The 121,769-nt window shown below is 38.4% G+C and overlaps 12 protein-coding genes and 1 pseudogene across 20 annotated transcripts; 4 read left to right on the top strand and 9 right to left on the bottom strand.

Moving 5' to 3' along the window:
* Positions 1-9,065: 9,065 nt before the first annotated feature.
* On the bottom strand, positions 9,066-13,101 carry LOC126790742 (zinc finger BED domain-containing protein RICESLEEPER 2-like). Its single transcript, XM_050517087.1, has 3 exons — positions 12,852-13,101; positions 11,005-11,057; positions 9,066-10,655 (listed from the first exon to the last, which is right to left on the bottom strand). The coding sequence occupies exons 1-3, from the start codon at positions 13,099-13,101 to the stop codon at positions 9,066-9,068; spliced, it is 1,893 nt and encodes a 630-aa protein (XP_050373044.1).
* Positions 13,102-13,365: 264 nt separating this feature from the next.
* On the top strand, positions 13,366-18,185 carry LOC126790047 (disease resistance protein RUN1-like). 2 transcript variants are annotated; one of them, XM_050516176.1, is made up of 7 exons: positions 13,366-14,166; positions 14,256-15,348; positions 15,509-15,793; positions 16,103-17,230; positions 17,597-17,733; positions 17,839-17,933; positions 18,046-18,185. In XM_050516176.1, exons 1-4 carry the CDS (start codon positions 13,643-13,645, stop codon positions 17,141-17,143), a joined length of 2,943 nt encoding a protein of 980 aa, XP_050372133.1. In that variant the 5' UTR covers positions 13,366-13,642; the 3' UTR covers positions 17,144-17,230; positions 17,597-17,733; positions 17,839-17,933; positions 18,046-18,185. The 2 variants fall into 2 exon arrangements, with proteins under 2 accessions (XP_050372133.1, XP_050372132.1); XM_050516175.1 differs by having other exon boundaries at positions 16,103-17,733.
* A 6,789-nt stretch (positions 18,186-24,974) lies between these two features.
* LOC126791622 (uncharacterized) lies at positions 24,975-28,862 on the top strand. Of its 2 annotated transcripts, none has more exons than XM_050518097.1 (13): positions 24,975-25,113; positions 25,192-25,268; positions 25,372-25,485; positions 25,604-25,696; positions 26,112-26,156; positions 26,248-26,286; positions 26,396-26,660; positions 27,059-27,135; positions 27,229-27,342; positions 27,751-27,843; positions 28,234-28,275; positions 28,369-28,407; positions 28,530-28,862. In XM_050518097.1, exons 1-13 carry the CDS (start codon positions 25,071-25,073, stop codon positions 28,698-28,700), a joined length of 1,212 nt encoding a protein of 403 aa, XP_050374054.1. In that variant the 5' UTR covers positions 24,975-25,070; the 3' UTR covers positions 28,701-28,862. The 2 variants fall into 2 exon arrangements, with proteins under 2 accessions (XP_050374054.1, XP_050374055.1); XM_050518098.1 differs by having other exon boundaries at positions 28,373-28,407; positions 28,530-28,678.
* A 933-nt stretch (positions 28,863-29,795) lies between these two features.
* On the bottom strand, positions 29,796-37,527 carry LOC126790350 (uncharacterized). Its single transcript, XM_050516553.1, has 12 exons — positions 36,341-37,527; positions 35,482-35,594; positions 34,849-34,979; positions 34,336-34,491; positions 33,222-33,400; positions 31,995-33,093; positions 31,852-31,894; positions 31,628-31,686; positions 31,496-31,536; positions 31,194-31,257; positions 30,446-30,547; positions 29,796-30,127 (listed from the first exon to the last, which is right to left on the bottom strand). The coding sequence occupies exons 6-12, from the start codon at positions 32,043-32,045 to the stop codon at positions 30,014-30,016; spliced, it is 474 nt and encodes a 157-aa protein (XP_050372510.1). The 5' UTR covers positions 32,046-33,093; positions 33,222-33,400; positions 34,336-34,491; positions 34,849-34,979; positions 35,482-35,594; positions 36,341-37,527; the 3' UTR covers positions 29,796-30,013.
* A 118-nt stretch (positions 37,528-37,645) lies between these two features.
* On the bottom strand, positions 37,646-39,793 carry LOC126790748 (disease resistance protein RUN1-like). Its single transcript, XM_050517092.1, has 3 exons — positions 39,273-39,793; positions 38,092-39,184; positions 37,646-37,939 (listed from the first exon to the last, which is right to left on the bottom strand). The coding sequence occupies exons 1-3, from the start codon at positions 39,791-39,793 to the stop codon at positions 37,646-37,648; spliced, it is 1,908 nt and encodes a 635-aa protein (XP_050373049.1).
* Positions 39,794-56,022: 16,229 nt separating this feature from the next.
* Positions 56,023-58,151, bottom strand: LOC126790795 (homocysteine S-methyltransferase 2-like; annotated as a pseudogene).
* A 137-nt stretch (positions 58,152-58,288) lies between these two features.
* On the bottom strand, positions 58,289-62,695 carry LOC126790349 (disease resistance protein RPV1-like). 2 transcript variants are annotated; one of them, XM_050516552.1, is made up of 6 exons: positions 61,876-62,695; positions 60,677-61,790; positions 60,287-60,571; positions 58,902-60,165; positions 58,767-58,824; positions 58,289-58,308 (listed from the first exon to the last, which is right to left on the bottom strand). In XM_050516552.1, exons 1-5 carry the CDS (start codon positions 62,403-62,405, stop codon positions 58,772-58,774), a joined length of 3,246 nt encoding a protein of 1,081 aa, XP_050372509.1. In that variant the 5' UTR covers positions 62,406-62,695; the 3' UTR covers positions 58,289-58,308; positions 58,767-58,771. The 2 variants fall into 2 exon arrangements, with proteins under 2 accessions (XP_050372509.1, XP_050372507.1); XM_050516550.1 differs by lacking the exon at positions 58,289-58,308 and having other exon boundaries at positions 58,700-58,824.
* A 1,674-nt stretch (positions 62,696-64,369) lies between these two features.
* LOC126791472 (disease resistance protein RUN1-like) lies at positions 64,370-70,874 on the bottom strand. 5 transcript variants are annotated; one of them, XM_050517929.1, is made up of 5 exons: positions 70,274-70,874; positions 69,081-70,179; positions 68,644-68,925; positions 65,353-65,874; positions 64,370-65,274 (listed from the first exon to the last, which is right to left on the bottom strand). In XM_050517929.1, exons 1-4 carry the CDS (start codon positions 70,792-70,794, stop codon positions 65,839-65,841), a joined length of 1,938 nt encoding a protein of 645 aa, XP_050373886.1. In that variant the 5' UTR covers positions 70,795-70,874; the 3' UTR covers positions 64,370-65,274; positions 65,353-65,838. The 5 variants fall into 5 exon arrangements, with proteins under 5 accessions (XP_050373886.1, XP_050373888.1, XP_050373884.1 ...); XM_050517927.1 differs by lacking the exons at positions 64,370-65,274; positions 65,353-65,874 and adding exons at positions 65,963-66,671; positions 66,771-68,546; XM_050517931.1 differs by lacking the exon at positions 68,644-68,925.
* A 413-nt stretch (positions 70,875-71,287) lies between these two features.
* On the bottom strand, positions 71,288-74,533 carry LOC126790491 (homocysteine S-methyltransferase 3). The gene is made up of 7 exons (XM_050516737.1): positions 74,301-74,533; positions 73,219-73,275; positions 72,864-73,090; positions 72,577-72,706; positions 72,113-72,316; positions 71,944-72,015; positions 71,288-71,687 (listed from the first exon to the last, which is right to left on the bottom strand). The coding sequence occupies exons 1-7, from the start codon at positions 74,481-74,483 to the stop codon at positions 71,523-71,525; spliced, it is 1,038 nt and encodes a 345-aa protein (XP_050372694.1). The 5' UTR covers positions 74,484-74,533; the 3' UTR covers positions 71,288-71,522.
* A 2,960-nt stretch (positions 74,534-77,493) lies between these two features.
* Positions 77,494-82,549, bottom strand: LOC126792921 (serine/threonine-protein kinase STY13). The gene is made up of 6 exons (XM_050519434.1): positions 81,354-82,549; positions 80,840-80,961; positions 80,378-80,586; positions 80,126-80,300; positions 78,463-78,597; positions 77,494-77,926 (listed from the first exon to the last, which is right to left on the bottom strand). Exons 1-6 carry the CDS (start codon positions 81,685-81,687, stop codon positions 77,720-77,722), a joined length of 1,182 nt encoding a protein of 393 aa, XP_050375391.1. The 5' UTR covers positions 81,688-82,549; the 3' UTR covers positions 77,494-77,719.
* A 7,839-nt stretch (positions 82,550-90,388) lies between these two features.
* Positions 90,389-95,265, top strand: LOC126790195 (protein tesmin/TSO1-like CXC 2). The gene is made up of 10 exons (XM_050516350.1): positions 90,389-90,647; positions 91,311-91,471; positions 91,564-92,323; positions 92,613-93,097; positions 93,181-93,255; positions 93,846-94,029; positions 94,120-94,215; positions 94,298-94,364; positions 94,494-94,644; positions 94,732-95,265. The coding sequence occupies exons 1-10, from the start codon at positions 90,597-90,599 to the stop codon at positions 95,081-95,083; spliced, it is 2,382 nt and encodes a 793-aa protein (XP_050372307.1). The 5' UTR covers positions 90,389-90,596; the 3' UTR covers positions 95,084-95,265.
* Positions 95,266-100,819: 5,554 nt separating this feature from the next.
* On the top strand, positions 100,820-112,429 carry LOC126790188 (protein NETWORKED 1A-like). Of its 2 annotated transcripts, XM_050516343.1 has the most exons (6): positions 100,820-101,062; positions 101,171-101,221; positions 101,754-102,024; positions 102,625-107,252; positions 107,435-108,635; positions 112,284-112,429. In XM_050516343.1, the coding sequence occupies exons 3-5, from the start codon at positions 101,922-101,924 to the stop codon at positions 108,632-108,634; spliced, it is 5,931 nt and encodes a 1,976-aa protein (XP_050372300.1). In that variant the 5' UTR covers positions 100,820-101,062; positions 101,171-101,221; positions 101,754-101,921; the 3' UTR covers position 108,635; positions 112,284-112,429. The 2 variants fall into 2 exon arrangements, with proteins under 2 accessions (XP_050372300.1, XP_050372299.1); XM_050516342.1 differs by lacking the exon at positions 112,284-112,429 and having other exon boundaries at positions 107,435-108,901.
* A 2,707-nt stretch (positions 112,430-115,136) lies between these two features.
* On the bottom strand, positions 115,137-117,254 carry LOC126790232 (40S ribosomal protein S3a). Its single transcript, XM_050516393.1, has 7 exons — positions 117,148-117,254; positions 117,004-117,051; positions 116,790-116,895; positions 116,147-116,284; positions 115,868-116,053; positions 115,562-115,762; positions 115,137-115,374 (listed from the first exon to the last, which is right to left on the bottom strand). The coding sequence occupies exons 1-7, from the start codon at positions 117,156-117,158 to the stop codon at positions 115,285-115,287; spliced, it is 780 nt and encodes a 259-aa protein (XP_050372350.1). The 5' UTR covers positions 117,159-117,254; the 3' UTR covers positions 115,137-115,284.
* Between the last annotated feature and the right edge of the window lie 4,515 nt (positions 117,255-121,769).

The raw sequence follows: 121,769 nt of genomic DNA on the forward strand, positions 1-121,769 counted from the left end.
CCTCGATTTAACGATCACCTTAAAAGAATAAGAAAAGAATTTAGAATCGTTTCGTAAACCTTTAAATGCCGAAACAGTAATAATCAGTTACTGTTCAGCAATTTTCGGTTTTACGAAGTTACTGTTCATGGTTACTGTTCACTGTTACTATTCACAGTTACTGTACAAATATACCATTAATACGTATTTCTGTACGTATAAATATTATACATGTATTTCTGTACGTATAAAAATTATGTACGTATTTCTGTACGTATAAATATTTATATACGTATTTCTGGTATAAATATTTATATACGTATTTCTGTACGTATACATACTATATACGTATTAACATACGTATACGTACTATTTAAAGGTAAATACAATCTCAGTAAATAAAATTTACTAAATCACCCTTTTACAAATTATTTTTTACATTTACTGAAAGTAATTTATAAATTACATTTACCGTAGGTAAAATTTAATTACATTTACCGTACGTAAATAAAATTTACATTTACATTTACCGTACACAGTAAATTACCAAAATACAATTCTGTCAAAACTGCTCACACCGCCTCACACGGCGGCGCGTGTGGCACACGCGCCACCTCCGGCCGGCCGCGCGCGTGTGATGTCACCACCACCCCAAAACCCTCCTCCTTTCTCCCCTCTTCCTCTCTCCGGTCCTAGGCCGCCTCCTACTCCTCCCACGCTCCTCCACGCAGGCGGCGGTAACCCTCCTTCCACCTCTCCCTCTGATCTCCACCAACAACCTCCCATTTCATCCAAAAAACATCACACAACATCACAACCATGAATTAAATGCCTCCTTACCTAGATCGGAGTCCAAAACCATCGGGAACGCTTGAAAGGAGCTTCCTCTTCGTTGTGGCTCCTTGGCGGCAGGAGGAGGCACGGCGTGCTAGAGGTGGTGGTAGAGGGTCTCGTGATTCCCAAGGGGACGGCGGTGAGGTGCAGCTGCCGTCGGTGAGGAGAGGGAGGGTGCGAGAGAGAGAGAGAGAGAGAGAGAGAGAGAGAGAGAGAGTTCGGGTCGAGAGAGGGGAGGGAGATGGGAGAGAGCTCGGGGTAGAGGGAGAGAGAACTGAGGGAGGCGGGGTGAGGGAGAAATGAAAGGGTTTCCAATTATGGGAACCCTAACTGATAATATTTCCTTTTATACCCTCTCCCAAAATCGGAAACTAACTTCCGTCGTTAATAACTTTTACGTACGTCGTCCGATTAGGACGCGTCACATATCCACGAACTCGTATCGACGAGCTCTACAACTTTCGTGAAGGAAGTTTTCGCGACCGAGCGACGATATAAAAGTCGATAAATTCGTTCGGAAACGTAACGTTTTCTTATTAAACGTTCTCGGAATGTTTCCGTTTCCGTTTCGTAACGTTTGCAAACAATCAAAGTCTTTTTAATTGAATTTCGTAACTTTATAGAATTCAATTCAATTCAAATATCGTTTCAAAATCTAGGGTTATTACATATATCGTGTCCTAGTATCACTGCATTCTTAAGGGATCACAAGGACTCATTCATTGTTTCCGTAGCATAGTTCTAGATAGGAGACAGGAAAGTTTAATCACATAATCAAAGACAGAGTATTTCATACAGAAGGTTTGGACCATATCTAGAAATAGAGCAAAAGGAGAGAAGGTACAGAGAGCCATTTTGTTCCCTTCTAATCGATTTAATCACATAGTTCAAAAGCCATTGCCCTTTCTGTTTCTTACATTCACAGAATCAGAGTATTAAAATCAATATCAAAGCCTTGTGTATTGTAGCCACTATTTACTCAAAAATTAAAAGTAAACATTTCAGACTGCCAATGCATACATGAAATTACTAACGACATTCTGAAACATGTGGGATAAATTTTGAATACACACTGTTATTGTAATAACCCTACTTTTCAAAATAATATTTGGTTTGATTTGAATTCTATAAAGTTGTGAAAATCAATTAAAATGAATTTGATTACTTACGAATTTACGAAATGGAAACGGAAACGTTCTCGGAACGTTTAATTTGAAAAACGTAACGTTACCGCAACGTATATATCGACTTTTATTCCGTCGCTCGGTTGCGACAACTTCCTTCACGAAAGTTGTAGAGATCGTCGATACGAGTGCGTGGACGCATCACGCGTTCGAATCGGACGTCGTACGTAAAAATTATTAACGACGGAAGTTAGTTTCCGATTTGGAAAGGGGTATAAAAAGGAATTAATCAGAATAGGGTTTCCATTTTCAGAAACCCTATTCTCTCTCCCTCATCCCGCGCCTCCCTCCTTCCTCTCTCACCCTCGCGACTCTCTCTCCCCGACCCTCTCCTTCCACGCCGGCGATCTCGCCGATCCGTGGTCCGTGTCACACACCGCTCCTCGCAAAAGCTTTGCACGGTTCTCCTCGCCAAGCCCCGAGAAGATCGCGTCCTCTCTCGTTGCCGTTCGCCGCACCGACGCTCCACTGTCCACCTGAAACTCGACGCCACCAGTTCCACCCCCGGCGATACACGTCCTCGGAGGATAACTCGCCTTCGCCTCACCTTGCCTCCGAAGCCATCGACGACAGAAGTGGAACTCGACTCACCGATCCTCCACGCGATTTGATTTCAGCCGAACTCGCAGGTGTCACCGGTGGTCCTCACGACGGTTCTGCGTCCTCTTGAGGTAAGGGATGATTGATTGGTGTGGATGTGATGTTGTTTTTGAATTTTGGATTGAATTGTGGAAGAATCGGAGGAGGATGGAGGAGAGGTTACCGCCGCCTAGAAGTGGCGCGTGGGGGTGCGTGGGTTAGTTTAGGAGGGTTCTGAGATAGTAAGAAGGAAGAGGAAGAGGAGGAGAAGAGATTGGACTTGGTGGTGGCGTGATACGCGCCGTGTTCGGTGTCGGCGCGTGTGCCCCACGCGCTGTCACAGTGAGTGGCGCGTGAGTGCCACGCGCGGCCTGCCAGAGGTGGCGCGTGCACCCCACGCGCCGCCACGAGCGGCGGCGTGAACAGTGTTTCCGAGAAGGGTAATTTTGTAATTATTGTTACATACGGTAAATGTAAATTTTATTTACGTACTTTAAATATAAATGTAAATTACTTTTAGTAAAGGTAAAAAGTAATTTTGGAAGGGTAATTCGGTAATTTTTATTTACTGAGACAGTACGTGCATTTGAATAGTATTTATACATACAGAAATACGTAAATAGTATGTACTCGTACAGAGATACGTATTGGATGTGTATTTGTACATTAATACATAAACAGTAAATACGTAAAACTGGAAATTGCTGAACAGTAACCGATTATTACTGTTTCGGCATTTAAAGGTTTACGAAACGACTCTAAATTCTTTTCTTATCTTTTCAAGGTGATCGATAAATCAAGGAAATGAATTATCTTCGGAAATTGTGGAATTATGCTCGAGTCGATAAGGTGAGTAAAATCTCACATATTTACAAATCTACCCTCGCGGAGATTCAAGATTTTGCAAGAGTATTTAATATTGAATTACGACATGTATACAATATAGTGGATTACATATATACTGTATAAATGGTAATAAGTACATATATATATAGTTTATTATATTATATACTGTTATTATTTCATTAGAATTGGTCATTTCGATGACGAAAAATTGTGTATCGAGCATGTGATTTGAATTGTACAATATGATGTGTGATTATTGTACGTGATTTTAACATGAAGATTGTTAGAATGATGACTTGTCTTCGGACTTGATTTTTGGTACAATATGATGTGAGATTATTGGACGTGTTTGACAAGTCGGAACCTAGCCTTTGGTCGGGCGAAAATTACGATACAGTTAGAGCTCTAGTCTGTCTGCCGTAGTACTGCATGTGAGGTAACGAGTGGTTATCGACTCATGAGTACTCAGATTGTTTTGGATGTTGGGTAGCGGGTGGTTACCCAATATCGGCGGTGTACTACGTGAGGGTAACAGATGTGTACCAGCGTTCCTTAGTACCCGTATTATAACTGTTTTTAGTGACCAGAAGGGTCGCATGATTTCTCATGGGCACTTCCAGTCCTTAGATTTTTAGGACAACCATATGGGTCGTCCATTTACTCATGAGAAAATGTTATATTCGTTGATTTTGATTTTTCGTATATTGTGATATGCGAATTATATTTTTATTTTACTCATACGAGCTATCAGCTTACCGGGTTTGTGTTTACAATCCCGGTGCACCAATTCGATGGTGTAGGGGATACTACTGCAGGTGTCGATTAGTGGAAATCGAAGGACAACTCCAGAGAATCGAAGTTGTTCATTATCTTGATTGTGGTGAGGTTTTATTCCGGATTGTGTGTGAGAACTTGTGAGGATTTATTTGTGAGTTGTGTGAGATTGTGAGGACTATTACAATTCCATTTTATGTAATGTTGATTTACAAATTGGTTTGTAATAATTGGTTGACCGAGTTTTATTGTGGACTCAGTAATGATCCGCTGTGTATTTTAAACGATTTCGATTCGTTGAGATTGTTTTGATGTTTAACGACTTTGAAATTTTGAGTTTTCAGGCTTGGAATTTTAGGGTCGTTACAGTTATTCCAATACAACCTTCCACATAGTATAACACCAGCACCATGGAGATAGAAAAAGACATGCATGTGAAAAAGCATACAAATTCAATGATATTAGTCACCTTGGAACATAGTAATAACATGAAAGAAAAAGGAAATGAACCAGAAAACGAATGATAATAATGCATGATATGATTCATATCTGACGCTGGCTGATTACTACCAATATTCAACTAGATCAATGGAATCAACCGAGGAAACATTGACCAATTTTGATACCACACTACAATCATTCTTATAAAACCATCAAATCTGTAATATTTTAGAACAGGGAAGAAACAAAACCTGAAAATAGCAGCTGACCTTTGAAAGAACATGTCACATATTGTTGCCGGAATTATGACCACAGTGGAGACGGATTGCTAAAACTACCAAAATTGGGAAGCCATTCATTAGTGGGAAAGATTAGAGTCACAAGATTTTCACAATCATTTAGATACAACTCTCTAAGCTCAGTCAGATTCTTTATTGAGGAATGGAATTCTCTGATGCCAGAGCGTGATATGTTCAACCGCCTTAAGGAATCCATCTTCCCTATAACTTTGGGGAATTTCCTAAGCCTATGGCAATCACTAAGATCCATAGAAATGAGAGATTTCAAGCTGATTCCGGTCGGTAACTTGACAAGATTAGAGCAGCCTCCAAGAATTAAGGTCACAAGCTTATCTAACGATCCAATAGACTGATGAACCTCAATCAAACTTACACAGCCATCCAAATTCAGTTCTTCAAAGCTGGGGATTCCGGTGAAATTTGGGAGTTCTCTTAAAGATTTACAATGTATTAAATACATACATGTTAGAATGGGAAAATTCTGTGCAGCAAGGGAAACAAATACATCAACCAATCTGAAGCATTGGTAGGTTCACTAATTCGCAACATTATTATTTATACATGAATAAATAAAAATTAGAAACAACTTCCTTAGAAATGAAGCAGATTATTGCATATTAAAGTACCTTTCTTCCCTCCCATAGTCATGTGATGTGAAGGCTCTCAGGAAGTTTGAGTGCAACAAGTTCTCTTGGATTTCAATTTGAAGGAAATGATTGTATTGGACATCCATACCATTCAAGTCACCTCAACTTGTTGGATGGATAATTTATGTTTCCAGAATACCCTACAGGGTGGTTACTAACCAAGTAATTGAGATGTTTCATCTTAGAAAGGCTGTTAGTATTCAAACATATCCTTCTTAATTATTTCCTCCCCCTCTACTTGGATGCCTTTTACTTCCTTTGTGCCCTGTCAAAAGCCAAATGAAGGAAATCGATCAATTATGAACAAATGAAACAAGTTGAAAGCACAAGTTAGTTAATATGTGTTTCAAAATCTCTAGATAAAAAAAAGCTTACATTATTTTCTGTCAAAAAATGGTTTACATCATTGCCGTTCCACAATCTGCTTCTTTTGCCGGGCTCACCTTGTTGACGCACTATTGCTTTACCCATTTCTTCTACCAAGTCATGCATCCAAATCTTACATTCATTCATTGCTATTAAGGCCTTTTCCTTGAGTTTTTCAATACCAAAAACTGGGTTGCGGTTGCCTTTGCAAGCAACCAATATTGGTATCACATGATTTACATGCTTCCCTTTAAAGAAGCATGCGATGTCAAGAAAAAGTTCTTTCACATAATCTTCTTCCAAAGCACCAAAACTTATTCTGAGAATGTCTTGAATTTTCTTGTGAGGAACTTTTTCTAACTGTCCAATGCATCAATCCGCTGCTCTTTGCATGCTTCTAGCACATTGATGACTGCCTACAACAATCAAAGCTAATGGGAGACCCTGGGCATAGCATACTGCAAGATTTGCAAGTTCCGCGAAATCGTTTGGAGGTTTTCTACACTTGAATGCATTCCAACTAAACAACTCTGAAGCTTCAGCATTATTTTACATCTTGACCTCGTATATCAATTGAACTTGATGACAGTGTAACAAATGTGTATCTCTTGTAGTTATGATAATTCTGCTACCAGGTCCAGAGCAATCAGATGATAGAGCTAAGTTTTCTAATTGACTCGAATCACTCACATCATCAAGGATTAAGATAACTTTCTTATCTTGCATCCTTTTCTTTATTAAATTGATTCCTTCATCAAGATTATGCACTTTCAAAGATGAGTTTGTTGAATATGGAGACTCGAATTTTGATCTAACATCTGCCAGAAAACAGCTCCCTTCGAACTCACGGCGAATTCAGTTGAACACAGCTCTAGCAATTCTGGATTTTCCTATCCCACCAGCACCCCATATACCTGCCATGCAAACATTATTTTTCTCCATATCTAAAAGTTTCTGGAAACTGGATACTTACCTACTACCAAATTATAGGAATAGACTAGAACTTGGGAATACACCTCCTCAGCAATCTTGCTAATAAACTGAAACTCATACCTATAAATCCATAAACATATACACCAATTCATGAACTCTTGATTATGAGTTGAGAATTGAATAAAACAATGATAATGAACTGTCAGCCAGCTAGTGGGATTTTTAGAAACTTACTCGCCGTCCAAAAAAGGACATCCAGACAAAATTGCTGCTTCTGAAAGAGCTTGCCTCCATTTGATGATGCTATATTTGTATCTGCATTCCTCAAGTTTAGCAAATGCCTCACCAAAACTACCTCTTTGATTTTGTACTTCCGAGGGATCAACCTTGTAGAAAACCGGTCTGACCATTTGCTTCTTTGATGCTCTACATTCAAGGATCTTGACCTGTTCATCCAAACACCACCTTGACGATGCATAATTCTCAGAGAAGATGACGATAGAAACCCTGGATTCTTCAATTGCTTTGACAAGCTCCGATGATATTTCTTCTCCTCTTGGAAGCTTAGCATCTATGAAGGTGCTAATTCCCTTGTGACGCAAGGCGTTGTACAAGTGATCAGTAAAATTGCAGCGAGTACCCTCCTCTGAAACTCAAAAAGACATCATAGGTGTATGATTTGGAGGAAGAAGCTGCTTCAACGGCCATAGAGGTCAAATTGTTTGTTTCTGTAAGCTTACTTAACAACCGTTTGTTGACTAAACAAACTCGGACAAAGTAGTCCTGCTCTCAGCAACCTCAGAGAATAGTTAGTGCTTGAGGTGGTCGACAATACTTGGTGTTTCTTTAACTTTTTCCTTTTTGATATAAGCACATATCAACACGTGAATTTACCATACTCTCACTCAAAGCAACATCCTTCAACTCTGCGCTAGTAGCCATAACACAACACCATAATCACCAAATTGAATTTGATCTCAGAATAACAAAGAAACAACCTCCTTTGGCGCGTTCTAGACCTGGCAATTGGGCGGGCTCGGGCTCGTTCGTGTTTTTGGCGGGCCGTGCTCTTAACGGACCGGCACGCTAAAAACCCGTTTATGTCAACGGGTTAAGCGGGTTAAGCACGATGGGTTTCCGTGCTACCCGTTGGAACCCGTCAACCCGCGAATTTTTTTTTCTTCAGAAATTCGACATAATTTGATTTTTTTTATTTTTTTAAATTCTTTCTATAATTCTAACAATTCTTTGAGAATAATTTTTTATTTATTTATGATTTTTTTTATTTTGGAGTCCTCAATTTTTTAAAGATTCATCCCTAATGGTCTCATAGAAATAATCAAAATAACATTATAATTGTGTTACTTGTTCGAATTCAAGTACATATTTTTACGTGCAACATCAAACTAATTGAAAATATGTAAGATATATTGCAATTAACCTTGTTCGAATTTAAGTGCCTATTTATAAGTGCAACAACAAACTAATTGAGAATTGCAATTAACCTTGTTCAAATTCAAGTGCCTATTTATAAGTGCAACAACAAACTAATTGAGAACATGAAAAATAAACTGCAAACTAATATGTCTTATCCCCATATTTCACATCAATGCCATGTTTTCTCTCAAGTGAAGCTCTCTTCTTCCTCTATTCGATCATGCATTCTCAAACCCAATATGTCTTCGGAAAAATCGTCCACCTCAACCATCTTCTTTTCTGAAATATTATAAATAATAATTATAAATATAACATAAAAGTCAAACTAGTGAAATCAAACTAAATTATTTTCTATTTACCTTTCTTCTTCCCGAAAATCCAATCCCGAGTACATAACAAAGCTTGTACTGTCTCAGGCAACAAAGAGCTCTGATACTCATCTAGAACTCGACCACCAATGCTAAAAGCCGACTCAGATGCAACAGTGGAGACAGGAATAGTCAACACATCACGAGCCATCTGAGACAGGATTGGGTATCGGTGTCGCTCCATCTTCCACCAAGCAAGTACATCAAAGTCTACCAAATTATCGAGTCTTACTTCATCCAAATACTTGTTCAGTTCAGTCTTCAAACTCGAATTCTGACCGCTCTTGTAACGGGCATCAAATTCCTGCAATAGAGTAATTTGACGTTTAATATTCTAAGAAAATCATACTAACCAAGAATAGTCTCAAAATAATTAAATTAATTAGTTACCTGAAGTATACAAGGCTTCCCTTGTATTTGAGACGAGCTCTCATGAATATGGTAACTAGAACTTTGGTGAGTGGAGGTTTCTTTGTAGGCACCAAACAAAGAAGATAGAGTGTCAGTAAAAACCTTCAATTGTGAAGATTCTCGACCATAGAGCTTTTCATAAGCCCATTCAACAAACTCCATCTTAAACCGAGGATCCATCACCACTGCAATCCCCAAAATCAGGCTATAATCTGACCAATATTTCTTAAACTTCAAATCCATCTCTTTTCCCATCCGGCTTAGAAAAGAATCTTCACTGGCAATGGCTTCTTGTATACTGTGCTGAACAACTAACACCTTCGGGAAAAATAAGTTTGATGTAGGGTACTTTGTTCCAGAAAACAACACTGTTACTTCATAAAATTCCCCTAGAAACTTATTTATCTTCTCAATCTTGTCCCACTCCTCATCTGAAGGACACCACTTGAAAGAATTGTCACTTACTGCCAAGTTCATCAATGCACTACGATAGTAGAGAGCACCATCAAGCATCAAATAGGTTGAATTCCACCTTGTTGGCATATCTTGTCTCAATCCCCTTCTGCTTCCTCCCAAACCAACTTGTGAAACACATTGTAGAAACCTTTGTTTTCTAACTTCTGAACCCTTTATATACTTGATGTCTTCTCGTATCTTTGTGACAGATGGGTGAATCTCTTTCAGTCCATCTTGAACTATCAAATTCAAGATGTGTGCACAACATCTGACATGAAAAAATTTGCCATCTACTAAAAGCAAGCCTATGAAATTCAACCTCATCTTTAGCTTCTCAACAAAAGAGTCATTGGCTGTTGCATTATCTAAGGTAATTGAAAACAACTTCTCTTCAATTCCCCACTCTCCAATCAAGGTAAATACCTTATCAGCTAATGCAACACCATTGTGAGGAGGAGGCATATGACAAAAATTAATAATTCTTTTTTCTAATCTCCATTCTGAATTCACAAAGTGTGCAGTAATAGTTAAATACCCATCAGTAACTACAGAGGTCCACAAATCAGCAGTCAAACTAATTCTTCCTTTAGCTGAACTCAACAAATTCTTAAGCTTCACTTTTTCACTATCATACGTCTTCAAGACATGAGCCTTAACAGTGTTTCTACTAGGGAGTGTAAGTTGAGGAGATATATATTGAAACACATCTCTAATGCCCTCATACTCAACAAAACTGAATGGCAAATCATGTCTAACAATTGCCTCAATCACCAACTCTCTGAATCTATCAATACTAAACGAATCAGAACGTGTGGAAGACTGTGGTGAGACAACATCACTAATACTACATTTATTATGGTGACGCAACATGCTACCCGTACCTGTTCCTGAGTCACATTTGAGTATAGTTCCGCACTTTTTGCATTTGGCACGTCTCCCTTGATCGGGACCCTCATCAAAATCCTCAAACGTTGTCCAAACCACAGATGTCCTTGCCCTCTTCTTCCTAGCTGCCATACCTCGCACTTCATTACTGCTTGGTAAACTAACTCCTACTTCTTCATTCATGGACAGATTCTGAGACTCATCATTCACACTCATCTACAAATCCAAAGTATAGACAGTTGTAAGAGTAAAATATAAAACATAGGACTGAAGCATAGCAAATAAATTTGATTCAACTATCATTATATTCAAAAGCATTGCTAACAAATCAGTTTGAAACAAATATCATTATATTCAAAAGCATAGCAAATTGGAACATAATGCAAATTGTAACTCTAATTATGTAATATGATATTTAAGCAGTGAGGGTAAAATAGAAGCGATTATGAAACATGGGGTACACGTACAATCAATGATCATCACAGCCCTCCTATACATGTGTACTGCATATATAAAAAAGATTGCTCTAACTATGGTACACGTACAATCAAAGGAACATCTTTACCTTAGAAATTTTGCGGTCATCAAACAAGCTATTGAACTGAATGCGATAATTCTCTATACGCAAGGCAACTAATCCAGCAGTGTCATCAAAAGAAATGTTACTGCATATGCCTTCATGGCTTCATGTACTTCTGGAGAAGAAAAAAGGAGCTGAAAATTCAGGAATTAGCGGCCAATAGTTTATAAAAATTCATCAAGCATATTAACCCTAGTACGCTACCAATATTTAATGCTAAGTTGATATTTTTAATGCTATGTATTGGTATTCACTATTAATACTGCTCAAGCTTGCACTCTAAGTTCAAAATTTTAGAGATGAGAACTTGCACAAAATTTATGCATTTGGTGCAGAATCTCTAAAGTTTCTTTCACTTCTATCCGACTTGAAAAAAAACAAATCAAAAAGGAAGTAGAACAAGTAAAAGATACAAGTAGCAAATTTCACAAACTAATCCATGAACTTGCAAGAACACAAAACCAGAAAAGCATAAAGAGAATAAAATGAAGGACCCCAAGCAGATTTCACACCTGGCTGAAGAGGTTGTCTCCTATGAGAATCAGGATCAATAATACCACGACAGTAATTAACGAGTCATCTACAAGTTCTTCACAAACCTTATTTGGATGGAGACTAAAGCAATAGACACGACTGGAATGAGTTCAAGATGGATGGATGGATGGATGCAAAGACTTTACTATCATAACTATCCTCTGATTAAATCTACCAGAAAGCACAGTTTATGAGGAAATATGTTGCCTATAGAAATAAAGCAGCACAAAGTGTCACACACCAGAACAGCGCAACCAGACAATGTCATCTCCCAGTTGTACAATCTTGGCTAAAGATCTTAGTACAAGGGCTACAATGCCAGAGATTAAGTGGTCAGGCAACGACTAAGTAGAACTTATACTTCACTGTACTACAATGTCATAAATATTCTACATCAACTCTTATCAGTTAGTTAACATTGCCATTGTGTACTTTAACATACATCTGTGCGACATATATTAAAGATTTAAAGTACAGAAAATACAATTATGAGTTTATGACATTTAAAACAGTAGTATGAGTGTCTTACTTAACTAGCTTATCTTAGTAACTATGCAAAATCCCATAAATTTGATGGGTTAACTAACATAGAGATTTATTGAACAAAGCCAGATCTGAACTTGAATTTGACTGCTTTTCAAGTGCTCCAGAAATGTAAACAGATAAAGAGAATAAAATGAAGAACCCAAAAGAGTTGAAACACCGTGCACCAAGAAATAGAAATTTCATAAGCAAATTGTTGAATTAACAGGTACCCATTTTCGCAAACACTAATCTCTTTCACAAACCCATTTAAGGTCAAACATTGTGCACCCAAGAAACGAACTATCAAAGACAAACAATGATGGAACTGATATTGATTTTGAAGAGTATGAGATGGAGATTTCTGATATCAAAAAGGATATTACAAATGCTAAATCACAAAGGAGATGATGAATCCGTATCTAAATCTTTTAATTTGGGAGACTGATCAAACATACCTCTTTGGCCTCAGTGATTTGGGGATTGGAACTTGGCCTCAGTGTTTTGGGGAAGACGAATAAAAAGAAAAAGAAATCGAAGACAAGAGAAATAAGACGAAGAGGGAGAATTAACGGGTTAACGGGTCTACCGTACTTAAACACGGCACGACCCATTAATTGACGGGTTTATATTGTGCGGGTTTTGTCAGACCCGTTTATTAAATGTGCGGGTTCGGGCGGGTTCCTGTCGGGCGTGTTCCGTGCGGGTCGCGGGTTCAAGTGCCCAATTGCCAGGCCTAGCGCGTTCTTCCTACCCGGCATAACCACAAATCAAACTAGTCCACGACACAGTGTTTCTCTCAAGCATTTCATCAAACACGTTCGAAGCATAACCTAAGTCCCCACATTCAGCATAGAACTGTATCACAGAATTTCTAATAAACACCGATTCCTCCAGAGCCATCCTCGCAAGCGAACAATGGAGCTGAATTCCTTCAGGGAAAGCCACAATCTTTGGCCATGCGCTCAATCCAATACCCCTCTGTTTCTTCTTCTTTAAGGAACAAGTCGAAAGCTTCTCGGGCATAGTCTGAGCTGCGCTTGGCTATGGATTTGGGGAGGTTGTTTCTTTGTTATTCTGAGATCAAATCCAGTTTGGTGATTATGGTGTGTGTTATGGCTACTTGCGCAGAGTTGAAGGATGTTGCTTTGAGTGAGAGAGTATGGTAAATTCACTTGCTGGTACAGTATGTATATGACGTGGTCATATCAAAAAGTAAAAAGGAAATAAAGCACTAGCTATTATCCAGCACTAACTATTGTCTGAGGAATCATGGCATCTGGGGTTTGATGAAATGCTGACGAGAAACACTGTAGAGAATTATATGGTCATGGTGGACCTACTGATGCTGCAAAAGCAGCCTTTTTGAACTTGGCAAGTGAGAAGTTGCAACTTGCAATGAAAGGAAACCGATCATACATAGGGTTCTCATTTAGTCATTTTCAACCTCACTTTCCCATCCAGAGCTGGGATCTCAGTTTGTTTGAGCCAAACACTCGGATCTTTGATCCAAAAGTACTCAAGGAAGGCAGATCAGTAGGATCGAGGGAAGCAAAGGAAGCAGAATATGGCTTCTCTGGCCGCTGAAGCAGCAGCCAGTTCTTCATCTTCATCTCTCCCACCTTTATCTACTGATCAGCCAAATCATTACACCTACGAGGTCTTCCTGAGCTTTCGGGGTGAGGATACGCGCAGTAGTTTTACAGATCATTTGCACAGCGCTTTGTATGAGAGAGGAATCGAGACCTTCATTGATGATGAGCTCAAAAGAGGAGAAGAAATATCATCAGCCCTTGTCAAAGCAATTGAGGAGTCCAGAGTTTCAGTTGTCGTCTTCTCTCAAAACTATGCTTCGTCAAGGTGGTGCTTGGATGAACTGGTCAAGATACTTGAATGCAGAAAATCAAAAGGGCAAGAGGTTAGACCAGTTTTCTACAAGGTGGATCCCTCAGACGTACGACACCAGAGAGGTGCTTTCGGTGACGCATTTGCTACACTTGATCAATGCAAACACAAGGATAGCATTGAGAAATGGAAGGCAGCTCTTACGGAAGCAGCAGATTTGTCTGGATGGCCTTTCAAGGATGGCGAGTATGTCTTTAATCCCTTCATAACCTTGTTAAATATAAGTTTGAAGTATTTGATTTCAACATTTGGCACAAATGTCTTTAAATTCATAGGTACGAGGCTAAATTTATTAAGAAGATTGTTGGGGAGTTGTCTGCCCGAGTAGTAAACCCTTCATATGAGTTGCATGTTACTGAACATCCCATTGGATTAGAGTCTTGTAATCAAGAAGTCTACAAACTTTTACATGCTGAGGACAATATTGTTCGTATGGTTGGCATTTGGGGGCCTGGTGGAATAGGAAAGACCACAATTGCGAAACATGTGTTTAATTCAATTCGCCATGAGTTTGAAGCTTGTTGTTTCTTAGAAGATGTTAGATCAAGTGGTCTAACCCAATTGCAAGAGACACTTGTTTTTGAAATCTTAAATGACTCAACTTTGAAAGTGCAAAGTGTTGATAAAGGAGTAGGTATGATAAAGACAAGGATGAGGAATAAGAAGGTTCTCTTACTCCTTGATGACGTGAGTCATTCTAGCCAATTACAGAACCTAATTCCATCTCCTTATTGTTTTGGACCAGGCAGTAGAGTTCTCATAACAACAAGAGATAAACGGTGGTTAACTGCTCATCAAGTCGATGAAGTATACGAGGTCAAGATGTTAAAAGATCATCAAGCTTTGAACTTGTTTAGTTTGAATGCATTCAAAAGTAATGGACCTCCAGGCGAATATCTAAAACTTGCACAACGTGCGGTATGCTATGCCCAGGGCCTTCCATTAGCTTTGATTGTTTTAGGCTCTCATTTATTTCGTAGAAGCAGAGAGGAGTGGGAAGCTACATTAGATAGTAGCAGGGGAGAAGATCCCCACAGAGAGATAAGAGACGTGCTCAAGATAAGTTATGATGCTTTGGGGGCAGATTTAAAAGGATATTTTCTTGACATTGCTTGTTTCTTTAAGGGTTACCCTGTACACATTGTGAAACCAATACTAGAAGCTTGCTATGACCTCAAATCAGTGACTGGTATCGCACAACTCCAAGAAAAAGCCTTGATAAGAATTGATGGGCACAAGATTTGGATGCATGACTTGATTGAAGAAATGGGTAAAGATATAGTATATCAAGAGTCGCCTGGTGAGCCCGGGCAACGTAGCAGGGTCTGGAACGAAGATGATGTTAAGCACATTCTAGCATATAATACAGTAAGTACATTAATGGTATTTTTATTGGACCAAAAAAAATGTTGATGGCATTTTCTGTTTATATGCGGAATATATATATTTATGAAATTTTTTATGATCTACGAAATTTTATGATCTCCCCAATAAAATATAATTTTATCAAGAATTTCTTTTTATGTAGGGAACTGATAAAGTTATAGGCATCCAGAAGTCATCTATGGGACTTTTACATTCTGAAAGCTTATCTCAGATGAAGAATCTTAGATATATACAGTGGGTTTCTAATGTTGATAATTATGTGTTTGAAGATATGGATTATCAGCATTATCTATCCAACCAGTTGAGGTGGATTGATTGGCCAGCATATCCATTCAAATGTCTTCCATCTGACTTTCATGCAAACAAACTCGTAGAGCTCAATATTCCTCACAGCCGCATAATCACACGATTATGGGAGGGATGTAAGGTACTTTGATTTGATTATTCATTTATTTTCAATGAAAATAAAATAATAATTATCTATGTTGTAAACAAGGGCGGAGCCAGAATTTCATAATGAGTTGGGTTAGAAAAAAATTACGATTATTTATGAACTATATATAGAAATTTAGGATGAGCTAATATTTAAAATTTAAATTTTTACACTACAATTTATCTAGAAAGACAAATTTTTTAATAATTTGAGATGAGCCGTAGGCGGTATGTAACTACGTTGGTTGTAAATAAATTATTGCCTCCGGTGGGTTGATCTTTTCCTTTGTCTTTTGCCGTACAGAATTTCTCAAGCTTAACAGGTATGCATTTAAGTGGTTGTATATCCCTGACAGAACTCCCAGACTTCAGAGGAATCCCAAACCTGAAAGAGTTGGATCTACGTGACTGTAAGAGTTTAGTTAAGGTTCCTGAGTCGCTTGGATTGCTTGATAAGCTAGTTACCTTGACTGTTGACAGATGCTATAGTCTTATTATGTTTCCTAAAAAAATTAAGTTGAAATCTATAGAGACTATTTCTCTCCACCTTTGCCATCAATTAGAGGAATTTTCAGAAGTAGGGAAAGAGTTGGGTTCACTGAGGATGTTGGATCTATCAGGAAGTGGCATTAGAGAATTGGATGAGTCAATTGGAAATCTCATTGGGCTTGAAAACTTAAATCTTGGGAGTTGCAAAAATCTTAGGAGTCTACCGTGCAGCATATATGGGTTGCAAAATTTGGAGGAGCTTGATCTGTGTTACTGCTGGAATCTGGTTAGATTTCCAACAAATTCCAACATTGTGAATGGCAATGGTTGCTCACTATCACTTCCCAAGCTAAAAAGATTGAGTATCATCGTGTCCGGTTTGTCAGATTGTGATTTCCTGAAGACTCTTGATTGCTGGGAAACATTACAGTCGCTTGATCTGTCACATAACAAGTTTGTTAGTCTTCCTGGACTAACAAAATTTGTCAACTTGGTGTCACTTAAGTTGAACAATTGCTACAGAATCCGAGAACTTCCGGAGCTTCCACCTAATGTTAAAGTACAGGTAAGGGGGTGTGATTCACTGGATTTAGGGGGAGAGTCGCCGATAATTGAATCTGATTGGGACGCAAGGACAATATTGGAACAGTTCGGTGGCCCTGAGCCAGTATTGCATTTTCTGTATTCCAAACCTCCGAAACGACAACTCGCTGCTGGGAGGGAAGCACCGTCGCCGTCCACTAAAGATGACTGTGAACCACTGGACATAGAGGTGGCGTCACCATCAGAAGGAAAAAGGTCCCATAAGATTGTCGAAGAAGAAGTGTCAGTACCAGAAAAAAGGCCAAGAAACTGACCACCCTCCCTCTCTAGTTTCAATGTCTGTCTTCAATATTTATGTTATTATAAATCTGGATGCTGATATTCTGCCATTTTTGAACCAGTAGGTCTTGCTTCCTTGCATTACAAACACATGCATATTTATTGATATACTCTTATGATCTATGACAGTCTTAAAATTAATTTCATTAGCGGAATTTTTACTGTTGTTGGGTTTTGGTTATGGTTATGTTTGAGATTTTGTTTGGGACTGGGTTGTCAGTACTAAGAGCATGTGTTAAGTACCTGATTTAGTAGCAGAAGCATCCAGCTGTTCAAAATTTCATAGGACAGTTGGTCGATCTTTTCCATCCAATTTGAACTTTATTTGGAAACAAAGTCCTCTTCTTACTCTAGTTACACTCTTTGATTGAAAGATTTTATGTTTCGTTGAGGTTTTCTGAGAGATCAATTTGGAATTTGAGTGTAGGGCTTTCAAATGAACCTTGGCACTGCTACAATTCTAGATGCTGAGGCTCTTTTTATCAGTTTACGGTATCAAACTCGTCTTTAAGCATTATCATGTCAAAGTGAAAATAAGGTTCTAGAATAGTAGCGGTTATTAAGGTATGTTTAACTATATCAAATTTTCATCTGCATGTTACAGTTTCGGATCTTTTAAATATGACCAATAATCTGTCAAACTCATATACAACCATTTTTTGGTGTCAGAATGGCCTGTCTTTGGCCAACTATCTTGCTTCGTGGTGCTGCGGCAGGTGTGCTGAACTTTGGTTCACATTGTTTCTAAGGATTGAATTGATGCTGTGAGTAGTTACTCATTCTTCAAGTTCAGCAGTAAAAAGATAATCCTGTATTATGAAAAGACTTGGATCTTAATATACAGTCCCTTTAACTCATGGCAATTTTGATTTATAGGTGCTCTTCAAACAGTCTGACTTCCTGTATTCCAGTGCAATGGTCTTGTATGGTGGTTGATGAGTAATTTTTTTCAGTCATAAGCAAGTGGCTTGAATTATTTAGAAGCTGCTGCAGGATTAAGCTCTCTCTAACAAGTATATGTATAATCCTCTTACAATAAAGTTGGTGCTATAAATACCCTCCGTTTCTCATTGTTTTCTAACTTAAAGGTTGTATAAAAACTATTCTGTATAAGCTTTGTATACAAGTTTCAATAAATTGTAATTCTACAATCCAAATCCTTTTAAATAAATTGGACAGGACACCAAACATTCTCAAAAAAAAAAAAAAAAAGAGAACACTAAAAAAATTGCTCCTTTTTGTAATTGGGATATATTAGCATTTATAACTTAGCCCTTTAACATTTTCATTAAACTAATGTTCCTTTGGAAAAGTTACTGTAACATCTACCTTGTTGCAACTAATGTAGGAAACTTTGTTGATGCAATATTATCTTAACAAAAAGGTTTAGGCCTGCTTCCATATCTCCAAGACAGCATGACGTTTTGGAAGCTGACATTCTGTCGGGCACCATTGCCTTTATGGCTGGTATTGGAGATTTACCAGGAGTACCTTTCTATGCACAAATTTTTTTTTTCTTGAACAAAAACTGAGTGCAGAAGTAAGAGTAGGATAACCGAAGTAAGAACAGAGCTGCACACACAGGCATTGTTCTTGAAGTCTTTGTATATGTAACTAACATGTCTTTGTATAATTTGGCACAGGTATCAGGAGATCATTGCCGGCCAGTTTTCTTTTGAATGACCTGAACATGAATTTATCGAATAAAAGATGCAGAGATGAGAGATGTTACTAAAGCACTGAAGCACTGAACAAATATGCCTATTTTGTAATAAGGTTCTCTTTTTTTGGGTCAATTAATAAGGTTCTCTTGAAATGAGCTTCTTAACTTGATTGCAGCCTCTCATATTCTGAAGTGCAGGTCACGTTAAAGACTTGACCTTTCGTAGAGTCACTTAAAAGGTTAATAATGTCATTTTTATGCTGATGCTGGAACTCATAAAACAGAGGCAACAGAGAAGCAAGCGTTGCAGTTAAGTTAGTTGCAACCCCAAATAGGGCAACAGATCCATCAACCAAGTTTCACAGCGCGAGCGTCACAAAATTAACACTGTAAAATGACATCGTTACTGTTTGGGCCTAAAATAATACTCCGGTATTATCTAGACTGGACCGGTTATTTGGGGAAAATCTATCAAAGAGCAAGATTACGTTCCTTATTGGAATAGATTTCGGGGACTAATGCTGCATAGAATCTGAGTTGAATAAGGAAGGTGAATCCAAATCAACTAAGAGGTTCTCGAGACTTGATCCGCAAGAAAGAACAATTTGTGTTCTCTATATAAAGGGGTCGAATGTGCAGAATAACACACACAACGTCAAACAAACTATCGCGCAACCGCAGAATCAAGTCTCCTCACGGAGCAAAAGTCCGATTAGTTTCGGCAACCAAGTCTCCCCACGGAGCAAAAGTCCGATTAGCTTCGGCAACCAAGTCTCCCATCGGAGCGGAGCTACCCAGATGTACGCCTCACGCTGCATGTAGCAAACAAGTCCGATTAACCTCGGCAACTAGAGTCAAGTCCATCGAGTCGCTAGCCTAGCTTCTAGCAAACACAAAAGTCTGCACTAGTCAGGAATTCCCTACATCGAGAGAGTCCCGCTATCAACGACACATTATAAGCTCTGCTTTTCCCCAAGATCGGCCATCTACTTGAGGTGGAGTGAAAGGTACCTAGCAACTCCGGTTGTGTATAGTTCATTCGAACTTCAACGGTTTATCAGTAACTGCGGAGCAATCGTTTGAGAAGAAGACAGTACGTGAGTGCAATTATCGTCAACAAAGTAAGAGTTGTACCTAACTCAAAGGTAATGACACGCCAAGCAACAACAGAGAACAAAGGTTAGAACCACGTAGGGTTCAAAACCGGGGCTTGCTGATTGTTCCCTGAGGAGATCTTTTTCCCAGCTCGAACATTTGGCACGCCCAGTGGGACCGTGTCAAGATAGCAAGCCTGAATCCTTACTCGCGAGGATATCCCTCTTGCTCGAAACCAGAGCATTCGCAGTGTGTTCCTCATAACACAGCGGCTTGCAGAGGTTTAACAGCGGTTGAGGCATTACTGAAGTTTGGAGTGATGGCGACACCGGAAGACATGCAACTAACTTTCAAAGAGTTGACGACGGTAGTCAAGTCACTGGAGGAGTCCTTCGGCGAGCGAATGACTGCGGTCGAGAGAACGTTGGATAATGTGTCGCAACTACAGTCGACACAAGGTCAGCATCTGGCTGAGACCAACGTTAGACTGAAGAAGTTGGTTCTGGGTGCTAACGAGCACGCGAACAATGCTCGCTTAGAGTTTGAAGGCCATGACGTGCGGTTCAAGCAAATCGAAGAGGCGTTGGGAATCCAACGGACTGTCGTTGGGCTTTACGAGAAACAGAACCATGACAAGCCTAAGGCCACCAAAAAGGCTAGGTCCAACAAGAAAAATAGTGCCGGTAACGACGACGGCGGTGAAGAGGACGAGGCCAGAGGTGATGAGGCTGACAAATCAGATGTAGAGCCTATCAAACTCGCAAGGAAGAAGAAGACGAAGGCCAAAAAGGGAAAGTTGACGTTTGGAAGTTCAAGACGGTCGAACACACCCGAGGTTGAGGAAATTCAAAGGGCATTGGCACTTCTTCAACCAGGCGGAAGACACAAGCATCAACACCAGTTCTGTCGCGAATGGCGAGAGGAGCATCGAGAAGAACCTGAGGACGAAGTAGAAGAGGGTCAGATCCTTACCAAAGAAGAGGTTCAAAAGATGATCCAAGAGAGTGTGAGGACCATTCATGGTCATGCTGCCGCAAACATATCCTATACAAGTCCATTCCCGGAATGGGTGACTGCATGTCCTTGGCCCTCGGGTTATCGACCAATCAAGTTTCAGACTTTCTCGAGAGAGGGTTTCGAGAATGCAGCTGAGCACATCTCGCGTTTCCACAGTGATTGCGGGCCATATGCATCTGATCCAGTCTTCAAGATGAGGGCTTTCGGTTCATCTCTATTAGGACCGACACTGCCTTGGTTCTCCAAGTTAGCACCAAGGTCCATTTCAGATTGGTCCATGCTCGAGACAATGTTTAAAACGACTTTTGGAAGTGTTGAGCCTGAAGTGGATTTGTCATCTTTGACTTCCATGTATCAACAACCAATGGAGTCGGCAGTAGAGTTCCTGAAGAGGTTCAAGGTTTAGCAAGCAAAATGCAGAATACCGCTCGCGGAACAGGATGCCATTCGTATTGCTATAAAGGGTTTGAAAACCCGTCAGCGGGCCAAACATCATGATGCATACTTTTCTAGCATGGCAGACTTAATGAACAAGGTAGGAAGCTACCAAGTGTTCCTCAGGGAGATGGAGGACAGTGCCACAGTTCCAAAAGGTCCACATGTGTCCTACCACCCTGGAACTTTGAAACCACACTATGCAGTTCCATCTGGAACTAAAAGGGTTTCCACTTTCTATTCGCATGTAGATCTTTTCTACACACCATATCCATACGAAGAGCAATGGGTCAAGGAGGTAGATGATGAGGTAGTGGCAGTAGAGATATCCAGAAGACAAGCATTGAAGTCCAAGGCTTTGAAGATGTCTAGAGACCCTGTCAAGATCTCTACAGCAGCATTCACCAAACCTGAATACGAATCGTATACCTACAATGCCCACAAAGCTCCAGAAATTCTGGATGAATTGTTCGCGAGTGGAAGGGTGAAGCATGATACTGCAATGCCTACGACAGCGCAGATAGAAGGGAAAAAATACTGCAAGTTCCATAACTTGTTCAATCACCACACAGCCGATTGTGTTAAGCTCAAGGATCAGCTACAGACCTGGATTAACAAGAGCATGCTTGGGGTAGATACTAAAAGAGCTACAGCGTGGGTCGATATTGATCCCTTCCCTACAGTGTCAATGGTGGAGGTTACATCATTGACAACACCGTTGAAGACTCATCGCCCTTCCAAGTTTGCTGAGTACACTTATGATGCGTCAATGGCTCATGAGATCTTGGACAAGCTTATTACTGAGGGTGAAACCATTGTACCATGGACTAAGTTCCCGACTGTGGAAGAAGTTAAAGCTAAACGGTATTGTAAGTTTCATAACGTTTGGACTCATGATACTCGTATTTGTATACAGCTCAAGGACCAGGTACAACAATGGTTAGATGAGGGAGTGTTGTCTTTTGCTTCAGAGCCCGAGCCGGGTATGAGGACAACAGCAAAGGGAATGCATGTGGCGAAAGAGGTTGCAAGAGCCAAGCAATCTGATCAGGGTAAACAAAAAAGCGTTGTCCAGAACAAGGAACAGAATGTAGCAAAAGCAAGAACTTATGTCCTTTGCAATCGATGCAAGAAAGAGTGTTCCATAAACTGTGACAATGCTGGTAGACACGAGGAATCGCGAAGACATCGGAGGCCTCGCTCGCCGACAAATCTATCCGAGAGGGAGAACCCCAAGAAAGCTAGAATTCAGACAGACACTTATGCTCAAGTGTTGAAGAGGCCACACTCAGGGTCTTGGTGGGGTCGCGAACGTCCCTGGAGGGCAGCGAGTTGGGGCGAATGTGCCGGAAACTCAAGATTCGCGCGAGGCGCTGCAGCGGCCATACATACCGCCTGCACCGAGGTCATTAAAACCAGATGTCTGGTACGTTCAGGAGCATGAAAGAGCTATGGAGGCTACGAAAACTCAGAAGAGGAACGTACATAAGAGATTGGGAAGGGCCAAATGAATGTTAGAGGCGTATAACAGAGGAGAACTCTCTCGCGACCAGCTAAAACAGCCACCTTGGCTGTTGCAAGAGACAGTTGAAAAACTTAGTCTAAGGCCATACGTGCACATTCGTCGGAATAATAATCACAGGAAGGAGCCATACCCCAGGAAAAGCGTTCATGATCTAATTGAACGACCAATGAAAACTGCTCCTAAACGAAGAGTTTCAATCCATGATAGGTTGTCTTACGCATCTACTGATAGCAGGACAACAAGTAGACAACACATGCAGAGTGTTTCTATTCAGCAGAAACAACAGCAAGATAGTATTGCGCAACCTGCACAATATAAATGGGTTCCAAAGAGTTCCGCGAGTAGGCCAAGCCATCAGGAACCAGTTCCAGAAAAACTAAAGCCAATGTTTGAATGGAAGTTGAAGATTAAAGAACCAACACCAGTGGTTCGAATAGTAAAAGAACCAACACTTGTGGTTCCAGAGATAGGCGAGGCTGCGGTAGTGGTTACTCCTCCAAAGGCTCATCAGGAGCAATCGCTAACGGAGTATCTCAGAAGCAAGTTTCCCTCGCGAACACCAACTGAGTCAATTCTGGACGACAATATGGAAGAACCAGGTTGTAATGAGCAAGGGTTAGAACTTTCTGATCAAGAGGACGAGCTTGAGGAAGGTTATGATGAAGAAATAGCAGCTACTCCAGACTGCAACATGTTTAACCTTTGTCATGGAAATAACATCGAGGAAGGAATACCGGGGCCAAATACTGTTCTTAGTTGTAACATGGTGGCGTCTGTTGCCTCCATCTTGAGTCAGGTTGAAGGAAAGATCGATACATTCCAAGATTCCCGCTGCTTCCCAAATGGTTCGATCGATCAAGCGGCGACCTTCATACCATGTTTGCATGGCTGTGGAAACAATGGGCCATGCTCCAACGGGGGACCCGTGATGACTGTGCAATTGCCATCCATTGAAAGTGGCCGGGGTATTCCTAAAGGCAAGTGGAGGAATTCGCGAGCGGTGGTGATAGTCGTCATTGATGTGTTCTGGGATTACGGCAAGAGAGGGGCCCAAAAACACGGTGCTGTCGTCAATTAAGTAGAGATGATAGATGTCCAAGGGTATTCACACAATTTGTTTTACCATTTTTATTGCAGCAACAGTCCTTAACTTGGCGTGATTACTCTTTCAATTCAACCTAACACTAGGGTTCATGATTTCGATACTATGAGCCTTTGCATTGTTCTTTGCAGAAGATAAGTTGCAGGATATATGGCGCGGCGCGGGGGTGGTCAAATCGTCTTTAGAATGCATGCCCTTTGAATTTGGTAATTGCTTACGAATGTAGATACGATCGGGTTGTTCATACTTGTGAAATTAAGCTACATATATATGGAACGTTTATTCTAAATTATGTTAGATGTGATGAACAAATGAGGTTTATATCTCAAAATAGAAATTCTAATAATACGTATACATGCATAAAGAGTGGAAAATTAACAAGAGTGCATGCCATTGGATACAACATACAACAGTGAGAACTGATCGAGAAGGTTTCATTTGTACATGGATCATACAACAGCCACAACTCTACCCTTTTTTAGCTCAAGCACTTCGTTTGACGTCGTACATTTTAATGGCATACTTCCAATTGAAGACCTTCCATATGTTCTTTAGATACAATTTCAAAGGTGTTTGAAGGTATGTTTAATTTGATGCACACACATGGCTAAACGCTACATCAATGTCATGACCGACCACCCAAAGGAAATGGGATTCAGATATTATTGATAGGGTTAGGGAATTTTTCAGCTAGAGATTATACCAACTTGGATTGAACTCAATAACTATATGCCTCTTTCTTCTTCCACTTGTACCAAGCATTTCAAATTATACTAATTTCCGTATCTTTATTGGTACCCTAAGAGGCAAAACGGCGTCGTTCAACTGAAGATAGAGCGATGAGGTGGCAGTGAGAGCCGTTAGCTCTGGACTCTGAAATTCTTCACCTTGAAATGAAATGAAATTTCAAATTCAGATCCTAGTAGGATTCGGGAGTAGCTAATTTCCATTCTCTAATAGGATTAGGGCGATTAGCAGTCGCTGCTTTCCTTATATATTGTGTCGCTTGCGTCCCGAAACCAGAACCCAAAACACAAACAGACATCAAGAACAAGCCTCAACTCATGGAGATCGACAGTTTCTCTTCCTCCTTCCATGAAAAATACGGTACCTAATCTATCTATCTGACAAAGCTTCTCTCTTTCATAAATTCGTCCTGTTTTCTTCAATTTTTGCGAATTGCAGCGAACAAGCTGCAGGATACATGGGCGGCGGTGGAATCAGCTTTAGAAGACTATGGCATTGCATGCGACTTGAATCTGGTATGCCCAAAGTAAACCCTCCTCGCTCTCTGTAATTATCGTTCATCCTTTCTGAAATCTAAGCGTCATGTTGCTGCTTGTATCTCAAATTTGTGACTTTTAGGCTGAGCGTTGTGTGACGGTCTCAAAAACCGCAAGGTGTAAGGGCCGGAATTATTTCATCAAGGCTATGCGTCTCGTTGAAGTTTTGACAACGACTCATGTTCCGCCGCATATGGTACACACCCGCAGTTTCTCTCTTTTCTCGTAACTGAGATATCACATAGATATCAAACCTATGCTACTCGAGTGAAACTGATGTTCTGATTTTGAGTGCACAATATTTTGATTTTCAGGCAATAGAAACACTAAACGGTGATCGGATAATGATTCTCATCAAAATTGGGAATCAAGAAGGTGGGCTTTGCTCAGAATATCGGATATCAAAGGTTGTTACCGAAACCTTCTCACCTTGTATGTTTTGCTTATAATTGAACTAGAGACAAATGTGCGCTTATTGCTTAGGATTTTGGAACAAGGCAATGTGATTGTGATGCTACACTGTACATTTAGTCATAGGGTTTTAATTTTGCACAACTGTTGAAAGGCTTAGAGCTCTTTCTGTTTTTATTGAATGGAAGGGTTACAGCATTCTAGTGAAAATGAATTAATTTATGTGCTTCTCAGGAAAAACAAAAAACAAAAAAAGTAACGTGAGGAATTTCTTAAGAATAATATGAGGCTGAGTTTGGATTCCACCTGAACTATTCCATGAGTTAAACCCAAAGTTCGTTCATTTGCATTGCTGGATATCATGTACTTTTCCAACCTAGCCTCTTCTAATATCTCTGCTATTGTATACAGGAGACATTTATCAAGCGATGGGAATATCTCGCCTGCTCCCTAGAGGTAAAGATATGTTCTTTACATGTTTGTACATATGTCTCTCACTTTAAGCTCTTCTTTCTTGTTTCTTTTCTTCATCATAATATGCATGCAGGCAATTGCGGCACGGACAAACTGCAATCTTTTTCTTAATGTTAGTATAACTCCTGGTGATTTATTTATTTATTATTCTCTTCTTAGGGCCTGCAGGTTAAGCAAGAATATCGATTTACATATATTGAGTTTGCTTCATTTATGAATAGGAAAACAATCTTGCTGCAACTGGAACATTTCCAGTGATGGTCAGGACAGCTGTCGTTGACTTCATTATTAACGGCAAACATCCAGAAACTAGTATTAAGGAGTTGCTAGGAGAACCCTTCCACATCCGTGCAAAGAAATATGGGGGGATTGAGCTTCAACAACCAAATATCGATGCAATTGGAATGGAGAAGTGTGGCCCTTTCTTGGATTTATTTGGCATGCCTGAAGTAACCTCCTACTCTTCAGCCATCATAGTAGGCCGAGGTACCGTATTGACTTGTTTGACAATTTAGCATTTGGTGATTTAGGGGAATTTAAGATTATATTTAGTGTCTTAGAAAATCACTTGTATTTATGCTTTCCATAATATTTCATCAAGCTTCTTACCCGTTCCAACCAAACAACTAGTTCATTCTGAGAAGTGATCCCTGATATCAGATGAAAAAGGTTGTAGACTATTGAATGGCTTATATTCAAGTGTTACATAGTATACATGTCATGTAACGCATTGAACGCACACACATTATAAAAGAAGTTCGCGTCTCACAGACTGTAAAAAAATCTGTATGACTTTCCATGTGAACTTAATTTTATGTGAATTCATTTTTTCTATTAAAAGTAACAATCACTCTAACCATGATCTTTTCCATTGTTTTGTACAGAAAAAGAGGTGGAAGAAGCTTGGCCGTTTGTGCATTGGTTTTTAGAAGGCTATGGCATTTCTTCCACATTGAATACGGTATGCAACAACCAAACTTTAAACTCTATCAATAAGTTGCTTATTTCAAATAATGTGTAGTTTAATTCACAAAGAAAAATCTAAAATTTTCAGGTTGATCGTTGTTTGACAATATCAACTACCAAAAGGACTATGCATCCAGATCTCGTTGACCAGGCTGCACCGATTCTTGAACTTTTGGCTAGAACTAGTATTCCAGCAACTAAGGTATGACAGAACCTTTATTCCATGGTTATTGTTTCTCCAAACGTTACAGATGGTGCTTCTGGTTGGGTGTTTATAAATTGTAATATTAGCACTCATGGGGTTCCCAAATTAGTTATACTTTCGTAAATCAAATGAGCTTTTTTTTTTCAAGTTCTGATGAATTGATGTTGTTGCTAAAGCTGTATGAAAGGTATTGTTTTTTCATTGCAACGTAATTCACTATTTTATAAGGCAACAACATGATAAACATTGGTTACACGGTATATTGTACATCACGTATATATTTGTGACGTTCTTTAATCCATATCTGTGATTCAATTTGTTTACCACTTAGTTATTGGAAATTATGTGCTCTTTTGGACCGATCCGATTTTTAATTTAATTGGGGACATATTTTGTTTGTTTCAGGCAGCAGAAATACTGAATGGACGCCTGCAATATGAAATCATAAGGACTGGGTTTCATGATCGTGGACTTTGTGCCAAATTTGAGATTGAGAAGGTGGGTATGTTGAGCTGTGGTGCACAACACTTGAGTTTAGTACCGTAATGAACTTAGTAATTAAAGTTTTTAGTTAAAGGGGGTTCAGAGATTGTTTAGAAGGTGGGTAGTAGTTTTGCTTTGTTTTTTTTTTTAAAAAACACCTGAAAATCTTATGAGTTCAGAGCACTGTGTAGCCAGGTGCCGCACACTGAAGTTCAGTATTGTTATTTGAATGTGTTGGTTAAAGTTCCTTGTTATAAAGGGGTTCAGAGAGTGTTATAGTTTATTGGATTAGCTGGTGTGAGGATATGCCATTAGTTTTTTTATCAAGCCCAACTACAACTTTGTTGATACTGCTGAGATGGTGCAAAGCTAACTTCTTTCCTGAATTCTTCTTTCCTGGAGTAGGAGCTTGATAAAAACAGGGACCGGTTGAAGTGCAACTCACAGGTGAAGAAATTATCTAATTATGCATTACATTGTATTTGCTGTTTATATGTCGAACCATGTCTTCTAAGTCCTAACAATATGAATTGAATGCAGGCAGTTGCGCGGCTTTTGAAGTGTGACATTTACATAAATGTAAGGTTTACTGTTTCTTTTTATTCTTATGAGCTAAAGGGCTATGTTTGTTTTCCTTGTCCTTAAATAGCTATTTGTGAGCACTATTAATCTGATGATTTTACTTGACTGAAAATGAATAGGGTATTAGCGTGGTTGCAGTAGGGACTTCAGTTTCCGGACTTCAGCTGTTCAGGTCAATTGTGGAATGCTGCTTTGTGAAAAACGAAGATCCTGTAGCTGTTGCCAGGAGGCTGAAGCTGGATCGTAAACTGTACCGATTGATGAAGAGAATTCAAGCTTTGCGCTTGTGATTGTAATGGGCTTGTAGCTGGTCTTATACCCCATGCCAGTCTAGTCAAACTGTATGGAAATAATCAGAAAAAAAAGAAGTTATAATATTATATTCTAGATCGTCTACGAAATTTGAAGAAGATTGTAGCAACGTTGCGATCGATATGAAGATTGTAGAAAGGGGTATTGCTAGTTGCGACTTGCGAAGGTGATGGAGGAGGTTGTAGAGACTTGTACGTAGTGAGACTAAGTGCATGCATAGACAGACGTACTTGGTGATGATCTTCTGGATCATGTTGCACATCACATTCTTAGCTTCCTTTAATTTATGTGATGGACGTTGTTCGAGTATGCATGCTAATATTATTAGGGTTGTCCTTGAATTATTTGGAGAGGCAGGCTCTTGTTTCGTAAGGATGAAAGGGGAATTGTGTGCATCTGTTCGAGGGAGCACTACAGGGATCAACAGTGCTGTGATGACGTGAGGTGCAATGCTGAAGACCCTTAACCATGGATCAACAGTTCAACACTACATGGTTAATCTTCCCTTAAATCTCACTAACTTGAAGTTAAAAGATGTTGTAATAGAGGATGAACGGTTTTCAATTGGATCTCGTGTTCCTTCAAGTTCATTTAGGAATTACTTCGTGGAATTGAAACTACCTGCATCAGCGTTGAAAGCTCATCGTTGGGAATAATCGAGATTTTGTCAATGTGTTCAACACCTCCCATTTAGCATATATTTTAGGTGAGAAACTTGAAGACATATTTGTGGCTGGTATGTTGAAACTCCTAGCAACAGTTCCTTAAATATTTGGCCCCAAAACTTAAGGTCTTGACTTGGAATGGGAAATTGATGAATCACCTATCTTTGGGAAAATTCAGATGTTTGGATGCTATTGCTGGCCGCGCTTCGACCTAAGGCCTGATGCAGATGAAGTAGACCAAAGTGTACGAAATTGTTTGCAGTTTATACAAAGGTTACAACTCTTGTACTAGACGAAACAACCATGAACTCAGCAAGTTAAAGAAAATGTGGTATGTATAAGTAGTTTACTCTGATGAACTTTAGCATCTCTATTCATATAAACAAACTAACGAGCAATTTTATTATTTTTTTAATTAAAAACATTTGGGAAGACTGTGCTTTCAGATGATGAAAATATGGCCCCTTAACGTTTTAGAAGATCACAATATGGTTTCTAAGTGTCACGACTGCAAATACAGAACTTTAACTTCAACAATCCGACCAGAGGACAAGGTCGTAGGCATCAACCTAATACAAGATCTTTAGAGGAAGCACTACAATGGTTACGGTGAGCTGAGGCTGTGTTTACTGTTCTGTGGATAGGAAAAATACAACTGATAGATCAAGTTTCATCGAAAACACATACTGCTGCTCAAAGTTGATTAGAATCTGGTTCATTTGTGGTTGATGCTTCCTGACCTGCCAATGAAGAAAGAAAATGCAGATGTGCTTGTTAAGTAAGGTATTTGCTCTTGAATAATGGCGTTGAATTACCTAAAAGGAAAGCTTGAGTAACTAGATTCGCTCGAATGCATGAATAATTTTGCCCACAGATGCAGTCTGTTTGACATACATGTACTTTAACCCGTTGAGAGGCTCAAACTTAGCCAGTCTATTATGGAGTTATGGACTGCTTTACCAAAGTTCACAAATGTGCAGCTGAAAAGAGCCTAATCCCATGTATATTTTCTCAAGACAGTTTAAACAAAGTTGGTTTGAAAAATGAAGGAATCATACTTTCACACCAGCCATTGATAGCAACTTGTGAGAAGCAATATATGTGATGTCTGGATTGTTTAATCTCTTCTCCACAAAATATACAACTTCAGCAACTCCTGACTGCAACAAAGAAATATATTGAACATAAGAAAAGAAAGGAAGACCAGGTTAAAATATGGCAAATTATCACTCCCAAAAAATAAGAAGATGATGTTTCATGTTTCCTGTTAAACTTTGAACAAACAAAATGCATCTGGCCTTTTTCTCTACTCATGAAACTTAATAGGAACGATTATAGATCAAAATATATCATCACCTTCTCTTCCAGATAATTGTGCGGTTGTATTACTCAGTTTCAGTGGGATGTGAACGGTTGTAGCTAGCTGGGAATGACAAGAGCAAGTGGCTCTATATATGTTGCATAAATGTAAAAGATAACCAAAAGAGAACATAGTGAATAACCTGAATAATTATCTTGGCACACATGGACGGTGAAAAGGATTCCATCAGAACATTCAGTTGCAGAGAGCTTAGTAGTTTAATACATTATCAGAAATAGTATTTGATCAGTAAAAATAGCATGTAAAAGAAAGGAACATTGCCAATAATCATACAAGAGGCGTCCATCATTACAATTTGAGTTTATATAGTTCAAAAATGTCCCCACGCCAAGGTACAGGAGTGGCTCTACTGAAACTAATCTACCTAGCTTATGAATAACTCTATATCACATTGAATGGGACAGAGAAGTGTAACCAGAACTAACCTGTCCTGCAGCAGAAGCATGATTGGTGTTTAAGATTGCATTCACTTCAGCATGACAGACATAACTGCATTACACGATTACAATAAATATGAGAACAAACAAAAGAATTCTACCGGAATAAAGGAAATATAGTATAAAAGAAGCAGAAAGTGGAATTGAATTCAAAATTTTGAACCATATTATGTGATGGTAGTAGAAAGAAGGCAAATGGTAGATCTTAACATCAAAATGACTTCAAGACCCTAATCTTACTTAAGTAGCACACCAAAAACTCTAAGAGTGGAGTTCAAGATAGCTCATACTTAGGATATTTTGTCTCCAAAGGATCCCCAGTTCTGGATAGCTGAGAAGATAGGGCAGCTCAACTAATTATTTCATAAGCATAGCTTCATAAATCAATTTCTCTCTTCAAAAATATTACATGCTATACAAACCTTTGCCCAAGGAAGCTTGTCGTCCAAACAACCTCTTGGGAACCCATTGTACCCAATCCCTGGATTAACAGATTAGGAGTAAGTCAAGAGAAAAATCCGATAAGCATCTCATAGACAATGGAGAACCATAGACTATAAACAATATAACATAAAAAAGAACAACATGAACAAACATCAATGTTTCCATTCCATTAATAGTTCCTGCGAAACAATCTTATCCTCACCTAGAATTATACCACTTTGACTCACCACCAAGCATGCTCCAACCTACACACAACTAAATTAATGTCATTTCTATATCTTAGATTTGAAGTAATTTATGGTGTTTCACAATATATAAAAGGAAAGAAAGAACAAAGATTATGACCTGCCTGTTGGGATCTTTGGATCTTTCAGCTGACAAAAAGGCAATTGCCATAAAGTAATCATCCCATGTCAAATATCTTCAACAAACCAAATCCAAAATCCAACCATGAGAGAATCGCGCAATCAATTTCCATTTCTGCATGTTGTCCTTGTATTTGCATTGATCAAGCGCGGCAAATCCCTCACCGAAAGCACCTGTTTGGTGTCGAACATCTGAAGGTTCCACCTTGTAGAAAACCGTTCTAACTCTGCATTCAAGAATCTTGACCAGTTCATCCAAACACCACCTTGAGGAAGCATAGGCTTGAGAGAACACCATGAGCATATTATTCTCCAATGGAACCCCACAGTTGTATTGCCCTTCAACTCTACAGTGTCTCTCGTAAGCATTTCATCAAACACCTTGCAGGCACAATCCAAGTCCCCCCATTCGGCAGAGAAATGAATCAAAGAACATTCCCAATAAACACAAGTTTCTCCAAGCTCATCTTCGAGAAAGCCACCATCTAGCACTAGAGTAACAATTGACCCATTGTTTGTTGTTCTTGTTCGAACAAACAAGTCGAGGCTTTGTGGTCATGTGGTGACATCAGAGGGTCTGTGGCTGAGGCAAAGCACCGTCTTATGATTGGGCATTCCCCCAAAATGACATTTCTAACCTTTAAGTTGGTACAATGACAATGTAGCAGTAGATGACTGGTTTTGATTTAGAGCTACCCAAACTAGGAAATGATACAGAAACAGTGATACCCAGAGTTTCTTAGCACAAACATACCACACAGAGAAGACATGGACATGAATAATCCGCTCTAAGCTTCTTCATCACATATTATATTGGTGTCAGGCTGTATTCGTTCCGCTCAAAACTACCACTTACAATTCAGAATGTCATGAGAGTAAGAATAGCCTTGACAGAGATGAGTGATTGTGCTAGGTCACGATTGGTACTCCATTCCGGACAGAGATGAATGCGTTTGAGAAAATTACCCTCTCTATGGTCGAATGCTTTTCGTACTCTATATTTTTCCATATCCTCAGCATTTTCTATACTTCGTAGTTGGTAACTTAATCTTCAAGATAGTTATATTCAGAAGTTAACCCTGGTGACACATCGTAGAAAAGACATGTTATTGGTTAGATCAATTTATTATTTACAAATATTTTAGAGTTTTAGAATAAAACTGATATGCTGTGGCCAGTCTAGGAACATTTAGCGGAAAGTGACTACCATCTTCTAAATCCATGGACCATTTCTAAAAACTGGTCGGATATTTCGTGGGTCTCCAAATCTAGTCTGTAGAATGCAAGCAGATTGCTAAAACGCACTGCCATCTTCATTTGCTGCTTGAGTTTCAAATGTTTCAAGTACCTCCATAATCTGTATATCTCCGAGATGGGCTTGATGTCCTACAAAGTCTTGCACATAACGAAAATAACGCCTATAACTTAATAATGCCACAAGGATACCAGTTGAAACACAGGCTAAGTTTTAGTTTGGCTAGCATAATATGCAAAACAAAGCTACCACCATATACGCAGATATGAATCCATATTTCTACATGTACAACTGTGATACTTAAGATAACAATATATTGGTAATCAAATTGAGGTATTTCAATCCCTTTCACTACCTCATAATCTCGTTGGAAGAATCAGTAGACACTACAAAATAATCTAATGTCTGCACGTATCTAGTGATTTCACTAAGGTAATCTTCATAATCACTGCTATTTCGAAACAACCTCAGCATACAACACATGAACACAAGCTGTGATGAAGTAGTTATAGTCTTATTAAATCTTCCTTCCTGTGAGAGTGTGTTACAAAAGCAAGGGAAAGAGGAAGATTCAGGCATATATTATTACATGATTTAAAGTTAATTCTTGCAGTTTTAGAACTCAATTAGCCTCAGATATCACTCATATCAGCATGATTAATTTGGAACTTTGAATCGGGATGCACTAGCATCATGCCACTGCTATGGATAAGACATGTAATCAGTGTTATTCAAACTGTAAATTATAATCACCTTTTTAATATGCTAGAAGTACTGAGCTTTCATACGGATCATATGATAATTTGATACTAAGGTTGTTGGACAAAAATTAGAACAGAATATTAACTAGTATACCTTGACAGTGGTGAAACAGAGCAGGCAATGAACTTTGAGTCCTCCCTTTATGCACCGCTCATTGCCTGCTTTGTTTTGCCACCGTCAAGGTCTACCACTTCTTTTTTGTTCATAACTTTCCAACTACATAACTCATAAGCCAAGGAACAATGTACCGAAACTGTCAAGAGCTAATCATGTTGAATTCAAATTACTTGACCAGAGATCATACCTTTGAAATAGAAAAAATACACAGCACTAACTTGCTTGCATGAGTCTATTAACCACACAACATATGCGAATTCCAAGAGGAGTACTCACAGCCTCAACTCCATCCTTGTAAACAAAGAAAACCGACTGTTACTTCCTCATGAAGGTCTGCAAGTGCCTGCCACATCACCATGAAGTGGAATTTAGCCAAGGCCAGACTACAAGTCCTAGCTGATACCCGAAAAATGATGTATATCAACCAATCAAATCATTGGCCAATTTTATTTTTATTTTTTGAGTTTAGAAGTTGTAATCTACGGAAGGACAAGTTAATCTGGCTCTGACATGTAAATGAGCCCAGGAAGCTTTTACTTAAAACTGATAGTTTCATATTTGATCTGCTTGAAAACAATGACCGTGTGTACAATGCAACACTTTGTCTTAAACGTAATATGTTTCAATAACTTGTAAACAATAAGATCATACAGGTACTAGGATAAGTATATATAACCAAGGGAAATGCCACATAGAGTACCTTTACTTCTAGCTCATTGCAGTCGTCTCAAATTCAGCCAGATCACTGATTGTAACTTAACTGAATGCCATTATTCCTCATCAGCATGTGGCCAATCTCGGCAGCACCATGACTGTTGATTCTATTTTTATCTGTTCACAATAAAATAAAGCAGATCAGGAAAGGCCTTTAAGTTAATCCAAGCTAGTCTTAAATAATGTTTGTTATTTTCTGTCGTGAGATGTTTGTTAAATTCTTTGACTGGTTCAAATAGACATATATTCTTGTATTTTCTAGATGTGAACAGAATACACAAGTTTTCTACTAATCCTACAGATTGGCTTCTAAGAAGCAGCCTCCATATATTTAAGATAATGACAAAAGTTGATATACGAGAGACCTCAATGGCTCAATGTATAGGAGTCATTTAGTGTGCTTGTGGCATGCATGTATACTAGGAAAAGTTTTCTTGAAGTGATGCATTTTATATACTATGTGCTTAATCCATGAACCATTTGGACAATGCAACATCATGCCCTTTTAAACATAAAACGTTTCAAGAAAATTGTAAACTATGACATATCAGAACCTAAGCCTAGAATTAATTGGGAAAGAGCATAGAAAAGAGTACATTTAGAGGAGAATAGCAAATACCTTTGTTTGTAGCTCATTGGTTGTTGACTCCAGTAAACTAAGATCAGCAATCAGCATGTAGCTACTTTTGCCAGAGTCTGTAACCTTTTCAAGTGGAGAAGGTACAGTCCCCACTGCAAATTGGAAAGACAAATAAAGTGCATGGTATCAATCGCCTAGCAACTTTGTAACAAAATGAAAACAAAGAAAAAGAACCAGAATATAAACGTTAATTTATAAGGGATCATATGAACCAAGCCGTAAGAACTAATTTGCATATCCTAGCTTGTTAATTATTACCACCATTAAACTCCTAAAACAATGGAATCAATTGAGGGCAACGTACTACAAACATTTTTTTTATGTCTACGAGATCCAAAGCACCATGCTACTAATAGCCATGATTATGCCGACTATCATATCATGGAAGTGTTTTTATCTGAGGAGTTTGCAGACAGTAGAGAGGTAAGTTTTAGTTACTGGTAGCCATTAGTTGGCATTTTGAGAGAACTCCCAAGTAAATGATAGAAAAGCAGAGAGGAATAATTTTCTTGCATTTGCGCAGGCTTGGAATTTGTCTACTGTTTTGGGAATAACCTCACAATAAATGGCCAATTACAGGCCAACCAAAAGATTCACCACCAATCTCCATATCAGAAAAAACAATTTGTTGAGACCTTGCCTTGCAGCTGCTCCTCTACCTCCTAAAATGAGTAAAATCAAACTACAACAGTAACATGAAGTATTAATCAATCTTGTTTTCTCAAACTATGACATTCTCTTTGATTTTATTTAAAGTGCAAAAATCCTTTAATCCATCTATTCCAACTTCCATTATGAATTCATACAGTAAAAGCGGAGAAAGAGAGAGAACACTCACATTAGCTATAGAGTTGGCCCAGACCATTGTTTGAGGCTTCATTGCAAACAATGTGTAGTGAGGCCTGTGTTTTGTGTAATTCACAAGTCGTCATCTGCAGGAATCACTGTTGATGGTTCTTCTGGGGTGTGGTGTTGTTCCAGAGGTTCAGAAGACAAAGAAAGTTGTGACAGCTGCCGTGACAACGGCGACACCCTCTCTATCTCCAGTGATTCACACCCCCTTATGAATAGCTCAAGCTTTGGTGGAAGCTCTGGGAGTTCTCGGAGTCTCTTGCAACCCCCCAAGTAAAGTGTCAGCAAGTTGACGAATTTGGTGAAGCAAGCAGGAAGAGTAACGAAATTGTTAAATGACAGATCAAGGCACTTCAATGCTTCCCAGCAATCAAGAGTTGTGAGGAAATCACAATCTGATAAACCGCATCCTCTGATAACCAACCAAACTAGCTTCGGAAGTGATAGCGAGCCACCATCATTATCCTTCAAAATGTTGGTATTTGTTGGAAATCTAACAAGTTTTGGGCATTCAACGAGATAGAGCGTCTTTAAATTTTGTAATCCATAAATACTGCTTGGTAGAGTACTAAGATTAATGCAATGACTAAGATACAACCATTCAAGCTCAATGAGATTTCCAATTGACTCATCCAACTCTCTGATGCCACTGCCTGCTAGATAAAGTTTTCTCAAGGAATCCATCTTTGAAGGAAAACATGGAAGTGCACAAAGACTTGAGCAACTTACCACATAAAGAACCTTCAGATTACGCAACTCATTGATACTACACGGCAGACTTGTAAGATTTCGACACTCGATTAGTATCAAGTCTTCTATCCCAATAAGTGTTGTAATGGACGGATGCAAATTTCTAATAAGAGTGCCTGATAGATCCAAACTTCTCAATGAACCCATATCTTCCCCAATTTCTGAAAATTCTTCAAGCTTGCAATAGCTAATAGAAATAGTTTCTATAGATTTCAAATTGATTTTTCTTGGAAACATAATAAGGTTAGAGCAGTGGTCCATTTTCAAACTAACAAGCTTATCAAGCAATCCAAGGGAATCAGGAACCTTAATTAAACTCTTACAGTCAGAGAGATCCAACTCCTTCAAGTTGGGGATTCCACTGAAGTCTGGTAGTTCTGTCAGCGATTCACAACCTCTCAAATTCATACACATTAACCTTGAAAATTTATGTATGGCAAAAGGAAAAGGAAACCATCAATCTTGTGGAGGCAGAAATTTAGCATAGTCATAAATATTCTGATAACAAAAAATTGTCTTTGATAAACAATAGACTATTAGATTAGAGTACCTTGCGCCCCTCCCATAGTCGTGTGATGCGGCTGTAAGGAATGTTGAGTTTTGAAAGTTTGTTTGCATGATAACTTGATGGAAAAGATTGCAACGGACATCTAGGCCAATTAAGCCACCTCAGCTGGTTGGAGAGATAATCAATTTCTCCCGAAAAACACTCATATTCCAGGTGATCACTCATAGAAATATATCTAAGATTCTTCATATTTGAGAGACTTTCAGCAATCAATGGTATTTTAGATGTTCGCCACGGCACTTGGATGCCTCTAACTTTATACGTTCCCTACAAGAAAAGAAAGTATTTATATTAACCTAGACATTTATTTGCAAATTCAGTAAGACGCTAAAGTACTATTTCATAATAGTTTTCTACAAGGTTTAAGTAAGAATTATCTTCAACATAAAATCGATAAAAAACATCATTAATATGCTTACTGTATTATTTGTTAGAATATCGTCAGCATCTTCTTCGCTCCACACTCTGCTGCGCTCCCCGGGTTCATCAGGTGACTCTTGGTACACAATGTTTTTACCCATTTCTTCTATCAAGTCATGCATCCATATCTCATCTCTGTCAATTGTTATCAAGGCTTTTTCTTGGAGAGCTGCAATACCAATCATCATTGTTTTGTAGTCATAGAAAGCTTCCAGTATTGGTTTCACATCGTCTAGCTTCTTGCCTTTAAAGAAGCAAACCATATCAAGAAATAGTTCTTTTAGATCTGCTCCTAGAGCATCATAACTTATCTTGAGAACGTCTTGTATAATTGCCTGAGGACCTCCTTTACAACTACCTATTGTAGCTTTCCACTCCTCTATGCTTCTGCGAAATAAATGAGAGCCCAAGACTATTAAAGCTAATGGAAGGCCTTTGGCATAGCGTATAACATGCTGTGCAAGTTCCAGATAATCGCTTGGAGGTCTATTTGTTTTGAGTGCATGCAAGCTAAATAACTCCAAAGCATGACAATCATCTAACATCTTGACCTCGTATACACAATCAACTTCATGAGCAATTAGCCAACGTTTATCTCTTGTTGTTATGAGAATTCTACTTCCCGGCCCAAAACAATCAGGGCATGGTACTAAATTCTGTAATTGGCTAGAATCACTCACGTCATCAAGGATTAAGAGAACTTTTTTGTGTCGCATTCTAGTCTTTATAAAACTGACTCCTTCCTCGACACTACACACTTTCCAATTCAAGTCTCTCAAAATATCAACCAAAAGTCTCTCTTGTAGTTGGGCTAGGACATTTGATCTGACATCTGCCAAGAAACAGCTACCCTCAAACTCATGGCGAATTGAATTGAACACATCTTTGGCAACCGTGCTCTTTCCTATTCCACCAGGCCCCCATATGCCAACCATATGAACAACGTTTTCCGTATCATGTAAAAGTCGGCATATGTCTTGTCTACAAGACTCTAATCCTATGGGATGATCAGCAACATGCAACTCACATGAAGCATTCACTACTCGGGTGGACAACTCCCCAACAATCTTCTTGATAAACTTAGCCTCGTACCTATGAATATAAAAGGCATAATATATGCTAAATCAAATACTCTAAAAATATATGTAACTAGCTAGTGGAGAGGTGAAAGAAGACATACTCGCCATCCTTGAAAGGCCAACCAGACAAATCTGCTGCTTCCGTAAGAGCTGCCTTCCATTTCTCCATCTTGACTTTGTTTTTGCATTGATCAAGCGTCGCATATGCCTCACCGAAAGCACCCCTCTGGTGTCGTACGTCTGAGGGATCAACCTTGTAAAATACAGGTCTAACCTCTTGTCCTTTGAATCTTCTGCATTCTAGTATCTTGACCAGCTCATCTAAGCACCACCTTGACGAAGCATAGTTTTGAGAGAAGACGATGATTGAAACTCTAGATTCCTCGATTGCTTTGACAAGAGCTGATGATATTTCTTCTCCTCTTCTGAGCTCATCATCAATGAAGATCTCAATTCCCTTTTCACACAAAGCGGACTGCAAATGATCTGTAAAATTAGAGCGTGTATCCTCGCCTCGAAAACTCAGGAAGACCTCGTATGTATAATGATGTGAGTCATCCTTAGAAGGTGGGAGAAAAGAAGATGAAGTACTGGCTGCTGCTTCAGAGGACAGAGGAGCCATATCCTGCTTCCTGTGCTTTGAACCGAGTGTTTGGCTCAAAGACTGAGATCCTATTTCCTAAGAAGGAAGTTTTTGTGTGCCTGCTGCAATGTGAATGTGAGGTTGAAAATGACTAAAAGAGAAGCACTATGACTATGATTGCTTTCCTTTCTTTGCACGTTGCAACTTCTCACCTGCCAGCATCAGTAGGTCCCCATATCATATACATATGAATTCACCTTATTTACCAATGCAGGCACACACCATATATGATTGCCCAATTGGGTTTAGTCCTGGCACATTCCTCCTACCATAACCACACATCAAACTAGCCCATGACACTGTTTTTCTCACGCATTCAATCAAACCCCTTCCGGGCATATTCCAAGTCCCCACATTTTGCACAGAAATGAAATCAAAGAGTTCCCAATAAACATTCATCTTCCGGGCATTTACAGGTGATGTTTCAGTACAGCATGATGCAAATGTACGAGATGGCATGACATAAATATAGGTTCCGCTCAAAACCAATGTTTTAAAAAGCGAAGACGTACCATAAGGCGTTTTTTTGAGAGCCTTGAGTCTTAGAACTTGAGACGCATAAGGCGTAAGCCTTATGTTATAAAAAATTAGTAGTTAAATGTGTAAATATATAATTATACACATACAAAAAGAATAAATATATATAAGAACTTACCAATTTATTGCATTTAGATATATGAAATTCATAATCCAAACGTTTTAGATAGTTTTCATTAAATTAAACACATTATATAAATAAATATAAAAAGATACTTAAAAAATTATTTTCTAAAGCGTGGTAAAATGCGTAAAAAACGTAACATATGGCATAAAAGGCGAGTCTCGGTGTCCAGACCGAAAAACAGAGACGTTATGTAAGTAGCTTTAAGCTTTTTAAGCCTCAGCGAGCCTTGAGGCGAGTTTTTTAAAACATTGCTCAAAACTACTATTTAATTTTACAATCCAGAGTTTCAGTGTGTAAGAGCAAGAATAGCCATGACAGAGATGAGTGATTGTGCTCCATTCTGGACTGAGTTGTATGCCCTTTGAAAAAAATCACCCTCTGATTGCCTTTTAAGTGATTATACTTTGGTAACTTCAACTCTTCAAGATTGTTATACCTGGTTCTGATCTTGTGACACCCTGCAACCCACATTGCAAGAATATGTAGCCTTGCAGACGGCAATGTCTATACTCCCTGCTTGAAATGGAAAAGCAACCAAAATGCTCCATATTAATCAACTGGCTAGCGACGAAGTGAAACACAGTGAATGAGTGAAAACTGAGAAATGAACCCAAACGATCATATGAACCAATTTGTATGGAACCATGAACTATCTTGATTTAAATATACTGGCCAGCTGACACGGGCAACCAAAGTTCTACTACAACAATGGAATCAATTGAGGATCAAAACAAAAGACGGCTACAAGCAGTTTGACACCATTACTCTCCATCATCGATCCTACTGATCTGCCTTCCTTGAGTTCTTTTGTATCAAAGATTGAGTACTGAGATCCCAGCTCTAAATGGGAAAGTGAGGTGGAAAATGACTAAATGAGAACCCTATGATCATTTTCCTTTCTTTTGCAGCATCAGTAGGCCCGCCATGGAGCATATTATTCTCCAATGTAACCCCACACTTATCTCACCTCAATAGTCAATACAACATCCTTCTTACAGTGTCACTCGTAAGCGTTTTATCAAACACCTTGCAGGCACAATTCAAGTCCCCCCATTCTGCATAGAAATGAATCAAAGAACATTCCCAATAAACACATGTTCCTCCAAGCTCATAAACACATCTTCGAGAAAGCCACCATCTACCACTAGAGTAACAATTGATCCATTGTTTGTTCTTGTTCGAACAAACAAGTCGAGTTTCTAAGCAAAAAAATAAATCATAATCATACCAAAAAGAGAAGACATGGACATGAATAATCAGCTCTATGCTTCTTCATCATATATTATATACTATGTACAATTCAGAATGTCATGGTGTAAGAGTAAGAATAGCCTTGACAAAGGTGAGTGATTGTGCTACTAGGTCACGATTGGTAGTCCATTCTGGACACAGATGAATGGCTTTGAGAAAATTACCCTCTCTATGGTCAGAATGCTTTTCGTACTCTATTATTATTTTTTCTGTATCCCCAACATTTTCAATACTTGGTAACTTAAATCATAGGTGTATGATTTGAAGGAAGAAGCTGCTTCAATGACCATAGAGGTCAAATTGTTTGTTTCTGTACGCTTTGTTGACTAACCAAACTCAGCAACCTCAGACAATAGTTAGTGCTTGAGGTGGTCGACAATACTTGGTGCATCTTTCACTTTTTCCTTTTTCATATGAGCACATGTCATATACATATCAACACGTGAATTTACCATACTTCTCACTTTTTGTACAAGACCAAAGGCCTAAGAACTCTAATTAATATTTAGGGGTTCAAGGAGTTGATATTTGAATTTAGTCTTTGGTTTATATTTCTATTTATTAGGGTTGAGAAACTGAACTTAGAGTAATGTGGGATTGGAAAGTGAGATTCTAGAATGATGTATTAGCATTAAGTAAGTGGTTTGACTAGCTCTTTAAATAGGAACCTTTATGTATGATGAATGTAGACTTGGATAATTATAATTTCTATTGAGAAATATAGAGCTTAGCTCTTCTATCATTCTCATTTCTTTAGTTGTGTCATGATGTTTTAGTTTTCATCCTTTACCAATTCGGTTCTCGCATCAGATTTGGTCTCAGAATAACAAAGAAACAACCTCCTTTTGGCGTGTTCTTCCTACCGGCATGACCACAAGTCAAACTAGTCCACGACAGTGTCCTCAAGCATTTCATCAAACACGTTCAAAGCATAACCTAAGCCCCCACATTCAGCATATAACTTAATCACAAAATTTCTAATAAACACAAATTCCTCTAGACCCATCTCAAAAGCGAATTTGACTCCTTTATTGAAGATGTTTTTGCTGAAAATGACAAACTCAATTGTGATGATAGATCTATCTTCTCCTTCTGGGGAATATATGATTGATACTTAATTGGGGTTTCCTCCCTCATTCTTGTTGTTTTTCTAATGATTAAGTCTTTATTTTGGAATGATAGAGGTGCAGGAAGTGAGAATTTTATATTAGCTATTGTTGATCTTGTGAAAATTCATTCGATTGATATTGTGGCTATTTGTGAGCCTAGAGTTTCTTTCAATAAATCTTGGTTTGCTTTAGAAAAAACTGATTTCACGGATTACAGAGTGGTTGAAGCTAGAGGTTTTTCTGGTGGGCTTTGGCTAGTGTGGAATAAAAACAATGTGCATATTGATTTTGTTTACGATAATTTTCAGTCTATTACAATGTTTTTTCAACTCCCTAGTAAACCTAAATGGATGCTTACAGTGATTTATGCTAGTCTTAATCATACCTCTCGAGCTTCTCTTTGGGTGTACTTGGATCAACTTATTGCCACTCATGATGTTCATTGGATTCTGAAAGGTGATTTCAATGAGCTTGTTTCTTGTGCTGATAAAAGTAGTGGCTCTGTAACTGGTAGATTTGGTGGCTTGAGAGATTGGATCAATAGAAATGTTATGGTGGATATGGGGTTCATTGGTTCTCAGTTTACTTGGAGTAACAATAGAATTAAAGAAAGACTTGACATAGCTTTTTGTAATGTTTCTTGGAGAGCTGTTTTTAGTGAAGCTTTTGTTCAACATCTTCCTAAAACTAGATCTGATCATTGTCCCATTCTGTTACAGTTGAGGTCTAATAATTTTGTCAACCGTGCTGCTTGTCCTTTTCGGTTCAAGCTATGTGGTTTAATCCACTTTCTAATCCTATTTCTCTATTGGTTGTGAATGATGCTCTCTTCTCTATTGGTCCTCTTAAGGCCCTTGGCTATGATGGGTTTCCTGCAAGCTTTGATCAGCATCATTGGCAGTTGTATTCTGGTGATATTTACTCCATTGTTTGCAATGCTTTCATTTCTGGTTGCATCCCTTATGGTCTTAATCATACCATTATCTTTTTAATTCCCAAAGTTGATGGTCCTCAACACATGGTTAATTTCAGGCCAATTAGTCTCTGTTCCACCATCTATAAGGTCATCTCTAAACTCATTGTGGTAAAGTTGAGCCTCTTCTGATGAAGATTATAAGTCCTAACCAGGTTAGTTATGTCTCTGGAAGACACATTTTAGATAATGTCATGATAGCTCAGGAGATGTTGTTCAAGTTCTAGAAGTCCAAGGGAATTATCAGTTTCTTAGCTTGGAATGTGGACTTATCTAAAGCTTATGATAGACTTAGTTTGAGTTTTATTGAGCATGTGCTTTGTGAAATTAAGCTTCATATATGCTAATCAAATTGATCATGAGCTGTGTTTCCTCTACTAGTTTTCAAATCTGCTTTAATGGTGAACTCACTAACTCTTTTAAGGCTCAAAGAAGAATTAAGCAGGGGGATCCTCTCTCTCTCCCTGCCTTTTTGTGTTGTGCATGGAGAAGTTATCTCACCTAATTAAGTCTGTTGTTGATTCTGGAGTTGGAAATCTGTTAAAGCTTCTCAATCTGGGCCGAGAATTTCTCATCTCTTTTTTGCAGATGATTTGATGTTGTTTGTTGAGGCTTCCTCTAAACAAGCTTTTGTTTTAAAGGGCATTCTTGATACCTTCTGCTCTTTGTCTGGCTAGGCTGTTAGTTATGAGAAATCTCTTATATTTTGATCTCCCAACACTGATAGAAGGCTTGCTAATGATATTTGTAGGACTTGTGGCTCCCCTTGGGAAAGTATCTTGGTATGCCTCTAGTTCATTCTTGAATCAACAAACATACTTATGATGGTTTGTTTGATAAAGCTCAAGGTAGATTAGCTAGTTGGAAAAGTAAGACTCTTAGCCTTGCTGGTAGACTCACTTTGATCCAATCTGTTACTTCTGCCATCCCAATTTATGTCATGCACACTACTAGATTTCCCATTAGTTTTTGTGAAAAGATGTATAAGTTAATTTGAGATTTCCTATGGGGGGACATTGAGGCTAAGGAAAAAGTTTACTTAGTCAATTGGGATATTGTTTGTTAACCTAAGTCCATTGGGGGCCTTGGTATTAAGAAAACTTCTGAGATGAATCAAGCCATGTTGGCTAGAGTCAGTTAGAGATTTATGCAAAAGGATACTGGTCTATGGGCTAATATGTTTGAGGAGAAATACTTAAAGGATATGGACATCATTGATCATGATTTTTGTGCTCTTCAGTTTGGAGAAGTATTTCTCATGGTGCTCATTTATTTAGGAAAAATCTTAAGTGGAGAGTGGGGAATGGTAAAAAGATTAATTTCTGGCATGATGTGTGGGTTTGTTCTCTACCTCTTATTGATTGTGCTATTTCTTATGCTCATATTGATCATAATGCTCTGGTTTGTGACTTCTGGTGTGATTATGGGTGGAATATTCAGCTTTTAAACTATGTGTTGTCTTCTTATTTTGTTCTTTAAATGTTAATGTTCCAACTGGTTTTTGTGATGATGCTGCTAACCGACTTATTTGGAGGCCTACTTCTAATGACTGTTTTTCTGTGAAGTTTGTTTACAACTATCTTGTTTGAGATAAATGGTGCCCAAAACCCTTTGTGGAAATTTGTTTGGAATGTGAGTTGTCCTCCAAGCTGAAAACTTATCTTTGGTCTGTGATTTACAAGAAAATTCTAACTAATGTTCAAATAGCTAGAAAAAGGTTTACTATAAGTGCTACATGTCTTATTTGTAACTTTGCAGATGAAGGTCTCCTTCACCTTTTTAGAGACTGTTGTAGATCAAAGGCTATTTAGCATATGAGTCCTCCTATTTCAATTGCTAATTCTTTTTCTCTTGATTGGAATGGCTGGTTGGCGGCTCAGCTTCACTGTCATTGTAAAATCAAAAATAACATTTGGTGATGCAATATTTTTGTCTTTGTTTGCTGGTTTATATAGAAGTGGATAAACAAGTGTGTTTTTGATACCTCATTTACCATGCATGTTTACACTGCTAAAATCATATGAGATTATGCTGAAGAGTGGAGCTGCTCTCTAAGCAAGGCTAAAGTGAGTTCTTTTTATAGTTATACTATGCTTTCCTAGTCAACCCCGGCCTCGTGGGGCGAGCCCCCGTGGTTGCGAGCTGGAGCTGCCATAGCTTATGGCTAGAGCAATGGGAGGTATAAGTTGAATATTCATGGCACCAGAACTTCTAGCTCTGGGAAAATTGGTGTTGGAGGGGTGATTAGAGATCAGCATGGGCATTGGATTCATGGTTTTCAAATGAACTTGGGGATTTGGGAGATTTTGGATGCTGAAGCTTGAGGCTTATTTTTTTGTCTGAAATTCATTGCCAAACATTACAGTGGAAATGTTGAAATTGAGTGTGACTCTGTTATTTTTATCCAACTTATGCAAAGGGATAACACTTATATGCATCCTCTTGGGTCCATGCTTGCTAGTTGTGCTTCTATGATTTCCAAATTATAGAATGTGAAACTCTCTCATATTTTTAGAGAGTGTAACATGGTTGCTGATGCCTTGGCCAAAAAGAGTATTTCTCATGAGTTGGAGCAAATTGAGTTTGCCGATCCCCCCTGCACATGTTGCACATGCTTTCTTGGACGATCTGGCCAGTGTTGCTAGATGTAGGCGCACATGAGTTTCCTTAAATATTTAGTCTTTATGTTTTTTTTTGTTTTGGGCCTTTTAGGTTCCTTTGTAACCGAAAAAAAAAACAATGCAGCTGAACTTCTTCACAGAAAGGCCCGATCTTTGCGCATGCGCTCAATTCAATACACCCTTTATTTCTTCTTTAAGGAACAAGTCGAAAGCTATGCCGGCATAGTCTAAGCTTCACTTGGCTATGGATCTGGGATTGATGGGTCTGTTGCCCGGGGTTGCAACTAAGTTAACTGCCTAACTGCAATGCTTGCTTGTATCTAGCCTCTAGTTCCAGCACTTCTATCATCAGTCTGCACAAAAATGACATTTTTATCCTACAAAAGATCGTTTCTTTATCATGAGTTGCACTTCAGAATGTAACAGACCGCAATCAAGTTAAAAAGCTCATTTCAAGAGAACCTTATTACAGAACAGGAACATTTGTTCAGTGCTTTAGTATCATCTCTGCATCTTATATTCGATATATTCATCTTCAGGTCATTCAGAGGAAAACTAGCCAGCATTGATCTCCTGATACCTGTGCCAATACATACAAACTTACAAAGACATATTAGTTACATATACGAAGACTTCAACAACGATGCCTGTGTGTGCAACTCTGCTCTTACTTTGGTTATCCTACTCTTACATTTGTTCAAGAAAAATTCTTTTGTGCATAAAAAGGTACTCCTGGTAAATCCCTAATACCAGCCATAAAAAAATAAAATGATGCCTGAAAAATGTCGGCTTCCAAAACGTCATGCAGTCTTGGAGAAACGCGCAAGAAGCAGGCCTAATTATACAGCCTTTTAAGTTACAAAACAATGAGAAACGGAAGGATTATAAGAGGATTATACATACTCGTGGATCTGTAGTGATGAGTAGACATACTTGTTACTAATCATAAGAGAGCTTAATCCTGCAGCAGCCCTAAATAACTCAAGCCATTTGCTTATGACTGAAAATCCTCATCAACCACCATACAAGATCATTGCATTGTAATACAGGCAGTCAGACTGTTTGAAGAGCACATATAATTTAAAATTGCCATGCGTTAAAGGAACATTATTAAGATCTGAGTCTATTCATAATACTGGATTATCTGTTTACTGCCAAACTTGAAGAACGAGTAACTACTCACAGCATCAATTCTATCCTTAGAAACAGTGTGAACCAAAGTTCAGCACACCCTGCCGCAGCACCTCGAAATAAGATAGTTGGCAATTCTGACACCAAAAATATGGTTGTATGTGAGTTTGACAAATTATTGACCATATTTAAAAGATTTGAAACTGTAACGTGCAAATGAAAATTTGATATAATTAAACATATTTAAATAGGCGCTGCTATTTTAGAACAACCTTAGGATACAACACCAGCACCATATGTGCTTATTATCAAGTCACCAGATTCACTCTTGACGCACTATTGCTTTACCCATCTCTTATATCAAGTCATGCATCCAAATCCTACCGCCCTTGAAAGTCTCATAATCAATTCTTATTAAGGCCTTTTGTTGCAGTTGCGCAATACCAGTCACTGATTTGAGGTCATAGCAAGCTTCTAGTATTGGCTTCACATTATCCACATACGTGCCCTTAAAGAAACAAGCAATATCAAGAAAATATCCTTTCAAGTCTACACCTAAGGCATCATAACTTATTTTGAGAACATTCATAATCTCTATGTGGGAATCTTCTCTCTACAACCATCTAGTATAGCTTCCCACTCATCTCGGCTTCTACCCAAATTGTGAGAGCTTAAAACAATCAAAGCTAATGGAAGGCCCTGGGCATAACGTACAATGCATTCTGCAAGTTTCAAGTAATTGTTTAGAGGATGATTTCGTTTGAATGCATTCAAGCTAAACAACTGCAGAGCTTGACCAAAATCTAACATCTTAACCTCGTATACTTCATCAGCTTGATGAGCAGTTAGCAAACGTTTATCTCTTGTTGTTATGAGAATTCTACTGCCTATCCCAAAACAATCAGGGGATGGAACTAAATTCTGTAGTGGCTAGATTGACTCACGTCATCAAGAACTATGAGAACTTATTTCTTTCTCTGCGACCTTTTCTTTATAAAATTGACTACTTAGTCAACACTACCCACTGTCAAAGTTGAGTCACTTAAGATATCAAACAAAAGTGTGACTGTGTCTCTTGCAATTGAGTTATACCATTTGATCTAACATCTGGACAGGCCATCCAGACAAATATGATGCATCCTTAAGAGCTGCCCTCCATTTGTCGATGCTATCCTTGTATTTGCATTGATCAAGCGTAGTAAACCCGTCACCGAAAGCTCCTCTTTGGTGTCAATACAGGTATAACCTTGTAAAATACAGGTCTAACCTCCTGTCCTTTAGATTTTCTGCATTCAGGTATCTTGACCAGTTCATATAAGCACCAACTTGAGGAATTCACCGAAAAAACTTGAGGCAGCATAGGTTTTACTGTTTAGAGAAGACTATGATTGAAACTCCGGACTCGTCAATTGCCTTGAGTAGCTCTTTTGATATGTTTTCTCCTCTGCTAAGCTTATCATCTCTGAAGGTCTCAATTCCCCTCTGACACAAAGCAGTATACAAATGATTTGTAAAATTAAATCGTGTATCCTCCCCTCGAAAACTCCGAAAGACCTGGTATCTGTAATTATTTTTGTGATCAGTAGAACTGTAGAAGCCATATTCTGCTTTGGTATCCTTAATTCGCTTTTGCATTTTAGATCAACACTCTCAAAAATATATTTCGGCTATGTGGGTGTGAGGTTAAAACCAAATAGCTCCAGCCTGTTTGTATTTGGATTCCTCCGCCTTCAATTCCCTTTTAAAGTCAAATGGTACCCTCAACAAGTGAATTCACTATTATTATATTACTCAACTTCAGTCCAAAATCCCCAATGTAAGCACACACCCTGTACTCCTGTATGCAACATTCTTCAACTCTGAGCAAGTAGCAATAACACACACCGTAGTCACCACATTATGTTTAGTGGCCGTAGCCACCATCTTGAAAAACGAAGAAACTACCTTGTTTGGTATATGCTTCCTATTATAACCACAAATCAAACTAGTCGACGACACAGTGTTTCTCTCAAGCATTTCATCGAACACGTTCCGGGCGTGATCAAGTCCCCACATTCTGCTATGAATCATCAATGATATCCCGATAAACACCGCTTCTCTGAATTAACTCATCCTCAAAGCCGCAATCTTTGAGCACTTCCTAGTATAACCACAAATCTAACCACAGGCTTATGTGATTGTCCCATTATTACCCGACCCAATATTAACGACTGAATGGATTCAAACACTAGACCCAATATTACCAGTTTATTGCAATATATTCTTATCGCTCACTGAAGAACATCGTCACAAGTCACAAAAGGAAGCAAATATAAGGTTTGGTTTTTTTTTTTTGATGAAAATATATAAGGTTTGGTTGCAACTAACACAAACATTATAATTATATCCAGACATCCTGCAGCCTCGTTTCGAAGCCAAACAGTGTTAGAGTTTGAGCCCTAATTCTCTGAGATTTTTGGTTTAATAAATGAAGAACAAGAAAGGAAATAACGAAATTGATAATAATTCTCAGCATAGGGTTCTTACAACCAAGACTTGGCTTAAATACCCGATCCGTGCCTCGGTTGCCATGTGTAGCTACAACACTGGCTCAACCAACACGAAGGAAGCATGAGAATACAGCTAGCGCCAGCACAGAACGCAGCGTTTGATTCAAAGAGAAAACAACAAACAAAAGATAACAGCTCTTTCCTAAGTCAACTAGGATTTTAGGTCAAACATCCTAACAATCCACTCTCCTGGAGACAACACTTGACCTCAAGTGACTGAAGTATTTGTAGAATAATTGAAATCCTGGTACCTCTGGATGATCATATCAGCATCCTCCCATGTGGAGTCTTCTAGACTTGTTCCCTCCCATTGAATGAGCCACTGAGCACCAGCCTTCCCTTTTTTCTTAAACAATCTCCTTTCCAAAATAGCAGCAGGTCGCCATTGTGGGTTAGTAGGGTCTATTATATGTGGTAACTGGGGAAAGCTGGTCACATGAGTTCCCACAGTCTTCTTCAATAATGAAACATGAAAAACATTGTGAATTCTAGCCGTGGAGGGAAGCTGTAACTTGTAAGCCACTTTACCCACGCTCTCAATAATGGCAAATGGTCCAAAATACCTAGGAGAAAGCTTATGCCAACCAGCTTGATTGAGAGATTGCTGTTTGTAATGCTGCAATTTGAGATAAACCAAATCACCCACTTGAAACTCCCTGTCAGTGTGCTTCTTATCATAAAAACTTTTCATTCTTGATTGAGCTAACTTCAAATTCCTCTTGATAACTTGGAGTAACTCATTTCTATTCCTCAATTGCCTATCCACATCTGCTACAGCAGTAGAGCCTGGCAAATAGGGAATGATTACAGGAGGTTGATACCCATACATTGCTTGAAAAGGACTCATCTGCAAAGCTGAATGGTATGCATTGTTATACCACCATTCTGCCCAAGGCAAAGCTTGTACCCAACCATCTGGTTTTTCTCCTACAACACACCTTAAATATTTCTCCAGAGTTCTATTCAAATTTTCTGTTTGTCCATCACTTTGGGGATGATAAGCTAAAGATTTGTCTAACTTTGTGCCTTGGAATTTAAAGAATTCAGTCCAAAATGTGCTCAGGAAAACTGGATCCCTGTCAGATATGATATGTTCTGGCATTCCATGCAGCTTAAAAATATTTGTGACAAAGAGTTGTGCCACTGTAGCAGCAGAATAAGGATGAGACATAGCTGTGAAATGTGCATACTTGGTCAATCTGTCTATTACCACCCAAATGACAGTTTTCCCCTCAGAATTAGGCAAGCCATCTATAAAATCCATTGAGATATTAGTCCAAGCTTTGTCTGGTATGACATTAGGCTGCAACAACCCTAGAGGTGCAATAGTCTCATAGTGATTAACCTGACAAACATGGCATTTAGCTATGTAGTGCTTGATATCATTTATCATTCCAGGCCATGCAAAATTCTTCTTAACTCTTTGATAAGTCCTGGTTCTTCCAGCGTGTCCTCCCAGTAAACCATCATGCATCTCACTAATGATCTTCTCTCTCCAATTCCCAAAGACTGGCACAAAGACTCTGTGTCTATAAAAAAGCTGGTCATTATTCAAGGTGAAATGCTTCATACCAGATTGTCCTTGTTGCAACGCTTGCCGCACAGTTTGAGCTTCCTGATCTTGCATGCAGGCTTGTTGAATGTCACTCACAAATTGTGGTATTGGAGATGATACATTAGTTAGAGTAGAGAAATCTAATTGCCTTGATAATGCATCAGGGGCTGCATTATTTTTTCCAGTTTTGTAATGGATGGAGTAGTCGTATCCCATTAATTTGATAAGCCATTTCTGCTGAGAAGGTGTAGTGATCCGCTGATTCAAAAAATGCTCTATAAATTTGTGATCAGTGTATATCTGAAAATGATTCCCAAGCAAATAAGGCCTCCAATGTTGAACAGCAAAAACCACCGCCATCATCTCCTTATCATACACTGAGAGAGTAGTGTGTCTAGGAGCCAAAGCTTTACTTAAAAAGCCACATGGTGACCCTCTTGAGAAAGCACTGCTCCAATTCCTTTCTCTGAGGCATCGCACTCTACCACAAATTCTTTGGTGAAATCAGGAATGGCTAAGACTAGAGTTGACATCAATGCCTTTTTCAACAGTTCAAAAGTGACTTCTGCCTCCTTAGTCCAAATGAAGTTATCTTTCTTGAGCATATCTGTTAAGGGTCTTGCAATTGTGCCAAAATTCATCACATACTTTCTATAATAACCTGCCAAACCTAAAAACCCTCTCAACCCCTTCAGAGTCTTAGGTTGAACCCACTTAGCTATGCAACTAATTTTTTCTGGATCCACAGCTACTCCCTTAGCACTTATAACATGCCCCAGGTATTCCACTCTATCCACACCAAATTGGCATTTACTTTCCTTCACCTTCAAGGAATGTTGCAGCAACTTTTCCAAAACTGCATGCAAGTGCTTAAGATGTTCTTGCAGAGAGTTACTATAGATCAGTATATCATCAAAGAACACAAGAACAAATTTCCTCAACATCGGTCTCAACACGTCATTCATTTCAGATTGAAAGGTTGATGGGGCATTAGTGAGGCCAAATGGCATCACTAAGAACTCATAATGGCCTGAGTGAGTTCTGAATGCAATTTTTTGAAGATCCTTGTCAGTCATTCTAATTTGATGGTATCCCGACCTTAAGTCCAACTTGGTAAAAATCGTAGCTCCATGGACTTCATCAATGAGCTCATCGACTACCGGAATGGGGTATTTGTCCTTAATAGTTGCAGCGTTAAGAGCTCTATAATCGACACACATTCTCCAAGTGCCATCTTTTTTCTTGACCAATATGACTGGAGAAGAAAATGGTGAAACACTAGGTCTTATTACTCCATTATCTAACATTTCTTGCACAATATTCTCTATTTCAGCCTTTTGAAAGTGTGGATACCTGTAAGGTCGAACATTAATAGCTGATGTATTTGCTTTTAGCTCAATCCTGTGATCATGGTGTCTAGGAGGAGGTAGGGTAATTGGTGGTTGAAACACTTCTTCATACCGATTAAGAAGCTTTTGAATCTCTGGATGGACAACTTTGGTTGGTGATTTGTCATTCTCAATGCCCAATGGACAAAGTTCTACCATTACTGCCTCAGTTTCTCTTTTAAGTAGCCTAGCCATGGACTTTCAACTGATAACTGAAGCTTGTGGTTTTGTTTCTCCTTGCAACACATATTGTACATGATGCATGTGAAACTTCATAACCATAGTACCAAAATTCCATGTGATATCCCCTAAAGACTTCAACCAGATTGCACTAAGAACAATTTCACATCCTGAAACAGGAAATATATAAAAGTCACCAGTGAACACATACCTTTGTACTTGTAGCTCAATTCGCACTTGACCCGTAGTGTACATAATAGCACCACTAGCTAGTCTTACTCTCACTCGTTTAGTACTAATGACTTCAGCTTTCATTTTCTTCAATAATGCAGGGTGTATAAAGTTGTGTGAGGCTCATGTGTCAATGAGAACATGCACAGGTTTTTTGTCAAACACCCCCTTCAGCTGCATTGTTTCAGAGTCATCTTGCCCTCCCATAATTGAAGTTGTATTTCAAGCTCTTGACCTTCAGTAACTATGATATTCTCTTCTACTGTTTCAGTTGGGGCTGCATCTCCCACCTCCATTTCATCTGGAATCACCTCAAGAACCATGAGTTGTCTTCTTCCATTAGCCCTTCTACAATTGTGACCTGGTCTAAATTGCTCATCACAGAAGAAATATTGGCCTCTTGCTCTTCTAGCATCAAACTCAACTTGAGTAAGTCGCATATTAGGTCCATTAGTAGAAGCTGTAAAATTACTGGGTGCATGTCTTGCCCCTCCTCTAATCAAAGCTCCTCCTTGCACACGATTAGGTTGTATGCCTCCATTAGCCTGCCTTGGGGTAGTATTGGTCACTGTGGTTGCAGGAGGTGATTGCCTAATAGTATTAACATTCTTGTGCTGCCCTATATGTCCCACTTCACGCTCTTCAAAAATCCGAGCTAGGTCAAATGCTTCATACAAGGTTCTTGGCCGCAAGGCACGCATATCAGACCTAAGAAAAAACAGGTGCTCGTCTTGCAAGTTTAACAAAATGTTCCACATAACTATCCACATTCCCAATCTGAGTCATTCTCCCTAGAGCGGCTTGATAATCAATCGAGTTACAACCACCAAATTCACGCATTAACAACTCAGTAAGGCCTTGCCAATTAGCTTGGAATTCATGGCGAAATAAATACCAGCGATTTGAAGCTTTTTCAGTGAAGTGCATAGCTGCAATTAGGACTTTCTTCTCCTCAGGAATTCTGTAGAACTCAAAAAATTGCTCAGCCTTGTGAAGCCATTCAATCGGATCACCCCCACTGTAAGTAGGCAACTCTAATTTCATTTGTTTCATAGTAGGTAAGGTATGATCTGTTGGAGACACATGTGTATCCATAGAGTAATGGTTTCCACTCCCGTGAGACCAATATGGCTTAGAGGAGGACCCCCCAAAATGGCCAATGGATGGATATTGTGGAGGAAATGAAGGCAAATGGGGACTAAATGTGGCAGCATGAGGATTGAGAGAACTTGAAGTTGAATAACACATTGGAATCAGGCTAGGACCAGCCAAGGAATGATGGTTGTTGCTGACTAGATGATATGACTGAGGGTATAGACTGTATGGAACTTGATTATAACTAGATTGAAATGGAGCAGTGTAACTCGCTGAGGGATGTCCTTGCAAAATTGTGGGGTGTGGATCAGTATAGTGTGTAGTAGGAGCAAAATTCAGTGTACTAGAGATATGTGTATCCGCTGAGCTAGAGTATGGACCAGCAATGTAATTAAATGGCTGGGATCCCAAATTGGTATGCTGATAATAATAGTGCATCCTAGGTTCTTGATGCCCAACCTGTAAGGGAGCAAGATTCACCCGTTGACGCACTGTAGAAGGTGGTGTAGTATCCAAACGGGGACTTGGACCGTGAGTAATACTAGAGGTATTAGTAGAACCAGTCGAAACATGATTATTATAACCCAAAATAACATCATGATGACCAAGTTCAGTATATGAAAGACTAGGAGTAAGGCCAGAAAAACTACCAGTCGTAGATGAGATACCCAGAGCAGCGGTCGACGGAGCGGTGGCGGATATAGGTGGTGTTGTGCCGGAATTGAGTTCAGTACTCGTGCTTACAGCAGAGTCTACAATGGAGGTTGTGGGTTGGCTGCCAGTAGGTAACGACGGAACGCTTGGTGGTGGCTCCGGAGGCAGAGATCTGGACTCTCGAAAAAGAAGGCGCATCTCAGCGATAAGGTCAGATCTGAGTGATGCCATCGAGCCCTGAACGGTACCCAACGTCTCCTGGATATCAGCAACCGAGCTTTGAACCATACTAATGGTAGTAGAGGTCTCATCCCGATGGGCTTGAAGAGCGAGCTCCACCTGAGCGATGTCAGCGGCCGGAGCGGACATACCGGCACTAACCTGAGGTCTATTTTTGGCCATAACCCACAAGATCGAGGGCTCTGGTACCAAATTGTTAGAGTTTGAGCCCTAACTCTCTGAGATTTTTGGTTTAATAAATGAAGAACAAGAAAGGAAATAACGAAATTGATATTAATTCTCGGCATAGGGTTCTTACAACCAAGACTTGGCTTAAATACCCGATTCGTGCCTCGGTTGCCATGTGTAGCTACGGCTCAACCAACACGAAGGAAGCATGAGAATACAGCTAGCGCCAGCACAGAATGCAGCATTTGATTCAAAGAGAAAACAGCAAACAAAAGATAACAACTCTTTCCTAAGTCAACTAGGATTTTAGGTCAAACATCCTAACAAACAGAGCTGACATGAACACATAATAATTATATCTCCAAAGAAATAATGACCATTATTTGTAGAATTCGGCCAACAACCATTCATCTTCTCTGGATTAGAATAGAAATAATTCCATGTGAAACAACCTCACCAATTACCATTCAGCAGAAATACCATGGTGATAGGTTTGCTACTTGCTCAGTTCCCCTTGAGTTACAAAACAAAGGAATGTAAAGGACACATGCATGTTCTTAAACTAAGCATCAGATTATATATTTACATCTCACTTTCACAACTCAAAACGAACCAGTGACTGCAGATGCCTTGTTAGAAAGAGCCTCAGATGGTTTTTGGAGTTGTTCTGCAGCAGCCTCCAAATAGGGAAGCCCCTGCAGCCTCACGCCACTTCTCTATGACTATGTCTGCAAACTCCTCGTCAACCCGCCCAGTCGATGGCTGCAAGCCTACAATGGGAAGCACATGAATCAGGACTTATTTACAAAGTAGTTATATCCAACACTTTCATCATCCTTGAACAGTTTATTACATACAATTTAAGTAACATTGGTTTCATATTTTTAGCCACAAATAATACAAGATTCACCTCACCACTGTTGGGGTATATCACTATTGGTTTGCTTGTTACCACCAAATTTGATTGGCAAAGGAATATTAGGTATATGAAAATGTTGAGGGGCTAACTCAAATATGGAATCACCACTCACCACATTGATTTAGAAGCAAAAGTAAACCATGCTGGATAACAGTTGGCACAATTAACACCCTCGTCTTAAACTTCCTGAAACTGAGCTCAGTAAGTCAGCATTATCCATTCTAACACTTTTTAATATTCGTCATATATGCTTGGACGATTCTGCGAAGGTAATGAGCTAGCTTGCTTAATTGTGTCGACAATACATTACGGCATAAGGCTTATAGATCAATGCAAATAAAGAATATTACCTTTGCCTCTAGCTTATTCGGTATCGTCTCAAATGCATTAGATTCGCACCAGAGTTGGCCAGAATCTGAACCTTTTCCCTGTGGAAATCTTTCAGTGTTTCTAGAGTCACTGCATTGCCATAGTTGCCACTACAAGGGAAATAACCGTATAGAATCAGAACTGAGATTGATGATTAAAGTTACAAACAAAACTGCAAGAAATTATATGCAGAGATGTCACCACTTTCTTGTTCTATGCCCAGTTTATGTATAGTAAGATACACAAGGCATATGCTAAGTTAACTCACCTATATCGGCCAAATAGACTCCATAGCTTCCCACAGATGCTGCAACTAGAACAGGATGTCTTGAAAGGCTTTTAGTGTATTTGATATTTCTCGTGCCTCAACTGCAACTTGCACACTTTTCTGAGCAGGGCTCTGGCTTCTTCTCTTGAGAAACCTTTGGCCTCAAAACCTTTAATTGCGGCCTAAATCAATATAGTCTCAATATTAATACATGTGTACTTAATGAATCATGACCAAAAATAATTAGCTGAGGCGATGCAATTATTATGAAACCTATCTGCTGCATCCTACCAATATCAGCCAATTATGATGTTTGATCCAGCATCATGGTAGTCCAAATGTACCTACATATCAAAATCTGTTTATTATTTGAAACCTATCTGCTGCAACCTACCTATATGCTTGTAAAATTTCCACATTGTAATTTGTAGAATAAAATTGAATATACTTGTGGTATGTACTTGGAAGTGAGAAATTTTATATTACATGTGGTTAATCAACAAAAATTGTAGATAATGCAACATCATGTTTGTTGAACATGAAGAACATGATAATATATTTTGATCAAATTGTAGACAATAAAATATTGGAAATTGAGAATATAAATACGAAGAAAAAGGTATAGGCAATTAGGAGAAATATGGTATTTACATTTGCTTCTAACTTATTTGCAGTCAATTTTCAAATTTAAACTGCAATGTCTATACTCCCTACTGGAAATGGAAAAGCAACCAAAATGCTCGATATCAATCAACTAGCTAGCGCATGGTGAAACAGTGATTCAGTGAATGAGTGAAAGCTGAGAAAATGAATCAAATGGATCATATGAACCAATTTGTATAGAACCATGGACTACCTTAATTTGAATTACTAACCAGATACGACCAATGTTCTTCTATAACAATGGAATCAATTGAGGATCAACACAGAGGAGAACTAAGTTCAAACAGTTTTGATACCAATACTACCCATCATCACGTAGGCAATCTCCCAGATCCAAAGCAGGATGCCTTGTTTGATTCCATGTCCACGAGAAACATAAAACAACTCATAGCTCATAGAAAAGACTTTTAGGAGGCATAGCATGCATTAACTCATATAGAATTTCCCCTTCAGGTTTTGCTAATTACTGTAGTACATCACAGAAATGTTTTTATCACGGAATTTAGTATACAGGTCACGCTAATTAACAGCAGCCATTAGTATACAGGTCAAAAAAGAACAACATGTTTACATAATGCTTCTGCATTTTTCCTAATACCATGTGCCAGTATCACAGCATTCTCAAGGAATCACAAAGATTCGTTTATTATTTCTGACTTTCTGTAACATCTGAGTTCTATAGCTAGGAGTTGCAAAAGTTTAATTACATGATCCAAGCGTGATGCACAGTTCAGATATCTGAGTGTAACTACATAGGGTTCTGTAACATGTAGGAAGAATAGAATATAAACCTGAAATCACTGTTATTTCTGAAACAATAATATTGCATTCAGTACAACAGCAGAACCATGGAGATACGCGCTTCAGACGATTGAAAACTTGGAAAAGAAAGAGATAGTAAGAGAAGATGACGTGTGAACTTACATATATTAAGAAGTTGGAGATGGCCTGCTGCAGCATCTAAACAGCCATGTACCCAAACCTGTAAATTTTTTGAAAGCTTATTAGTTTTGGCACCCTGAAAGTATAATAAATGGCGGTTCATGTGGGGATTCAAACCTCTCTGTTTCGTTGGTTCCTCTTGGAGTTGAAGCTGTGGCGGAGTAGTTGAGTGATGGCCTGGGATCTCAATGGAGATGGCCATTTCTGGAGGAATCACTGATGACGACTCGGAAGACAGAGACGGCTGTGAAGACGGAGTTGCCTCTTCTTCGTCATCATCTTCAATCGAAGGCCACGTCCCCTCTATGTCCAATGATTCACATTCATATTCATATTCATATTCGTTTCGGAGGTTTGGAGTAAAATGCGATTCCAGTGGCGGCGACCCTCCCCCTAAATCCAGTGAATCACACCCCGTTACGTATACTTTAACTTTCGGTGGAAGCTCCGGAAGTTCTCGGATTCTGTTGCAATCGTACAGGTCAAGTGACTCCAAGTTGACAAATTTTGTTAGTCCAGGAAGACTAACAAACCTGTTTTCTGACAGATCAAGCGACCGTAATGTTTTCCAGCAATCTAGAGTCGTCAGAAAATCACAATCTGACAAACCGCATTCCCTGATATCCAATTTTTTAAGCTTGGGAAGTGATAGAGAGCAACCATTGCCATTCAAAATGTTGGAATTTGATGGAAATCTAACCAGATTCGGGCAGTGAGACAGATCAAGCTCCTCCAAATTTTGCCACCCACAAATGCTGCTGGGTAGAGTCCTGAGATTCTTGCAACTCTGAAGATGCAACTTTTCAAGCCCAATGAGATTTCCAATTGACTCGTCCAATTCTCTAATGCCAGTGTTTCGTAGAGAAAGTAGTATCAAGGAATCCATCTTTATTGGAATGACCGGAAATGCAGCAAGTTTTGGACAATCATGTACATAAAGACTCTTTAGATTGCAGAACTTAGGAATATTATGCGGCAGAGTTGTAAGATGTTGACAGTTCCAGAGATCCCACTCCTCGAGGCCAATGAGATTTGTAATTGAAGGATGCAATTCTTCACTGTAAACGCCTGATAGATGCAAACTTCTCAATGAACCCATCTCTTCCCCAATTTCTGGAAATTGATCAAGCTGGCAACTCCAAGTAGAAATACTTCCTACAGATTTCCAGTTGATTATTCTTGGAAACGATCTAAGGTCAGAGCAGCCGGTGACAATCAAGTTAACAAGTTTAGCAAGTAATCCAAGAGAATCAGGAATCTTAGCTAATCTCCTACAATTAGATAGATCTAACTTTTTCAAGTTTGGGATTTCAGTGAAGTCTGGGAGTCTTGATAGGGATTCACAATCGCTTAAATTCATATATGTTAGCTGCGGAAAACACTGTATGGAAAAAAAAAAAACCAAGTTGGATGCATTAATCCCAATTCACAACCACAATTACTTGTTCTTAATAAAAATATAATATTTGAATGAAAATGAATTAATAGATTATGTAGTGTACCTTACGTCCTGCCCATAGGTGTGTGATTACGGAACTCCCAGGAATACTGAGATATACAAGTTTCGCTGCATGAAAATCGGGTGGAAAACATCGCAATGGACAATGTGGCCACTCAAGCCACCTCAACCCGTGGGAGAGATAATCAATATTTCCCGAAAATGATTTATAATGAATTATATTGCACATAGACAAATATTTGAGATTCTTCATTGTTGAGAAACTTTTAGCGTTTAAAGATATGGTACACCCGAATGGGACCTGAATGCCAATAACTTTATTTACTCCCTACAATGAAAAAAGAAAAAGCAAATAAAAAATTAATAATCTAGCAACATATGAATGCTCTCTCAATTAAAGAAGACAAAACACAATCAATAATTTAATACTTACAGTATTATTTGTTAAAACATCGTTGATATCTTCTTCACTCCACAATCTGCTTCGTTTGCTAAGTTCATCAGGTGACTCTTGATACACTATGTCTTTACCCATTTCTCTTATTAAATCATGCATCCAAATAACATCTCTATCAACAAAATCTCTATCAATTCTTATCAAGGCCTTTTCTTGGAGTTGGGCAAAACCATTTACTGATTTGTTGTCATAGCAAGCTTCTAGTATTGGTTTCACTTTCTCTACATGCTCACCCTTAAAAAAACAAGCAATGTCAAGAAAATATCCTTTTAAATCTTCTCCTAAAGCATCATAACTTATCTTGAGCACATCTCTTATCTCTATGTGGGGATCTTCTCGCCTACTACTATCTAATATAGCTTCCCACTCCTCTATGCTTCTACGAAATAAATGAGAGCCTAAAACTATCAAAGCTAATGGAAGGCCCTGGGCATAGCGTATAGCACGTTGTGCAAGTTTGAGATATTCGCCTGGAGGTCCAATTCTTTTGAATGCACTCAAGCTAAATAACTTCAAAGCACGATCACAATCTAACATTTTAACCTCATATACTTCATCAACTTCATGGGCTGTTAATAATCGTTTATCTCTGGTTGTTATGAGAACTCTACTACCTGACCCAAAACATTCAAGGGATGGAACTAACTTCTGTAACTGGCTTGAGTGACTCACATCATCAAGAATTATCAAAGCCTTTTTATGTCGCATCCTTGTCATTATAAAACTGACTCCTTGATCAACACTGCTCACCTCCAAAGTTGAGTCCTCTAAAACATCAACCAGAAGTCTCTTTTGCAGTTTGGCTAGATCATTTGAATTAGATCTAACTTCTGCCAAGAAACAGCTACATGCATACCTATGGCGAATTGAATTGAACACAGCTTTCACAATTGTGGTCTTTCCTATTCCACCAGGCCCCCATATGCCTACCATGCGAACATTATTTTCCTTGACATGTAAAAGTTCGCAGACTTCTTGACTAAAAGACTCTATTCCAATCGGATGTTCAGCAACATGCAAATCACATGAAGGGTTTACTACTCCAGCTAACAACTCTCCAACAATGTTGTCGATAAATTTAGTCTCGTACCTATGAATTGAAAGGCATATATATGAAATCAAATTTATACTTCAAACTCATATTTAACAAGCTAGTGGAGGGATTAGAGTCATACTCGTCATTCTTGAATGGCCATCCGGCCAAATCTGCTGCTTCCTTTAGAACTGCCTTCCATTTCTGCATGTTGTCCTTGTATTTGCATTGATCAAGCGTGGCAAATCCGTCACCGAAAGCACCTGTTTGGTTTCGAACATCTGAAGGATCCACCTTGTAGAAAACGGCTCTAACCTCTTGTCCTTTGGATTTTCTGCATTCAAGAATCTTGACCAGTTCATCCAAACACCACCTTGAGGAAGCATAGGTTTGAGAGAAGACGATGATTGAAACTCTGGAGTCCTCAATTGCTTTGAGTAGTTCTTGGGATATGTCTTCTCCTTTTCTAAGTTTATCATCATCTCTGAAGGTCGCAATTCCCCTCCGATCCAAAGCCGAGTGCAAATGATCTGTAAAACCATAGCGAGTATCCTCACCTCGAAAACTTAAGAACACCTCGTATTTGTAATGATTTGGGTGATCAGTGGATGAAAATATTGGAAGAGAAGAAGACGAAGAACTGGCTGCTGCTTGAGCGGCCAGAGAAGCCATATTCTGCTTGCTTGGCTTTACTCGATCCTACTGATCGGCCTTCCTGAAGTATTTTGTATCAAAGATCCGAGTGTTTGTTTTGCTCAAACACCGAGATCCAAACTCTGAATGGGAAAGTGAGGTTGAAAATGACTAAATGAGAACCCTATGTATGATCGTTTCCCTTTCTTTTGCAGCATCTGTAGGTCCACCATGTGCTGCCATATTATTCTCCAATGTAACCCCACAGTTGTATTGTCCTTCAACTCCACAGTGTCTCTCGTAAGCATTTCATCAAACAACTTGTAGGCACAATCCCAGTCCCCCCATTCTGCATAGAAATGAATCAAAGAACATTCCCAATAAACACATCTTCTTCCAAGCTCATAAGTAACATCTGCGAGAAAGTCACCATCTATCGTAGCGCTAGAGTAACAATTGACCCGTTGTCGGTTGTTCTTGGTCGAACGAACAAGTCAAGGCTTTGTGGGCATGAGCTTGGTGCCATCAGAGGGTCTGTGGCTGAGGCAAATCACCGTCTTATGATTGGGCATTCCAAAATGACATGTCTAACCTTCAAATTGGTACAATGACAACGTAGCATTAGATGACTGGTTTTGATTTAGAGCTACCCAAATAGGAAATGATACAGAAATAGTGACGCCCAGAGTTTCTTAGCAAAAATTAAGCACAATTCAGAATGTCATGAGAGTAAGAATAGCCTTGATAGAGATGAGTGATTGTGCTAGGTCACGATTGGTACTCCATTCCGGACAGAGATGAATGCCTTTATATGAAAATTACCCTCTCTATGGTCGAATGCTTTTCGTACTCTATTTTTTTCCGTATCCTCAGAATTTTCTATACTTGGTAACTTAATCTTCAGGATAGTTATATTCAGAAGTAACCCTATAAAAGACATGTTATAAGTTAGATCAATTTATTATTTACAAATATTTTAGAGTTTAGAGTTTTAGAATAAAAGTTATAAAACTGATAAGTTAGCTGAAAGTGACTTCCATCATCTACTCAATCCATGGACCATTTGGATAATGCGACACAATGCTCTCTGAACATGACATGTTTTCATCAAATTGCAGAAAATAACATCAAGGCACTTGAGCATAGAAGTACAGAGTGCAATGTCTATACTCCCCACTTGAAATGGAAAAGAAAAGCAACTAAAATGCTCGATATCAATAAACTAGAGACGAAGTAACACAGTCAAAGGCTGAAAACTACGAAAAAGAATCAAATGTATTATATCAACCTTTCTATGGAACCGTGAACTACCTTAATCTGAATTTACTAATCAGCAAATGCCACCAATTCTCTCTACACCAATGAAATCAACTGGGGATCAACACAGAGGACAACTACAAAACAGTTTTGACACCATTACTTTCCATAATCATGTACGCGATTTCAAGCACCACCTTAAGGTCACAAGCTTATCTAAGGATCCAACAGACTGATGAACCTCGATCAAACTTACGCAGCCATCCAAATTCAGTTCTTCTAAGCTGGGGATTCCAGTGAAATTTGGGAGTTCTCTTAAAGATTTACAATATCTTAAATCCATACATGTTAGAACGGGAAAATTCTGTGCACCAAGGAAACAAAATACATCAACCAATCTGAAGCATTAGTAGTTTCACTAATTTGCAACATTATAATTTATACATAAATAAATAAAAATGAGAAACAACTTCCTTAGAGTTGAAGTAGATTATTGCATATTAAAGTACCTTTATTCCCTCCCATATGGTGTGTTTGGTACAGCTGTTTGGTACAGCTGGGCTTATAAAAAAAAGTCGGCTTATGCTAATTTCTGAAAATAAGTGGCTGATAAATAAAGTTGCAGACTGTTTGGTAAACTGATTTATATAAATAGTTGTTAGTGACAGAAGTAATGACAAAGCGTTTAGTAAACTCAAACTAGTTTATGCTTTTAATTTGTCAAATGACCAATTTAGACATGTAAGATAATTTTTAATTAATTTTAGTTTAACAATACCTAAAAATATATGGCATATTAATATTGGATAGTTTTAAAATTATCTTAAATCAATATACTCTGATATTGATAATTTGGTTTTGATTAGGATCATGTCAATACATAAATACTCAATCACGTGCATCCATCAAACTTTGAGCAATCATGTCTCTTAATATATCCATTTCTTGTGCGCCATGATGATTTTGTTCTTCATCATCATCATCATCTTCCTCATCTCCACCACCTTCCCTTTCTTCGCCTCAGACAAAATGTCTATCACGATATGCATATCTTCGGATATAATTATGAAGTGTCATAGTAGCGATGACAATCTTCACTTGTTTCTCGAATGAATATCCTTGCATGTCTTTTAAAATCTTTCATTTTTTTCCAAACTCCAAATGAGTGTTCTATAACTCCTCTAAGTGAAGAGTGTGCTTGGTTAAATAGTTCTCTTTTATTTCTTGGTTCTCGGCCACGATATTATTGGAAGTGTTGTGGTGGCCCGTTATAAGGTCTCAAATACCCTGGCAAAGTGGGATATCCTGAATCCACAACATAATATTTTCATACAAAATTATCATGTAATAAAATTTGTGAAAATGTCATTTGAAGCATGAATTGAAATGAATTTTTTTTACTAAAATTAAATATATTACCTGGTGGAGGATGAGGAAAGTTCATATTAGGATTTCAAAGAACCGATTGTAATACTCTTGTATCATGAGCTGACCCTTCCCAACCCGCACATATAAAGATAAATTGCATATCAAAATTGCATACCGCCATAACATTTTGTGATGGAAATCATTTCCTATTAATGTATGGAGTTTTTTCGTCATCGCAAATTGAAGCAGGAATATGCACTCCATCAATAGCCCCAATGCAATCCTGTGAATAATGTTGTTATTTGAAAATTACTATAGATAATTATATTGTCTAATATATGTAAGCAAACAATAAAATTACCTTAAAATATGGATAATATCTTCTATCCCTCATTATCTTCTGTGCAACACCATTGAACTCAGGATCCTCTGGCTTAATTATTTTTTTACTTAGCTCACACACTAGATCCATTACTTCACTAATATATCTATACACGGTTTCACTGGAATGCTGAAATCGTTCTCCTACCAATCTAATTCCACATCCTTGTCCTAACAAATACAATAACATTCCCACGACCTCCATATGACTAGTTCTATTTGAACCTGACAACTCCTTGTTAATAACTTCTAAATCAGTACATAAGTGATAAAATACGTCATTTTGCATTCTAAAAGCATTATAACAACGGGTTGCATTCCCACATAAACTTCCATCATCCACCTATAACCTATTTGTTCAGATGTCATACAAGGAGTTTTGTAGACATACTTCTCATAATAATGTTGAATCAGTAGAGTATTAAGTTGCACAGCTCGCAAGAATATCTCTTCGTCAACTTCATCATTATGACCTGGATTGTTCATAATTCAATGACAAAACCTGCAAATTTCAAGGGCTAAACATGTAAATCATATAAATGAAAACTATTCATATAATGTAATGATCAACAATTTAATAGAGACATAAATATAACAAAACTCAAATGCATATATAAGGGTGTCAACATGATGAAAAATATAAGATAAAACATAGTTTCATGGTCTTGAGTAACATTCCAACTTGAGGTAAGATATGAAAATACGAAACTAATGATTTCTCATGAATAGCATAAGCTCATTTCTCGGTCATCTCAAAGTTCAACCATTCTAACTTCATGTTAGGATCATCCATAGTGCAATACATCTCTCTCTTCTCTGGACTCAAAAACAGTCGAGTAGCAAAGAACCACAACCTAGTGCCCTGCTCAGCTCCAGGCAAAGTAGTGACATCTTTCATCACTTCAGCAATACTAGTGCGGGTATTATGCACCGTTGAAGATGCAGTACTTCTACTTTCAATTGCTGAACACATTCTGCCAATTTCTTTGGCCAACTGAGCAGCACCCCTAACCTTCTCCTTCTTTGCAGGAAGGTTTTCCTTATCTTTCACAGCTCTCTCACTTCTTTTCCTCTTAGGCAAAGTGTTAGTGGGTACATCTCTCTCATCAGAGTCACCACTACCTTCATGGTAGTTATAATTATCACCTTCCTCTGGACTATCTGGGATAGGAAGTGTAGAATATGGTGCCCATGCATGCTTTCCAGTGGTTGTAGTACCTAAGAACAGCTGATCCAACTTGGCTTCAAACTCGAGTGATATTCCTTTTTTTTTCTAAACCTTGCATATTCCTTTGTTTTCTGCATAAAAACAGTAGCATTTATCATAAGATGTATGAAAAACAGCCCATTGTAAATATATTTATCAATAAATAAATTGAAAGAAACTGATTCGCGTACCCCAATGGTGTTGAGTACGGGATTCCACCCAAGACCGGTTTTTAAAATCTTCAATGTTTTCCATGATTTCCAGTCATCTTTAAGGGAATCCCACTTATTTTTAAGTTGTTTTCTAGTATAATATTTTCTGGTTTGTTCAACAAAAGATTTGACAATAGTGTGCACAAGGATAATTGTTTCTTGGTAACCAGCACTTCAAAGTTTAATTCACCATCCCATGGACTTGTGAGGTTACTCTTTCCTTTAACAATTATGGAATCTCTCCCTGTGGTACGACCTACTTTGCCTAAAATATTACGAGAGGATGCATTGTGTGACATTGGAATTATTGTTCTTCTTTCTATATATGAGCGGGTGTCCCTGCTGTCCAAGAAAGAAAGACTTGCATTTCAGTATGATGATGACTACAAGCTGAACTCTGAGACTCATGAACTTCTAGATCCCTTGACAACTGCAGCAGATGATCACAGTATTTTTAACAAGATTGATGTTTTCTATGCTGCACCTAAAATGACAGAAACATATGCAGCTTTAGCTTCTCAGACAGATATCTCCTTTGCTGGGAATAGTTCAGCCTCATCGATTGAACGTTCGTTCTACAGGTCTGCTGTCTTGACAAGAAAAGCATGGCTTGAAAATCAGCTGGTCAAGGCTCGTAGACGCCCATTTATGAGTTCTGCTGAGTTGGAAAAATGGGCTACACTGCCTATCAAAGTTGTTAATGTTTTTCTGTATGTCATTTTTACTGGAGGCAAGAGGTACTTCTATGCTTTAAGCGAGAAGACAAAAATCTTGGGAAGAATGAGGACCTTGCTGCTACAATCTGATTTTACTACTTCTCCGACTAATACGAGGAGCAGTTGGCATGATGGGGCTACTTGCCAGACTCCAGAAGATTTTCACTTGATTTTATCGTCAGTACGGTGTGTGGTGTCAAAAGCAGAAATTATGTTTCTGAAGCCAGTGCATACGATACTCCGGGCTACCTTTATTTATCTCCAGAGGCCCTTCGCGTTGCATATGAGTATTGTTCAGAATTTCCAAGTTCAATGTACAGCAGTGGAGTTCTTTCTACTGAATTGTACTGTTCTTCGTATGTTTGCATCTATTGTCGGTATTTACAGTCTGAGAACCATGATGTCCCCCTGCTCTACCCTTTATGTACCTCTCGCCGATTATGTTCGCAGCAGAGTAACCATCAGGGCACTTTTGGCTACGACATCTTGCTTTGTAGGGCTAGTGAGGGGCTATTCATCACACCGGCTTTACATCAAGAACAGCCTAATGGACGTACTCTAATTTGTATTCTTGAACAGACTACTCAAGTGAAGAAGACATGGTTGACACAAATTGGTCATGGGATGCAAACGGAGAGAAGAGTTTTCTCAAATTTTCACGCACTGCAAATTTTCTTGTTCAAGGCCTGAGGACATGCCTTATTTTAAGGGGGGAGGAATGTTAAGACTATTATTCTACAACCCTATATTATCTTGGACTAGTGTGTTAATTACTTAGATGAGTTGTTGGACTCGGGTCGGTCATGTTGTTATTGGGTAAGTTATGAGTTATCTGCAGATGGAGCTATATAATCTTAGCTGTCTCCATTTCTTGATCTGATGAAATGAATATGAAACTTGTCTAATTTAATTCTTTTCTTTAATTTCTTGTTTCAATTCCCTTATGTTGCTTTAATTATCTTGTTTCACCTCTTTGATGGATTACGATCCTATCAGATTCACAACCGCTTAAATTCATATAAGTTAGCAGCGGAAAACTCTGTAGGGAAAAAGGAAACCAAGTTGGATGCAATAATTACTTGTTCTTAATAAAAATGAAAATATTAAAAAAAATGAATTAATAGATTATAATGTACCTTATATCCTTCCCATAGGTGTGTGATTATGGAACTCCTATGAATATTGAGATTTACAAGTTTCTTTGCGTGAAAATCGGCTGGAAAACATTGCAATGGACAATGTGGCCACTCAAGCCACCTCAACTCGTCGGAGAGATAATCAATATTTCTCCAAAAGGATTCATAATAAATTATAGGTATTATAGAAATATATTTAAGCTTCTTCATTGTTGAGAAACTTTTCGCATTTAAAGATATATTAGATGTCAGGACCTGAATACCAATAACTTTATTTGTTCCCTACAGTGACAAAGAAAATGCAAATAAAAGGTTAATAATCTAGGAACATTTATAGGTGCAATTTATGTTGGAATCAGTAATGCTTTCTTCAAGGTAAATATAAAATGTCCTCTCATTTGAAGTACACAAAACACAATCAATAATTTAATACTTACAGTAGTATTTGTTAAGACGTAGTTGACATCATCTTCACTCCACAATCTGCTTCGTTCCCCAAGTTCATCAGGTGATTCTTGATGCACTGTATCTTTACCCATTTCTTCTATTAAATCATGCATCCAAATAATATCATCGTCAATTCTTATTAAGGCCTTTTCTTGGAGTCGTGCTATACCATTCACTGATTTGAGGTCATAGCAAGCATCTAGTCGTGGTTTCGCATTCTCTACATGCCAACCTTTAAAGAAACAAGCAATGTCAAGAAAATATCCTTTTAAATCTGCCCCCAGAGCATCATAACTTATTTTCAGCACGTCTCTAATCTCTATGTGGGGATCTTCTCGCCTGCTACTATCTAATATAGCTTCCCACTCCTCTATGCTTCTACGAAATAAATGAGAACCTAAAACAATCAAAGCTAATGGAAGGCCCTGGGCATAGCGTACTGCACGTTGTGAAAGTTTGAGATATTCGCCTGGAGGTGCATTACTCTTGAATGCATTCAAACTAAACAAGTTCAAAGCTTGATGATCTTTTAACATCTTGACCTGGTACACTTCATCGACTTGATGAGCAATTAGCCACCGTTTATCTCTTGTTGTTATGAGAACTCTACTACCTGGCCCAAAACATCCAGGGTATGGAACTAACTTCTGTAATTGGCTAGAATGATTCACGTCATCTAGGACTATTAGAACTTTCTGTTTCCGCATCCTTGTCTTTATAAAACTGACTCCCTGATCAACACTGCTCACCTCCAAAGTTGAGTCCCCTAAAATATCAACCAGAAGTCCCTTTTGCAATTTGGCTAGATCATTTGAATTAGATCGAACTTCTGCCAAGAAACAGCTACATGCAAACCTATGGCGAATTGAATTAAACACAGCTTTCGCAATTGTGGTCTTTCCTATTCCACCAGGCCCCCATATTCCTACCATGTGAACACTATTTTCCTCGACACGTAAAAGTTTGCAGACTTCTTCACTAAAAGACTTTATTCCAATGGGATGTTCAGTAACATGCAAATCACATGAAGGATTCACTACTTGGGTTGACAACTCCCCAATAATCTTCTTGATAAACTTAGCCTCGTACCTAAGAATTTAAATGGCATATATGCTAAATCAAATATATGCTTCAAAAATATATTGAAGTATTTAATTAGCTAGTAGAGAGGTGAAAGACATACTCGCCATCTTTGAAAGGCCATCCAGACAAATTTGCTGCTTCCGTAAGAGCTGCTTTCCATTTCTCCATGCTATCCTTGTGTTTGTGTTGATCAAGCGTAGCAAATGCCTTCCCGAAAGCACCTCTCTGGTGCCGTACGTCTGAAGGATCCACCTTGTAGAAAACTGATCTGACCTCTTGCCCTTTTGATTTTCTGCATTCGAGAATCTTCACCAGCTCATCTAAGCACCACCTTGACGAAGCATAGTTTGGAGAGAAGACGATGATTGAAACCCTGGACTCCTCAATTGCTTTGACAAGGGCCGCGGGTATTTCTTCCCCTCTTCTGAGCTTATCATCGATGAAGGTCTCAATTCCCTTATCACACAAAGCGGAGCGGAAATGATCTATGAAATTATGACGCGTATCCTCGCCTCGAAAACTTAAGAACACCTCGTATTTGTAATGATTTGGGTGATCAGTGGATGAAAATGGAACAGAAGAAGACGAAGAACTGGCTATTTCCTTGGTCAGAGAAGCCATATTCTGCTTTGCTTTCTTTTGCTAAGTTCTTTTGGTTTTGCATTATAGATCTAGGAGCTTTCAACCTCTCAAGTAGATAGTTTCTTGGTGTATTCTGCAATGTGGATGTGCGGTTGAGAATGCAAGTTGCAACTTCTCCTTCAATTAATCAGCTACTCGTTTTTGACTTGAATATGTAACATACTTCTTTGTCTCTATTTCGTATTTCTAGAGGCGACGACTTCGGAGACTTGAAGTAAAATGCAGTATTATGAAACATGACGCATTTATAATCACAGACAACTTGCACAAGCATTATGTGCAGACATCCTACAGCTCCATTTCGTCGTCAAAGCAACTTCTATTAGCACTTAAATTTAAGGACTGAGATTATAGTTGACATGAAGACGTACAATAGCTGTGTGGATATGCAGATCGAGTTATGAGCATTTCTAGAATTCATTTTGACGAAGCTCATAGCTATTCATTTTCCGGTATGCAACAGAGCAATAGCTAATATTAGAAACGTCAAAAGCGCAGTTATTTCCCTCGGAAAGTAAGAAGAAGTGTTATACGATGTAAAAACTAAAAACATCACCAAATCACCATTTAGCATAAGCTGCATGGTGAAAGGTTGGCTACTTGCTCAGCTCCCCTCGAGTTACAAAACAAGGAAATGAAAAGGACATATGCATGCTCTTATTCTTAGCATCAGAATACATATATTTACATCTCATTTTCACAACTTACTAAGCATCAGTAACTGCAGAAGCCTTATTAGAAAGAGCCTTCGATATTGCCCTGATGGTATTTGGAGTTGTTCTGCAGCAGCCTCCAAACAGGGAAGCCCCAGCCTCAAGCCACTTCTCTATGACTATGTCTGCAAACTCCTCGTCAACCCGCCCAGTTGATGGCTGCATTGGGAATCATAGCACATGCAATCAGGACTTATTCACAAAGTAGTTAACTTAAAATACTTTTATCATCATTGGAAGATCGATTTTATATTTTTAGCAACAAATGGTACAAGATTCACCATTTGGTATCCCACAAACAGAACATTACTTTAAGAATTATACCATGAATCAAATCATTTCAATACAGATGTTAGCTGAAAGAGTTGGCCAGTAGGCCAACAAGCATAGTGTATCCATACAGACGGTCACTTACCACCCATTGCTTTCTCTGGCCATCATAGGTCTCACCACTGTTGGGGTATATTACAATTGGCTTGCTTGTTACCTGCAAATTTAATAGGCAGAGGGAATATTAGATATACGAAAATGTTGAGGGGCTAAGTTATGTATGCTAATATATTCACATTAACCAAAGATGTGACCTTCCGCATTGATGAGATCAGCCCCTGGACAAATCTAGGCGGTGTGCAGTTGATTCCAACAGCAACAACTTGCTTGCATGCATTAGTAATAGAGGCACACTCAAAGATGGCATCACCACTCACCACATTGATTCCATCTTTAGAAGCAAAAGTAAACCATGCTGGAATATCTATTGCTTCTTCCTCAAGAAGTTCAGCATATGCCTAAATCATCACATTAAAACAAGGTATTTAGCCAAAGCCAGAGTGGATAATAGTTGGCACAATTGATCTAGATAAACTGATACACAATAAGATGAGGATTTCTGAAACCGAGTCAACATTTTTATCCTAACACTTTCCAGTACTCATGGCATGAGAATGGTATCTGTCATATATGCTAGCTAACGTAATGATGAGCTTGCTTAATCTGTGTCCTCAGTACGGCGTAAAGCTTATAAATCAAGGTAAATAAAGAATATTACCTTTGCCTCTAGCTTATTCGGTATCGTCTCAAATGCAATTAGATCAGCACCAGAGTTGGCCAGAATCTGAACCCTTTCCCTGTGGAAATCTTTCAGTGTTTCTAGACTCACTGCATCGCCATAGTTGCCACTACAAGGGAAATAATCCATATAGAATCAGAACCTAGATCAATGACTAGAGTTACAAACAATGTACAAGAAATTATATGCTGATATGTAGACCACTTTCTTGTTCCATGCAACTCATTTACAGTAACATTCACAAGGCATATGCTAAGTTAACTCACCTATACTCGGAACCATCAGCCAAATAGGCTCCATAGCTTCCGACAGATGCTGCAACTAGAACAGAATGTCTTGAAGGCTTTCCAGTGTCCACAAAACCCCAAGAACCTTTGGTGCATTTGTCATAGTAGATTTCTCGTGCCTCGATTGCAATTTCGACACTTTTCCTCAGCAGGGCTTTGGCTTCTTCTCTTGAGAAACCTTTCGCCTCAAAACCCTGAATTGTAGCCTGTATCAGACAAAACATGCAATCAGGTTATTAACAGTTAACATCTTTGAGGAAAATGATAGTAAACCACCAAATCATCATAAACAAATTAAAAACGTCGCAATGAATTCGTGATTCAAATAATATACCTGATATGATGCGGTGATTATGATGTTTGCTCCGGCATCGAGGTAGTCCAAATGCACCTACATATATATCAAAATGAAAACTTACATGCTTTATGCTTCATGCTTGTAAGTTGTAACGCATATGCTTTTTCTTAGTGATCACTTTACTAATCTTTAATATTTCTTATTCTATGTGGCATGAAAAAAACAGGTGTCGTGAAAATCCTTGTAGTTTCATGTCAAAATGAGACAATTTGGGACTCTGCAGAGTTAGCCACGTTACCGTCAGAAGGATGACTCATTTCTCGTCTTTAGTTAACCTAGTTACGGCAGATAGATAAATTTGAATACTCACATAGCTAAATTAATAATATTTTTCCCCCAAAAAAAGATGCCAAACAAAAAAGGCAAGTTCTGGAAGCAGCCCACTCTCCGAGAGCCCAAATTCAAATTCCCAACGTGTCAATTAGTTATAGGTCTGTCTACTTCTCATCTCCTACTACATCTTCAGCGGCACCGATTGTGGTCCAATGAACTCCGGGCTGAAGAAGCAGCAAAGTGATCGGGTCGGTTCTGTCGGAACGAAATGGCGGCGGGGAGAATGAGAAGCTGAGGAGGAAACTCGAAAGATTGGTGACCGGACGCGGAGCTGTGCCGGGGAGAAGACGGAGCAGAGAGACTTGTGCACAGACGACATCTGCGAAATAACGGCGAGGCGCTCAGAGAGTGGACCTTTAACAGACGTTGCCAACAAAAAAGGTAACTGTTCCTAAACTTGCTATAGTTGGAGCCAAAATTTCCAGTTTCGCTTTTTTGTCCATATTTATTGTACAAGATTTGCTATGAATCTATCCCATAAGTCACCTTCTATTCATTCATCAACACATATTCATGTATATATGGTAAAATGTTAAAGCTTTCCGGCCAGTTTTGTTTATTAACCATTTTTCTCATTCTCTTCAAGATTTTCATCTTTCTGGCCGGGTTCATAACAGAGCCAGCAAAAGATAAGGATTAATCTGTTCCGATATATGAAGAACTACAAGTCTTTAGAGATCGATTATATCGAGTAGTTAACGAAACGACTCAAGCTGCGTACGTACCCTTCGGACGAGGTGAGGAGAACTGATGAGGCATTTGGCGCTCCAGAGAGGATCATTGAGATCAGCTCCATGTCGTTCGAGCTCCGTCGCGAACCCGCCGTCCAGAACGGCGCAGCCACCGCACTTCTCCAGAAAATCGCTCATGAACGACGAAGTTTTCACCTCGCTTCCCAAAGTACCCATTATTTTGTTCTCTTAGGGCTTAGCTAGCTTTCGTCTGATGGAGAGTGTAAACCAAATATAAACACAACTTATGTGATGCTCTGAAACTGTTTGGTTTTGGAGGTGGCGGTATGAAAATGAGATGCGTCCTTCGTAGCATTATATAGAAGGAAGAGGTACGGTGGCGCGCGGAAAATTACGAACATGACCCTCAATCTAGTATAATGTTTCACCAAAATTTAAGGAGAATATCGTTCGTGCAAACATTCATGTTTCCGGCTGTCTGATCCTGCCATATAACCCATATTCCGGCAATAAAGGGAACCAGGATCGATCACTGGAGTCGACGTAATGTGGCTTTTAAGATTATTCTGGTGTGCGCATACGTGTTTTTAATTACATGATCTTTGTATCTCTCTTCGACTTCCAAGTTCAAGGGGAGCAGCTGGTACTTGATTGAAGCTAAACGTAGATCCATATTTGAGATCTAGAATCTTCAAATAATAATAGTTGATCGATCAAATATTTAAATCACGATTACATGCTAGATCGATGCTAAACATGGTTTGTAAAATTTCCCTTTTAAAAGAAATCAAACGTACAAGAGATATAATGTAGATAATCGATCGTAGCTAGATCAAACACAATGGCGTAAGGGGCAGTAAAGGACAGCTCATAGAAAGGAAAGAAAAAATAGAAGAGATAGAAGTTTGGGGCAAATAAATGTGTTCTTATACCAACTCTCACGCATACGTATTTCGTGTACAAACTTCCTACTCAAGAGAGGTCATGAGCGTTATAATCTATCACGTCCCTATCTCATGTTTTCCATAAACACCTGCAAGGGCAAGCTGCCAAAATGTTCATTCCAAGTTAATATGCTTCTTGAACCATACACCATTTGTTCGATTCGTTAGTCATATACTTTTATTGGAAATTTCATTTTATTTGGCAAATATGTTAATGTTAGGGTGAGCTACTGAGCTTATCTATATTCATCACTCAACTTATTCAAACTATGTTGAGTAACATATGAGCGAAGATAAGTCGCATAAAAATATTTAACCATGGCTCAGTACCTTTTAGTCTAGTGGCATCAGCCTCTTCTTGTAAGTGACTCACAACAGAGTTGTTGCAGTATATTAGTTGTTGCATTTGATAACAAAAAAATTAACCATGCATTTACAAGTATACATTCCTACTCGATCATATATAGAGTTGCTATCGTAACTATCCTACCAATATCACAGTTGAAGATTTACTGATGCCCTATGGAAAATGTATCAATGATGGAGATTTGCAGGTCTCTTTGTTAAAGATTAATGTGGCTATGATGTCGGTCAAAATTGTGTGCTCTGCAGCTCATATTGATATAATTGATCATGCTATTATCATCTTTATAAAGGCTCGTGTATATATACTGCGGAGTTTTAACTCATGTTGTTGATAAGGTAGATCTTACTATTCGATCTGTATCCGTTGTTTACACAAGTTATCCACTTATATTCATCAATTATTGATTGAATTGATAAAACGTACTGTTCTCTAAGTACATGTTAGCGGAACAAACATATACAACCACAAATTGCAGTGCGTGTTGTTTTACTCCACCAGACCGATAAAGATAGGGGTGATATATATCCTTGTCAAATGACACATACGTGCATGTTATAACAAAGACGAGCACTCAATGATCAATCCTTTTAAGGAATCAATTGGTGTTGATCTGCCAACCTTTAGTTCACGAGAAAATCAAAGTTATCCATTAATTGTTATCACCCAGTAAATCAAAAGGTTCTTTCTTTGTATATTTGTCGAGGTATGGAACAGACAAATTGAGAAAACCATTACTGGTAAAACTGTTTCAATTAAGTTTCAGCAAATTAAGGCATCGGTCGTTAAAGATGATCTAAGGAGGCAGAAACCCTATCTTCCCACAATCCCACTATATAATGTACATGGCCATTTAGACGTCCACATTCTCCATTTTCGGTCGACTTGTTCCATCTAATTGAACCCAGATGAAGTTAGCGTCTGGGTTCATCGCTTTGTTAATTTAGAGAGATCAAACGTACGTGGTTGGTTTTCCATGTAAGATGAACTGATGAATGCTGATGTACATGTGTACACATGTCAACGAAGAACGCCGATCAATTGATAAATGGTGCAAGTGCGAACTCCACTGCTCTTCAAAGGGTACGTCCAAGTAAATATTTCATATAATAGGACAAGAAAATCCAGGATTTCAGATACAAGAAATCTCATTGTCGTCGAGTTTTAGCGGCATTGGCATTTCAATTATGCCTAACTGAATGTGATTGTGTAGGCGAGATCGAGTACGGGTTTCACTTCCGTCTAGAATCGTGAAAAGCAAAAGCAGGAGACAAGTGAAGTGAAGATAGTATCCTCATCCACTGCTAAATTGGTCCGACTAGAATTCCACTCGCATATGGCAAACAAATGGCTATGTATGCATGAGATTCGTGCTGAAAGATCTTTTCTTTTGTCACAAAAAAAAAAAATCTTTCAGCACGAATCTCATGCATACATAGCCATTTGTGAAAGATCACACAACCAGCTATTTGAAATAAATGTATCCTCACATCATGCGACCGTCATTATATTATAAGCGAAGTTGGAGAAATAATACCAAATACCAGCCACACAATATCGCATAGATAGCGAACATCAATGCACCATGGACAAACCCCAAAATTTATGTGGCATCAGAGTTTTTCCAGACACTGGGAATCCACTCCAACTCAACCTAATTGGCCGGCACATTGACACACTTCCTCTCCAACTTTAAAACGAAACAAGAAACCAAACCTTGATTGAAAAACTCAATCGATCTTTAGTTTAACTTTCATAGAACAAGGCCAAACACTTGCATAGGAGACTAGGAGTAGAGCAAAACTGATTATCATGTGCCCATATGCAATTCTAACCTCTTTTCTTTTATGCATGTACCCTTAATCTATCAACCATCAGCAACCTTCGACGATTTCATATGCTTGATTCACAATCAACACAGACCACACATAAGAGAGAAGCTGCATATATACAGTTTCGATGTAAAATTGATAAAACCTTCTCCTAAGAAGGATTGTGTAACTAGCAGCAATCCAAAGCTGAGAAGGATATCTAAGAAGAGGAAAAAGAATATCATCCTTCTCTTTTGCTTTTGTTTTGATCATCTTTTGGCATAAAAACACCCAATCAATTTCTTTTGGTGCAGGGTACAGAGAATAACAACATCAAGGACCGCGAGCAGGGGTAAAACAGAAACAACCTGGATTTTTGTCTTCAGGTATCATTCCACCTCCTTTGCTTGTATCAATTGCTTCCAACATTTTCACCACTTCATCCATTTCAGGTCGTTTATTTGCGTTTCCATCCCAGCACTTCCGCATGACACTAGCCAAAGAACTAGGACAACATCTTGGAATTTCTGGTCGTAAATTCTGTAAATAGAAAATAAAAATCTCAATAGCTCATTCACTAAGATTGCAACTAAACCTTTACGAATGTATCATACATGATATAAGTAAAAGCTCCCTATAGTGCCGATCAAATTTAGTTTACACAAAATGATCAAACTGTAGCTCTATGATATCTAAATGATTAGGAACAATTTTAATTATTTGAGAGCCAATCGTCACATACAGATACAGAAGATATTTGAGAAGAACAGTGAACACGCTTCTAGAATGTTTCATAAAATACTGAAGGCAAGGTCTGGGCTTTAGGTACAGAACACAATCATAACTACAATGGTAAGAGGACGGGACCAAACTGAAATCCATCACATGTTGGCTCTAAGCTAATGCTATATGATAGGTATATTGCAACTTGCGGGTCTGAACCCACTAATACGATGGTAAGTCATGTCCCTTACCCAACATTCCCAACTTGAACACTAAACTAGAACCATGAATAATGTCTGCTAACCAATGTGAATAGATTTATAAATTTACTAAGATGCATTAAGGATACTAACCTGTCGAACAACAGCAGATGATACATCAGCAAAGCTAAGGTCAGGGTAAGGCATATCACAGCAGTACATTTCCCATAAGCATATGCCAAAACTGTAGACATCACACCTTCTGTTATATGGCTTACCATCCAGAACCTACAAAAATATATGGAAGCTTGATGATTAGCGACACAACACCCATTCTGTCATATCAACAACCATATCCAAAATGGCTTGTGTGTGCAGCGCATACAACTGAACAAAATATAGAAGGAAGAAAGTAATGGAGATCTTTTGTTAATTGGCATTCATTTCAAGCCCAACGTTGTTCGGCAGCTAATTATAACAAGCTATTGGCCCAAACAATAATTTTACCCCTTCCCAACATAATATCAGTAATCCCAGACCAAAGCAGCAACAGCCCCTTGAAGATATAATTTTCTTTACTATACACCAAAAGAAAAAAGACGGAAGTACAATTGCAAGCATTGACCTGTTTAGCACAACTGCAAATATAAAGGCTTGTTCTAATGTCCTTCAGAAGTTTTAATGCTGTGTTAAAATAACCTATAGTATACCACAAGTTAGAAATAGGCCACGTTTTACTCTCATGTGACAATCATACCAGAAAGCCTGAGGATCTGCAATTTTTCTGAACAGACCACAACAATGATATATCCGTGTTGTGAACAGGAAATGTTCTATATGATTCATTAGAAAATCCTGTACTTGAAACACCCTGCACTGGGGTGAGTCTCATGTACTATAACACCGCATCATCGCCCACCTTCCTGACAAGTCACTGTGCTATGTCAGTGGAACAACTGCTTAATCATGGTTGATCCCAGACCTGGTTCTCTAAACACTCATCCAAAATGAACAGTCATGCTCTACGTATCAGCTTCCTGACAAGGACTAAGACTCCACATACGGTATGTGTACCCCAACCACTTAAAAAAAGGAAAACATGATCCATATTTAAACCAAGCAAAAACAATTCTCCGTTCAAATCCTCTAGCCTGAAGCTGAGTTCATCCTGATCAACCATGCTGATTCTCAAGAATACAGAAAGTCCAATTATTAGTTCTTGTATGCTCTTAATCGGGTGCTACTGTGCTAGTGTATTAAATAAAACTATAAGAGGTTCTTGGTCTCGATCCCTCGAATTACTTCTAAGGTCTCAATGCCTACGATTACAGGACTATCAGGTGGTGCAAAGATGCAGATTTCCACTCTTCAAAAGAATGACACATTTGTATTAAAGTACTTGTCATCTCCACCTGGGAATATCACACCAATTTGGTGCCTGGTAGCTGGCACTCCTGGCAGTGAGTTTTCTACAAATGAGGCCCATTTTGCTGACAACCAGCAACATCAAGATGGAATTGTTATATTGGTTTCAAAGTGTTTACTGTCAGGTATAAGTGTACCTAGTATAGATTAGGCCCTTTTAATATCTACATGCCAAAAAGTCATCTTCCCTTTCCATACAATTTAAAAGGCAAATCATACAGAAAGGCTCACTTCAGAATTACACATATATTGACTGTTGATGAAATGTAAAATTTAATGATGGAATTAGAAGTTTAAAAGGGAAAGTTTTCATGCAGCATTATTAAGACTCTTCCTTTATGTGAACAAGGAATTGTACTGACTACAGATATGAAGGTTTCGGTATAAATACCTCTGGGGCCATGTATCCTAGGGTGCCAGTTTCACCAGTCATGTCCCTTGGATTTTGAGCTTCGACACGAGCAACACCGAAATCAGCTATTTTTAAGTTTCTATCGATATCCAGCAACATATTTTCTGTTTTGACATCACGGTGCACAATTTTCTTGGAATGCAGATAGCTAAGGCTGCAAAAAAAAACAGCTAAGCAAGACTTTCCTAAAGCAATTTGAAAGCACGAAAGGTATATAACGAACTAACTCACCCTCTTGAGAGGTCCAAAGCAAGTTGGATCACAACCTTCAAGGCAAGTTTCTTTTTTCTGTTTTTTATCAAATATTGTTTTAGTGTCCCACCAGCAAGAAACTCCACAACAACACAACATGCTCTAGCAGGATGAAAATTCGGACCATCACTAGAAGAGTTTTTTGAAGGAATCTTAAGATTAGAGGTTCCCATTGAAGCTCCAATGAACTGTGATGTGACAAAAGAGGAACGGGATCATCAATAAAACTGAAAGGATTATACTACCAGGAACTGAGATACTATTATTAGAGTAGCAAATAAGTCAGCAAAGTATGTATTCAGCTAAAAAAAAAGTCCTTTCAAGGCCGTCAATATTTACCGTGATAATCATAGTGATATACACATAATAGAGTCATAGACAAGGTCAAATAACATGAGTTTGAACCATAAGCAAAAGCAGAAAAAGGAAATGGTTTCATACCCTTGTAACATTAGGATGATCAAGCTTGTGCCAAACGGCAACTTCTTTCTGAAAAGATGCTCGCAGAGCAGCAGTTTCAGCATCTGTCGCATAACCATCTTCCCCCCAGTCCAAGATCTTCACTATAATATCAGACAAAAGATTGCAATGGGAATTTGATATCAAAATAACAGTGTCAACGTACGGCATATTGATCTAATAAGGCCTCAGTTGTTATGTTAATGATACTCCAAACTGAAACATGCACATATCTTAAATAACGAAACGTAAATCCTAATGCATGCAAATCATCATGAAAACTAAACAAATTTAATTGCAGGCCCTATCAGCATAAAACAAAAGCAACCCATCTCATAAAGAGACTAATCTACAGAGTTAGAGGAAAAAAAAACTATAACCTAAGTTCTCAAACTACACTGTTATACCACAATATTGGCATAACATATAATTCACAAGATCTTGTAATGCAGCTAGACAAAATCAGGATTACAATAAAGAAAGGATTTATGAATACCTGCAACATCTTGATCATCATAAATACCCCTGTATACAGAACCATAGGTCCCTTGAGCTACGATATATCTTATATCCAATTTAGCTAAATCAATCTCCCACTCTTCTTTAGGCCTTTTGTCATCAATTTTGGACCAAACCCTGCTCAAATGCTTCTCAAGCTGTATATCTAAGTTTTTCAAATCAATCTTATCTGCTCTGAAAATCATTTCTTTGTTACTAACACTTCCACTGCCCCTCAGTTTTGAATTCTCACCACCTTCGTGGTCATCCGCCTTCTTTTCTACATTGATCTCCTCAATACTGTCACCTTTCATTGGATCCATCTCCGACATTGAAAGCAGCACAACCCAAACAGATAATACCAATTACCAAACAGTAATTGAAACAGCAAAAGGATACAAGACAGAATCTAAACACACAAACAATCTGTCAACCTGTTATCCTAAAACAACAAGATTGTCATGAACAAGATCATCATTGCCGAATTTGCTATAGAACGATCATAATCTATCAAAAAGAAGAACCTTAGAACATAAAATATTGAACACACAGCCCTTCTTTGGTAAACAATATTAACTCATCAACCAGGCATATTCCTTGAATGGAAAAGAAAAAAAAACCTAATGAATTTGATGTAAATCGAAAACCTAATCAGGCAATCACAACAACCCAATTGTCTCTACTGTTGCCCAAAACACCATTGTTTGTTAACACAACACAGATTTCCCCTTCTTTTATATTCAAAAATCACCACAAGCAAAACAAACGTCCAAATCTCAAGTAGCTCATCACCAACCACTATTTTTCCATATTTTCTATTCTAAAAAAATAAAAAGAAGAAGAACAAACAGTAAACTCAAAAGAGAAAACGACCCGAATCCAAAACTGTACACGACCAGCGACCAATGACCCAGAATTCAAAAAGGGAATAAGATTTCAATGCAATAAAGCTGGAAAACACAATCCCTTCAGGTACAATCAAACCCACGGATGACGCAATCGCCACAAACAAGAATATATAAAGAGACGAAAATGCTGACTTTGAATAGGGGTGGTGGTGAATGGTTTGGACTTTCAAGATTCAAAGACAAAATGCAGGAGAATGGAGAAAGTGAGTGGTGATAGAGATATGGAAAACAGAGGCGTGAAGGGTGAAAAGCCCAGAAGGGAGAGAGAGAGAGAGAGAGAGAGAGAGAGAGAGAGAGAGAGAGAGAGAGATGAGAGGTTTAGAGAGAAGCGCGGGGTTGCTTAGTGTACGGCTTTCTAGAGCGACAGACTGTTTCAAAAATTTAAGGAAACTCCGGAAAACTAAAACAAACAGAGATACGGATTTGGTGCCCAATTTGCCAAACCTAACTATAACTAAACTCCTCTTCCTCTTTTGGACCAAAAAAAAATCCTCTTCCTCTTAAAATGTATAGGACGGTCGATTCACGACACATTTCGATGACACACATCGAAAGTCGTTTGTTCTATTAGTATGGACGAGATATGAGTAAAATCTGATCGATAAATTATCCAAATGGGATGAAAGTATTTTAGAAAGCCCGTAAAATTAGCTCAAAACAGATATACGATAAGGTTTAATGCAGTCTCTCGTTTTAAGAATCTATGATATTACTTTGGTTTAAGAGTTGGTAAAACACTAATATCAATCGAATTCGCATGGCTAAGTGCATATCAAAACATGCGTGTAAGTAACACACTATACAAAGGCATTTGAGGAAGAGGTCATATAGAAACTTCTTTTTGTATACGTGAATTCCGTTTGACGCAAGTTGTATCATACAACATAGTGAAAGTAACTTGATGTACATGATGTAACTTGATCGAGTATAATCCTAATGGGATGAAAGTATTTGATCCACAAAATTAGTGATTGTATAAACCTTATCTCCTATGTAAGAGTTGGTATATATATCAATGAATCAATCGAATTCGCATGTCTCAATACAATATACATGCGTGTAGATGACTCACAGAACAAAGGTATTCAAAAGAACCTCACTTTGTTACATGAAAACGATATCAATTATCATCATCAATTATTCTCGATGATCATTTACTTTGTCAAATAATCAATCGTGTCAATGCCATAACTAATACGACTTCAAAGTTCAAACTCGTCTGACACTATAACCTAAAATTAATTTTGACTATAGAAACTTCTTTCTTCGCTTCTTCATTCCATGTGGAATATTGTATTTTATTACCAGTGTTCTTCCATGATGAATTGACGGGTCATTATTCAAGCAGGCAAAATGCACCCTAATGAATGGGGAAGAGGCAACTTAAGCTCACTCAGCTGGAGGCAGAATAATCACCTAACCTCTTTTTAGTTTCTATTACCAGACGTCCCCAGCAATGGACATATTAGAATACCCCAATGATAGTTCTTAGTATAGGATTAAAAATTTAGAACGTGAAGATTTAGACCAAGGAGTTATGATAGGGTGTTCGTTACCACCATGCTATAAAGGAATTTGACTTCTCGACTTAGATTCTTTATGTTTGGATTTACTTGGATTATAGATATCTATCTATATAGTAATATAAAGCCAGCACTTAAGAAAATCATCAAAAAGTGTTTTGCCTAAAATACTTTTTGTATAAAACACAATTACACAAAATGATTATGTATTAACAAATCAAAACGGATAAGCTTTCACAAAACAAAATAAAACACGTAATTTTGTCATAGCAAGGCTATTTTCATCTTTACACAATAATCTGTGTTATAAATTAACACGTGCATCACACGGGTACGAGTCTAATAACCTTTAAATTGAGTAAGGATGACAATAATTATTACTTGCTTGCATCATTTTTCAATCTAATGATTTTAATGATCCAAAACAGACATACTAGCTCACCTTACTTGTGGTGGTTTTATGGATAGTATTTTGTTTGAAGAGCCTCCTTATATTATACAGGATGTGCTCTACAAGGATATGTATGGTATTTCTACGGTAGCATGAGATTTTGGCTCTATGTCCCTTCCGGGTTGCATATTGCTTCTATTTCTAATAATAATTAGGACACCTAGGCTTTTCTAGATGATCTGCCTTCAAAAAAAAGATCCAAACAAATTCACACACAAACAATTCAAATAGATAATCCAAATCAGCTGCAAAGATGGGTTGATGTGGAAATAAGAAAGCTAGCTACTTTTTGTTGGAAAATTCTAGTATACATCAATGTATGTTATACATCTCACATCCGACGGTTGATATTATTTTGTGAGTGGGGTTAAAAAAATAATATTCGTTGTCAACCGTCGGATGTGAAATGTATAACATACATTGATGTATACTAGATTAATCCATTTTTATTGTTAGTTTTTTTGTACAAATCTTGCACGCGCGTACGACAAGATGAATCGTACTTGATCAATCATATCATGTGGGGATACACACGCTAGGGTACTTGGTACGGTGTACAATACAAAAAGAGGAAAACACCCGACAAATATATATTTTCTGAACTCGTGGTGATTGGTGAAGATTTCTTCAAACTGATTCAATGAAACTATGAAAATATCTCTCCAATTGATTATTTAGTTTTAGACCAAGCTGCTTAATTAGAAAAGGTAGAGCAAATCGGTTTGTTTGATTCACCGGCGAGACGATTTGTACCACGATAACGCGGATATGTGATTAATGTGGAATATATACTTGAATTCTTAATTGATGTCCTCCTTCTGTGAGTGAAATCGGTGCTCAATTGTTTTCAATAAACTCATGAACTAAGGAGGGTATGCTACACCAAAACCATTGCATGCCGATCATTTTTCATGCATCTTGCCTAGATCATACTGTTCCATCATTCATGGTGCACATTCCAGAAAAAACTAAAGATCCCATGCTTTTAAGTGTTTTGCCCAAGTTTTAGGATAAATTTCCAATTTACACGTTTTCTTTGCGATGGTGATATATCGTACATGCTGATTTAAAGATGACAAAAATGAAAGAAAAATTCTTTTTCTCCTCAAAGTGGATAGCAAATGGAGGGTAAGAAGCCCCTATCAATACTTTTCATGGCACTTCGATAGATATTTGGATTGCCATAGATACCACTAATGAGATATCACTGGTTTGTGGTTCCATTGTAGCACACTACCAGCCAATCAAATAAAATCAAAAGATTTGCAGATTACTGGGCTTGTTGATGACAAAAATAGGCCTATGGCAAGTCTCTTGGGCTCATGCCGCTCCAATTTAACCCAATAGAAATGATCTATGAATAATTCTATCTCGTCTACTAATTCCGTTCACACGACCAGTCGACCACTAAATGATGAGTCACTAACTTAAAAAAAAAAAAAAAAACTTTTGAGTCGAAGAGGACTCGGAAGAAAGGAGTAACTCAATCAGCCTGGAACATATCGAATTCGAACCACTTTTGTTTCAACATGCAAACTAAACAAATCTCCGACTTAGGTTTTTGATTCTTACAAAGTAGTTCCAATGGCTGAAGTCCTAGTCGATCATTAGGGATTTAGGGTGCGTTTATCTAAGTTACTTCCCAGTTAAATAGGGCTTTCGCCAGTTGGATTAGATTTCTCTGTGTTTTCTTCTATCCAACTTCATCTCTTCTTCCTTGTATATGATAGGATTCGATTCTGATATATACCACAATATTGACATACCCAAAAATTCAGTATGCAGTCCTGGTAATTCTTGATTGGATATATGATAGTAATTTGTCACTCAAAGAGAGTGAAAAAAGAATGGTCTTACATGTTTGTCAACAGCAAAACTTGTTAGGGGAACATAACATGGAGAAAAACAAAAGTCCTATCAGAACCACAAAACCTAGCATATAAAACCATCACCTAAAAATCCCATAATCTCAGAAATAGTTACTGACACTGACTCCGCTCCACAATATCCTCAATCCTATTATCATCATCTGATCTGCAGCAGCAAAACTCAGCCTTACATACCCTGGAGTGATTCACATATGCCATTTACATTATCTGTATATATCTTCTTTTGGTCACTTGCTAACTACAAGAGCATCCCAGAATTATCTATTCATTAGAATGCAAAGCTGCTCCTGATTAAGAAGTTGGGGTCAACCCCGAGCTTTATTCTAATAACCCACAACCTGACATTCACTAAAGCCTAAAAGGATCTCAAAGACTTTACTCGAATCTAAACCACAACAGGTCACCAGACTCGGATAATCTAGTGTAAATGTGATTAGTTTACGCAAATTACGTACCTTGTTTTAATTATCTCTGCAAGTCAGTGTCCGTCATGCATATATATAATTATACAAAGGTAATCAGAATGATGAAGAATAAAAAAGAGACTCTACTCTCTTAGTACGCATGTAGTAGACATTATGATTTCGCATGATGGATTGATGAACTTCGTCCTTCCTCTTTCAGAGAATGTGGGGAGTTGGGAAAGAGCAAGCTGTGTCATTATGTGCTTAACATGCTCGATCGTGCTGGTAGCTGCTAGGGTTTTTTCGTTTTTGGTTTATTTTTTGTTCTTCTGCAGAGGAAGAAGAACCCAAAACTTGTGGGGTGGGAGACTTTGAGAGTTTGAGAGCTTAGCTAGGGCTCACGGCCTCACGTGATAGTCTCCTTTGTATTTAAGGGACCACATGTCCTTAATAAGGACACCCCAATTCAATAGTGAATACCAACTTCGGTAATAAGGTTCGAAGGTGACAAGAGAATTAGGAAGCTCACTTCTATATGCATTTTAGTTTTGCTAACTTACTCAAGTGTGGAATAAATATTCACCAGCTAGGTCCAAAAGTGAAAGGGAATCTGTACTAGCTATTCTCTACAGTTTTTCCACTGATGACTTCAGTTTTCTACCTGCAAACCCGGTGATCATGTTCGAAGAATTAGATCTTTTAACAAGTGCATCTTCCAGTTGGTTCTTACTTCTTACTTAATTTACATGTTAAGATTTCTCAAGCAATTTAGATAAGGTTAAATTTTAAGAACAGTACACCAAAAATGGCCGATTGAGAAGATTGATACATGATCTTTCACCAAAATCAAAACAATACATGACATTCAAAACAATATATAAGGTTAATCTTATGTAATTATATTTTTCTAAAAGGGTAATCTGTTATTTTATCCCTCTCTCTTACCAAGACAAGTTTAACATGCTTCTTCTACTCTCTACCCCCAACAAACCCAAACAACACCCTCCCCTCTCTTATCATTCCCGAATACACACCTTTAAATTCTTTGTGGGAGAAGGGGTTTGTTCAACCTATGGTTTTCACATCGTTAATAGTCGTCTGCCTTTATGTTCTCTATCGATATTTATTTCTCTTCACAGCCTGTAAAATCTTTAATAGGTATTTAGTTTTCCTTCCCTTTACTATTTTATGGGGTTTGAATCTTGGTTATTCATGCCCATTTTTTCTCTTTGTTTGAATGCATCCATTAGTAAAGGGATGAATACTAATCCCAAATATCCAAGTGTGAGAGTTGCATGCATCCATTAAAATCGTAGGATTATGGCTTGGACTTGGACATGCTTAAAGTTTTAATGTTTAACATATTAACTTGCATCATCTATGTCCTTGAACAATTATTTATGTATGGTTAAGAAAGACCTCTCATCTGCCAAGTCTTGACACTTTTAATCATGGTAACTTATAAATACTAATAGGCATTCACTAATTAAGGCTAGAATGGGTGAAGACTAGCTAGCTGATCGAGTAAAATGGATATGCAGCTTGTGGTTAAAGTTTCAACCAAAACAACAATTACTTTGAGTAGGTCAATTTTTGGCGCTAGAGACAGGTACGGAGGTACCAAGAATAACGTGTTGATATTCGATCGATCATAAACCATTAATTTTCCATTTTTCGATCACGTATATGGTAGATAGACCAATAAGTACGTAAAAGGATAGGGTTAGTAGTGATATTTAATACCATATGCCTTTGAAAGCGATCATTAATGTATTATCCAAATTATTATGTCTCCCAATAGTTTCGGATAAGTATTATCAGTGATGACATGAGCGAAGAATTTCATAAGTTAATAAATAGAGTGAATCTTAGAAACAGAAGTTGCAACGATTTTCGAATATAATCACTACTTTCTTATTGATAAGGGTTTAATTTGATTTTCTGATAGTTGTGATGTAAAAAGGACTTGTTGGTATGTGAAAAAAACACTTGTTTGTTGTTATGTAAGCCTTAAGATTTCTCTATATAGAGAGTACTTTGAGAATGAATTCAGCTACATATCCTTGCTTGTTGGCAAGAACGGTGTCTCGAAACAAAATGGTCATCCGATAGCATTCGTTATGATAACGCCATCGCCGACATCCATATGTCGGAGTACGAGTCATTTCCCCGAGTTCAATCCGTCACTGAAAAGGGAGCCTATGTTGGATGATCCCCGGAAGAATCTAAACATTGAAGACGAAGAACTACTCCATCGGATCCTACATGTTGTTGATCTATAGATGTGGATTGGTCATAGATAGGGCCCCAAGTGTCCCAAAGAAGAAGGTAGATAAACTTTGATGGGAAAGGCCAACAAACTATGTCACGTCCTACGTTGATGTTCCCTTCTATCTTGTCCACGTACCAATGGATTCTCATTAATCAATACCAACCTAAAAACATACCCCTTAGCTATATGCTTTGATCAAGACATTAGGTCACTTAATCCGACGTCGTTTAAGGTAGGATCCATAGAGCTCCATGGACCACCAACCTACTCGATCACGGGGCGTTTTAAAATTCTCCCGCGCCAAAACTACAAACTTTGCTGTCGTTACGTCAGGCGCATAAATTTAACGGAGACAGCATTAACTATTTGCGAATTCTCGAAACTACCCTTACAGGATGGTCCTAACGATTGTGGCTTCGGTCAAATGCATCGGGGCTAGGAAAGTAAAATCCAAGAAAATAATTGGGCATTTATACAACTCACGGGTGTTTCAGGTTATAAGATGTTTGTATCGGTTTTTCAACTGGAAGAAGAAAATTAATATTTGTATCGGTTCAAGATTTTTTTTTCTTAATGAATTTTTCTATTTACTAATCATTTTCCCCCTCCAATCCACAATAAATGTTTACTATTTAAACGTAATGTATTGAATGGATTTGTTAACGTCTTTCCACATATGGGCTGGGTGATCAATTGCTAAGATCATTGTCTATGTAACGTTTTCCAATGGTTTGTACATCTATAGATATATAAATATATGTAATATAAGAAAGTTATGTAATGTTTTCTCATTTTACTCTAAACACTAAGAAGTGTACCCGATTTTCTAAATTGTATAGCAAACGGCGTATGGTCTTGGCAAATATGGACATACTTGTCTTTAGGATACACTAAATCGGAGATTATTAATTACAAAATTCCAATAAGATGAATAGAGATTACACTAATTGTGTAAACCGAATTTACAAACAGACTGTACATGATTCAGAAAATGACCCACTTAAGTTTAAGTAACAGCTTCGCCGTAAACCTTAGAATTTACCACATGCTGAAAACAACTAGATTGTCCAATTAACTGCAGTAAAAAAGAAAAAGAAAACAGCAAATGATTCAAAGGACAGCATAGCAGAATTTCACAAAGTCAAGTTGTAGTGAAAGAAATGCAAGCAAAAGCAAAAGGAAGGCAAGAGAGTGAGTGAGATTTTCTACTCATTTTTGGTAAAGGGAGAGTGAATGAGTAGCATGAGTGAGAGAGAGAGAGTCTGTAAAAAAAGAAAAAAAGAAAAAAAAGAAAAGAAAAGAGAAAGAGATAGGATAAAGAAAGATAGAAGAAATCCAGACACAGTGTACGTTACCTTTTGTTAAAGTTCTGAGGTGTGGCGTGGTTGGTGCTATAAATATTTACACTCACCATTATACCTATATATATATATATAAATTTACAGTGGGAGGAAGAAGAAGACTGATTCTTCAGAGAGAGTGATACAGCTGTGGAGGACTTGGGGTGGCTTTTTTTTTTTGTGGGGGGTTGTAGGGTCAAGAGTTATCACCACGAGAAGAAAAGGTCACTATTAGAGAGACCTCAGCTACTTCCATTTCCCCCATTTTCCCGCTCCTTCTTGAATCTCATTTCACTGTTTGACCCCACCCCCACCCTCAACCCTTGACTATTATTTCCCATTTCCCTCTCAGAAATACACGGTGGAGTTGCGAGTAACAGGTTTGGGGTGTGATGGACAGTTAGTGAGTGGTGGTCTTGAGGTTGATGAATGTGGTGGAGCTACCTCTCTGGAAATGGACACCCCAGAGAGGAACCAGATCGGAACTCCCAAAGCTAAATTTGAGGTCAGTTCTCAATTGGGTCTTTGTTGCATTTTGCAATTTAAGGTTAACCTGGATTTTGTTGGGTTGGTTTGCATGTGGGTTGATCTTTGTTTTTTTTTTTTTTTGAGTTGGGTCAAAGGTTGTTTCTTGTGGTTTTAGATCTCACATTGAGTTCACTTAGTGTTCTGAGATTGTTGTTCATACCTGGGTTCTATCAGTTTCAGACTTTCAGTGTTTCACTTTCTTCAGCTTGTAAAACAGAAAGAAATGAAATTCATTCTGGACATGTTTTTCCTTTTTCATTTCTAGATTGTATGCATTTTTATGTTGATTTTTTCCTTTTGATAAATTTAATTCACTCACTTATGACCTAATAATCTGACATGATGAGATACAATTATGTCCAGCAACAGATTTGAGGTCATAATTAAGACCCAGAGATTTTCTGAACCGGATGTACTGTAATTTATTGGTTTTTGTAACGCATGGGGTTTCTAGATATTTGCAGCTAATTATTACTCTAATTATTAATTACAAACTCCCCAGATTGTTTGTCAAATCTTCACTCTGTTGATGCTTGATGTAAATATGTGGATGGTCTTTGTTTGTTTTAATTTTATGTATAATCAGGTGTTGCTTGTTCAGTGTATAATTCTTCATGAAGATCTGTTATTTAATGTGCAGGATTCTCCAGTGTTTAACTATTTAAATAGCCTTTCTCCTATCAAGCCAGTGAAGTCTGTACACTTTACTCAGACGTTCAGCTCTCTCAGCTTTGCATCCCCTCCATCGGTTTTCACTTCACCCCATGTCAGTTCTCACAAGGAATCCAGATTCCTAAAGAGGTGACTTGTAATTTGTAACTGATTTCTGCATTTTGGTAACTATTTTTACTTACCTGTGTGTCTGACTTAAATTAAACTCAATTTGTTTCCAGGCATAATGCTTCTGATGATCTGTCAAAACCTGAGTTTTCTCTGGAAAGTGGAGATAAAGCCTCTGCAAGTGAAGATGCTGCTCAACTTTACAATAACTCGTCAAAGGTACAAGAGGATTATGTTTCAGTAATTCCCGTTGGGGATGCTTCTGTAGAGCCACCCAATGAGCACTCAAAGTTTGTGATTGAGCTGCCCCGGAATTTGAAGTATGACTGTGGTAGCCCTGACTGCAACACATCTCGTTGCGGTATCATCAAGGAAGATCTTGACTCAGAACTGGTTGAGCTTTCGGCTTCAGTTGCTCAATATGTTCAAGAAACTTCTGATAAAGGTTCGTCAGATGATGAAGCACGGCATCAGATGACATGCCAGGGTGAGCAAAGAAAAGAAGGGACAGGCTGTGATTGGGAGAGTTTGATTTCTAATGCAGCCGACATATTTATTTTTGATTCCCCCAGTAGCACAGAGGCTTTTAAGGAGCTAATGAACCATTCCCTAGATCCCATGACAAGATTTTCTACTTCAATTATGCCATACCTTCCCCAACATATCAGTGATGAACAACTAGCGCAGGCCATTGATACAATCAGTTCTGGTCAACAAGTTCAAATTGATGATCATCGTTCATCCCAGAATGAAGAAGCCAGTGAGCTGAAAGAAACAGAACACATTCCAAACCATGTAAACGAGTGTATGGTAAACATTCCAATTGTTAAAGAAGATGACAAAGCGGAAGCATCCATGCAGCTCAGTTGTAAGGTATAATCCCAACCATTTAGCTCACTGACTTTTTCAGGGAAACCTTACCGATTTACAATGAATTAATTAGTCTAGTCTGTTAAAATGGTGAGATATGTTTATCTGTATGCTTGTGTATTTTCTGTTTTCTCTCTTGCAAAGCATTTATGTCATCTTGATTGTCCTCTATAGATTCTATTGTCTTTGGCTCATTTCATAGACTTGTGACATATTTTTTAATTTGGTCTCATAACCTTGTTTAAATTACATTCATCGTTGGCCTAATGATGGTTCCTCTGTCTGTATACAGCCTTCTATAAACTTGCATCGTGGCTTGCGAAGGCGTTGTCTAGACTTTGAAATGACAGGAGCTCGCCGGAAGAGTTTCAATGATGTTTCAGATTATAGTTCATCTATGTTACCGCAATCTAGTGAGAATATCACCACAACTAATAAGCAACTGAGATCTACAAAACCTAGTGGTGAACCATCAAGGTGCATCTTACCTGGAATCGGTTTGCACTTGAATGCTCTTGCAACAACTTCAAAAGACTACAAGAGCATGAAGAAAGAAAATTCGGCTTCTGGTAGAGAACTGGCTCGTCCCAACTCCAATGTCTCCATCCACTCCCCTAAAGCTGATCAAGGGAGCGTTTATGAATCTTTTCCTTCAGCTTCATCTGAAAGAGATATGGACGGTACTGAAAATGGGGTTCAGCTGTCGCAAGATGCTTCCCAATCATCCGCTCTTCTAGCTAATGAAGACTTCAACCAGAGTAGCCCTAAAAAGAAGAGGCACGTTCATTACTTGTCATACAATGTTGCTTAAGATTCTTGTTTCTTCACGTATCATCTAACATTTTTGATTGGTTTTGCAGACGCAAAGCAGAACTCACTGGAGAGGGTGAGGCTTGCAAACGTTGCAACTGTAAAAAATCAAAGTGCTTGAAACTGTAAGTTCTTCATTTCCTGTTTACTGAAACCAATTACTCTGAGATGTGGCCATGTGGGCTTTATCTGAAAGCTCAGACCCAGATTTGTCTGGTTGTTTAATCTAGTTTTCGTTTGACAATATTGGCTTACTTCAGATTTCAGCCAAGCCATATCCTGATAGTAAGTGAACCTGCATGCTTTGAATTGATAGATTGGAACATAATTATGCAGAATTTAGATAATGTCATTAAATTCATTTTTAATTGGAATATCATACGGACTTTCACACATACTATCATGCCTGTGCCTTAACTAGCAACTTTTGGCCTTTCCGTGATTTAAGCTCTCAAATGGACTTGGTAACATATTTGGCTTCTCCATGATTTCAAAATACACTCTAGGTAATATCCATGGCTGGAAAGCATCTGTGCTTACTTTTACTAGTTTCAGAAGTCCTCGAGTGTATTTATGACTGGAAAGCATATGCGCTTACTAGTTTTACTACATTCTTTTTCATTCATTTTTAATATTCTAACTTTTGTTTCTGCTGCTTAATTTTGTTTCTTAGGTACCATGTAACTTTATTCTGACTGTTGCAATTTTGATGCAGTTACTGTGAATGCTTTGCTGCTGGTGTCTACTGTATAGAGCCTTGTTCATGTCAAGATTGCTTCAACAAACCTATCCATGAAGATACTGTGCTTGCAACTCGTAAACAGATTGAGTCTCGCAATCCACTTGCTTTTGCTCCGAAAGTGATTAGGAACTCTGATTCTGCAGCACCTGAATATGGGGTTAGTACATAACTATCAGTATTTTGTGCTCTCTTGGCAAGTCAGACTGGCATCACTTCATTTTAACCATAAATTTGGTTATGCTTATAGGACGAATCCACCAAGACCCCAGCTTCTGCACGGCATAAACGAGGATGCAATTGCAAGAAATCAAATTGCCTGAAAAAATACTGTGAATGCTATCAGGTTTTTAACCGCAACAAATTTTCTTGCCTTTTTGTATCTTATGATTCATATCTGATCTGATTCAAGTCTTGTTTCTTTTTAGGGTGGTGTTGGATGTTCCATTGGCTGCAGATGTGAAGGGTGCAAAAATGCATTTGGTACCAAGGAAGGTTAGTAGCATTTGGTGCTCTGGATAAGTGCTTCCCCTTTGATTTCTTGTGCTGCATTTTCATCTGAAGTCCTTCAAGTGTGCTTGAAGGACTAGGTGTGTATCTCTTCCTTATTATTTTGAAATTCAGGATCTATTAATGGAACTGAAGCTGAGCTGGACGAAGAAGAAACAGAAGCAGCCGAAAAGAGTGTGGCTGACAGAGATCAACAGAAAAATGAAATTCAGAAGCATGAAGAACAAACCTCTGCTCTTCCCACAACCCCATTACGGCTATCCAGGTTTGTTCTCAAACTATATGCCGTTGAGAAAATAATGTATCATTGTTAATGTAGACTGTAAGTGATAATTCTTTGTTTTTTTCCCAGACAATTGGTTCCAGTGTCGTTTTCATCAAAGAGCAAACCGCCACGATCTTCTGTTTTTAGCATTGGGGGGTCCACTTCTGGAATGTATGCAAGCCAGAAGATTGGAAAACCAAATATTCTACGACCCCAATCAAAACTTGATCAGAGGCATAGCCAAACTGTACAAGAGGATGAAATGCCAGATATTCTTCAAGGAGATTGCTCTCCTAACAGCGGCGTCAAGATTGCTTCTCCCAACAGTAAGAGGATCTCTCCTCCATGTACCTTTGGGTCATCACCTGGTCGAAGGAGCGGCAGGAAACTAATTTTGCAATCCATCCCTTCATTTCCTTCTCTCACTCCCCAGCATTGAGAGATAAGCGAAGTTGAAGTCAGAAACAGAATGCTCTTAGTTTAAATGTGTGGTTTAGTCCTGTATGTCATTTGAGAGATAGTAATCTGTACTAGTACAATAAACATGGCATGATGCTGTTATCATACCCCCAACTTATCCCTGTAAAATATGGAATTTCAGTTTATAGTTTTCAGTCTCCACCCTGTGTTTCGGAAGGTTGCGTATAGTCTGCCCAGTTTTCAAGTTTTCATAGATCATGCTGAAATCTTTGGTTTAATATCTCGACATTGTGTATTGGTCTATTTGGTCAAGGTGGCCTGCATTAGTTAAGCTCAAGAAATGGCAGTACCGTGTGTACTGCAGTTAACACAACCACTGAATTCCAACTCATCAAGTAAAGGATGGATCAGGACATCAGGTCAACAAGCTACGAAACCAGAAGAGAGCCATACACCTAGAAATAAGTTGGTCGACTATTTAGTGCAATGTATCATTGATCTCAGTCATGTATCAGATCAAATACACCATAACACCACAAAAATGATGAAGATTTTGAACTACAAGTGCTCTCGATGAATAATCGAAAAAGAGAAGAAGAGATCAAATCTTGCTCTTCAAATTTGGGGGATAGATGTAACTCATCACTCATGGATGCTCTCACAGTATCGATCACTCGCAAAGATGTTGTATTGTTGTATCAGGCTGATGGGCTGAGACCTCTACTTCGAAAATAGACCAAGAGACATTTGTATTTTTTATATATTAATTAATCCCAATATGAAAGTTGGAAATGGATGTGCTTTAGAGCAGTGGTTCACCTCCCATTTGCATGCATATCTTTTTTTTCTTTTCAAGAAAGAGCAACCAACATGCGTTCATTCATATGTTCGACACTGTCATCACTCGTTTCATCTTATTTCTTAAGTGCCTCCAGCAATAACGTGTAGTTAATGTGATAATGTCACGAAATAATACTAATACGATCCTTTAAATCCAAGTATCAAGTTACCGGCCTGGTTAGGTATCACTTGTGTGAGTACTTGCAGATAACAATATAAGACAGACATATGCGTGCATGCTAACACAAATAATGAACCAAGCACGGAAAGCATGAGGAATTTACTATTTTGACAGCAAAAACTTGAAGACATTGAAAAGAGAAACGACATGCATGACCAGTTGAGCATTAAAGCAGTCTGATTTTTCTTAACTCCTATATGCAGCTAAGTTGTAGTCATGAGAGTTCTATGACATTCAAAACAGGTCGTGTGAGATCGACAAAGCCAACACAATAATAGAAGGGAGGGGCACATGGGGTGCGATATGGTAGAGCCATGGCCGTATTCGATACGTTGTCACTTAGCTCGATTGATGAGAAATATACTTGTACGTTTGGCCAACTTAATTTGAGAGTTTGACGGGAACATGGGTTGCCATAGCTGGCTCTACACAGAGCTAAAACACAAAAACGAAATTCAAGGTCGGATCCACCATTACTTTTCATTTCGGGGTCCATAAAATGCATGTCTTTCTATAGATTTAGGACAATTCAATTCCTTCATGGTTTTGTTGGTAGGCTGTTTTGTTTTGGATTAAGAGAGGTTAATTCCTTAATTAGATACTCATATATATCTTAATATCTGGGACATATTGAGTGATTTGATCTTATCCTATCTTAGCACAGAGAGAGAGAGAGAGAGAGAGAGAGAGAGAGAGCATCGTATTCATATGGGTGGGTGACCGACAACAATAGTATGCACACTACTCTATATGGTGATTTAACATCAATGGGGATTGCTAGGTCAGCCATATCGATCAAATATATATATGTTTAGTCGTTCAGAGTTACCTACAAGCATGTCTTGATCGATTATAGTACTGTCAATAACCTTAATTATGATCCAAGATAATTACGTATACGTCTTAATTCCAGCTAGCTACGTTGAACGTACTCCTGGAGCATTCTTTTGTATGTCTTCTGTTGCATGGTAACTCATGACTTACATCTACGTACAGATCTTATTATTTCTAGCTAGCTAGGTAGGTACGTAGTATTGAAACTTCGATAGCCACATTAATGTATTACTACATCATATATATGCATGCAGTAATGCAGACCAACTTTTATATCAATAGGCCAACAGATCTTCAACAATTCCCCTTAATACATTAAAAATTTAAAACTAATCTATCGGTGCATCTGTGCATGGAAGCATTCTGCCTCTAGGTTAGGTTGGTCTATGTGTACTGTTATACACATTTGATACGTGATAAAAAAGAATTGGTTTTGGGACCAAAATCTATAGAGCTAGCGTTTGGCAAGTCTCTAATACTGATTTATTCATTTCGTGCTGTTACTCTATCGACGCTTCATATATTACCATTAGTACGTATTTGATATACACAGCTGGGGATCGGGGTGTATGATTTGGTGTTTAGGTCGTAATCGTCACTTTGGTTTCAACATTTCAGAAAACCGCTCGGCATCGACAATGATCAATCATCAATGGTGTCTTTTAACCGACACCGACACCACCGACACCGATACCGATGGATATATCGGACACGGAACTGAAATAGATCCAGCTAGATGGTTCGGTTAATTAATTAGTTTGGCCTAACTCGATCGTTCCAGTCAAATCCGGGTTTCATTCAAGCATATATTCCTAGGATGAACATCGTGTACTACCGAAAGATCATCATTTGTAGGCAATAATGGGGAAGGATTAGTATACGCCAAACCCTAGCTAGCTAGTGCCACCTCATGCATGCTACTATATATAATGTTTTAGCATGCTATAATGTCAATATGAAACCATTACGCTCAATCAAGTTTGATGGTTTGCTTTGAGCCTTTGACTCGGTTAACCTAGCTATCAGTACAAGTCCTTATTGCCCTAAATCCTATGTAGCACGGACACGGACACGAGTGTCCGTATTGGACACGATTCGATACGTAGACACGGTATATAGAAATTTTTTTAGACACGGACACGTGGTCAACACGGCAATAATGGGGAAGGATTAGTATACGCCAAACCCTAGCTAGCTAGTGCCAAATCTGAATCAGCTATGACTACTATACATGAACGAGATGCTTGAAATTAGTCTCACTGACTTCACGGTATGTGTAGTTGATCATAATATACTTCGAAAATAGAAAAACTGTATAATATACTTTGTAAACAGAAAACTGAAAGTTTTCATAGCAATTCGACAATTGCATGTTACATATAATGGCATACGATATTTGTTTGTAATTGTACGGCCAAACTATCAATGAAAATCGTTATCCAAGGAAAAGTTTGATGGTTTGCTTTGAGCCTTTGACTCGGTTAACCTAGCTATCAGTACAAGTCCTTATTGCCCTAAATCCTATGTAGCATGGACACGGACACGAGTGTCCGTATTGGACACGATTCGATACGTAGACACGGTATATATAAATTTTTTTAGACACGGACACGTGGTCAACACGGCAATTAAAATTATTTTAATATATATATATATATATATATATATATATATGTGGATGGTCCATGATGACGATCGATCACAACCTACTTAGACAAGAATAGTGTAATGAGCCATGTGCCAGTTAAGAATGCTAACAACATATGTGATTCAAATTAAATTGACTTTGATCATAACTTCAAGTGTTCAACGCTGCTCATGAGGTACCATCTAACTATCTGCTAGCTACTTCAACTAGATAATTATATATTCACTGCAGTAAACCCTAAGCTAACAACAATTTCTATATTGAGTAGTACTTCACTTAATATTGCTGCAGTCTCAACTTTCCTTGTAATTTTGCCAATAGTTGGTAGTTAGGGCATCTGTTTTCATAGACAGCTACCTATTATCGATCTCTTCGCAAATATTCGAGACTCGTGGCCTCGGTTTGACGATTAGAGTAATTTTTTATAATTAAAACAAATTGACATATAGCTAGATTGTACGTTCATCAAAGCAAACATGTCATGAATTTCCTTGGATAACGATTTTCATTGATAGTTTGGCCGTACAATTACAAACAAATATCGTATGCCATTATATGTAACATGCAATTGTCGAATTGCTATGAAAACTTTCAGTTTTCTGTTTACAAAGTATATTATACAGTTTTTCTATTTTCGAAGTATATTATGATCAACTACACATACCGTGAAGTCAGTGAGACTAATTTCAAGCATCTCGTTCATGTATAGTAGTCATAGCTGATTCAGATTTCTGTAAAACTCCCAATGTCATGAGGAATATATAGAATAATTTTTAACCAATCCAAAGTGTATAGACAACAAAACAAGATAATGATGCTAGTGTGCTACAATACTTCAATGGAGGAGAGAAGGAATTTTCTTTGTTTCTTGCAAGGTTTTAGTGTTTCCCTTGTGAGTCTACACTCTACAAAAGACTAATTAAATAGGATTGACGAAAGGAGTGGTTGAGGCTCCACCGCCCGACCGGCCAACCGTGAAAAGGCGACGGCCCACCAGAAGAAAGGTGACTGGTATCCTCCACAATTCTAACTCCAATAATTTCATACAAGAATCCAACTGTGGAGCAATTCTAGTCTAATTCCCATTAAGCTTTCATAGTATCTGAATCTCAACTTTCCAATTTTAGTGTTTGTTGTTCATACTTTTCAAGAAACTAAAACAAGTGAGATCGCAGTTGTTAAGTAGGCAAAAGCTTAACAGCTCCACTTGTTTACCAATCTTTCTTTATGGCAGCTAGTAGCATCCATCATGTTTCTTTTTTTCATTTGTGTGTACCTAGTTGTATTATTGAATGCAGATAAGAATGCATGTGACTTTACTTGATAGATTACAAATTGTACTAATGGTTTTTATTGAAAGAAATTGTTTGGTCTGCTTAATAAAATTTAATTATTGAAATCAAGAAGAGCCTTGTCCTGAATCAGAATATGCAGACTCTTCTACTGGTGAATGGTGATACATAATAGAGCATGCATGACCACATTCATAATGTTCGCTAAACAATTATGATCTTCTTCGTTCTAGTTATGTATTATAGTTAGATAATGTTTATTGAGTTGAATAGACAAATTATTACATACGATGAGAAGACTTGTGTTATTGGACAATTTTGGACTTCATTAAGCGATTAAGCTTCTCTCTATTGGATAGTAATATACTCCATTGAATCTCTAAAAGGAATTACAAGAAAAGAAACCAAAGCATATGTAGCACCGGGCAATATCGTTAAGGTCATGAAGAAGAGAAGTGACTCGGAAGCATGCCAAACCCCAAGAAGGAACAATTTGGAGATATCTTGATTACCAATTGTTTTTCCCCCAACACTCTTATCATGTTTTAGAGTAAACAATGTATACAATTGTCAAAAGTAGTGAAGAAAATAAAGCAACTACAACAAAGACAGCAAAACGGTCAGAAGTAGAAACATAGTGGTATTATTAGGAAAAATCAGAGGATTAGAGGAAAACATCTGATAGTTAAAACTATTTCCTAACATTTTACGTTTACGGATAAACTTGTATGAGACATTTTCAATTCAAATTTTGATGAATAAGAAAATATTACTAAATGCATTTTAATTTCGGTTTTGGCCTCAATGCAAAATACGTTACTGTATTTTACTTGGCGCATTCCTGTTTCGTTTCTACCCTTTTACAGTTCATATGTCATGTAACAACGACACTTCCACAACACAAATCTGTCATATACACACTGTCTTCACAGGACCCAATAAAGAAGAGGAATGAGAGTCTCCTCTATGAGTGTAGAGACCAAAAGAGAGAGAAATGGGGTGAAACTGCACTGTCTCAGTTTGCTGCAGCTGGAGTTTTCCTATCATGGCTGCTGATCACAACTCCATTGCCGGTGTTTTTATTCTTTTGGATTCTACTTGATCCCAATAGGGTGGAAAGAATCTCTCTTTTACAGTCTTCATTGAAGCCCAATTGGTTCCTTTGAATGTGGATGGTGTTGTTTTCGCACCAGTAGTCATTTAGTGAGTTCTTAATCTTCATGTTCATATCATAAAAGATTGGTTTTTTTCTGTTTTTATGAGTTACCCATCTGCTGGAAATTAATGCATTTCGATTATTTGATATGGCAGGTTCAGTTGCTGATAAGAAATCCTGCGTCTGCTGCCAGTCAAATTTTTTTGGTAAGTTGTTGATTCTGTTTGATGTTAAAGAATTCATCTTTTATCTTACAAAAACCCATTATCTGTATCTGTTTGTTTCATTTACTTCTGTGAGTGGTATCTTCAGTTTCTCATGAAATCCTTCCTGCATTTGATAATTGGGTGAGGTATATGGTCCTGGGAGTACAATTATGGCTTTGACTGTTCTCTTGTGTATGGTATTGTTGTTGATAAAGCCGAGTTAAAGATGCTGTGAAACAAGTTGTATTGGAGTCTAATTGGGTGCTTTGTGTTTTGTTATCAACTTCTTGCGCTGGTGTGATTTTCTAATTCTCATATATCAGCATTCCGCAGAACCATAGATAACTGCATTGTTTGTTAGCTTTAGTATCTTGATTTTTCAATGGCTACTTCTTTCCTTGAATCAATTGCATCATTTCTTTCTGTCATTGTCCAGGCTAAAAGCTTGGTTTCAACTTTCAACTTATACAAGCCTGCAGATCTCTTTTAAATTTGCTTACATGTATGAGTTCATTATGATTTTGGTGTACAGGTGCAAGGAACAAAGAACAGAACTGCAAAGCTGGATACTTACTTGGTGGTGGAAGCACATTGAACTCATACTCTGGCCTGGATCCATTTTCTGAGGCTTTGTTATTTGTATAGGGACCCATCATTTGCCAAGTCAAAACCAGTTTTCTTGTTGTGCTGTGCTGTGATCATGGCAACCCTGTCACAATCTGACTCCAGACGCTTGTATTCTTGGTGGTGGGATAGCCACATTAGCCCAAAGAACTCAAAATGGCTTCAGGAAAATCTTACAGGTCTTGAAACTTTCCTATTAGATACTTGGCTATATATATACCTCATAGAAGCTCCAATTTTTACGCTTCTCTTATCACATAGGTGTTTGAATTTAGGCAAAAGGCTGGGTCATATATCCATTGAAGAGCAGTCTCATCGTCTTATACATCCAATTCCTCTCAAATCTCAATAGTCAGGAAAAATTTGCCTCCTAGACTAAAATTGATAGCAACTAGTGGTTGACGTAGTTCAAGTTTCAAATTTTCTAGATCTTCTGCCAACCTAAATCCATCTTGTTTGATAACTAATTAACTATCCATGCCACATTCAGTTTGTTAATATCTTAGTATTAGGAACTTATAGTTATTAGTTATTAGTTATTAGTATGATTGACACCCTTACTCTTCTTACACTGTTGTACCCACAGTCTGATATTAAAGATTTTAAACACAATAAAAGTATCTAATTTGGTGAGGTTGCAATGGTAGCTTAAATACCTTTGTTGGGTTTCCCCATCTCCTCAGCATGCATACTTGCAACATGCTTATTCACATAGATGCCTTCAATACTTTTGATTTTTGAAGCTGCATTACTTATGGAGCCAACATTTGTTAATACAGATATGGATGCTAAAGTCAAAGCAATGATCAAGCTCATTGAAGAAGATGCAGACTCTTTTGCAAGGAGAGCAGAAATGTACTACAAGAAACGCCCCGAGCTTATGAAATTAGTTGAAGAGTTCTATAGAGCTTATCGTGCATTGGCTGAGAGGTATGACCATGCAACTGGGGAGCTTCGGCAGGCTCATCGAACCATGGCAGAAGCATTTCCCAACCAGGTACCTTATGAACTGGCCGATGAATCATCCTCGGGGTATTATGGCCCAGAGGCTGGACCTCATACACCAGAAATGTTGCATCCAGTTCGTGCCTTATTTGACTCTGATGACTTGCATAAGGATGCACTGGGACTCTCTTCAACTGACTTGCATGCTCTCAAAAGGAATGGGGGCTCTGACTCTGGAATTAGCAAAAGAGGACTAAAGCAGCTCAAGGAAATGTTTGATCCAGGAGAAGAATCTAACCCAAAGGTTACTGAGGGAAGGTTTACAGGAGGCTGGAATTTTCATGAAACAGATGAGAGCAAATCAAAGGTACAAAATGGGTACTCTCAGTTAACAAGTGAGAACCAGAGCCTAAAAAACCAGCTCCTCTCTCAATCTGAGCGTGCTGCAAAAGCTGAAACTGAAATCCAAATCTTACAGAAAACTCTGTCTGAGATACAAGCTGAAAAGGACACAGTCCATCTTCAGTACCAGCAGAGTTTGAAGAAGTTATCTGAGCTGGGGAAAGAACTCAATAATGCCCAAGAGGCTGCTGGAGGGCTCAATGAACGAGCCAGTAAGGCTGATATTGAAATTAATATACTGAAGGAAGCTCTTGGCGAATTGGAAGCTGAGAGAGATGCTGGTCTTCATCAGTACAATCGCTGTTTGGAAAGAATATCTAGCCTGGAGACCATGTTATCATTTTCCCGAGATGATGCAAAAGGACTTAATGAGAGAGCTATTAAAGCAGAAACCGAAGCTCAAAATCTCAGTCAAGAACTTTCAAAATTAAAGGCAGAAAAGGAATCTTGTTTTCTCAAGTACAAGCAATGTCTTGAGAAGATATCTACTCTGGAGGCTACAATCTCAGTTGATGAAGAAAATGCCAGAATCCTCAATGAACAAATTGAAAGAGCTGAAAGTGAAGTTAATTCACTGAAGGAATTAGTCGCTATGCTGACCAAAGAGAAAGAATCTGCAGCTCTACAGTTCAAGCAGTACATGGACACAATAGCTAAGATGGAGAGAGCACTTTCTCAAGCTCAAGCCGATGCTGAGAAATTGAACAGTGAAATTTTGACCGGGGCAGCAAAATTAAAGGATGCCAAAGAACAATGTGTTCTCTTGGAGAGGTCAAATCAGTCTCTGCGGTTAGAGGCAGATGGTCTGGTGAAGAAGATTGCAACCAAAGATGAAGAACTTTCAGACAAGAATGATGAGATGGAAAAGCTTCAGAGTCTCATGCAAGAGGAGCATTTGCGGTTTGTGCAAGCTGAAGCCACTCTCCAATTTCTGCAGAAGCTGCACTCTCAATCCCAAGAAGAGCAGAAAGCTTTAGCCTTGGAGTTCAAAAATGGGCTTCAGATGTTGAAGGATTTGGAGACAAGCAAACATGGCATGGAGGATGATATGCAACGGGTTAAGGAAGAAAATAAGAGCTTGAATGAATTGAACTTCTCCTGTACCATCTCAATTAAGAACCTGCAAGATGAAATCTTTAGCATGAAGGAGATGAAAGAGAAACTTGAAGAGGAGGTTAAGCTTAAGACAGACCAAAGCAATGCTCTACAGGGGCAAATTTCTCATTTGGAGGATGAAATTAAGGGGTCAAATGGAAGATATCAGGCTATAGTGGAGCAAGTGGAGTCAGTAGGTTTAACTCCTGGATGCCTTGTTTCATCTGTGAAAGACTTGCAAAATGAAAAGTCAAGACTAGAAGATATCTGCACAAGGGATAGAGAGGACAGAGAACATCTGTATGAGAAGTTGAAGGATATGGGTAAACTTTCAAAGGAGAATGCTGTTCTGGAGAGTTCACTATCAGGTCTAAATGGGGAGTTGGAGAGTTTGAGAGGGAAGGCAAAGGAATTGCAGGAGTCTTGCCACTTCCTTCAAGGAGAAAAAGCCACTCTTGTTGCTGAGAAATTTGCCCTGCTTTCCCAATTGCAAATTATCACTCAGAATATGCACAAGCTTTTCGAGAAGAATTCATCACTGGAAAGTTCCCTCTCTGGAGCAAATATTGAGCTGGAAAGGTTGAGGGCAAGAGCAAAGAGCTTAGAAGATCTGTGCCAGTCACTCAGTAATGAAAAGATCAATCTTCTTAATGAGAGAGGCACCCTGGTATTTCAGTTAAATGATGTTGAGGAGAGACTGAGAAGCCTGGAAAAGAGGTTTAAAAAATTAGAGAAGAAGTACTCTAAAATGGAGAAGGAGAAAGAGTCCACACTTGATGCAGTAGAAGAATTACGGGGTTCCTTGCATGCAGAAAAACGAGAGCGTGCTAGTTATGTTCGGTCAAGTGAATCCCGATTGGCAGGTCTGGAAAGCAATGTCCATCTCCTGCAGGAAGAGAGAAAGTTGGGAAAGAAAGAATTTGAACAAGAACTAGATAAAGCTGTGAATGCCCAGATTGAGATCTTTGTCCTTCAGAAGTTTATTCAAGATCTGGAAGAAAAGAATTTGACGATATACACTGAATGCCAGAGACATGTTGAGGCCTCCAAGTTTTCTGATAAGCTGATCAAAGAGTTGGAGAATGAAAATCTTGAGCTGCAGGTGGAAGAAGAATTCTTAGTAGGAGAAATCGAAAAGTTGAGGTTGGGAATCTATCAAGTGTTCAGGGCTCTGCAAATTGAAACAGGTACACATGAAGATAAGAGTGAGCGAGAAAAGGTACTTGTGCTGCAGATTTTGAATGCTATCAAGGACTTGAAAAGTTCTCTGGTGCGGAGCAAAGATGAGGAGCAGCAGTTGCTGGTTGAGAATTCAGTGCTCTTAACTCTACTTGGGGAGCTGAGATCAGAAGGTGCACAACTAGAGTCAGCAAAACAAACTTTGGGGAAGGAGTATGAGGTAATGGCAGACCATTGTGCTGCGCTACAAAATGACAAGCATGAGCTTCTAGAGATGCAAAGGCAGTTGAGGTTGGAAGTAACTGAGAAAGAGCAAAAGGAGGAAGTATTAGAGGCTGAAGTAGAAAGTCTTCAAGGTAAGCTGGTGACTCTGCAAAATGCATACCTAAGTTTGCAGGAAGAACAATCCAAGGTGCTTGATGAAAAGAGATCCTTGCTTAAAAAGCTTTTTGACCTGAAAGAGGAAAAGCAGATCATCGAAGAGGATAATAATGTTAATTTTCATGAAGCACTAGCTTTCAGCAACCTCTCTATGGTTTTAGAGAGCTTCACAATTGAGAAAGCTGTGGAACTTAAAGCACTTGCTGACAAGCTTGATGATCTTTCTGCTACAAACAATAATCTTAAAGATGCAGTTGGAACGTTGGAGGAGAAATTAGTGGTGAAAGATGTAGAAAATCAACATCTGAATGAGATATTTCAATTGTTGGACAATGAATTGTGTGAAGCCAATGACTTAAATGGTCTACTGAACCATCAAATTTCAATTGGAAAAGATTCTCTCAAACAGAAAACCATGATGCTCTCAGAGGTAGAAGAGAAGCTTCAAATGACAGAAGATTTGAACATGGAATTATGCAGAACTGTTGAGGAGCTGAAGATGGAATATGAAGAGTCAAAGTTGATGGGTCGGAATTGTGAGAGGCAGATTCTCCAACTATCTGATGTTTGCACAAATCAGAAAAATGAAATGAATAGCCTTTGCGAAGCAAATGAAACTCTTGAAGATGAAATCCTATGCAAGGCTATTGAAAAAGAAATAGAAACTCTGCACCTGAATGAGACAGTCCATTTGTTGGACAAAGAATTGTGTGAAGCCAAGGACTCGAATGATCAACTAAGCCATCAAGTTTTACTTGGAGAAGATTGTCTGAAACAGAAAACTACTGAGCTTATAGAAGCATTAGAGGAGCTTAGACAGACAGAAGATTTGAATGTTGAACTATGCAGAAATGTTCAGGTACTGAAGGTGCAACAAGAAGAATCAACACTAACAAGAGAAAAGTATGAGAAGGAGATTGTGGAACTATCCAAAGATATCACGGATAAGAACATGGAGATTGAGAGCCTCCGTGAAGTAAATGGAACTTTGGAGGTTGAAGTGGGTGTCTTATGGGAAGCAATTGAAGAATACAAAATTAGAGAAGACTACATGAGTACAGAGCTGCAAGAAAGAAGCAACGAGTTTGAACTTTGGGAGGCTGAGGCCACAACTTTCTACTTTGATCTTCATGACTCTGCTGTCCGTGAGGTTTTTCTTGAAGACAAGGTTCATGAGCTTACAGAAGTTTGCGAGAGAATTAAAGATGAAGATGCTGCAAAATCTGTGGAAATTCTACAAATGCAAGAAAGAGTTGGTCTGTTGGAAAGTGAAGTTGGAGGTCTGACGGCCCAGTTGTCTGCGTTTGCTCCCGCAATAGCCTCTTTGAGAGAGAATGTAATTTCTCTTCAGCAGAGTGCCCATCTCAGAAAGAAGCTTTCAGTGGAAAACAGCCAGCAACACAAGGTAATTTTTATTCCTCTCATAATGTCATTAGAAAACTGTTTGTGTCTGGCTAATGTCATTAGAAAACTGTTTGTGTCTGGTGAAATTGATATAATTGCTACAAAATGAGTTTCCACAGTAATTTTAAATTAATACTACGTGGTGTGCGTCTAGATACTTATTAAATTTGTCTGTGTCTCAAGGATGATGGCCTGCCAAATAATCTATATCAGATAAGCACTCAAGATTACAAAGAACAAAACACTGATATACCAAATGGACTATCCGAGTTGGAAGAAATGCAGATTATGATCAAAGAAGTTGAAAAATCAGTTATTGAGGAAGCGAAAAGGCTTTCAATTGAACTAGTTGAGAAGGAAATGGTGGAAGAAATCGAAAGGCTTACAACAATGGAAAGAACAGAGGCTTCGCTGAGTGGAGATTTAAAATCAAAAGGTAAACTGAACCAAGAATGTGGTAACAAAGGAGAAGAGGTTGAACGTTGGAATCAGTACACTGATGATAATCTCAAGTCGAGTAAACCTGAAGGTAGGCTTTCGACGAAAGATATTCTGCTTGATCATGTTTCAGATTGTTCATTCAATGGAAGAAGCAAGAGAAAGAGCGGTAGGGTTGATGATAAGATGCTCGAGTTATGGGAATCAGCTGAGCAGCATTGCCTCCAGGATCCAATGACCAATATTAGTAAAAATCAGACATCCCCACCAACTGAAGATGTCACCTCCTACCCTCGGTTCGCCAACTCGCAGAGGACAAGTCGAAAGTCTTCATTTGAAGTTCAGGTTGAGAAGGAATTGGGCATCGACAATCTGGAAGTGTCCTACAACATTCGACAATCAAGTCATGATGGCAGGAAGGAAAATATATTAGAGAGGCTTGCTTCTGATGCTCAGAAATTGACGATTCTACAAACCTCTGTGCAAGACTTGCATAAGAAGGTGGAGTCCAACAAAAAGAGTAAAAAGATCAACAGTGCTGAATACGAAAAGGTGAAAAGACAGTTGCATGAAGTTGAGGATGCAGTTGTGCAGCTGGTAGATGCTAATGATCACTTGAAAAAGAATGTTGAAGAGTTTCTATCTTTGGACGAGCAAACTTCCACAGAGTTGGAGGAGGTCGGAAATGTGAGCAGAGAGACAGTAACCGAACAAGCATCGAAAGGATCTGAGAAGATTGGAAGGCTGCAGTTTGAGCTGCAGAACATCCAATATGTTTTGACGAAATGGGAGGGTGAAAAGAAAAGAAAAGGGAGACATGGATTTTATGTGAGTAGAACAGGTCTTCTCCTTAGGGATTTCATTTACAGTGGCAGAAGTAGTAGTGAAAGGCGCAAGAAGGGTTGTTTATGTGGTTGTATGAGACCATCGGCCAATGTTGAATAAGGTAGCCCCTTGGGAGGAAAGCCTTCCTTTATTTTCAGCAAGTTTCCTTGTAACAGTCCTGCTGTTTTATGTTCAGTGGGATCATTTCTTGGATTAGTTAGTGAAAAATTAAACTGTATTAGCTTTTGGATTCTGTGTAAAAATTAGGTTTTATCTAACCATAATAGTCTGCTGCTTTGTTCAGCTTTCTATCTCATAAAAATAATAGCCATGTCCTTTTGATGGAGAAATTTGGTTACTGCTTTTATACTTCATAGTTTTTGGTAATGTCGTTCAATGCCCAATTCTCCAACCATTTTCCGGTAATTTTTTCCCTGCATCCATCACGGACTAACCTGCTACCCATTTCCTATGCTGTAACCCTGTAACCTTAGTACTCTTCACTACAATGTGTAGCCAGTGTGAGCCATTGAAGGGACATAAGCTTTAAAGTTTGATACCGTGGTTTAGGGTGTTAAACTCATTGCATAACCTTAATTTGTGAATACAGAGAAGTTCTTGAAAACATCGTCTCCTAATCTGCTATACATCAAATGTTGTCTTTCTCCGAGTTCTTAGTTGGTATCTCTGGTATGCTGAGATCTAGCTGCCATTACTTCTCTATAGATGCTCCTGTTATTGAATTCTTTTACAGGGTATGGATTTTTCCCTGTACGCATTTCTTTAAAGGCAGACAAATGTTTCTGGCTAGTTCTGCAAAAATAAGAGGCCAAACATACAACACAGACCTCAGTTTCTGCCGTGGGTAATTTCTGAGACTCCGATCAGGTTTGAAATTTGGCGCGTACCTCAGAATTTTTTTTATTGGCAACTTGGTAAAAATGGAGGCTTATCCCAAGATCAAGATAGTCAAATAGTCACTTCATGTCATTCACTAAAAACCTTGTGTCCCACTAATGCGTCTTCCAAACCAAATGATTTAAAGAGGGCTGTTCATATACAGCTCTGTGCATTTTTTTTCAACCAACCTCAATGGAGTTTTTTTTATTTTTTATTGAAACCTCAACGTAAGTTAAAAAAACTAGTTGGTTTTTAGCTTTCACAAATTGGTGACCTGGTGCCGCCTAGAAAGAACATTGTCCAAGAGGGATCCTAGTCGATCACAATTGATTGAGAGGAGCTGGTTCCAAATGGCCCATGTGATTCGATGAGTTGGGTTATTTAACACATCCTTTCTTCTTTGTTTCCTGTCTTGTTGAATTTTAGCCCTGATGTTACAATGTAAGGATCTGTTCTTACGTGTCTATGTACAAACCAAACCCAGGTCTCACTCCCAAACCCTTTTCTTGTTTGTTGCCGCAACGGCTCTAACACCATAAATTTCGGTTCTCCATAAGTTCAATATATATAGGAGTAGCCATAGTTCTCAGTTGAGTCCCTTCTCCCTACATTCTCCCTACATGCTCTAAATTCTTTAGAGCAACGGCGAAGGATGGTGAAGGTCTAAATGCCACTATTGAAAGTATTGTTTGCGTGATAGGCCAAATGTTCAACGTCAAATCTCAGCCTTGTCAGGCTGAGAAAAAAGATATAGAGAACGAACGGCGGAAAGATGAGAGGAGAAATTAAGTTGCTAGGCTACTAGCTGCCTCCAAAACACCTGCATAAGACTTGCTTGCTCTACAGTCAAATCTTGGAGGTAGCTACTAGCTAGTAGCCTACCAACTCTCTCCTCTTTTCTTTCGGCCGATTCTTTCTCTATATCTTTTTTCTCAGACGTACTGACAGAGCTAAGATTTGACGTTTTTTTTTATGGAATATTTCGCCTATCATGCAAACAATGGTGGCATATAGACCTTCGTCATCCTTCGCCATTGCTCTAAAGAATGTAGAGTATATAGGGAGAACAAATTAGAATAAACTACAGATAAATTACATATTAGATTAGCTTCTTGGTTTATATTTTGTGCAGGTCCTCTCGATTTTAATGTTGATTCTCGTGAGTTGGGTTATGAACAAGCGCGAGATGATTACTGTTTGAGTTAGCTAGCTTCAGGGTTTCCTTTGTGCATTAGCTCTGAGCAGTTTTAATTTGTCTGATTTTTATTTGTTCTTAGCTGTAGAGTTTCTATCTGCAATTAGACAGTTAAAAAATGATTTAGTGTTCGATTTTTGTCTGTGTTAATTTTTCTGAATGATGTGTTCTAATTCTTCAAGCAACGATCGCCTGAAGTAAATACCATAGTTCGGATGGAAAAAAAATTGATAGTTTAAGTTAGGAGAGAAATATATAGAAATGATTTAAAATGGTGTTAACTTATTGATACTGCAATTTTCTTACTCTCAAAATTAAAGTGGAAGAACTAATATCTTTTTTTTACTGCCAAATTGCAACATACAACTGAGATCTTTATACTCACTAGATTACAACTGTAAGCATCCTCTATAATTCTTATGGTAGTTTTGTTTTGTCTTTTCGATTTTGGTGTTGCGCGCTGCTGTTTCGTCAAAGTCTTACCACTTATGCATTCAAATAGTTTAATTTTACATCTGAGTTTCCTTTTGTTGTATGTGTTTAGAATCCACAGGTTGTACGGTTGTACCACAGACAAGAGAAAGTTTATTTTCTCCATCCGCTATAAAATGACAACATCTCTGGAAGTCACCATCGGAGATTTCTTCATTTGGTTCAAGTGTTTTTGGAAGATTTAGTCAGCAAAGATGGAGAAGTGATCAAATGATGTATCGTATTGACACTTCAATCTTTTTACATTTCTTTTCATTACTGTACTTCATTTGCTTATTAGAATCTGTTTGGTTGGTAAGTAAGATTGTGGCTGTGCTGTTTTTAGGAATTTTAGTTCCACAAAGAAAGAAGAATATTAGTCCACAAAAAGAACTTCTGTGAAGTTCCATACATAGAAATAGTGAAATACAGTCTGCAATACATAAGACTCTGAACATATAAATAGTTTAATACACTGTCTGCAGTATTATGTTAGATATTACCGTTCTAAGCTCCCGACAATCTCTTGAGGTGCCTCAGGCACTGCATCTTCTGCAGGCCTTACAACTTTGGTGCCAACATCTTCATCATCGTGAACCTACATTTACATATGCACAATGCAGTGAATTCAGTATTCAACTAGTATTTATCAGGGACTAGTACTAACATAATAGTGATACATAAGCGATGTGAAACTAACTATAGGGGAGACATACAATGAAAGGGAAAATCGTGATGTAATGGTTTCTGAATGCACAAAGATTACGTGGCCTGAATGTCATAAGAAAACTGTTTGTGCGTCTGTGGTAAAACTGATATAGTTGCTACAATATGAGTTTCCATTGTAATTTTAAATTGAAATCTACGTGCTGTGCATCTAGATACTTAGTAAACATGTTTGCGTCTCAACTCTCAAGGATGACGGCCTGCCAAATAATCTATATCAGGTGGACTTTCCGAGTTGGAAGAAATGCAGATTTTGATCAAAGAAGTTTGAGCTGCAGAACATCCAATACGTTTTGACGAAATGGGAGGGTGAAAAGAAAAGAAAAGAAAAGAAAAGAAAAGAAAAGGGAGACATGGAAATGTGTAGAACAGGTCTTCTCCTTAGGGATTTTAATTACAGTGGCAGGAGTAGTAGTGAAGGGCGCAAGAAGGGTTGTTTATGTGGTTGTATGAGACCATCAGCCAATGTTGAATAAGGTAGCCCCTTGGGAGGAAAGCCTTCCTTTATTTTCAGTAAGTTTCCTTGTAATAGTCCTGCTGTTTTATGTCCAGTGGGATCATTTCTTGGATTAATTAGTGAAAAGTTAAACTGTATTAGCTTTTGGATTATCTGCAAGAATTAGGTTTTATCCAGCCATAATAGTCTGCTGCAAAGGCAATTCATTGATACCCATCCCGTTAAGGACATCCATCCCCTTTTGACATAAGTTGAGTGACTCTCCATCTACCGGCAAAGGCTTGTGAACCGTTCAGCATTCTATCTCATCCAATGCCCAATTCTTCATACATTTTCCGGTAATTTGTCCTAGCATCCATCAGCATTTCTTGTTCATTCATTTGAGCAACTAACCTGGCACCTGCTACCCATTTCCCATCCTGTAACAGTCTACGCTTTCACCAGAATCTCTAGCTTAATACTTTAATGGAACCATGGACTGTGTAGAGTATTAAACTCTTGCAGTCTTGCATACCCTTAATTGGTGAAAAAACAGTGATTATTTTGGAAAGCAACGTCTTCAGTTATGCACTTACACGCCAAATGTGCATATCACAAGAGTAGCAAATTTTTTCTGCAACTGGTATAGGCTCATTTTATGAGCAAATTTGTAATCAGTGAGGGTGTTGAACATGTTGCTTGTTAGGCTGTGCTCAACATAGACCATCAGTCAGCAATATAAGTTCAGCCGATTTCAAAAAAGAAAAGAAAAAATAATTAACATCTTGACATGCTTTTAATCAGGTGGAAAGTCACATTCCATGTAACAATGGCATAATGATCATGAATCGAAAGTAAGTTGATGGGTTTAGCGTCCTGCCATAAAATTACAACGAAACAGCACCAAATACATGACTTCAACAAAAGAATGGCTCTAACATTACAACGAAACAACATTAAATACATGGTAAACTCTGGATGCCCTAGAGGCGTAAGTTTCTTTTATTATGACAAAAAAAAAACACAAGCATAGGCTTGGCTCTAGATAAGCTGTTACAAGTTAGAAATCTCAAATAAGTAGTCTATTGCAGGTGTAAGAATACATACTACCTAGCAAAATTGAAAAGAAGAATGCAAATTAAACGATACAGTGATTCACAAAATCCTCTTTTTGAGCCAGGTTTGGCATCCAGATCACATCACTCTCACAGTCTAAGTATGACTTAGTAAACAAATCCGCAACATTCTCTTCTGAACTCAATTGATTGATTTGGATGTTCAAGAAATTCTATTGTTGCACATTATAAAAGAACTTAGGCGGGATATGCTTACTGTTGTCACTATTGATAAAACTTAACTTAGTCTGTTCAATACAAACAGCATTATCTTCATAAATGAATATAGGTTTATCAGTATTAGACAACAATCCACAAGAATCACGAATATGATGGATGATTGACCTAAGCCAAACACATTCTTTAACCGCTTCATGGAGATCAATGATCTCCGTGTGAGTGGATCTTCAAGATATCATCTCTTCCCAATGGTAAAAACATAACTGGTTTGGGAACGAGCTTTGTGAGGGTTAGAGAGGTACCATGTGTCAGCATAACCAACCAAAACGTTGTTGGAAGTCTCTAAATAGGAGGATGAGCCAGGGGGACGAGCCTTTGCTCTTGGTACCGCGCATGGCCTCCACCCTGGGGCTACTGACGACGCTGGTGTGGGGAGTGCCGGTCACGGTGTTCTCTATGTTGTAGGGGTACACCAATCCCAAGTCAATAGGCTCCTTTCAAGTACTTAAACAATACTCAAGATTCATAATCTCTACTACCAACACATTAGAACTAACAAATTGACGTGAGACTCCACATCATGAAATTCACCACTCATGACAAACACGCGTAATTTGTTTTTAGCAACGGGCGACACTCCGCCAAAATTTACCCCCATCTTTCATCGTTCTAAGTTTTTTTCATTTTTTCAAATTTTTAATTGGTATCTCTGATATGTTCGAGAGTTGAGATCCTGCCATTGCTGCATTAGATGTTTCTGTTAAAGAATCTTTTTGTATGGCATGGGTTTTCTATACATGCATTGCAGTCTTGCAGATGGTAACGTTTCTTTTGTCTTCATTCTTTTGTATGACATGGATTTTCTATACACGCATTGCATATGGTAATCATGGAATCGTTTCTCCTTTCTTCAAGCAGTTATAGGGTTGGTCTATTTTCATTGCTTCTAAGAATGAGCATAATCTCAAACCTGACCATGATTTCAGTAATTTTGGTAGAGATACACACCAGAGATGGAGAAACAAACAGGACACATTGTAATGGCGGTCTCATCCATTGTTTGGCTTGGCCTGCTTTATAAGGCAAAATTTTAACAATGGTACATGAACTATCACAATAGGGTTCAAAATATGACCCAACTTAAATACATAATTTGACTGTTAGTCAGCCTAATTTCCGTCAATTTTAGGAGGACAGAATTATCTCATCACGAGGAAAAAGAAGAATAAGAAGGGCTTCATATCCAATCACGCAGCTTTAGGGAGCAACACAGATTTCAATCCTCAATCTTGTTTAACCGGCCACCAATTAAGTTGAAAACCCAGTCCATATAGAGCACATCTAAATTTATTTGGATTTTGCATCAGGGGAATATAATTTCGGCTTAAGTTTGGGATTTGAAAAAGATATTACCCATTTGAAAAATCGGCTGCTAATAAGTATCAGGTCGAATGGCATACCAATTCAACATTTCATTTTTCTATGACAGAAGTTAAGATTTAAAGCCTCCATACCATACAACAAAACTCCCTAAAATGAATTTCAAATCCATGACTCGGGACGTAAGAACTTTAACCATGATAAGACCAAAGCAGCCAATAAAATAAACATTAAGCACATGGTATATAGAATAAACGCACAAAACATCAAAATGACATTCCTGTTCCCAAACTAGGACATCAAGCAATAAGTAACAAGATTACTCAAGTTCAGAGGACATAACAAAAACTCTAAACACTGGAAACCTCTAAGCTCCAACAATCTCTTGAGGTGCCTCAGGGACTGCATCCTCAGCAGGCCTCTCAACCTTGGTGCCAACATCTTCATCGCCGTGAACCTACATCACATATTCACAATGCAGTAAGATTACAATTATTGTTCGTCACTAGGACCAACATAATAGCAACACAAAACTGGTGTAAAACCAATTATCATTGACAAACAAAACAAGGGGAACATCGTAATACATAACTGGTTTTTTAATGCACATTAGTCAACTTATATCAAAGCATAAAAGCACATACCTCCATAAGCTTTCCAAGATCAAACTTGGGTGCCTTTAAGATCTTGACCTTCCTGATGAAGACGTTTTGTAGAGGATAGATGCTTGAAGTAGCCTTCTCAATCTCCTTGCCAATACTCTCAGCAATGAACTTGCGCACCAAATCCTTGAGATCACAAGATGTGGCCTGGTTGACCATGATCTCAGTCATCTTGCGGCGGATCTGAAAAACCCAAAAGAAAAGGTCAACAGCCACACAAACAAAACCTATAATATTATGAATCCAGCATACATAAGTTCACATTGTTGAAGGAGAAAAGAAAGTCACCTGTCTAATCTGGCTAGACTGAGCATAACAGGTCCTCTTGACCTGGTTAGGACGTCTCCTGGTGAAGCCAATGCAGAACATCCTCAGTGTGTAGTTGTCTGTGGTCTTCACATCCACATGAGCTTCAATCAAGGTTTGCCATTTGCGGACCAAAGATCTCAACTTGTCAGTTGTAAAGTTCATTCCCTGCAATTCAACAGAAGATACAAATGTTCAGCAATATTCAACAGAACATATAAAAGATATACATGCAAAAAGACAATTATAACAATATCATACCCAGAAGTTAGTGAGAACAGTCCTTCCTTGGACATCTTCAGCTCTCAACCTCATCTTCCTGTAGGCATGCTCCTCATCTCCCTGGAGGTCAGCAAGTGATGTCTCAAAGACTCTGTGCTTGAGTCCCTCTGAAGCAATCTGTTGAAAATCCAATGAGCAGTTACGAACCAATCCAATACCAAAGCTTATAACAAACCGTTCAGCAGGGGTTATATACAAAGCTTATGTTATTGTACAAAAAAACAAGCAAACTAGCATCCCAAAGTAAAAGAACAGCTAGAATAGAAGCTTCAAAACCATTTTCATAGTTTAACCTTCAACTAAGATCGAAAAAACTTAACACTTGCAAAAACTATAACCATAAATTACAGTTTCCAAAACAATTCCAAACAGACAGATACCGAGAAACACAAAACTCTTGAACCAATACACTAACAACAAATACAGATCCAATCCACGCAATAGTAGTTTGTTCTTTACAAAAATTCAATCAGTTCCGTAATGCAGAAATGGAATAATAAGCTAAACCCAACTCCAATATTCCTGCTTTCTTAATCCATAGTCAGCATAATAATCACAAACACAACACGTAAATCATCGAAAACAATCAGACAGAGAGAGAGAGAGAGAGAGATTGAAATACCTTGGTACCCTGAGTACGGGTGACAAGAGTCTTGCCGACCTGCTTGTTGTTAAAGATTGAAGGAGCCTTGATGTCATACCAGTCCTTCTTGGTAAAAGGATCAGCTCTGCATTCACAACACCAACAACAACAAACCAAACACAGAGTTAAAACAGAGATTGAAACCAACACAAATATTAAGGATTGCAAAGGTCTCAGATCTGTGGGGGCTTACGCTTTCTTCTTTCCTCCCTTCTTGCCCTTTGAGATTCTCTTGTTCTTTCTGTTTCACAACCAAACCAGAGTCGAATGTTAGATGAAGCTATTGAGATTGATGAGAGAGAGAGAGAGAGAGAGAGAGATGAGAGTCTCTGAGTACCCGACGGCCATGGTTGAGAGAGGTTGGGAGTGGCAAACACCAAACTGAAGCGAGAGGCAGAAGCGGCTCTGAGAACAACACTCTCTTTGCGATGACAACAAAAACCCTAATTCTTTCGTATATATATGTAGCGAGGTTGTGGATCCCTACCCTTATTATGCTGGGCCTTAGGTTTTCATTTGGAGGCCAAACACAGGCCAAGCATTGCGTTGAATTCTCGGTAATTTTTAGTATTGCTTCTCAAAATAAAAATAAAAACGGGGATAAATCTAACGACAGTTCTACACTCGTCGTTAGGGTCTTGGGAGTACCGAGATGGCGGACGAACTGACGGTGCTTCCGTATCTTCCGATGGAGATCGTCCGCGAGATTCTCGCATGGCAGCCGGTGAAGCCTTTATATATGCAGATTCAAGTGTGCGTAATCCAAGTCATGGAATTGCATAAATCTTGAAACCCTATTTTGTGAACATGCACTTCAATACAAAGCCCTCGAGCACGAGGATGCACTCTAACCAAAGACGTAGAGTCATGGTTTTTGATTCCGAATTTCGAATGATAAAAATTCGAATTCGAGACCATAAAAACTCAAAAACAATCTCAAATATATTGAAATCATTTTATCATAACAGTGTATCGAAACTAAGTTCACATCATCACTCAATCCTCACCACAAACAGCAGAAAGAAATTTTCGACAATCTTCAGTGAAAGCCCTCTAATTCTGCTAATCCATACTTGCATAACTATTCCCTACACCATCGAATAGGTGCACTTGAATTGTAAACACAAATCCGGTAAGTTTTGCAGCTCGTATGAGTAAATCAATAATACAACTCGCATATAAACACAGAAGAAAATACTGAAAACATTTAATTATAAATGTACTCATGAGTCATTGGACGGCCCATCTGGTTGTCCAATAATATCTGAAAATATGCGTGCTTATGAGAAATCCGGCAACCCCTCTGTTTACCCAAATATATTTATAATACGGGTACTCATGAGCGTTGGTACACCTCTGTTACCTCTCATGTTAGTACGTCGCCCGACATTGGGCAACCTCTCGCTACCCATTATTCAAAAGAAAAATACTGAAAACATTTAATTATAAATGTACTCATGAGTCATTTGACGGCCCATCTGATTATCCAATAATATCTGAAAATATAAGTGCTCATGAGAAATCGGGCAACCCCTTTGTTTACCCAAATACATTTATAATACGGGTACTCATGAGCGCTGGTACACCTCTGTTACCCCTCATGTTAGTACGCCGCCCGACATTGGGCAACCTCTCGCTACCCAATGTCCAAAATATGGGTACTCATAAGCGCTGGTACACCTCTGTTACCCCTCATGTTAGTACCTCGGCAAACAGACTAGAACTCTAACTGAATCGTAACTGTCGCCCGGTCAAGGCTAGGTTCTGACATGCCAACACGTCCGAAGACAAGTCCACATACCACAAAAACGTTTTAACATAACTCAAGTTAAAACCACGTATAAAACAATCATTACATGATATTGTACAAATCAAATTGACATGCTCAAATAAATAAATATCAATGCTATAATGAACTCATTCGCAAACGAAAATTATGATAGTATAATATAGCAAACCATATATATGTACATATTTTACCAATTACACACATACACAATCCACTATATCATATACATATCATAGTTCATTCTTTTAAAATCTAGCGTAATCATGAATCTCCACAAGAGTAGATTCTTCACTGTGAGATTTTACTCACATTCTTTCCTGCATGCAACTTCCACGACACTAAAAGTAATTTCCTCACTCGTTTCGTCAGTCACCTAATAGCATGATAAAATGCTTAGAAAATGATACGTAAAATATAAGGTGACGATTTCAATACAACTAAATGTTGTTCATAAAACATTGTTCACATAACATTGTGTTTTACTGTTTTACTAATCACTGTTCCAATGTACCGTTTTACTAAAACATTGTTCACAGTTACTGTTTTACCAACATTGTTCATAGTTACTGTTTACATAACACTGTTCACAATACTATTCATGCGGCGCCTCTGTTCACCGACCGCCACCAATGACGACCAAATTTCACCACCATAATCTAAACGATATTCCTAACAACTTCCTAGTTCACCACAAAGTCTAATTCTGAGCCTAAACACTTCAATTTAACAAGAACCGAAAAGCCCCAATTTAAAAACCTAGGATTTCTTTTCTTCGATTCTCCTAGCACACAACGATTGGGGTTAAAACTTTTGGAGGGTTTGCAGTATGGAAGGAGACCTTCAAAATGGGATAAGAATCGTACCGATTGGTTGCCGGAGGAGGGAGATCCGACGAGTTGAAGTTCAGCGAAATATGCTTATTCGGGAGAACTTCCGGGCTTCACTACTCTTAAACGGCGACGAGATGGTGGGTGGCGCTACCACCAATCGACAGGGGATGCAGCAACCCTTCAAACGTGACCGGTGCGCGGCTCTATGATGGCCGGACGGTGAAGATCCGGCGGCCCAAAGTCAGCCACTCGAAGAGAGAGAAATCTGGGATTTTCTGGTATAAACAGTACCAAATCTGAAATTTCTGATTTTTCTCCATTTTTCTCTTTGATTCCCCTATTTATACTATTTTTCAAAAATGCCCAAAATACTTTTTGATTCGTAACTTCTTCATACGAACTCTGATTTAGGCGTGCCACGTGTCCACAAATTTGTATCGACGAGCTCTACGACTTTCTTGTAAGAAGTTTTCTAAGAAACTCAATGAGTCGAAAGTCAACTCTTAGACTCGTCAAATTGAACATTTCCGAACAATTAATATTTCGAACTCTTTCGTTTTCATCATCATCTAATAAAATTGGACAATGACCAACTTAATAATATCAGGGAACTCATTAGAAATTTAATATGAATTTACTTGCACTTAGTAATTATATAAGTTAGAAGTTTGATTAATTTTTTCAGCCACGTACTATTGCAAGTGGATTTGTGGATACTTATTGTTCTTGATCGATAAGGAGATCAGTAATTAGTCAAATGGATTTTGGTTATGAGAGTTGTCTGTAAAGAAAACAAAAAAAATTCTTGATCGAGCAACACAATGACGATTGAAGAGTATACTCCTTAACACATAATAAAATAAACAACCATGCAAATAAATGAAACAATGTATCAGTCCAATGTCCAAACTAATTAATAAGGTAAATCAGACTTACTTTTATTAGCAGTACTACTGATGACAAAGCCTATTCTTATTTCAAAATGCCATATTCTGAACTTTGCACTTGATATAATGTTAATGTCTCATCTTTGACTTTCATCAGCAACACTCTTGCTTGAATGCCTCTGATCAATTTCAATCAACCGTGACCAACTTTTGCTAGCTTCCCCATTCATATTAAGTTACCGTGCAAATTCCACGCTATAAGGTACATGTACAGAAATAATGCATTGTCACGTATGTTGTTAGTTCTTTAACTCCGTTATTGTTCCTTAATTCCCTAGTAGATGGGTGTTTGCAGATGCCACTTTTCTTGACCTTGTTCTATCTACGAGTATGCTCAATATTTGCATATCTATCTACGAATTTGCTTGCTTGTGATTGATTGGCTAGTGGGGCTTGCTCAGTGCTCTTGAAGCTTATGTATTCTATTAGAAATATCAAAACTCTCTCAGCGTTTAACATCTTTGTTGCCATATATGTCTTGAAAGTTGAAACTCACTGTTATGTTATGCATCCTCAGTTTCATGACTTTCAACACAGATCTAACAATGTAGTCTTGACTCGAGTTAGTTGTGTCCGAAATCATAAAACCAAGGTGGTTCGGTTCGGTAGCCAGTTCTACTCTCAAAACATTTCAAAACGTTGGGTTTGTTCCGGGAGAATTACTATTCTACCATTGCGTGTGTCTTAGCCTAATAGGTCTCCTGTTAGGAGATAGATTAACATCTCCGTAATAGATTAGGACTCCGAATCCTACGGGATTGTGGTTTTTGTAATGCCTATATATAGGCCCCCATATCATTCAATAATACACAATTATTTTATCCTGCATCACATTATCACACACGTTGCCCTAAAACCCTGAACTTTTAGAGCCCTATAATTTTTTTTCCTCTTCTTCACCGTTGGCCGCCTTCGTCTCCAGCCTCCGACATCTTCCCGTTGGCGCTCCTCATCGGCGCAGCCCCTGCCCGCCGCCGCTGCAGCCCCCCGCTGCTGCCCCCGCGACCTCCTGCCCGCAGCCCCTGTACGCAACCCCCACAGCCTTCACACAGCCCTGCACGCCGCCCCCGCAACCTTCTCTGCCGGCCCTGCAAACCCCCCATGACCCTGCATCCAGCCCTGCAGGGACTCCTCCGCAAAAATATATTTTTGCCCCGCAAGACCCCGCATCAAAGGATTCAAAATTGCTCCTCCCACATATTCACGCAAGAAACGCGAACTTCACAAACAAAATCTTCGCTCAAGATAAGCTACTCTCGTTTTCTACAAACCTTCAAAGGTAAATTTTTTATAAACGTTCCCGCTTTTGAGTGTATAGATATATTATATCGGGCGCTATTAGTCTTCTTCTTGTCTTTATTCCGGCCTTTCTTATAACGCCGATGAGACTATA

Source organism: Argentina anserina, chromosome 4, assembly GCF_933775445.1.
Source record: "Argentina anserina chromosome 4, drPotAnse1.1, whole genome shotgun sequence".
NCBI classification, from domain to species: Eukaryota; Viridiplantae; Streptophyta; class Magnoliopsida; order Rosales; family Rosaceae; genus Argentina; species Argentina anserina.

Coding starts and splice junctions, on each gene's coding strand:
- LOC126790188 (XM_050516343.1), top strand. CDS start 101,922: ATGGCAACCCTGTCACAATCTGACTCCAGACGCTTGTATTCTTGGTGG. Junction 102,025..102,624: donor GCTTCAGGAAAATCTTACAG/GTCTTGAAACTT, acceptor TTGTTAATACAG/ATATGGATGCTAAAGTCAAA. Junction 107,253..107,434: donor AAAACAGCCAGCAACACAAG/GTAATTTTTATT, acceptor CTGTGTCTCAAG/GATGATGGCCTGCCAAATAA.
- LOC126790349 (XM_050516552.1), bottom strand. CDS start 62,405: ATGGCTTCTCTGGCCGCTCAAGCAGCAGCCAGTTCTTCGTCTTCTTCT. Junction 61,791..61,875: donor TGGCCATTCAAGAATGACGA/GTATGACTCTAA, acceptor TTCAATTCATAG/GTACGAGACTAAATTTATCG. Junction 60,572..60,676: donor ATGTTTTAACAAATAATACT/GTAAGTATTAAA, acceptor TTTTCATTGTAG/GGAGTAAATAAAGTTATTGG.
- LOC126790195 (XM_050516350.1), top strand. CDS start 90,597: ATGGACACCCCAGAGAGGAACCAGATCGGAACTCCCAAAGCTAAATTT. Junction 91,472..91,563: donor GAATCCAGATTCCTAAAGAG/GTGACTTGTAAT, acceptor ATTTGTTTCCAG/GCATAATGCTTCTGATGATC. Junction 93,098..93,180: donor AGTAGCCCTAAAAAGAAGAG/GCACGTTCATTA, acceptor TTGGTTTTGCAG/ACGCAAAGCAGAACTCACTG.
- LOC126790491 (XM_050516737.1), bottom strand. CDS start 74,483: ATGGGTACTTTGGGAAGCGAGGTGAAAACTTCGTCGTTCATGAGCGAT. Junction 72,317..72,576: donor CGAATAAGCTAGAGGCAAAG/GTAATATTCTTT, acceptor GTGATGATTTAG/GCATATGCTGAACTTCTTGA. Junction 72,016..72,112: donor TGATCTCATCAATGCGGAAG/GTCACATCTTTG, acceptor TTAAATTTGCAG/GTAACAAGCAAGCCAATTGT.
- LOC126790748 (XM_050517092.1), bottom strand. CDS start 39,793: ATGGCTCCTCTGTCCTCTGAAGCAGCAGCCAGTACTTCATCTTCTTTT. Junction 39,185..39,272: donor TGGCCTTTCAAGGATGGCGA/GTATGTCTTCTT, acceptor TTATATTCATAG/GTACGAGGCTAAGTTTATCA. Junction 37,940..38,091: donor ATATTCTAACAAATAATACA/GTAAGCATATTA, acceptor CTTTTCTTGTAG/GGAACGTATAAAGTTAGAGG.
- LOC126790742 (XM_050517087.1), bottom strand. CDS start 13,101: ATGCCCGAGAAGCTTTCGACTTGTTCCTTAAAGAAGAAGAAACAGAGG. Junction 11,058..12,851: donor AAACACTGTGTCGTGGACTA/GTTTGATTTGTG, acceptor CCTTGCGTATAG/AGAATTATCGCATTCAGTTC. Junction 10,656..11,004: donor ATGACCGCAAAATTTCTAAG/GTAAAGATGTTC, acceptor TTGGATTTGTAG/ATGAGTGTGAATGATGAGTC.
- LOC126790232 (XM_050516393.1), bottom strand. Junction 116,054..116,146: donor CTGTTCTCACTAACTTCTGG/GTATGATATTGT, acceptor GTTGAATTGCAG/GGAATGAACTTTACAACTGA. Junction 115,375..115,561: donor ATCTTGGAAAGCTTATGGAG/GTATGTGCTTTT, acceptor TATGTGATGTAG/GTTCACGGCGATGAAGATGT.
- LOC126791472 (XM_050517927.1), bottom strand. CDS start 70,794: ATGGCTTCTCTGACCAAGGAAATAGCCAGTTCTTCGTCTTCTTCTGTT. Junction 70,180..70,273: donor TGGCCTTTCAAAGATGGCGA/GTATGTCTTTCA, acceptor TTAAATTCTTAG/GTACGAGGCTAAGTTTATCA. Junction 68,926..69,080: donor ACGTCTTAACAAATACTACT/GTAAGTATTAAA, acceptor TTGTCACTGTAG/GGAACAAATAAAGTTATTGG.
- LOC126790047 (XM_050516175.1), top strand. CDS start 13,643: ATGGCTTCTCTGGCCGCTGAAGCAGCAGCCAGTTCTTCATCTTCATCT. Junction 14,167..14,255: donor TGGCCTTTCAAGGATGGCGA/GTATGTCTTTAA, acceptor TTAAATTCATAG/GTACGAGGCTAAATTTATTA. Junction 15,349..15,508: donor ACATTCTAGCATATAATACA/GTAAGTACATTA, acceptor CTTTTTATGTAG/GGAACTGATAAAGTTATAGG.
- LOC126790350 (XM_050516553.1), bottom strand. CDS start 32,045: ATGGCAATTGCCTTTTTGTCAGCTGAAAGATCCAAAGATCCCAACAGG. Junction 31,687..31,851: donor TCAAAGTGGTATAATTCTAG/GTGAGGATAAGA, acceptor CTGTTAATCCAG/GGATTGGGTACAATGGGTTC. Junction 30,128..30,445: donor TATCAATGGCTGGTGTGAAA/GTATGATTCCTT, acceptor CTTCATTGGCAG/GTCAGGAAGCATCAACCACA.
- LOC126792921 (XM_050519434.1), bottom strand. CDS start 81,687: ATGTCGGAGATGGATCCAATGAAAGGTGACAGTATTGAGGAGATCAAT. Junction 80,962..81,353: donor TGATGATCAAGATGTTGCAG/GTATTCATAAAT, acceptor CTGATATTATAG/TGAAGATCTTGGACTGGGGG. Junction 80,301..80,377: donor GCTTTGGACCTCTCAAGAGG/GTGAGTTAGTTC, acceptor TTTTTTTTGCAG/CCTTAGCTATCTGCATTCCA.
- LOC126791622 (XM_050518097.1), top strand. CDS start 25,071: ATGGAGATCGACAGTTTCTCTTCCTCCTTCCATGAAAAATACG. Junction 28,276..28,368: donor GGTTGAAGTGCAACTCACAG/GTGAAGAAATTA, acceptor AATTGAATGCAG/GCAGTTGCGCGGCTTTTGAA. Junction 28,408..28,529: donor AGTGTGACATTTACATAAAT/GTAAGGTTTACT, acceptor GAAAATGAATAG/GGTATTAGCGTGGTTGCAGT.